The sequence below is a fragment of the Struthio camelus genome, chromosome 1 (assembly GCF_040807025.1).
Source record: "Struthio camelus isolate bStrCam1 chromosome 1, bStrCam1.hap1, whole genome shotgun sequence".
Taxonomy (NCBI): Eukaryota; Metazoa; Chordata; class Aves; order Struthioniformes; family Struthionidae; genus Struthio; species Struthio camelus.
In genome coordinates, this window is record NC_090942.1 from 89334349 (window position 1) to 89475050 (window position 140702).

The 140702-nt window shown below is 47.6% G+C and overlaps 6 protein-coding genes and 1 long non-coding RNA gene across 17 annotated transcripts; 3 read left to right on the plus strand and 4 right to left on the minus strand.

Annotated features, from left to right (window-relative positions):
- Positions 1–4046: 4046 nt before the first annotated feature.
- Positions 4047–5673, minus strand: LOC104145397 (uncharacterized). Its single transcript, XM_068956032.1, has one exon. The coding sequence runs from the start codon at positions 5671–5673 to the stop codon at positions 4591–4593; it is 1083 nt and encodes a 360-aa protein (XP_068812133.1). The 3' UTR covers positions 4047–4590.
- A 16252-nt stretch (positions 5674–21925) lies between these two features.
- Positions 21926–45382, plus strand: LOC104152134 (uncharacterized). Its single transcript, XM_068943004.1, has 12 exons — positions 21926–22212; positions 27958–28056; positions 28597–28740; positions 29499–29653; positions 31259–31374; positions 32152–32314; positions 35855–35999; positions 38521–38619; positions 40157–40252; positions 40573–40727; positions 42520–42638; positions 42984–45382. The coding sequence occupies exons 1-12, from the start codon at positions 22122–22124 to the stop codon at positions 43102–43104; spliced, it is 1503 nt and encodes a 500-aa protein (XP_068799105.1). The 5' UTR covers positions 21926–22121; the 3' UTR covers positions 43105–45382.
- A 146-nt stretch (positions 45383–45528) lies between these two features.
- Positions 45529–52117, minus strand: LOC138068470 (amiloride-sensitive sodium channel subunit alpha-like). Its single transcript, XM_068956044.1, has 2 exons — positions 48539–52117; positions 45529–48117 (listed from the first exon to the last, which is right to left on the minus strand). Exons 1-2 carry the CDS (start codon positions 48880–48882, stop codon positions 48024–48026), a joined length of 438 nt encoding a protein of 145 aa, XP_068812145.1. The 5' UTR covers positions 48883–52117; the 3' UTR covers positions 45529–48023.
- A 6205-nt stretch (positions 52118–58322) lies between these two features.
- On the plus strand, positions 58323–63941 carry TMEM52B (transmembrane protein 52B). The gene is made up of 5 exons (XM_009687383.2): positions 58323–58819; positions 59471–59514; positions 60416–60454; positions 61444–61610; positions 62093–63941. Exons 1-5 carry the CDS (start codon positions 58748–58750, stop codon positions 62341–62343), a joined length of 573 nt encoding a protein of 190 aa, XP_009685678.2. The 5' UTR covers positions 58323–58747; the 3' UTR covers positions 62344–63941.
- Positions 63942–64398: 457 nt separating this feature from the next.
- LOC104152137 (uncharacterized) lies at positions 64399–67707 on the minus strand. 2 transcript variants are annotated; one of them, XR_011143308.1, is made up of 4 exons: positions 67595–67707; positions 67096–67117; positions 66464–66568; positions 64399–65773 (listed from the first exon to the last, which is right to left on the minus strand). It is a non-coding gene; the product is annotated as an uncharacterized lncRNA (long non-coding RNA). The 2 variants fall into 2 exon arrangements; XR_695906.2 differs by lacking the exon at positions 67096–67117 and having other exon boundaries at positions 67595–67698.
- Positions 67708–70932: 3225 nt separating this feature from the next.
- GABARAPL1 (GABA type A receptor associated protein like 1) lies at positions 70933–83572 on the plus strand. Its single transcript, XM_009687353.2, has 4 exons — positions 70933–71415; positions 78156–78234; positions 79232–79350; positions 80824–83572. Exons 1-4 carry the CDS (start codon positions 71326–71328, stop codon positions 80887–80889), a joined length of 354 nt encoding a protein of 117 aa, XP_009685648.1. The 5' UTR covers positions 70933–71325; the 3' UTR covers positions 80890–83572.
- Positions 83573–91433: 7861 nt separating this feature from the next.
- LOC104152147 (insoluble matrix shell protein 4-like) lies at positions 91434–104599 on the minus strand. 10 transcript variants are annotated; one of them, XM_068956079.1, is made up of 15 exons: positions 104418–104592; positions 104162–104218; positions 101069–101125; positions 100220–100336; positions 98770–98826; positions 98254–98280; positions 95709–95765; positions 95445–95471; positions 94996–95016; positions 94789–94845; positions 93449–93475; positions 93003–93023; positions 92796–92852; positions 91781–91800; positions 91434–91569 (listed from the first exon to the last, which is right to left on the minus strand). In XM_068956079.1, exons 1-14 carry the CDS (start codon positions 104490–104492, stop codon positions 91789–91791), a joined length of 669 nt encoding a protein of 222 aa, XP_068812180.1. In that variant the 5' UTR covers positions 104493–104592; the 3' UTR covers positions 91434–91569; positions 91781–91788. The 10 variants fall into 10 exon arrangements, with proteins under 10 accessions (XP_068812180.1, XP_068812201.1, XP_068812193.1 ...); XM_068956100.1 differs by having other exon boundaries at positions 100271–100336; positions 104418–104590; XM_068956092.1 differs by lacking the exon at positions 95445–95471 and having other exon boundaries at positions 104418–104599.
- Between the last annotated feature and the right edge of the window lie 36103 nt (positions 104600–140702).

Sequence of the window (140702 nt, forward strand, 5' to 3'; positions counted from 1 at the left end):
GAACTTGATTTTCTTACTTTCTATTTCATATTGAGGGAACAGTAAATAAATGCTTTATAATATTACTTTTAATAATACTCTTAAATTAAAAGAAGAGCTTGCAAAAAGACTGAGAGCTGAAAAGGAAATTAAGCTCTCTTGCTTATTGTTTTTATTGTTTCACTCTAGAAATACTGTTCACTTGTGTCAGAGAAATACTGTTTATTGCTACACCGTGCTTTGGAGATTATGAGGGGGAAATGATTTGCTGACTTTCCTCACTATTAATGTCAATATTCTTGTTGTCAGTTACCTCCTTCCAGATCAGACATCTCGTATGACTGACTCAAACCAGAGTGATGGAGATCTTGGCTGAATTTTCCAGTTTTCTGGAACTTCAGATCCCATTATTTGTCTTGATTTCCTTCATGCCTCTGCTTATCCTTACTGGAAATATCCTGCAAATGACAATAGTCAGGCTTTGTTGTAATCTCCGCTTCCCCATGAATGTCTTCCTTCCCATTTTATCTTTTTCAGAAACTTGTTTTAGATTTGTTGTCATCCCAAAGATGGGAGGTAAATGTAATAGCAGAAGAAAAGTCCATTTCCTTCACAGGATGTGCTGTTCAGATGTTTTTCTTCATTGATTTTGGAGACACAAACTGCTTCTGTCAGCAATGGGGTATGACCAATGTGTGACTGTGTAAACTTTTACAATACTATGTCTTCATGAAACACAGAGTCTGCAGTCAGCTAGTGGCCTTTGCAACAGTGACTGGCTTTACCTTGTCCCAGGCAGATATCTATTTTATATTCACATTACCCTTCTGTAGAGAGAAGAATAATAATTGCTTCTTTTGTGACATGGCACCTGTCATTCAGGTGGCCTGCAGGCACAAGAATGGAACAGAAACAGTCATTTTTATTTTTTGCATTGTGCTTATGTTTGGCTCCTCCTTCTTGTTTCTTCTTTTCTATGTTTTAATCTTCACCGCCATCCTAAAGATCCTCCTCTATGGAGGGGAAACAAAAAGCCTTTTCCACGTGTTCCTCCCACCTCACTGTGGTTGTTGTGCACTTTAGGTGCACCTCCATCATCTATTTAAGGCCCAAGTCTTTTTATTCCCTAGATAGGGACACTTTGATTTCTGTCACTTGCACAGTGGTGACTCCCTTGCTGAACCTTGTGGTTTGTAGCCTGAGAAACAAGGAGGAGCAACTGGCCCTTAGGAAAGAAAAACATGCATGATGATGAGAAGAAAATTTGCTGAAGTTCTGAGGTGAATGGATTCTCCCTTTAGGAAGATGGCTTTTTCATACTTTGGTGCTGAAAAAGCAGGGGTACAATTTAATTCAGAATAATACTAGATGTGCTAACTTCATGTGCGGGAAGCAGGAAGGTTAGCTGCAGTGACACTTAGGTCATAGGCATATGCTGTGACAATACATCCCTGTCCCAAGTCTGGGAAACTTTTGCCTTTGGTTCTTCTCAGTCTTGCCTGAGTGAGGTTCCCGCAGTGTTACCCCTTCACCATTCCTCACTCAGAGGTAGAATCTATCTTAGGCTAGCTTTGGCTGTTCCTTTGCTCAAGCCTGGCTGGTTCCATCACCAGCAAAGTTTCTTTTCAAGGGCTGCAATGATGGAGAATGTCTTTTTCAGAGACTTGTGCTGTTCAGTAGAACAAGAAGCAAGAAGCCTTCAGTAACAACAAGAAGGTTTTAACACAGCAAAAAAACATCTTACCTAATGACTGGGCTGGCTGCACACACCCATGCTAAGGTTTAAGGAAAGGGCCTATATCTCCAGTATGCTGACTCAATTTCTTGCTCCCTTCAACTCACGGACTGAGGCTTTTGATACTCATGTCATGTTCTGGCCCTTGATATGGAAGATTCCACTATTTTCAGAACTTCATTTAAGCAGTTTATTTTCTGATGAAAAGAGTCTCCTCTGTCACTTTCCCCTGTATGCCTTCCCTGCGTCCTAGAATTTCCATTTTAGACATTTTCCAGAGCTTTCCTCTACTGAGAATCTAGCATCTGATAAATCCAACTTAGCAGTTGCCAAATCAAGTACCCTAATGGAGGCGACATTCCTGCAGGTCCATGTCCCCAGCTACAGCCAAGTAGTGAGGTTGAGCATACGTTTTCCAGTTCGCACACATGCATGCATACATATACATATACATGGCTGGCCACACAGTTCAGCACACACTGATGCACACTCTTGCTTGGTCTTCTTGCTTCAGAGTCTCCTTCAGACATAGGCAGTTTGCTTCTCAAAAGGCTCTTGAGCCCCTGGTCTGAGCTGATGCTTCCCCAGGGTGCTCCCACTTGCACTCTCCTTGCATTCTCCTTGTTGGAACACCCAGTGTCAGAGTACTACTAATATGTCTTAAAAGCATATGCCTTAAAGGACCTGACCAGCCTCACCACCCCCTGCCCACAGGCCCAGGAGCCCCATTTCAGCACTGCCCAAGGTCTTCAGTCCTTGCCTGAGCTACACCATAGGAGTGCTGGCCTCCATCTCAGCTACATCCATGCCTGTGCCTGGCCAAGGGCCCAGCTGATCTGGACCTGACCTGCAGACTGTCTTTCCTGACAGATAGTCCTATCTCATTGCCACGGACCTGCCCACCAATTACATGGGCTGTGCCTGACCCTGGTTACCCTCACTGGAACAGACATGACAGCTCTGCTCATTTTGTTCCATTACTGTGGGACTGAGCCCAACTGGCTATGTTATCACACTCGGCCTTTCGGGAGTAGCCAATCCTTGCTGCTCCCAGACCCCCACAGGGTAATGGCTGCCAGGGGCTGCCTGTAGAAATCCCCTGGTTGCATCAACATAACTGGAGAGCAGTGCAATCCCTGTCAGCTCTGGTACCTGTCCTGGAGCTGATGGGAAAGAAACCCCTAAGGACACTGGAAAGGAATCTCAAAGGAAGGGAGGAACTGGGTATCACAAATGTGCCACTCTAATCTTAAAGGGAAGGCATTAAAGACAACCATAGAACAAGTACTGGCTGAGCACAGTGAAGCTAGTGAGAGCTTCGTTGTTGCATTTCAGAGGGTATATGCTTTTATAGATGCTCAAAGAAGGGAGGCTGTTGGGAGACTTTCATTCCAAATGCACAGAAAGGCCAGTGGCAAAATCTATGGTTTTCTGTAAGACTGCAGAAGAAAGCCTGGAAGCAATGCTGGGTTTGCTTTTAACTACATTTACAGGATGGGACGTGGTAATAACTTCCCTTTTTGGTTCCTGCAGATATCCTCCTAGGGTGAGCAATCAGTGAGGGGGAAAAAACAAAACAAAACAAAACAATGGCAACGACAAGAGCTTCAGGTGCATCTTCCCCTCCTCTTCCAGCTAAACTGTGCACATAAACAAAACATGGCTATGAAACTTCTCTGAGATGTGCCAGTAAGTTTTCCATTTACACTTCACTTCACAACATGGTAGTTTGCACACTTGATCCACACCAGAGGACTCAGAGGATTCCCTCACTCACTCACGCACCATTCAGACTCCTGTCCTGGCCACACTGCCCTCAGATCGCTTCTGCAGATGTGTGGCCTATGGATTCAAAACTTACCCCAAGCGGGTGAGTATCGTAAAGAAAAGCAGTAATTTGCTGCCCTTGGAAACCTTTCCAGCCATGACTATGGTCGGCTACATCACACACTTTGGCAAAGCAGCCACAAAGATGGGAGAATTGATGAAAAGCTCCTCGAGATGCCTAATTTCAAGTGATCCCCTACAGACCCCATGGGCAGGTGGCCAGGACCCCAAGGCATTCACCCAGCTGGAAAGAGAAGAGGGGGAGAGGGGAGCAAACCTGCCGGCTGGCAGCACAGCCTCTAGGAAACCAAGACAGCTTGGCTGGCTTCCATGACGGGCCTCCAGCCTTCAGCCCTGCTCCAACCCTTGCTCCAAACCCTGGGTACGGGCAGGTGCCCTGCAGGGAGAAGACAGGCTGAGGAGCCTGCCCACAGGGAGACGTTGCTCGATCCTCGGAGCAGTGCCGCCTCCGTGTGCAGCAAACGGTAGCCATGGGGGTCGGCAGCCCCTTTCGCCACAGGGCTCAGGGGAGTCATCTGCAGAAGAAGACAAATGCCAGCTATGGCTCTGATGCTCAGCTCTGCACGTGACCTGCTAGGCAATGGTTGACTAAGAGGGTGCAAAGAGAGCCAGCTTGGATGTGTGGGAGTTCCTCTGAGCAGAAGCTTCCCTGAGAGAAGCCTGCCCCCAAGTGCCCTCCAAAATGATCCCAGGGACAGGTGGCCAGCCCCGCCAGGCGTTCACCCAGCTGCAAAGAGAAGAGGTGGAGCAGGGGGCAAGGCTGCTGAGCAGAAACGCCTTGGCCTTTCCCAGAGCTGCCCTGTGTCATCAGGAGCGCCTCCCGGCCCACCCCCGAGGGAACGATGCACAGTGCCTGTGCGACCAGTGTGTCACGAGGGCAAGGGCCATGCCCCAGGCACAAGACGCCATTTCACATGCTTTTATCAGACTCTCAGGCCACAGCACGCGATTCAGCAAGAGTGATTCAACAAAGAGGGCAGTCCTTGCCTTTCCTTGGGAGGGGTGGGGCAAGAGCTGCTGCTCTCTTCTCACTTGCTGCTGGCAGGGGCACAGGCAGCCGCAGCCACAGCCGCAGCCTGTTGCCCGAGCCACCTCTTCTCACTCTTCCTCTTCTTCTTCTTATTCAGAGGTGAGGCCACTGGCTGGCTGTGGGGAACAGCACTCCCCTGGCGCCTGGGCGCACCTCTCAGGAGCTGCTTGAGCTCAGGGCTGCTTTGCGCAGCCAGCTGCAAGTGCCGTGGAGAAATGCGCTGCTTCTTGCTCTCCTTGGAAATCTTCCCAGCCACCTCCACGGTGTGCTGCGCCACGCACTGCAGTGCGGCTGCCAGATAGATGGGGGCTGCGGCTCCAATGCGCTTGGCAAAGCGGCCTCTGCGCAGCAGCCTGTCTATGCGGCTCACAGGGAAGAGCAGCCCAGCCCGGGAGGAGCGGCTCACTTTGCTCTTTGCTTCGCTGCCTTCAGAAGGGCCCCCAGCACAGGCCGCTGCAGGCTCCCCCTCCCGCTCAGGCACTGGGCACACCTCCTCTGCTCTGGACATCCTGCCCGCAGCTGGCTGCTGCCCGTCTCCTTGCGCTGCAGAGGCCCGTCTTCCCGTGCCCTCCCTGCCTTGCCTGCCTGGCCTCGCTTTCCTTGCTGGGGCTCGCTGCTGCTCTCCGTCTCCGCTCTCAGCTTGCCTCTGCCCTTCTTTGCCAGCCTGGCCAGGCCTTGGCTGTGGCGGGGCAGTTCCAGGTGCTCTGGCCAGGCTCCAGCCCGCTTTTTTGGCTAAGCGCCCTCTGAAGAAGCAGCCAGGCCTCTGCCCTGTGCTGGGGGCGCTCGGAGCCTTTGCTCCTCTGTGCAGTGGGAGCCACAGGGCTCTCCTGGACCAATAGGAAAGCACCTCCTTTGTGACCCGAAACGGGGGCACGGCGACATCACCTCCCCCCTTGTGACATCGTCCTCGCTGGCTCCGCTCTTGGCGGGCCAGCTCAGTGAACACCTCCGCTCCGCACGCAGTGCAGCACAGCAGCACCTCTCCAGCTGTTTCCAGCAGCCACAGGGAGGCTTTCCCAAGCGCGTGGGGCAGGGAGTTCTTTGGGCTGGGCGCTACCGGGCCCAGCGCTCTCGTCTGCATGGAGCTGCCCTGGCAAGAGCTCTCAGGTCAGCCCGTGGCTCTTCCCTCCAGCCAAAGTCCACATTTCCCTCCTTGGGCACCAGAGCTCCTTCCCCTTCCCCTTTCCCTCCTTCTTCCCCCTTTCCCCGTCCGTTGCCCGTGCCCTTCCCCTTCCGCTTTTCTTTTCCTTTCCCATTCCTTGCCCCTTCCTCTTCCCCTTCCCTTCCTCGCTCCTTTCCCGTTGGGCAGGGCCAGGCGGAAAGTGACCTGGGGGAGGAATCCCACACCAGCCCCAATGCCTCCTCTGGCTAACTGAGAATCAGCTCTCTCGGACCCCGCAGTGTCCTTTGTCCCACTCGCCGAGATCAGGAGCAACTCCACCCCAGTACCTCCAGCCGCACCCCCGCTTGGAAGCCAGCTCCAACACCGGCCGTGCCAGGTTTGTGCCCGTGATGGGTACAGCTGGGCCATGCTGCCATGCGGCCCAGGAGAAAGGTGGCAAGTGTGCTTTGGCTGCATCTGGAACCTCAGGGCTCTCAGAGCCCTCGACAGAAGCGGCTCAGTGAAAAACACCGGCCCTCAGGCTCTGCATGCGCAGTCAGCCGTGGGAAGGGGGGCGCTGCAGGGATGAGCCTAGTGTTTTCTTCCCTCCCCACCCCGGGGGGAGTGGAATGTCTTCTCCTCGCCTGATCTTTTTCCTCTGCCTTCAGGATCTTCAAAGTGGCCACAGAAAAGCCATTCAAAGTGAATCCCAGCTCTCCTCTTTTCCATGTCCTTTTAAATCGTATGCTGTTTGCTCTCACGCTCCAGGTTTCGGGGTGAGTTTTGTAAGCGTGCTTCGGAGCCCAATGGGATGCAATGGCACTGCTTGTCAGAGAAGAGTCACTGCTGGAGTTGCTTTTCTTCCTTCAAGTTTCTCTCTAGCATAGGTACCAATGCTTTAATTCACACTGCTTAGTGTAGGAGCAGTATTGCACGGATCCAGTGCTTTTCCTTTTGTGGTCTTCTGAGAATAATTTCTTTGCTGTAGTCATAGTATTTTGGAACTACTCTCTGCTAGAGAGTCTCCTGGAAAGACTGCAGTATATTTGGAGCTCCATATGCAAGATCCTTTCAGAAACAGTTTTTTTCAGATGCCTGTCCCATTAGCAGGAACGCCCTCATTCTCATACTTGCCTACTGATATCAGCAGTGCATTCTTGTTCCTTTCCGGTCTCGCCTGAGGTCTTAACATTGATGTCATGTGATTTTTAATGCCTTGGTCTCTGTAAACGGACACAGATGCAAATTAACAACTACGAAGGCTATATAATGGCATTTCTCATTACAGGAGTTCTAAGAATTGGGGCTCCTGATAGTCACAGTCTTCTCTCAGACAACGGGAACTTTTCAATACAATAAATGTTTGGTTGGTGGTATCTTACAGATCCGTAGGATTCAATTTTCCTACATTTCTTTAGCATATAGAACACTAGAAATCTACCTTTAAAAAAGAATAGCTAAGATTCTCAATTTCACCTGATTCTAACAGCTGGGGTAAAATACTAACTATTGTAGGAGACTTCAAATGCAAATACTTTTGTGAAGCAATAGCAGAAATTAAAACTGTGTTCTTGAATTGTTCTGCCCATAAAGGCTTCCAGGCTACTAAGGTTATCAGGCCTGAAGTTTAGCTTTTGTCCTAGGTCTCAGGGAACAGAGGCCACTTGTTCTGTCAAAAACTAGCTGCTTCATCGCAAGCGAAAAGCACAGCAGAGAGACACTGCTAATTCTCCATATAAGAAAGCTGGGAACCAACCACCCGCTCTGGGAAAATGAGGTCCCTTCAATTTCCCCAATTTCAATTCAAACTTCCCATCTTACTAATCATTCTGAAAAACCTTGGGTTAAAAGCTGCATGCAGACACCTCACAATGGGCAATAAGACTGTGCTGATATACGAAGTGGGCGACAGCATCCTCAGTGATGGTTTTGAGCACTCCTTTTCACAGTGATGCTTGAAAAGCTGCTGTTACCGATCATGACACAATGACCAGAAGGTGGCAGCAGGTCTACATTAGGACCATCCAAAGAGGCTTCCCCCCCCCCCCCCCGCCCCCGCCCCTATTACAAGATTCCCTGCTGTTTCACTGTCCTGCAAAGGCAAGCTCGACTGATGTCTGTCCTACAGGCAGTTATAACTAGGACACAAGGAGAAGGAAAATGCTCATCTGAAAATTTCTGTTCCATTTCCCTCACAGGAACTCGCACACCGGGTCAGGGAACAGCAACACTCTGACTCCAAATCTCGTGACTTCCACACTCAAGAAAACTTCCAGCCATTTTCCCCAGTCACCTATCTCCGTACTTAGCATTTTTCCACACTAAAACTATAGAGGAACCTTTCAGAGTGTTAAGTTTTAATATTGCATCCACTCTTCCCAGGAGAAGCTGGAAACAATGACACTCACGTAATGTCAGAACTCCCCACAGCCTTTTATAGGAAGGAATTTGCATTATGAGGGATCTCAGACTGCGTTTTGGGATTCTCTTGCCTCACTGACTTGTCCTTTGGGTTAACATCTCCCCTGAATAAAATGGCTCTTAAGACATGGCTAAGCTAGATTTGTAAAATTCTTCATACAATTTATGCTAACATAGGTAACTGCATAAAGCTGCAGAATAAGGGTAAATCAGCACGCTAAAATCAGGTACTACCCAACTTGAATTCTCATAAGTTCTAGAGGTCTAACTCGTTTTTCATACACTCTTGGTCTTACCTAAAGGATAATTTTGTACTGATTTCTTAGCTATAGGGTAATAGACACTGGTTTAGCAGTCTGCAGACGAGATTTCATACCACGTTCCGTTTGTGTTTGATTATGTTCTAGTAAAATACACAAGTAGTATCCCATATTTACTATATTACCGTATATTGCTATAGTACATTACTATACTATACCATAGTATTATTTTAAAATACTTGCTGCCTAAAACATGCAAGGGGTGCCTCAAGCACAACATGTCATTTCAAGTGCTTTTATTGGACCATTAGGCCGTAGCAGTGGATTTGACAAGAGCCTTGCAAAGAGGACAGCCCTTGCCTTTCCTTGCCAGCGTGGGGCAAGAGCTTCTGCTTTCTTCCCCAGCATTTTGCAAAACTGTGCTCTTTAATAATATTTGCTTTATCTTGTATTGATATTTCTTTGTGTTTCTTGTCTTGTCTGGTTTTCTTTCTCTAGCATGATTGATTTACCTAAATATTTTTCTTTTTCTGGGGACTAGCTCAGTTCTGCCCACCTGGCATTCTTACCTATGAAGTGCCTTCTTTGCTTACTTCATGCCTCAGCCTGGTAAAATGGGTGTAAACCACTCTTGGACATGGGCTTCTTCTGTGATAGAGACTACCTTTAAGCTTGAGTGAAGGAGCCAATGTCCCTGTTGACTGGGTAGATGAGAACCAATGGGAAGCTATAACCTTTGTTACTCAACCACAGGAGGAAGGTCATCCTATTATTGCATCATTGACATCAGCACATTCTCTGCTGTGCAGTTTGCTGAGGCAAATATTCTCTTGTAAATTTAACAGGAGTATAGTAGCTAGCATCCCATATTATTCTTGCATGTTACAATTATTAAATTACAGGATGGAGAAGCATAAAGCAAGAGACACAAGTTTAATGAATGGTTGTAATGGGCCCCTCTGCATGAGTTTGTGTGAATGGGTTCTCCAGGTCCCAGTTGGTGCTGATGGAGGAAAAGCTACCAGGAAACAGCAAGAAAAGGAGAAGAAACGTATGCACTGAAAAGTGCTATGTGAGACTCTCCAAAGAACTGAAGATCTCCAGAGCCTAGCAGTTCTGTTGAAGCCACAAGAAATGGTAAGCTCAGAAAGGCAAGCGCAAGGTCCTGCACCTAGGCAGGAATAATCCCATGCACCAGTATAGGCTGGGGGTTGACCTGCTGGAAAGTAGCTCTGCCGAGAAGGACCTGGGAGTGCTGGTGGACAACAAGTGAAGCATGAGGCAGCAGTGTGCCCTTGTGGCCAAGAAGGCCAAGGGTCTCCCGGGGTGCATTAGGCAGAGTGTTGCCAGCAGGTGGAGGGAGGTGATCCTGCGCCTCTCCTCAGCCCTGGGGAGGCCTCCCCTGGAGTACTGTGTCCAGTTCTGGGCTGCCCAGTACAAGAGAGACATGGCGCTACTGGAGAGAGTCCAGCGGAGGGCTACCAAGATGATGAGGGGACTGGAGCATCTCTCCTCTGAAGAAAGGCTGAGAGAGCTGGGCCTCTTCAGCCTGGAGAAGAGAGGACTGAGAGGGGATCTCATCAACGTGTATAAGTATCTGAAGGGGGAGTGTCAAGAGGATGAGGCCGATCTCTTCTCCGTGGTGCCCAGCAACAGGACAAGAGGCAACGGGCAGAAACCGAACCACAGGAAGTTCCACCTAAACCTGAGAAAAAACTTCTTCACTGTGAGGGTGAGTGAGCACTGGCACAGGTTGCCCAGAGAGGTGGTGGAGTCTCCTCCGCTGGAGATATTCAAAACCCGTCTGGATGTGATCCTGGGCAATATGCTCTAGAGGACCCTGCTTGAGCAGGGAGATTGGACTGGATGATCTCCAGAGGTCCCTTCCAACCTAAACGATTCTGTGATTCTGTAACACCAGCTGCCTGATGAATCTGTGCAAGGCCACTAGCACACAACAGCGTTAACAGCAGGCATAATAACTCAGGCCACATCCAGTCAGCGGCTGCTTTTGCAGACAAAGACTACGGAATTATTTATACATCTGATGAAACGTAGGACGCCGTGAGGGCCTTTCTGAACCTACCTAGAAGCCACTGGTGCATCAAGACAACCCTCTGCTTCTGAGTGTACCTTTGGGTTTGGTCTCCCAGGGGTTGCTCCAGACGGGTAGCTACGAGTGAGGGTGTGAACTGAGCGAGGGAATTAGTGGATGTGTTCTGAGAATAGTGACCTGCTCTTGATAGTGACAGCTTGACTCTACCAATAATAACAGACAATTAATAAAAGGTGTTCTAAAAAATATTGCTTGTTATCTTTGTCTCTCCAAAATCAATTTGTTATAAGGGAACAGGGAATTTACAACAGAACAACTCCTTTCCTGAAGGAGAGCTGTCAGGGGCTGCAGGAACTGATTGTTCCTCCGAGAAGTATAATGTCCTGAACAAGTTTTTCAGCTTAAACGCCTCACCACTCCGACAATCAGAAATTCATCCTATCCTGCTGCTCTGAAACACGGGTCAAATACCATTTCTTGCGTTATTTTGTTCCTTCAACTGAAATGCATAAATGAGAAGGCTCCTACCAAAATATGGCACATTTTAAATAATTTTAAGCAGTTGCAAATTAGGAGGCGAGGTGGCATGTCCTGTGAAACAGGAAGCCTGGAGAGGCCAAGGGGAAGCAGAATTACAGAATCAGAAGCAAAAGGAAGAAAAAAAAAAAGAAAAGAGGAAACAGAACAAATAAGGAAACAGAGGGCAGACCAGCATTTTCTGATAAAGAAGAGAAGATGTAAAAGAGAAAATATGAACAGAATGAGTTGAGGCACAGGCCGATCAGCAGAGCTGGAAGCCCCAAACTTTACATCGTTCCGATCCAGCTTTAATCTTCAGTGCTGTTTTCTTTCTCTGGCTCAGGCCTCCTTAGAGCTGTGATGTCAAGCTATTTTGAAACTTGGAAAGTCTTTTTGTTTTTTTTGTTTTTCTTGGCAATAGTATTTGATGATTTGTAGTAGGGTTACTTTAAACTGCACCAGGGTCTAATTCTAGCTGTCTGCTTGGACTGAAGAGCAGCAAACATGTTCTTGCTCTTTTCAATGTTCAGCAAATACAGGGCCACCCTTAGCTGAAAAGACAGAACCCCCCCTAAATGGTAACCACCAATGAATCAATGATTTTACTTGCAACGGGCTATTTTCAAAATAGCGTTTAAATGTTCAAAAGTTAGGATATGCTGAATAGGTATTGCTAATCAGCATGGCAGACCAGCAAGACTTACAGAGATCTGCATCTAACGCTTTGACTTCAGTTTGAATAAGATGGATCTGCCTCAAGAATACCTTCAGAACAGCAGTCTATGCACTCCAGGCTTGAGAAACTAAAACATCAATTCAAATACAAATGTTTCAGAAATCCCAGCTCACAGTTTCAAGTCAAATAGTGACTCAGTTCCATCACTCACTCAGAGAGGACGTAATATATTTAGAAGCAAAATACATCAGCACAAGAAGTAACACAGATGTGAACCTGGTGTATATACGCCATTGTTCCCCTTCCTGTATCTCAGCAATTATTTAAAACCAAAGACTCTGTCAGTGCCCTCCAACAGCCAAACTTCAGTTCCAGCGGATTAGGAGAAAGATTTTTTGAAACACTGCTTGTCAGAAGAGCAGAAGCAACGTGAGCTGGTCACTGGGCCAGAACAAAGAGGGACGGTATTCATATTGTTGACATGGAAATTCAGTGCTGAAGTGGAAAAATGGGGCTGTCTCACTCAGCATTCCCAACAAAGCCCATCCTCTCCATACTGAGATCAGGATAACAGAAAGCTATTGTCAAAGGAGGAAAAACAAACAAAGAAACAAACAAACAAGTCAATGCTCAATGCTCAGGCAGGCTTCCAGTATGACCACTTGTCACTCAAGAAAAAATCATAATCTCTTTCTATCATTAATATTAAGACTGGAGGTTTTATCAAATCATTGTGGAACTCCACAAAAAAAAAAATAAAAATAAAAATAAAAATAAAGATTGATCACTGCAAGGTCATTCTTCTCTCATTCGGTTCAAACTAGGTCAACTACTTCTCTTTCAGAAGAGGAGACTGCACAAGGGAAAAAGAAACAGTCACTGTCTCAAAGTGGCCAAACTCATGTCTGTAGGAAAACACTTACACAATGGTCAGTCTGGCACTTCATCCTGATGGCAACCATTTCCTGAAGTCTGGAGGTTCTCTGTGCACTAATGGGGTGGCTCACACAGAATCTGGTCTCAAATGGCAGACCCAATTCCAAACCTCACCAGAGATTTTTCTAGATAGCCAAGAGAGCAGAGCATGTCATAGCAATGACCATCCGGCTCTTTGCAACAGGGAAACTGCCACAATAAGAGGTTAAGCTGAGCTGCTGGCCGGCTATGGGCGCTTTACCTGCAGCACTGTGGTTTCCACAGTCTTATGGAAAAGGCGGGACTCATTTGCAAACGCTGCCACCTCCTCTAAAGGAAGAAGGAGATTTTGCCATTTCCAAAACCCAATTTAATATATTACATGTTTTCAGAAGGGATAAAAGCACATGAAATGACAAAATCTTCTAAAATCACTGATGCCTCAAAGCAAAGTCTGGGGAAGACTTTTTTTTTTTTCCTATTTACCCTCAGCTCCTCCAAAACCTGATGTTTCTCACAGTAAGAAAACCTATAGGAAAGCTTAGCCAACTTACTACTCACCCTCTTTTCACAGTCATTTGTGACCTGCAGTGTAGTGCTGATGAAGGTGTTAGGCACCTACAGCCACAAAGGTAAGAAAAGAGTTCAGTAGCATCTCCTCCCATCCCACCCAAGGAAAAGTATTCCAAGGTTAGCAGCATGAAATTCCTCACTTAATGAGCTGTGGCAATAGGCAGTCCATCAGGAGTTGCTACCATTGCTACATAAGGTCTTGCTCTCCAATGAGTAAAACTCTCACAAAGTGGGAGGAGCTTCAAGGACCTGAGGAAATATCTGGACAGGTTATCAGAACAGCAGAGCAACAGGCCAGCTGTAGTGCCCTAAGGAAACACATGATTTGTTTTACTTGGTTCTTATTACTGCAAACAGTGTAATGGAGGAGAGGAATACCAAGGGGAGAGTGCAATGGGAAGGAAGGACAATTTTGCAGGTACAAAAAGACTTCTCCAGGTGTGACCGCAAGGCAGGCAAAAGAGGGTCGGATACCGGCGTAGAGAGGCACTCGAGGTTCATGAGGGGTTAAATAGGATAGATTTAATGAAGGACTTACTTACACTCCAAACTGCACTGAGAACCCTGGGAACTGCGTGGAGGAGTTGCCAATGGGAGGCTGCTGGATGCACGGGTCAGCCACCCAGGCGGGGCTCGACTTGTCATATCCTAAGGGCCCCTTAAGTCTACTAGAACTTCCTTATCTCAGCTGTGCTAACCTTGAGAAACCTTGTCCAGGAAGCAGCTAGACATCATTGACAAAATGGAACATGCGTGCTTGGCCTTGATGGGAATTTGATCAGTGTGTAATTTCACATGCTGGACCTGCTGCCACATACTCTGCCGGTCACTGACTCCTTGCCAGACCTTCTGCAGGTGTTCTCACTACAACAGGCCAGAAACACAATAAGCTTAGATCTCCATTTTTAACTAGACGTATCTTTCAATTCAATATTCTAGATCTGTTTAAAGTAAAAGAAATTCCAGGGATTCAGAACTTTAATAGCAGCTGAAGAAGAGTTAGAGCATTTGCTAAGGTGTCTCAAAGTTTGCTGTGTCTGTGAGTGAGGAATGCGCTGTCACTCCCCAGTTCTCTTCAAACAATCTTAAGTCAGTCCAGGATAAGGCAAAATGCTGGACCTTCTACATCAATCTGAATGCTAATGCGTATGTGACACAAGCCACCAGATTAGCGGAGAAGCATGTTGTTCATGACTGCCTTTTGAGAAAGCCAGGCATGAGATTAATTAGCCACGGTTGGTGGATGAGGGTCTGGGCCTCACTGATCCTCAACCTCTGTCTCCTAACCGTACCATAAGGGGGCACGCTAGAAAGGGAAAAGGTAAGTGACTGAATCACCTGTAACACGTGGAGCACTTGCTTGCTCCAAAGAGAGATGGAAGATAGCTAGAAGACAAGAGTCTTTACTAGGCCTATTACTTTTAGTATCCAGAAAAGATACAGATTTTAGTTCCCAGACTCTTTAGCAGTGGATTGGCACCAAGCAGAGTTTCAGGATACAGGGTCATATGCACATCTGTGTTGAGACTAGAGCTCAGAATGGTATGGGAGTTACTGAAGGGAACAACTTAACAGAACTGGACATGTTAGGAGACTCTAAAGCAGGTATTCTTCTGCCAGTCTGCTGTGGAGTAGGAAGGAGAAGTTACACACTTCTTCATATTTTATGAAGAAGTCTTGTCCAAATTTGCCCTCTTCTCGCACTTTGCAGTATGAGCAAAATGCATGATAGATTCTAAGTGCTGTATGAAATCCAGAGTGAAAGAAGAACAAGTCTTCCCTCCAGGCAAGATGAAGGTAAATGAAGCCAACCAGAACCACTGCAGAGACACAGCAGTCTAAGTTAAAGTACTTTCATTGCCTCCTCTGTAATGAGCAGTTTTATTCATGGATGCACTTGGTTCACCATGCTCACTGTTAAATTAGCATCAATGGACAATGTACTGTAAGAGAAAAACATCGATACAGGATGATCTGACTTGAGCAGCTACGGAGACCAGATACTCTTGCTAGAGCCCCATCTTGCTCCCTGCAGGTCGTGCTGATGCAGAGGCAGGAGCTGAAGGCCCGAGTACCAGACACATGTTCCCACCTCCACTTGCACTGTGTAAACACAAGTGCAGCTCAGACTATAAACTCTGGACAGTAAACAGCATTTAAGGCCTCGATCCTCCTAAACAGCAAGCAGCAGAAGAGTGGAGCAGCCTCCCTTTCTGGTTGCTGGTGCTTTAAGATTGTGACAAAGAGAACTCAAAGGAGCAATGTTATCACACTGAAAGCACTTCAAAGCAGACGATCAAGTATTCCAAATATATGGAAAAAAAAAAAACAAAAAACCAGAAGTCAGAGCCACAAAGGTTGAAATATATTTCAGCATACAGAGCAGGTCTCTCTCATTTATTTATGAAGATTTCAGTACTGACAATTTTAGCTAACTGAATACGTTAATCAAAATTTAACACAGGAGAGATAATTGCAACACCAATATCAGATCAATGAGCCACATGTTTTAAGACGCATACCCCCCATCTCCACCAGTATCACAACATCCAGCCTGTGTCCTAGATCCTTCTTACAGTCACTTGCTAGTTCACAGATATATCTGTGTAAACATAAAACACCAAAACCCTTAACTGAAATGACAGAACCCCCCTAAAGGGTAACAAACATTGGTCTTTTTCCATACAATAGACCAAACCTAAAATGATGGTATCTCTATTTACTCTAATAAATTGCTCGTGTCCCAGTGCAGTCCCCTTGAGGTGGGGGGAGGCAGAAGCACTGTGAGCATTCTTACCTGCTCCTATCTCAGTGGTCACTACCTTCATAGAAGATGTTAGATCATGCAGGTCTGAACAGCTCATTTCCTACTACTCTTTATCCCTTATTTTATATATCAGACTGTAAATATCCCTTTCCAGACAGCATTCTGTTGAGCTAAGCTAGACAAGATTTTCAGATTTTCTCCTGTAAGTCTCACATTCCCATAGCAGCAGCAGTCTTTTCCTGCCCTCTGGCTTTGGTTTATCTTTTCTGACCAGAGATGCTTAAACAACAAGAATATTCCGTGTCAAGCCAGGCTTGAGAAGCAGCTTGACTTTATATCCGTTGGGAATGCAACTTCCAAATTTTATCTCGCTTGCAGGATGAAAATGGCCTGGGTACTTCCTGTGATCAGCTTCCACAGTCATTCTCAACAGATGAGCTTAATGTTTTAATAAGTCTTTTTAGCAATTAGTCTTCCAAATTTATGACCATGTATTTTGTGCCACTGAATTTCACTTGCTGTCCAGTTCTTCAGGTTCCCATTACTAAATCTCCAGATCCAGTGCTCCCATGCAGAAGGGCTTACAACACTGGAGAGGGGTTATTCCCTTTTACCACTTTCCCCACCCAGACCTTCTCTCCTTAAAGGTATGGTACACAGAAAAGAAGCCACAAGTTGCAATAGCTTCTTAATGAACTGAGACTTTACTGTGAATCTTTAATTTGTTATCAGAAGAAATTGGCATGAATAGAAGTGAAATTCCTGCTTGAATCTTACAAGGTGCTAGACCTTTTCTGAGCTTTTCCTGTGGTTCCTACTGCATTTTGAACTAGATGGGAAAACTAAATGATTTTCCAGGATTTTTAATCTAGATCTATAACATACGTTCTCCAAACAGATTATTTCCATCTCTTCTGTTTTCTTCTTTTCCAGAGCAAATACTCTTCAAATAAAGAATTTCTGCTTCACTCCTTACATTTGTGTGTCATGGATCCCAGGTGTTTCTTAGATCTGTAATGCAACAGTAATAACCATTCACTTTGGATGGCTGCCATTATAAGGGTTACTATTCTTTCCTTTATGCCTTTTCCACCGTGTATTCAGCTACAAGATCTGACCTGGTTCATGTTCTGACAGGTTGTTTCAGTATTCAAATGAGTATTTAAAAGGAATCACATACATGGCCTGGTGCATGACTCCAGTCCTGAGTTATCAGGCATCTCACAGTACTTGTAGCTTCAAATCATGAAGTCAAATACTCCACTGAATAGGATCTTTTGTTTGTTTTGGTGGATTTTTTTTCATTTTCTTTTCATTCACTTAGTTCTCATGATTACAGTGAAGACATTTCTGATCTTGAGGGATGGTTCATAAACCATGGCTCGTGAAACAATGGAGAGATTTATCAAAAACATCAGTATGGAACAGCTCTAAAAGATTGTATATCTCAGAAATGACCACCACAACAGTCTTATTTTCCTCATCAAGGTAGAATCAGTAAAGCACAGAGAGGTTGTTACATGTCTTACCTTTTCTATACTTCAGTGGTTTAGGATTTTCTAAGACTGTGGCTAAGACTTGCAAGGTGTCAAAACTATTCAAATTACAGAAGTGTGCACATCAGTATTTTTGTCGTAAATCTAACTGCTGAAAAAAAGCACCAGATGAACTGTCTTGAAGGCAAAAAAGTTCTGTGTTTCTCCAAAATGTTCAGAGAGAAATGTTGACTTCTATCATCCTTCTTTACATATGTTTCTCACATGAAAAGGATTGATGATACAGGAGGGAGAGGTTTGTGCTATGGTATAGTACTATAGAAACTATTGTTTACCAGATTAGAAATTTTTGCAGTAGCTTTGCTGAGCCCTTAATAGTTCTCATAAGGTAATTGTTTATGTGATGTAGATACCATCCTTCTTGGAACAAGTCATTACTACTTTACTACCTATACCATTTCTTGTGCTGCCTTTGCTATCATCTCTGCGCTACTGTGCTTCTTTTGCTGCTGCTTTGCTACTCTCATACACAGAGTAATAAATTAGGAGCAACTTGACTTCTTTACCAGTGTTCATGTCTTCCTACAAGGTTCCTACAGAACTGAAAATTCCCAATTAATTTCTCATAAGGTACTGAAGGGCCATCAGGTGGAAACAGGTTTCAGTCATTTACAGGGTGGAACTATAGTAGAACTGGTAACCTAGAAATGAAGGAGGATCAGATCGCCAGCTACTGTAGCTTGTAACAGCTTCCATTTAACTATTGATTTTGTCCTGTTGAACAATCTCGTCCTACTGAATGGTGCCCTAACATGTTCCCTACATGAGATCTTTTACAACTAGACCAGACAAATGCTTGTGCTTGCTAAGTTTTGATGTTAATAAGGAGATCACTGATAGGTAAGAAGATATTTCAAATTTGATACCTTGTTTCTGAGCAGAATTTTAGCCTAGTTTTCTTCACATAATCACAGAAAGGTTGAAGTTGGAAGGAATCTTTAAAGATCATCTAGTTCAATCCCCCTACTCAAGCAGAGTCATCTAGAGCTCATTACTCAGGACCCTATCCAGTCAGCTTTTGAATATCTCCAGGGAAGGAGATTCCACAACCTCTCTGGGCAACCTCTTCCAGTGCTCAGTCACCCTCACAGGAAAGAAGTTTTTCCTCATGTTCAGACGGAACTTCCTGTGTTTCAGTTTGTGCTCGTTGCCTCTTGTCCTGTCACTGGGCACCATGGAGAAGAGTCTGGCCCCATCCTCTCGACACCCCCCCTTCACATACTTGTACACATTGATCAGATCACCTCTCAGTCTTCTCTTCTCCAGGCTAAACATGCCCAGCTCTCAGCCTTTCCTCATATCAAAGATGCTCCAGTTGCTTACTCATTTTTGATCCCATCGCCAGATTCAATCCAGGGGCTCCATGTCTCTCTTGTATTGGGGAGCCCGGAACTGCAAAGAGTACTGCAGATGTGGCCTGCCCAGGGCTGAGTAGAGGGGGAGGATTACACCCCTCGACCTGCTGGCAGTGCCCTTCCTCATGCAGCCCTGGGTACCATTGGCCACCTTGGCCACAAGGGCACATTGCTGGCTCCTGGCCAACATCTATCCACCAATGTTAGTGAAAAGTTGGCAGTTTATCAGTGACAAATAACTAACCTTAAAAAAAGGCACACTGTTACATCACTCAGGAAAAAGGAAACACAAGCAAGATATTGGTATAATTCAGTAAACCAGCTGAGAATAATTGCTTGGAGTTTAATAGATATGTAGGGTTTGCCCCAATTTTCGAAGAAAAAGCAGCTGATACTTGCAGAATGGAGGTGGAATTCAAAGGAAACAGGGAAGGGTAGGAGGAGTAATAACGTAATATTCTCCTCAGGGAAAGAAAGACAAGCAATGGATAGCTTCTGGAACATGGAGACGTTTGGGATCCAGTGGCAAGGAATTATGTGCCAGTAAAACCTATATCTCTGCTGATTCCGGGTTTTTTTAGTAATTACTAGACTCATGTAATTTTATTTCTGTTCATCTTTGGCAGGTGTTTTTATTCTTTTTTTTTTATCAAGACTGAGAGATCAGTAATAGATTGGTTGTTTTAGGAGAACTGTCCATGCACTGTCAGCTAGTTGACTTTATCCACTCTAACTTACTGACCTAAATATATCCTAGCAAGTGACATTTCACTTCCATAGCTCCTTTGAGATCATAGCCCACCAGATCATTGCAATGCATTTTTAGATACAGCACAACAAAATACATATTGACCAAATTTCACAGAAAAGGCTTCTTCCTCTATGTCCAACAATTTGTTGGAGCCAGCTGCTTGGATCATGTAAAAGTTAGAATCCTCACATTTATACCATTTTTTGTACTTCACAGAGCCTCAAGTTTCTTCACTCTGTATAAGAGTCAGTTAAGCAAAGGAGACGGTAGATAGACAGCATTTCTCAGCTGACAAATAGTCATGATACAAGAGGATCATTATATAGGTCTCTGTTAGAGCTCTATTTTATTGTCTGCATTTTAGACCTTATATATGGTTTCTCTTCCATGTTTATAACTTCGGATGGTGAGGAGTATTAGTTGAACATTAAATTATAGTAGGCAATAAATAAATTAAAATGATACAATTCAGGTGTTAAGTTTCTTAATGTCTATGGGAAAAGTAGTTTCAGAGCTGTAGTTTTCAGAGGTGCTGAGTGACAGTTTGCCGCTTTGAAGTCAGTGAAGCGCCTCTGAAAGTTGAAATCCTTTAAGTTGGTGCCTAACTGAAGATTTAGAGTGAAATATTCAAAAGTTTCAAAATTATTTTGGTGCACAAAACTAATGAATGATTTTAGGTATTTACAATTAAACATGTTTTTGGAATGATACTCCCATACACAAGCACACTTTTTAAAACAATAAATCAAATCAATTTTTAGTGTTTTTCCCTATGAATAACAACAATATTAGAGTTCTCAGGTAAGCATTACATATTAGAATTTAGGACAATTTTTGTTGTGGTAATCTTTCATGAAGTGTTTTCTTTATCTAGTCAGTACAATTTAGTTAGTTGATCTGGCAAGCACGAAAGAGCATCTGTAACTCAAGTGGGGCATTCATGTGGGTAAATAAGAGTTTGGGTTCTGGAAACGTTGTATTAATTCTGGATATTTTGTCTTAAAACATATTTTTCTGATGTTTAATCTGTATAGCCGATCCAGTATTTTAAAGATCTTTTGTTTGCTTGCTTGTTTATTTAAACTAGTTACTTTAGTTTCAGCATTGATATAAAAAATGTTTATGTTAGTTTTCAGATTATTCAAAAGGAAACCTGAAGCCTAAGTCTCAATTATGTTAAAATCTATTCACCAGGACCAGTAGTACAAAGGGGAATTAAGTCATGGTGTTGCTCATTTTCATAATTCTTTAAACTAACTGATGAAAGTAGAGTTAGTGTAAGTAAGCATCATGCCCATTACTGTAAATCATTCAGATGGTGACGTCTGTATGTAATCTGTTTCTATTCCATTCATCATTTTTGCTCAGTTGCACAAATTGTACCGGAAATTCCAGACATCCTGCTTTTGTCATGTGCATTTAAGGTTTCACAACCTTGAAATGGTGCCTGTGACAGTGTTAAAGAACATAATGAACAGGGATTTAAAACTCCTTGAATTATCTATTCTTCTGCTCCCTTCTTCATTAAGGAATGTGCCTATCTGCCTTTCCACCTGAAATAGAATCACTGAAATTTCAGCATCAAATCAGTATTTTTCTTTTGCTCTAGCAGATCCCATCTCATGGTCTCAGGTATGCTAGCTGTTTCAAAATTTGCCCTAGACCAGACTTTGAGTAATAGCAATAGTTCAGCAAATAATCTTTTCTTGAAAACTCCTTTTACTTTACTGCACTGTCTCAAAATCTGAATATTAGTGTATGCTTTTCTTCACACCACAGATCTGAGGAAGCAGGATTCCAGAAATGGAGATAAAACTTCAGTGTCAGATATCAGAGCAAAAGGAAATATCTTCTGAGAAGTACACTTTGTCAGCAGGTCTTTCTAATTTGGGGACTTAGAGCTCCCAGGCCAAATGGTCACTTGGGAAACTTGGCATGAACAACAACAGCCAATACTTTAAAATGTAACAGTTGAAATACCAACACAGAACACATGTCCTTACAGCTTTTGGATGGCAGCACAATTTACCAGCTTTAAATTGCAGGTCCCATTTCTGATTTGATTTCAGCACTTTTCAGTAGGAAACTGAGACTAAGATATGATCACAAATCTGCTGTTGAACACAGCTGCCCGAATCAAAAGACAACCACAAATTGTTATAAAAGAATTTATTCAGTTCTATCCTATAAGATTGACCCTGAAGTTACCTGGAATTAAATGTTATTTTTCCAAAATTATAAGAGTTCTATCAAAACCTGGAGATTTATACAGAAGTGACTGTATTTTCTTCAGAAGCAGCAGAAAGAAATATATGATAATCAGAGAGAAGGCAAGTGGTAAAGAGGAAGAAAGAGAGTATAGCAATTACTGAAAGAGGAACTATTTTTTTTTTAATACCCTGATAAAAGAAGCTCAGCTGTATTTTGTCATGATCTCTCTGCAACCTTATTAGTGTATGGTAATATAAGAAAAGCTACCCTGCAAAGGGGTAAGTATTATTCCTAGCTCACTAGCTACAAATGCTAGATCATCATCTGGCTTTTTGTTTTGAAGCAGAAGCTTTCCTTTCTACCAGCTATGACAGAAGAAGTAACATACGCCACTTTGAATTTTGAAAACTGCCATGTGCTGGATAATATCACACAGCCTGAGGATACTAAAGAAAAAGGTGTAGTATCTGTGAAGCTTTCGTGTTTTATTTTTGCTAATGCAGATGGGATGGGAAATACTTTTAATTTAATTGGAAGCCCAGTAGGCCTTTATTAGCCTTATTACTCTCAGAAGAGTTACACTAGTTATGAATATGTCCTAATTTTTCTTGCTGTCATAACTGCCTGAACTCTTCAAAGTTTAGAATAATGATCTCATAAATTCATGGAAAAATATATTACTGAGAGTTATACTAAAATCCATGAATCATCTTAACCGTCTGAAACTCAGAAGAATTAACTTAAAGTAATTTTTAAAATGGATCAGTTCTGCTTAATTTCTCCATGCAGTTACATTCTAACTCAGAAAGAAACTCATAAATGAGTTAACTTTAACTGCCATTGTATTTAACTTCCAAAGCTGTAGCCTGAATTAAGGGATGAATGCAGTTTAAATATATTAGTTTAAACCAAGACTTTTGCTTAAGTTGTAATAAATTGCTTAAGAGTTTCTATGAAGATGAGCTCTTGATCTGAGTGGTGCATCTATTAGAAAAAAAGGATACATAGGGTACTAGCTGTTCATGAGGTCAGGCTCTGGAGCAGAGTTTTACAGACAAGAGGATGACATGCTTGTGATTCAGAAGGAATTCCATGGGAATTTCTTTGTCTAATTTTCAGTGTTGCCTAAATTATGATTTTGAACATTTCTAGAGTACAATTTATGGGTAAAAAAGGATTTTAACTATGTCTGGGTTAGGATTTGAGCTTCTTTTCCTATAATATCTGATGACACCAGTACATGATGAGAAGGACTTATGGAGTCTACCTGGGAGGGCAGAAAGCACAGCCAGGATAAAATCTTATTTGGAGAAAGAGCTTTTAACTAAAGAAGACCAAGAGTAGATATGAACTGTTAAATAACGGGGGAGTGGGGAAGAAACACAAGAACTGGATTTTTTAATGGTCCAGACTGCTTGATTAATTTTCTGGCTCTGTTTTGTGATGTTCCAACTGTCTCTTTTAAAGAAAAACCTGCATGTAGTTCTAGGAACAGTTCACTCCATAGATATCTTCCAAACGGCTTCTCGCTCCCTCCACTGTACGCAGTCCTCCAGTGCTATTCTAGCAGCCTCACACATCCCCAGACATCCTCCTATTACATCCCAGGATGCACAACACATATTTCACACTGAGAAAACACCATTATGACATGTCACACCACTCTGCATTATTTCACACACACAAAATTCAAACCAACAACAACAACAAATCTATCCATTCTAGGGCCACAGGAGTGCTATACAGGAAAGAAACCCCAGCCCAAGGTCCCTTTGATTGCACCAGATTTGACAGAGTCAGTGTGAGATTACAAAGTTCAACTCGTTGAACATTTATCTAAAGAAATGCATCAGGCAATACTTGAAATACAGAAGCCAAAGTTAAAACTATTGCTTGATCTTGATTTATATTATGCTCAAACAACTATTTTGTATTTTTCTATGAAATCTCACTGTCAGACTACAAAATCTTTTTCTGTTCTCATGTAATTGTCCCAGGGAATGTGGATTATAAAGCCTTCAGTCTTCAGCTTGGGGCAATGACTTTGTAGGGAAAGGAGTGATTTATTTTTGCCCTTTAGCTCCAATTCGCAACAGTATACATAGCAGCTTTGCCATTTTTAAGAAGTGGTCAAACAGCAGGAATGTATTCCAGCCCTGATCTTAGCACTGAGGAAGAATAACCAGGCTGTACAAGAAGCGGCTTACCACTGCCTTTAAGTTACCCACAGTTTTGACCATGGGTGTATTAGGCCAACTTCAGGTTTGATTCTAACAAAAGCAATGCAAGTGAAACTGACTCATTCCAGCTTCTAATGACTTTAACTAGCTGCTTTATTTGTATTAGAGACTTCCTACCGTCCCTTTCTATCAGCTTCTCAGTGCAGAACCAAGCAAAGATCATTCAGCAATGAAATGAAAAAGTAACAAAACAAGCTAGGATCTGGATGAATAAAATGAATATTTTAAAATTTCCAAATGAAATTTCCAAGGTTTTGGGTCAATATTAGGAACTTTTGTTCAACTCAAACGCATTTATTTTTAAGTTATTAAAACTTTGAGAACCTGTCTGTATTTTTGAAGGCTTGGGGAGGTTACTAAACAAAAGAAAGATATTTACTTTTTAAAAAGTAAAGTCAGAACGCTTTGTTTTGAAAACATTAATATGCCAGTCAAAATGTCATTCTTTTGAAAAAAGATATCTTTTCCCTCTCTTCTTTTTTCTTGCTAAAACTGGATTAATCCCAGTTTTGCAATTAGTTTCATCCCTCAAAAGAGAAAAAGTAATCATTGTTAAAAGAAAATTCTTCTAATAGCAAGGGTAAATGTTATAAGAACTACCTTACAGAGTGATAACATTTTTGCAAAAATGCAATATAGGAAAGAATCTCTTCCATTGAAGTTTTATAAAGTTCCAAGAATCCAAAGTGAAAAAAAAATCAAATAACGAAATGAAATAAGATAAGATAAATGAAATAAAAGAGGGGAGAGAATGTTATTTCTGATTGACCTGTGCTAACATCTCAGGAGAGAAAAATAATAGCCACATGACCTGAAAAGCATGCCACTACTAAGTCCCCTACGCTTTCTTAACGTAGTGAGTACATTGAGTTGATTAACATTGTCTCTATGTAGGGGAATAACATGTTTTATATACATTTATACTGATGAGACTAGAAATGAAATTCCATATTCTTAGAATTCTCAGAGGAGAAAATTTTCATCAACAGTATTGTGCCTTCTTTTAGGAGCTTGGTTGATTATGTTTTCAATTTTCTTAAATCTAGTCCAACTTAATTCAGTGGATTACTTCAGATTTATACTAAAATATGCTGGAGGATAAATCATAATAAATGAAAGCCTTTCCCCTCTCCCCCTTATGCACAGCTTTCATCTTCTGAAAATAGTAGGAACCCATCCTGCCCCAGGGAACTATTATGTATGTTCAGAGTCACCATATGGGGTGACTAACATGCTGCATATGTGCTGGAGGCACTGGCTGTGTGCTCCAGAGTTACTCTGAGCATGTGCAGTGATTATCTGAATGGTATCTCCAAATGTTCAGCTGTTACACATCCAGATATTTGGGAGATTATGCCCAAAGTGGTTGAAATATCAGGTGTGTTGGTAGCAGAGAGTGAACAGGAAACTAATACAAAATACGTTCTGTTCAGTGTAGCTGAGAAGGAAAGGATTTTTAAACCAGGTTTTATTTGATCCTGTAACCAACTGGAAATGGTCTCTCCGTTATTTTAATTTAGCAGCCTATATTTTATACCTCATTGCAGCAATTATCATTGGGCTATTTCATGATCAGTGGCTGCAGGAGCACTCTGGTTGTATCTAATTCCTCAGCCAGTCTTTCCTAGGGTTGGCATTTCACCTGGGAATTCTCTGATCATAGGATGAAGAGAGGGCTTGATATGCTACTTAACCTTGTCAGAGACGCAGTAATGCCAGGGAGAACCAAGGGAAAATTGAGAAATTCAGCCAGAGTAGAAAACCAGGCATAGATAAACTATGCTATTTAGTAAGCAATGTGAAAACTTTGCATCCTGTGGAGGCTGGTGTCTCTTCTCAGAACCGTATACTGTCTGTCTCCATAGTGCCAAGCTTGTGTCTGGAAGCTTGTAAGCCCTTACAAAACTTTTCATGACAAAGAATTTCCTTACAAAGTGAAAAGCAGAATTAAGAAAACTGATCTCTAGCAGCTTCATGCTGGTTTCAGCCTTTGTTTCTTTTATGTGGTTTAGGGGACAGAACCAAAGTGTAAACACTTACAAATGCTAGTAGGATTCAAGTGCCCAAGACCAAAATCACAAGTCCTGCTATCTAATCCAAGACGTGCCAAAATTAAGGAGTTTTGCCTCATGGAGCCAAATTTCTACTGCTTAAGTTTTCCAGATGCCTGAAATTCAGCTTCATCACATGTACAGAGGCATCTTGACCTTGAAAAATCCAAGCATTCAGTAGTTAAAATGTCCTTAAGTCTTGTTAGGATCTATGAAGTACATGGTTCTCCTGTACAGAAATATCACATATCTTGTAGATCTAATATCTGGTTTTGTGCAATACCAACTCATTAGAGCACTTCTCTAGAATGGGATTGCATTCTGTGATGAGATGCATGTGAAAGAAGAGTGGTAGATGTAATATATCTCTAGAATAGCTTTTGTCAATGTCTTTCACAGCACTGTCATTTTAAAGCTGCAGCTGTACGGGCTGGATGGTGGACTGTTAGATGGGTTGAAAACTGGCTGAGCTAGCAGGCTCAAAGAGGAGTAGCCAGTGGCTCCACATCTGTTTGGCAGATAGTAATGAGCAGAGCACCCCAGGGTTTAATACTGTGGCTAACATCATTGTTCAATATCTTCATCAATGAGCTGAATGATGACACCAAGTGTGTCTTCAGCTAATTTACAGATGATGATAAACTGGGGGTAATGACTGAGACTAGCAAATGGCAGAGTTTCAATACAGAGCAACCTGGAGAAACTTGAGGACTGAGAGAGCAGAAATCCCATGAAATTGCACAAGGAGAAACACGAAGTCTGCGCCCAGGTTGTATTTACCTCAGGCAGTGGCGCAGACTGGGAGCAGGATAGCTGCATAAAGCTCTGCTGAAAAGTACCTGAGAGTTATCGTGTACGGTAGCCTGAATATGAGCCAACAGTGAGTTGTCACTGCAAGCAGGCTTTCATTGCAAACTGCCTGTTGGGCTACATTAGCAGTATCATGGCCAGTACATTGAAGGAAGCTTTTATTCCCTTCTACTTAGCACTAGCGAGTCTGTACTTGGAGAGCTTTTCCCAGGGCCTCAGTTCAAGACAGCGTCAGCTGTTGAAACTTCTTTCAGCTGGTATAATTCCTCAGCTTGAGTTTCTGTAGTAAGAGGTCTTGTACAACATTCACCATAATTTGCCTTGGCTTGCTTCACCACAGATGCTGACTACTTCTCGGCATTGTTTCAGTTCCTCTTACTTCCACTTAGCATATTAAGTTTCAGTTCCTGTTCCTTCAACAATACAATCTCCAATTTTAAATGCACCTTTTCCTTTTCTAGATTAGCAATTTATTCTCCAGGCTCCCTTTTTACTGCCTTTATTGGACTAAATCAAGTTGGTTGCAACTCTCCACAAAGTCTGTATTTTGGCAGCCTTAGTATCTGCCTTTTATTTTGTGCCATCCCAACAAACTGTGAATAGTGTTGCTTTTTCTCCTTCTCGGTGAGTGCTCATTTCTGTATCTAAGTGGTAACCCATAATATGAACAGATTCCCTATAAAATCCTAGGTAGAAATCTCAATCTACCATAAGTTGCTACAAGAATTTACTATAGCCCTCAAAATAACAACACACAAATTACCAAAAAAATCCAATGCACATTTGTTTTCAGCTTTCAACTTTCAGCAATCAACTTTCAAGCTTTTGAAAAATCTTGCTTTCACAATTTATGGCCTTCAGTCCAAAGAACAAACTCCAAAGGACTTTGGCTGCCTATATTCTCCATGATCTCTTGCTCTCTTACTTTGAGCCTCTTTTGCTTTGTGAAAGAGATTCTGTAAGCAGGACATATACAACTTAAAAACAGAAAGTAATTATTTTTTGGCTAACATACCCTGAAGACTGATAAGATTTAATGAAGCTAATATGTTCATCACTCCATTAGTACCTCACTTCCATTTCATGGCTGAATTTCTCCCAGGGCATCACACTTTACCCTGCTCTTGGTGGTCGGTTGTCCTGATTTTGTTCGTACTGTGCCTGGCATTGCTGATGGGGCTGGTGACTCTGACAGTTTTATGTAAGTACTAACGCATTTCTGTTTGTTGGGGGAGTCAAGCTCCTAAATGATACCAAACTGACAGCTCCTTTCAGTGCAGTTTCTGCTTCAGCTAAGAACAGCAATAGCAGGAATGCAGGATCTGAAAGGAAAAATGGAAAGCTTTCTGTTACCATAAACAGTCTATGCCCATTGCCTTCTGCACCAACAAGTCCACTGTGACCCAGATCTAAAGTTCACATTTTTATGAAAAAAAACACAGCCCAGAAAACAATATAGTGGAATGATATAAAATGGCAATATGTGATAAAAAGTGACAGTTTTATTTTGTTGTTGACTTACAGTCAAATAATAGGAAATCCACTGTGCAAATGTTCTTCATTTCTTAATCATTAGCAAGCAGCAGAAAAATCTCAGCAGTGTTTGAAAGTAGCTGTTCAGAGGGGAATAACATTTATGCCTAATGGTCTATTTATCCCTAATGATTTGCTAAGTCATTCCATCTCTACATCCCTCCTTTTCTAAAAGACAGCATGGGAAAATGTTTTATTGCGATTTCAGTTTTCCAGGGTTCCAAGGAATACAGGACACAGATTAGAGAACTCAACATGACCAAGAATGATCTGCATGCAAATTTCTCTGTTATGCTTCAAGCAATAGGAAAGCAGCTGTGCTTGGAAGGAGATAAAACTCTTAAAAATAATGGTAAACTAATATGTTTTTGCAATAGCTTACTTTTCAAGTTGGCAGGGAAGGAAATGAGATATATCTTCTGTATCTTCTCAGATACAGACACTCTCTGTCTCCTGAGTCTATCCAGTACAGGACTGTTTCTGAAATCACTTTTCCACAACTTGACTATTTAATTGGCAGCCAACAATGAGCTAGCAGTTCTCTTCAAAAAAAAAAGAACTTCAGAAGCTGTTCTCTTCAGAAATTATATTCTGAGGAGAAAGAGCTTCAAGCTAAGGAATCCTGTTGTGACTCTTGGGAAAGGGGTTTTCATTGTCTAGACATCTGACTACATTCAAGCTAACTGCTTAAGTCTCCATTTTAGTTAATGTGACAGTGCAAGAGTACAGTTAATTTCCTCCCAAGACAGGCACCTGAAATGCCAGAAAAAGCATATTCCAGAAATATCTATTCCTGTTAATTGAATAAAAGGGCAATTCAGATGGATTCACAAACATATTAGATTTGTAGACTCCTGAAATTCAGCAAAATAAGTCCCATCTGCAGCATCTGAATCTCCCCAAAACCCCAAAGGTGTGCAAGAGGTGAGAGAGGGGGATAAGTTTTAATCTGTTTCATTTCATGAACCTTCTGGGGCCACAGTTGGATTTTGACTGAATTAGGACTGTTATATATATACTCCCTAAGGATTTTCTCGTCACAGGCTGTCAGCTATGTTCTCTAAGACACAGCTTCGAAACAGAAATGAAGTGATGATTTTCCTTTTCCAGGTCAGAATTGTGTACTCTGCCCTGCAAACTGGCAGTGGGAAGGTGGCAATACCTGTTACTATTTTTCTACAGAAGAGAAGACATGGCAACAGAGTGACAAGTTTTGTTCTTCACAAAACTCCACTCTTCTTCTGATAAAAGAAAAAGTAAAGTGGGTATGGCCCAGTTTCTGATTCTGTTTAACATGAAGGAAGTTCCTATATGGTGAGAATGGCTATACTATTCTTAAGAGTTTGGTAAAGGACATAGATTGCATGAGTGAGTTAACACAGCCCCAGTTCTTTCAATGCATAACAGAGACACTACAAATTCAGCAGTTTCCTATCAGCCTGCTCACTTCATGTGAATATGGGTGCATAATTTACTTAACTTGGACTGTGAGCAGGAGATTTTCTAAAGTGATTATACCATTCTGGATAGTGCTAAGGCATGGGGCTGGTCATTGCTGTACAAAGCACTATCCTTCTGGCTGCTAATGGTGTGAGACAGCCCATCTGACCATGGCTTACTGTGACTGACTACTCTCCTATTGCTAGACTGAATAGTAAAAATGTTCGTGCCTATTTTGTAATGGAGACTGGTTTCATTAATTTAACAATTACTACAAATACATACAAGCATTTGGTAAGGTGTAAGTGTGAAAACCTCTTTTATCCAGTCCTCCCTTTGGTTAGAGCACTTTAAAGAGGAAGGTCTTTCTACAAAAGTTCGCCTCATATTTTCCATCAAAATAAAAATGCTTGTGAATGAGTTGCTGAAATCTGGACTAATCTTTTCGTAAGGTAGAACAACATGAAGACCAACTGGGTGACAAGAGAAAATGCCAGATGTAGAGAGTAAAATAGTGCTTTTGCCTCTGGATCCCAGCACAAGTATTTAAAGACTGGAGGCTAAAAATATGGCCCAAGAGCCAACAGTCACAGCTGGGCCTGTCTGCACTCCAGCACCTGAAAAACGCCTGCTCCACTTCCCTTCTGGCTAAGGTGCAGAACATAAAGTTTCCCCTGGAAATAAGGGATTTCAGTCCTATTTTCAGCTTGCTAAATTGGTTATAGCAAAGGCTGTGAGATGCAGTTTGTTTTAGTTGTCTTAATCAAGACCTTAACAGATATGATGAAAAATAGAAAACGGAGAAGTAAACTAGGAATGACAATAAGTGAAGGAAGAGAAAAACAGGAAATGTGAAATCAAATCTTTAGAGATTTCCATCAAGCAGCAGTAAGAAAGGCAGAATCATTTGAGTTTACCTTCTTATCTCTGCTATTTAGAGCACCTTTTAAGAAAAGAATATTGCTAAATGCTTAGGTGTAAAACCTCCTCCACTTGTCATGGTTCAGCTTTTGCAATAAGTAAATGATACTAAAGACTAGTGTAAAGTTCAGCAAATCACACCCAACAGTTCCCTACGAAGTCAGTGATTTCCTCTGCACTTTTGACAAATGTTAACAACAAGGTAAAGGCAGGGGGGAATGATTCATGTCTAAAGGGGAAGGGATGATCCAATGTTTTGCTTGGATGGTTTAAATCAGATTGATAAAGGTTACATTGCCCTTTAATGCTGTAAGTATACCTTCTTTCTGACTAAAAACAGCTCTACTATCATTTTTCCTTTGACATTAGGCTTTTTCTGTAAGTGCAGAACTTACAATGATGGGTTATCAATTTGTGGAATTTATGTTCTTTTAGCAATTTCCATAACACTTTCAACTTCTGAGCCTATGTCCTAAATATTTATTTTAAATTGTCTTTAATTTGCATAGGAATTGGTACAACAATTTACTAAAAGAGCATACTGGCTTGGATTATCATTTAGAACTGAACAGAATGGCTGGTTTTGGGCAGACAACACAGCTCTTACAGAGGAGCAAAAGTCTTGGTAAGTTTTAATGACACAGGCAGAGATTTGCTGTGGTACATAAATTTGGTCCTAGTCCATATGTCAGACACCAAGGTAACTTTGGACAGACATATTTTATGCAGCTTTCTGGGTACTCCAGATCTCACTTTTCCATTTCAGATTTTCCTTGGCCTCAGCCAGGAGTACTTGAAAGCTGATCTAGGCACTATTACAGGGCAAAAAAAAAAGTTACCTGAAAGTTTCTTTTGGAAAACTAGTTTCAGATGGACCATAAAAGCATCATACATTTCTGCTGCATTTGACATCTTGTTTTAGTGAGAGTACATGCAAAAACTCAAACAGAAAGATATTCAATTCATGTTTCCAAAAGCTGTTTTTATATAAGACACCATTTATTCTCTAGAGTCACTTCCCTTCTGTTTAAAATATCTCATAAATTAATATATTTATTTTTCTTATTGCTTTAAAACCTGCTTTCCCAGTTTTCCTTTTCATTATTGATCTATCTCCTCCTAACATGGCTGTTGAATTAGCCACTGCCAGTGCACCACTTATTACAGGAAACAGGTTAGATTCCATCCTTAGAGTTGGTTGGGGTACTTGTTGGCGTATTCAGGACACGGTGAGCCCCATGGGAACTGGTGCATGATTCTACTAAATTCTGCATTTCTTTGGTGGAGGATATATATGTTTTTGTGAAAGCCGCTCAAGCAATTCTTGCAAAGATGTTTGAAAGGGGTGAGATGCATAATTTGTATGAGGCAAGATGTAATAATAAAGACTCTTCCCTCCTAGGATAAGGAGCCTCTACTTAGTCCCCTACTGTGTATCTCTTTATAATAAAGCCATCTACAGACAACAATGTAATGAAAAGAATTACTATATATGCGAAAAGCTCGCCATCAAGTTAGAGCGAGGTAACAACCATCAGTGGGATGACTGGTTTGTCAGACCAAAATGATTATTAGAATCTGGAAGATATTCTGCAAGGTTGGAATTTTTTATTCTTATTTTTATTTTTAATTGTCAAATGAGAATTTAATTGCATTGAATCAGACCTAATACAATTCCCTGTTTTCATTCTCTTTCAGACATATGTAAAAATGTTTCACCAAGGAAACATGCATGGAGTTACCTCTTAAGAGTGACCCAAGTCTGTCACTGCAGGTTTAAAAACTGCCAAACGATTGCTCGTTTTCAGCCGTGATGGCCAAAATGGTCAAACGTGGTTTCAAAGGAAAAAAAAAGTTACAGGCCAAGCACATAAAAGCACTACTCCTTGCTGGTTCATAATTTTACAGCTGTAATATAACATAAGTGATGGATTAAACCATTCAGAATACTCTTCTGATGTCTTCTTGATCTGACTGCTTTAATATACTACTGTGCTAGAGTGCCCAACACACAAACTCAGTTATCCTCAGAAGGTAGACGAAGATGTTCCCAAACTGTGTTAGTAATCATATGTGCTCTGGAGCACAGGTATTCATAGTCCTTGAAAGGATTTATGCGTGTGCCACAGCAGAAGATATTCTTCAGCTGTGAACATCTAGCTCTCTTCCATGCTTCATCCTTCTTCCTGGCACTATTAGTTCTATCTTTTTTTTATTTTAGTTTGTTTTCTTTTGTTTCAAGTAATTCAGTAATACTTCTACTCTTTTTTATTTCCTACCTTTTCATTCATGATTTACTAAACCCAGATGCCTACTGTGATGTATTGCAAAAGTTATGCCCAGATTCAGTCAGTAGCATGAACTCCTTTTAGATTTTTTTTAGGCTATTTCTTGGAATGCCATACTACTAATATAATTTTGAGCAAGGGTCTACAAATGCAAACATAGGAAAGATACCCCAAGCAGTGTTAATGCACAAAATGTGTCCTTCCACATCTCCATGGAGCAATGGAAGTAAGATTGACCTGTAACAATGTCTTGAACTAAGTGAAAGGCCTGCAAATTTCTACAATAACAAAGGACTTTGCCCTAATTTGCCAGAAAAAAAAAAAAAAGCCCAGTGTTGTTTTCTCTTACATTAGAGTGACTAGAAGAAAAAGGCCTAAGAGCAGATAGGTGCTTCTGCATGGTTTGTTGAACACAAATATGAGTTGAAATTGACAGGTCCCCAAGCTGACAGGCAGTCACAAGGCTGTACCATATCTTGCAGTGGCCTTGATCCTTCTGGTCAACTCACTACTACGCCAAAACCAATCATCTGCGGTACAGTAGCTGTACTTGTAACTCTAAAGCCAAGTAGGATTAGAGAATAGCTACAATGTGCACTGTGCTACTGAGACAGAAGGAATTAGATTTATTTTTCTCCATGAAAAACAACAATAACTTAAATGCTCAAAAAAAAGACAGGTAACCAATCCAGAGAAGTAAGAGAGGAGGCAGTGTCCCACCATTTGCTGCAGATGTTTGGAGCGCTGCCCTGAGACAACCTGTTCCAGCAAGGGTGAAAATGGCAAAGGACAATATGCAGTGTTTGATTCTGTTGCCTTTTCCATTAAAAAGAGTTTTTCCCCACAGAAGAGACATACAGAAACATTTTGATTTTGCACTTGCTGGGATGGCATTTTTGAACGACAGTTCTGTACAAGAGTATTTCCCATGTCCAAAATCTACCTCCAGTCATAAACGCTAGTAAATGTAATTGGCTAGACCAAATTCTGGTTAATAAATATAGCTGCTTTGTCCAGCCTGCTGACAACTGTTATACATGTGCTGTGTTCAAATGTAGACAGGACTTCCTGTCTTAGTTTATCATTTCAGTTAGAATAAACACGAAATTTTGTCTGGCTCTTTACAACAACAGAGAGTATGATTGTGATGTGTGCCCCATCACATTGCTTTAATTACAAAATGTTACTTGTGTTCTCTTTCAAAAGGCATCTCCAAAACAAAAAAATAAAATAAAATAAAAAAAGGAAAAGCCAGACTTACTGGCTTATTGGATTCGGAGCAGTTAAAATAATACAATAGAATGGCTTTTACCTCCTATTTAATTCTTTCATGATAGTGTCTTTTCATGCTGTTGATACTACTTTTTAATTGGGCAGCTCTGCACTCTACACATGGAAAGAGGAGCAGCTACCATAGAAATTCTTCTCTTGCTTTCTCCCTGCCTTACCATTTTATGACTCATCATGTCTGGGCAAGTGCTCTATTAAGTAGTGTCAGCCACTATTTTAAGACTTTTAAGAACTACAGTTCAGCATTGGAGTAACACACTGCAAAGAGCTGGAGATGGAGAGTGAGGACAGATAAGTCATGTCTGAACTGTAGTCTCTGCCCATGAGCATTTGTGCAACAGTAGAGGTATCTTCAGTGTTGCCTGGTCTTTCTATGACCCAGACTGAGTGATCATGTGAATCCAGCTAAACTCCTGGTCATCATCCTTTCAGCTCACCTTTTCTCCTCACTCTCCTCACTTTGAACCTTCCTTTCTTTCTTTCCTGATCCAGTACCCTCCCTGTCTCCTCATCCCCTTTTCTGCCCAAAGTTTTCTTTTGACCTCATCCTACCTAACAATCCCCCACTCCCTAGAAAAGAAATAGCTCATCCCAAAAGGACTTATTTGCCCACACATTAGTCCACTGTTCTCAAGGAGGAACAAAGTCTTTTCCTTCTAAAATATCCTACAGCATTGATTTCATAGGACATAAACATAAAACAGCAGCCTTCCTACTTGCCTACTTTCCTCACTTGCTATGAGTACAGTCCTTCATTACCTAGGAAAACAGATACCATTTATTTTGATTCCCCAGAATTCAGTGCCAAACTGCATAGACAGCCCTGTCAGTCTTTCTTCACTAATCAAATACTCTAATCCTTTACACTTGCTACGTGGCTTATAGATCCAATTTGATTATTTTACCAGATTCAGAGATAGGGATTTTCCCTGAACAGTCCTCTCCCTACATTTTCCTAACTAGCTCACAAACAAAAACTGCACTGAGGAAGGTAGAGGAGCATGGCTTGAAATAGAGTTAAAGGTATTCGTAGCATTTATTTCAGTGAATGTTTGTAAAATAATTTCATTTTTCATTTCTCTCTTAGTAGTATAAGGAGATGCATCCCATTGTTTTCAGTGGACCTGTGGTGTTGGATTTGTGTCTTGACCGTTGAGTAGATATCTTTCATACATTAACTCAAAATAACAAGTATTTCTACAACATCTTATTTTAAGAAAGTAGAAAAGCCTAGTGTTTGATATATATTTATAGCTAGATCAGGTGGGTATAAGTGAAACAGCCATAGGTTCCATCCAAGAATCAAGATTCCCTGATCTTCACATTCAAGCAAATGTCCATCCTTCATAGCATTTCTTTAACTCCTAAAAATGCTTTTAAAATGTTACTATGATACAGTAATCAGCACAGAGACAGCTTCCTTTGTGGTTTCACTAGAAACACTGAAATATCAACCGTTTTCATTGTCTCAGCATTGGTCTTGCTGCAGTGTGCCCTTACTACCAAAATACTGCTATCTCATGAAAAAGGTGTAACGAAGCACAGATGGAGGATGAGGAAGGCTACACCACTTTAAATTTGCAGCCTTCAACTTCAGTTGTTACTCTCAGATATTCAAGTAACGACAAAAGTTCTGTGTTTAATACTCCAGCCAGTTTTGTTAAAGTAGACAGTAAGTATTCCTTAACTTCTCTATCTAAATTGGGACATGACTTGAATTTGAATGCTCATGTTGATTGATCTAGAATCTTGCTAAACTTTATACTATATTCTTCTGTGAATATTCATAGAAAAAGCAATGGGAATGATCATAATGGAGTCTTGTGCATTATAGGTTATGATCACAGATGATTTTTCTGAAGGCTTAAAGGTCTATACTCCAATTATTTCTGCATTTACTTCAACACTGAAAATAAATACTGCCTTCGATATATATTTTGTTGTTTTGGTCAGACTCCTTTGTAACAGCAAGGTAACAGAGAGAAAAGTACTATAATTTTATCTGATAGCTCTGATAGGAGTATATTTTTATTTGTTTATACTCAAAGCTTTTCTTTAAATGGACTGTTAACTAATGTGCTGGATTGTGCCTGTGGAATGGTTGAGCTTATAAAATGATGACTTGAGTACTACTGCGGCTTAGAAATTTACCAGGTTGCTTATGTATGAAATAAGTATGCACTGCTGCTATTCACAGCTTGGATAGAGCAGATAAACATACCGCTCTGGTGCTGTTTGAAAAAGATCTGGGGCTATCCAGTAAGAATGGCAGCTCAAAAGAGAGGATGGAGAAGCTGTTGAGAAGCAGCAGCCAGAAAACTAAAGGTGAAATATTAGGGACTGTGTTCCTAACTGTAGAGTCTCCCAGAGAGAAAAAGGGTGGCATTCTGGGAAAATTCTTAAATGGCCTCTTGATACACAAAGATCATGCGAAGTAGATAGACTCATTAACTCAGAAAAATTTAGGTTGAAAGGGACCTCTAGAGTTAATCTATTCCAATCTTTTGCTCAAAAGGGATAGTTTCAAGGTCTCATCAAGTTGCTCAGGGCCTTGTCCAACTGAGTTTTGGAAATGTCCAGGGATGGAGAATGCATAACTTCCCTGGACGCTCACTCTAGTACCACTCTTAGTGGAAAGATTTATTTTTTTCTCATCTATTCCATGTCTAATCAGAAGTTGCCTGGATGAAACTTGTGGCTGTTGTGCTGTGTCCTTTTGCTGTGCCTCTCTCAAAAGAGTTTATTTCCATCTTCTCTGTAATGTCTTTTTAGGTAGTGGAAGACTGAAAATAGATCCTCCCTCAAACTCCTCTTTCCCTGGCTAAACAAACCCAGGCCCTTCAGTCTCTCTCTCCAAGTCCCAATCATCTTAGTGGCCCTCTGCTGGACTCCCTCCAGTTAGCTGACATCTCTCTTCAACTGGGAGGCTCAGCATTGGACCCAGTACTCCAGATATGTCTTCATGACTGTCAGGCAGAGTGGAATAATCATGCCTCTCGACCTGCTGGTTTGTTCTTCCCAGTGCAGCCCAGAATTGCTTAGACCTCACTGCCACAAGGGCACATTGGTGGCACATGTTCAACTTCTCTACCAAGACCCTGAAGTTCTAGTAAATCAGTCTCCTTCTGTATTGCTGCAAGGGATTGTACTGTTCCAAGTGCAGGACTTGGCATTTTTCTTTCTTGAGCTCTGTTGCACTTACAGTTCTTTCCTAAGATATTTAGGTCCCTTTAAATGGCAGCCCATTGTATGCCAATATGTCAATATGGTGTATAAAGAAGGCCAATATGCCTCCAGTATACCAAATCATTATTCTCCAATTTGGCCTCATTTGCAGTCCCTTGAAATTACCTTAAGTGATGAGGGCTAAGGGCATCACCCTTAACTCTGGCTATGTAAGTTTTAATTGCCTAGTTTGCCTGGACATCTGGGGCACCTCTGAAGGGTGATTTTTCTTGAATTACAAAAGGTTTGGCCTCTGGTGGTGCTTGCTCAGAGGCACTTGACTCAGGTAATAGTACTTGATGCCTGTAATAATATTCAGTTAACCTGAACAATGGAGGATAGCTATAAAAGAGTATTGCAGAAATACTTTTACAGAAATTACAGTGCAGTATTGCTCCACAAAAGAAAAAAAAAGTAAGAAAATATTTTAATTGGGAGACAGTCAGCTGGGAAACTTTGGAGAACTGTATTCCTAATAAGACATTGGACCACAATGGAAATATGAAGAAAGAACCTGGAGAAAGATGAGTTTAATGTTCAAACATAGTAAGCATTTACAAATCCCAATTACAGGGTTAAGAATTAATTTTATATATGGTGAAGATTGTTCTGACACTAGATAGTAACTTTTCCCCTTTGAGGCTGAGAAATCTTAGATTTTATTTTGTTATTTCCAGGACTGTTGAAACTTCAAAATTTAATCTGGTTGCCTGCCTCATGAAAAGAGGGATGATTCTAAAACACCAGAGCCTCAGTTGATAAATATTCTTAGTGGACAAACAGATATTTCTCAAGAAAAAAACTCCAGGAAATTCAGAACAATGATAACAAAAACTTCTCAGTCAAGAAAAAAGAGGCTCTGCAGAATGTGATAAAGGTGGACTGGTGATATCAAAGAGGAGGTAATATCTCTGCATTGTGAGGAGTGGTGCTCTTCATTGCAGAATGTTTTTTTTTGTTTGTCCCAGGAGCCTCAGCCTCGGCTTCTATATGGCGACCAGTGGCCTTTACTTTCTTCGCTTTGTGTCTGGTGTTGCTAATGGGACTGGCAACCCTGCTGGCCTTTTGTAAGTACTGTGACATCCTGAGTTAATTTTGTATCAGTGAGATTCAGCAGCATGGCTACTTTATCTTCTTCCGCAGTATAGGAAGAATGTGACCAGTGCGGCTCTCCTACAAGCAACACCCCCTTTCATTGTGTGTCAGCCTGAGTTACTCTGGATCACTTAGATCTGTACTTATAGCCTCTAGTCCATTCCATGTTGACCATCAGATAAACTACCGATTGTAACAATATTCACATACTAGCAATTTAAGTTACACCTACAGGAGTAACTGAGATGTGAAAAGCCCTATCGCATTTCTCAAACACTTTGGTTTCATTGTTAGAAATATATACGCTCCTGCTCATTAGCTACACTATATAAACAACAGTGCCCCCCTGTGAGCGATACTGGCACATTTCACTGTCAACATTCAGGCTTTTTCTTGGATTGCAACCTTTTCTGCAGTGACGGAAATCTTGGCATCAAATCATAGTAATTTGTGCATTTGCCCATCTATTATAGCATGTTTTCCTCAGAAACATTTCAATTAAAAAATTGGTATGTTGAGGATTGTTCCACATTCCATCTGGAAACAGACATAACAGAGTCTCAATTTTTTTTCAGAGGGGAAGGAAGGGGGAAGTAGTTACAAGTGACCAGAAAAAACACCAAGTGTTGGTCCATCACATCACAGAAATGTTAGCTCAAAACCAGCTGTGCAGGCTTCTCATCCAGCAGCCCTCCCACCCCTACCACAACACCACGCAAAATGGGACTGTCAGTAACCCTAGAAAAAAATCATCTGTAGCTTTGTCTAGATGAGTTTTGAATATCTCCAACCCACTGCCCTAGGCGACCTTTTCCAATGCTGCACTACTACCCTCCTGGCGAGGAACTTTTCCTGGTGTCCAGCCTGAACATCCCAAGCCCAATGTATGGCTCTCACCCATTGTTATATCATTGCTGCTAATTCACAGGAATATGGCTCTCTCATCTTTGTAACTCTCCTTCAAGTAGTTACAAGCAGCTATTAAATCCAGTTGCAATTAATTGACGTTTGACTGAATTATTTCCTTCCTTCCTTCCTTCCTTCCTTCCTTCCTTCCTTCCTTTTGTCGAATGCATTGAAAGAAGATTCTGCAGTAAGAAATCATACCTGGTCAAAAATCAAATATCCCTTTGAAAGCCCGTTTTGATTAACTAATTTTGATGACCATCAAGTACAAAGATCTATATATGCTACAAGAAAATAAACATGCTTAGTTTGGACAGGTCATACGGCAGAAAAAAAAGCAGCCCGGCCGGCTAGCCAACAGTTGTTTCACTTCTCCACCGTTTCCAGAATTGGGACAGGCAATGATGATAGGGTTAATTCAAGTTAAATAGCCCTTCCCAAAACCATCTATCTTCTTCACAATGTTCCTTTTAGAAGATCAAATGTTGATGACGTACACAAAGGGGAGACAAAAATTTAAAGAACCCCAAAAGCTACAATTCAAATGTATTAAAAATAAAAAGAACTCTGATAAGCATTTTTGGTTTTAAGTATTTGTTTCAGTTTTTCAGGTTTCCAAGGATTCTGAGGAATTAAAGAAGCTACAAGAGATGAGGGAAATGTTGTGTTTTGAAGGAAAGGAAAGCAATAAGACTAATGGTAAATATGGTTTTATGCAAATAAACTCAAATAAACTCAAATCACCCCATCTTCAGAGCCCATTGGCAGAGACTGTAAAGCCACCAGGAAGAAGTCTGATCAGTTATTGCCTGTTTTTATCTGTGGCGGATTTGAGATATGGATGTGTGTATATTCAAACTGTGATTCAGTGGCTTGTTTCTCACAAGCCTGTGAAGATCTCAGCTGATTCATGGCTACTCTTAATCTTCTTTTCTCAATCTTCTTTTTTCAGTCACACTAGTAGCTAAAGCCCCTGTATTCCTTGTTGATCTATGTAATAATGTCTCTCTGATTTCTAGAAACAAAATGCGCTCTCTGTCCAGCAAGCTGGCAAAACAGTGGAGCTGACAACTGTTTCTACATTTCAAAACAGAAGAAAACATGGAAGCAAAGCCAGGAGTTCTGTTCCTTGAGAAATTCCACTCTACTTGTGCTAAAAGACAGAACAAAGATGGTACAGTCTTAACAGCTTGTCTTGAACCAACAAATTGCACAGTATTAGCATGGAGAAGAGACTTAGCACCTCAAATGCATATTTACATTACCTCTCTCCCCAAGTTTTCTCACTAAGGATTCCTAGCATCAAATCTAGTATCTAGATTCCTAGCATTTATATTAGATCACTAGATCTAGAGAGCACCACATTCACCATGGTTCTACCAGATGCTGACTGCAGTGCAAAGTGACTGCAAAAGGCTCTTTTCTAACCTTGTGTTATAGCCTTCATAGACTGGTATTCAAGATGGCACAGAGGGTAAACAGCAAAGAATTATATTATGATGATTTATTAAGGTTTTTGGAATGAATATTATCATAATATCATTATATTAATATTATAATATTTTTATTATAATTTAAGTTATCTTACTAATTTTGCTATTTTTGATGAAAAATGAAAATCTGTGATTTACTGGCAAGGGCGTATTTTCCCTTTTTGTACAGACACCTGGGAACTTCCTTTTCAACAGCTATTAAGCTTATAAATGAAACCCAAATATCCTTTTTGCCTTTTGCTACACAAAAACTTTAAAAGGAAACAAACGTGCCTGAAAGTATCTCTACTTTTACCAAATGGAGTTAGTTTCAGATGGAGATACTCAATTATCTCTCATTTTAAGGCTTAAAGGCTTATCCTTTGGATTTTTTAAAGTGAAAATCAGATGGGCAGACACAAGAGAGAAAGCAGAGAAATAGTTAACTACTATCTTTCCATACAGATATATGGGACAAATAGTGACATCCTGAGACCAGGATCCTGGTTTACACTGTTGAGCAACACCTGAAAAACACTCCTTCAACACCAAATTCAAGAGATTATTTTGATATGCTATATAAATCCTTGGATGGTTTAGTTCCAGATGTCTGGGTAATAACTTATTCTTCCATGTTGGGCATATGCAGCTGCAGCTACACTGAGGCCAGACCAATTTAAGTCTGATGGATTTCAGATTTTGTGCAAATCCCTGAATATGCTACTGAGTAGTAGCAGAACATATGGAAGATCTGAAGGGGCTAAGACCTCTTGGGTTGCATTTAGATATCTGGGAATCATCCAGGTACCTAAGCATAGATGAGATGCTCTAGGGTGTCCTTTTTGACCTCCAAATAATGCTTCAGAAAGGCATAGTTCTCCCATAGGTCCTGGGTCTTGTCTGCCAGACCTATGTGAACACCTCAGGTAGCTTAGGGCATCTCATATGCTGGTAGAGGCCTATATTTATGCAATAGGAACTGCCCTCCAGGGTGGGATTCATCTCACCCAGGCTTGGGCTTCCACAGAGTAAGTAGTCAGCAACTTCAGAGGTACTTAGGCTCTGTTACAGGCAGAGGCGATCTAGCCAATTCAGTCACTGGAGCAATTCAGCTCACTATTCAGTAGCGCTGCCACTGTGTGAGATGAGTCAAACTCCAGGCTCTGCTGGCTCTGTTGGCCAGATCTGCACTAACTCTAAGTGGGTCTTAAGCAGTGCTGTCATGTATGTACCAAACCGTACATAATACGGCAGACCAAATAAAGCTCTCTCCAAGGTTTTTTTGTAGAACCAGGGTACATTTATCTTGTGACATTCAATAAGCAGAGGTATTTGAATGATCCTATAATCAGAGCAGTCATCACTGTAATATGGAGAATAAGCATGAACAGTAGGCTACTCAAGTTATCTCCATTAGTTGCTGAACCTTCACAACTATGAGCTACAGAAACTTGGGTTTTATTTTTAAATATCATTGTGATGATTTTCTCATAGCTACAGGTCTCTCTACCACGGGATCCACAGTTTTACTGGGTTGGATTGTCATATATCTCTGAAAGAAACGGCTGGTACTGGGAGGATGGGACAGCTCTTGTGAGAGAAGTCACAACTTGGTAAGCCTTGGTAACTGAGGACCAGTGTGATTCTATCCTATGGGCCTCAGTAAAATATATGAAACTTACGATGACTCTTACTTTTCCACGTTTGCTACCACGTTTGCTATGACTAAGGAGCACAGAGGTCCTAGTATCCTTTATAGAGCTGCTAGTTCCTGTCCTGAATAAGGAACAATGGCTGGCAAAGTACAGCCGCATCACAGTCACATAAGGGATCACCTAGCACCAATAAAATAGCTCCAAGGGGTAAATAACTATATTCCAGTGATTGATAAATCATTTTCATTACAAAGGGCCCAAACACATTGGGGCATCATTAAGTTGTATCTTTTAATTTTCCAGGATTGTATTATATGAACACATCTTCTGTGCTTCCTTATATGGACAGATAATTTACACCAGTAACTCCTGTTCAACAAAGCAATTCTGGATCTGTGAGAAAGGGGCTGTTCATTTCACCTGAAGAAGTATTTCAAAAGGGATGCAGACTCTGTCAGTGTGAGATATGATCTTTAGCTGTTAAAAGTTTTAAATATATTTTTAGTTTTATTTGTTTATTTTGCAGCTTTCTCAAAATGTTTATTGAAATGGATATGTCATTAGAGACTAAACCCTTCTCTTGCCTCCATTTTCCCTCTTAGGTTCACAATAAGAAATATAAACCTAGGAAGCAACTTGAAAGAATTAGCTATAGTGAAGCAATGATTCTTGAGTGACTCTCTGAGGAGGCAATTACACAGCCTCACAGCTCTCTACCAAAATAATTCCTGAGCTTCTGCGGGAATTTCTCCTTTTCCCAGCGTTTTACACTAACACCTGGCAGACAGTCAGAAACAAGTCCCCCTTCATCCTTTTTGATTTTTCTCACTGAATTACTCACTGTACATGCTAAATAGAGTCCACCTTTTTTAGACCAGTTTGCCTAGTCATATCTTCTTTCCTAAATAATTCTTCCAGCTATTCCCCTGTTCTAGGTATGGGGATACAGAAAGAATGCAAGGCTCTAGTTAGTCAAAAATCTTTTCATGTAATACTTATAGAATACATTTTATTGATGAACTGGCTGATGTCTCCATTTCAGTGATTTCAAAGATCATTTGTCTGTTTTTTCAGATGATTAATACTTAAAAAGATTGAAAACAAGTACTGGTAAATATGCATTATTCTTATACTCTTTTGAATGCATGACAAACTTTCACTCCCCACTGCATCATCAGGCAATGGCAGAATATCATATTATCTGAAATATTCCACATTACACGTCATCAGCCTAGAGAAATCACTTAGTGGTGGCTAACTTTGTCTGGACTGGGAAGCAGGAAATAATTAAGCTGGCTCTTCAAGTTTTCAATGTTAAAAGATGACTTAAACATATGAGATACAAAGTTCTCCGTATAACACTTAAAATGCTATTTGGAATGCAAAAACAAGCTCTACCAAAAAAGCTATTCCAGACACAAGAATACTTGACCTTTATAAAGTTCAAAGAAGTGGGTGATTCATGGGCTAACCTTATTTTATAAACCAGTATTTCTGGAAAGAAAGGGCTAACCAGTGGTTAAAATATAATTGGAGGGACCTGGACTGCTTTCTTGAACATTTCAGTAGGGCTAGACACAAGCTGTCTAGTCAAGCTGTAACTATTTTACCATTTCTAAAATGAAAATGCCATTATTTGTAGGGTAATTGTATGTATAAATATATTAAATGTGTTGGTTCTCAGCTAATGGGAGACATTCAGATACTGTTCTAAAATAAGTTACTAGGAGAATAAAAAATTGTCAGAAAAAATAAAAAATGTAAGATTAAAAAATCATCAAAAATGAAACAAATCTTTAATTCAAGAAAGTTCAGGGAACAGTAGCAGTCCTGAGATTAACCCTTTTGGGGAGGTTGCAGTTGCAAAACATTGGAGATAATTTTACTCTGAATAAAATTTTGCTTGCCTACACAAATAAGTTCAGCAACAAATTCAGGGCATTTAGGGAAATCACTATATCTGCAGATTGGCTCACTTAAAAAAAGCTACTTTTAAAGCACTAAGGACATGGTAAATGCAGGTTCCCTATAATGAATAATTGGAAAAAGAGTGTTATATATTTGGTGATTCCTTGTTAACAAACCAAATGTAGTAAAAAAAAAAAAAAAAAGATGTAAAATACTAGTCCTTAAAACCAGAAAAATGTAGTTCTGCATCCCATGTTAAGAGACACAAAGAACTAAGTTCAGTTACAAGTTTATGGGTTTCAGGCCTGGATAGAGCATTAATTGTGTATTTCTCTCCTTGCTTCCTTGTTCTTGCAGCATTCCTTATCAGAGATGACTCAGTAGCATTTTCTATATATCATGTTCCTGTGCAGTTTGGAAAATGACAGTATATCTTGCAGGGCTTGCTGTTTAAGGACAGCAGCTTCCACCTCCACATGAAATCAGAGACACATCCAGTTTCTAGGCTAATCATGAGTACTGGGATCCTGCTGCAAGAACATTTGTTCCCATTTGGATTTGTTTATATTTTTATGGCGCAGGTGGTTTACTGATTTTCTGTCACCACGGGTAAATGACAATACAGAGAAGACAACTCAGTAAAAATTAAAGCTGTGTCACCACCCTCGAGGCTGCATGTCTAAGTCTTGCCACTTGTGCTGTTGTATGTCAATATGAAGCAACTGAAAGCAATGTAAGAAAATTGAATTAGCGGAAAAATTTTCTTAAAAAAATAGATACTATGAAGAAAAGTATTTATGAGTTTGGTAGATCTATTGAGATGGAAACTTATGTTGGGAGCAGTAGGGAAAATATTTGACAAGAAGCATAGAGGGTGGCTTGTGATCTGAAGGTTTGCTTTGTGACAATGTAACATATGTTCTATCTTTATATTTTGATTTTAATGGACAATGTATTGAACTATAAAGGCTCAAGATGTATTATTATTATTATTATTATTATTATTATTATTATTATTATTATGAACTACATAGCATTAAGAATACAGACCTATTAGGGGCTCTGGCTGTTCTAATGCAACCTTATGGCAACATAAAACAGCAAGCAATTGATATTCCAGTGATGGCTATCAAAAAAATCTTCCTCTCTTTGTCTTTTCACAGTGTACTGCAAAGTCTAAAGACTGGGGCACTGTATAAGACTGGAAATGACTCAGTTCAGTAGATTAAATGTATCATCGGATGCTGCCTCTTGATCATTGTTAGTTTTAGATGCTTTCTGAAGCTAAGTGACAGAAAAGATTAAACCACTCTTAAGACAAATTAACACTGGTGTTATGGTAATTTTGAGGGACAAGCCTTCACAGATAGCTATGCAAAATGATGTGGTTAGCAAGACTTACAAAGCTCAGTTGAAAGATTGTTGTTCCAATTCACTGCTTATTAAAATCATTCTGTTTACCCAGCAGCACGAAATAGACTCCTTCTGTGAGGCAAAGGATCCTGGAATATCTGACAAAGATTTATTAATAGAAAACATCAATGAGAGTTAAGAAATGTTGCATGAAAAATGCAAGCAATGATTTAGAAGATGATCTGATGTGTGAAGTGGCTGTAGGGAAAACTGAAAGTGCAGAATGGCTGACTACATGATGCAGAAGATAAGTATTTGCAATTGCTTAGTTCTAAATTGCTTGAAAGTTCTGAATATTTTACTGCATATAACAAAGGTGCAAGACTTGACATCTGTTAAAATAATGGTTAAGTGACTCCCTTACATACACGGGCAAATTTTTCTCTCCTGGTTTAAGCCAAAATTCAAGAACTGATTTATACTACATATCAACAAAATTCAGGATTATGCATTATTCAAATAAATACAGCAACAAGTTGTACACTGTATATCTCAGGGCAGGCAGCACCGTATTACCGGCATATTGTGTGTTATTCTCTTTTGTGTCACTTGACTCATCATGCAACTGTTATAATCATGAAACATCAAGGTATAAAGAGGTGGTATAAAATAAAAGAAGCTAAACAGCAACGAAGATCAGGAACTTATCTCCCCGTCTTATTCCTTCCTGGGATTGCAAAAGCTCACCATCCAGGCCCATGGACTGCTGTTCCTGAGTTCATATGGAAACGATGTGCATGCCATGGATTGACTCACCTGCAGATGCACTATGAGGTAACATGTGGCACACGTGGCAGGAAGCCTGGGACCAGCCCTCTGCACAAGGGTAGAAATCTGCTGTGCAATGGGCCACATTAGGAGCAATCTTCATGCCACGAACAGGGGGATAAGACACTAATGGAATCTCCTCTCCAGTGCAGTCCAGAACAGCATTTTATTCAGCACTTCATTCCCTCATTTTTTTCAGCATTTCACTCTCGGCAATGGTCCATAATACCAGTGCTTTTCACATGCCCTATTTCTTCCTGAGACAGGCCTCCACAGTCAACTACTGCTCCAACAGAAAACCTTTGCATGACCTCCCCTCACCCGCCCACTGACCGCATGTCCAGCACACCAGTTCCCACTGTTGCCCTTCCAGTGCCCATCATATGAGCTTTGCTCACTGGCTCAGCCCTTCACTGATTCCTCATCATGCTAGTCCCCTTGGTGAGAGCTCTCCTGCTTTCTCATGCTGTTGTTCTTAAGAATCTCTTCTTTTATTGGTAAGGGTTGTAACATGGAGGCTCCCACCAAGTCCTCCACGTGCTGGAACAACAGGCCTATATGGGTTATCCCTTCCATCATTCACATGATGCTTGTGTAACCTGTAGGATCCCAGGTAGTACCTCCAATGCTATTGAGACACTATGCTTAGAGTTCAAATCGGCAGCATTTACAGGCCATGAGATAACGGTGCTGCAAGACACACTGTTGTTCCTGCTCCTCTGAATCACTTCTTCATAAACATAATTAAGATAATTGCCATATTACTAGAAAGTAATTTACTGAGGGTTGGAGCATGCTTGTTGGCTGCTGCTACTGCAGAGTTCTGATGCATAGCTTTATCTTATACCTCCCCTAAATTATAGTTTATTTTTCACTGAATGGCACAAAATAGTGTGAAATATACACAGGAACAGGACTTAAGGAGCAGGATTGTGCTGGACAAACGACTCAACTCTACCTTAACGTATCATTACCAAAAGCCAGCACAGCTTGATCAGACTTCCACATGGGGAAGGGCATAGCCAAGGATCTAACAAGACAGCGGTAGCCAGGCAGAAACTGGAGTGTACAGAGGGTATCCAGGAATTTCACTAGAACAAAGTCAATTTTCCAGTCATGGTTGTCCACTGAAGCACTGTTCTCTGGCAAGCTGACTAAGTTATCACATTCCTGCTTTCGCAGTGGATGGCACTGAACATGATGGAGCAGACTCCCTGAACTACGTTTTCGTGTGGACGGGGTTGACCAGTCACTTCATGCCAGAGACATGTTGTAGTCATAGAGGTGTAGCAGTATCTGATGGGTGATCTGGTCCAGTTCATCTAGCTTCTTCCGGATGGCGCTGTATCTGTACAGGGAGAGAGAGAAGCCAGCAAGGTTAGGGCTGGATACACATAAAAAGCTCTGGATAAGATCTGCAGCTAACAAAGGTGGATGGGGTGATTCAGGACTTTTCTGCTGCCAGCTATAAATCCAACCTCTTTGCTGGAAGCCATCATTTTCCTAGGAGAGAAATAAATGCATCTGTTTCTGCCCCACTGCAGTACACAGTGCAGCCTGTTAACGTATACCACCAAGTAGAGCAGTCTAAACTAATATGCATTACTGTGAATGCCCTGCAGCAGCAAAGGTCCATCAGAGGTTTCCCTTCCACCAGCACTGCTACTGAATGGGACATTCAAGGACCAAGAGGAGAATAAGAGTATATGCTTTTAACCGACACCTGCGAGAATTAAGGCAGTTGACAGCTCTGGGAGTCTACTTCCTACCTGTATGAATTGAGAGTGCACAGGGCCACAGCAAGGAAAGTCAGCCTGTTGGAGTTGAGGTTGAGGTTGACAGGGTAGCTGAAGTACTCCCAGTAGAGGATCCCAAACTGCCAGTACATTAAGCTGAAGGTGAGAAAGAAGAGAACGGACCAGAAGGCCGTCTTCATCTTATTCTTCTTGGAGCAGACCAGGCGGATAGCCCCATGGATGGTTGTGTTGCTACAGAAGAACTGGAATAGCTCCTGGTAGGAACCACAGAATTCGATGAGGCCCTCCCATTCGTCTTCTTTCTGTTGCTGCTCAGCTTCCTGCTTGACCTGTCTCATTTTCTCTCCTTCTGGCATCTTCCCTGCCTTCACGGACCCATCCTACAGCACAAACTCTGAATCAGCAACGCAGGCACCCCCCGCAATGGCTGCAACTCTGGGGAGCTCCGCCAGCTGCAAAACTTAGCTCAGCGGCACTGTCTTCCCCCAAACCCTGCTGCTTCCAGCCCCTCCTTTGCGTCCCCCTATCCCTGACACCCTCACTGAAGCTGCAGCCCTCCATGACCCCTCTTCCCCCCGCACCCATCTTGCCTGTGCCCTGCCAGCCTGGCTGCACCTGCACCCCCTGTGCAGCACCGCCAGGCGCCATGCCTATGGCGGCAGCGGCAGCAGTCACAGCTGCAGCAGTGGCTCCTCCTCTGGCTGCTGGGCACCTGCAGCACTGCCGGCTCGCCCGCAGCCGCTGCAGTTGGGCTGGAACTGTTTTTTTTCCAGTTCAAGTCAGCACGCCACCCGGCTTCTCCCTGCCTACCCCCCTACTAAAAAGAAGGCACTATACAAAAGGTCAGTAGCAGAAATATTTATGCTAGTTATGAGACTCCTTAATAGGATGCAAAAATGGATCTGAGAAATCAAAGAACTGGATTAGGCATTACATGGTTAGTTATCAAGATAGGTGCCTTAGAGGAATCCATCTTCCTCCCTAATGGGCAGATGCAGCAGAACAACCCACTACCAGCTGGAATGGCACTCCTAGGCATTACAAATTGGTGACTTTCCTTAATAAAGGACTGTTCTGTATATGCCTTCTCTTTTTTGAGCCTGTAGGTCATCCAATCCCTTTTGAAAGCATTTCTCTCCAACCAGAACTAGAAATCTTTATTTGTCTTTTAATGCAGGCTGTGCTTCTGTTGCACCTTCTAATTACCAATAGGTGGGGATTGAAATTAAGTCAGATATTTAGAAATTTATGGTAAGTTGGTGGCTGACATCTCTGAATATCAAATAGCAGGATTCTGAAATCGCATTAATAGTCTTTGATTCCTGCTTCTGGGAAATATGTATGAATCTTTAAAATGGAATTTTAAAAGTCTATACTTAATTTTGTTTCTCATGGTAGGAAATTTATGAGAAGTGGATAGAAGCTGTGGCACAAGAATGCAAGGGCTGAAAGATAGAAGAGAGAATGAATTTGTTAAAAAAAAAACCAAACAAACAAGCAAGTAAACAGGAAAGAGTTTGACTTATGTGTGCCACCAGAGAGCAAGTTAAATTTAGATGATCCCTAACAATAACTCTGAATTCAGACTTATTTTCCATATTGCAAGCCCTGGGACAGACCTAGCATACACAGTGGAGTATTCTAGGATGTGGGTTTCTTCAGAGTTCTGCACACTACTGTCTGTCTGACAGCTCACTCACTCACTCCATCACCCCAGGATCCACCATTTTCTCACAAACGCAAAATGTGTACTCACCACACCCTGCAGTGTTTGCATTTGCATCTTGAAGCCACACACAGACTATAAAAGGACTGAAGCTGTCTTCTTAAATGAGAAACGTGAAAAAAAACAGCCGAGAATGTCAAGTCATAGGCTAATACAATAACTCCCAACCACTACTACCCATTTGACCCATAACAGCCTATAAACTCTCCGATCAAGGCTTGTCTGCATTGATAAGTGAGGGAGTGATGGGTAATTTGCTGACAAATGGGCAGGGGGAAGGTAAGTAAGTGGGATGGTGATCAAAGCTTGCTCTTTTGGGCTTATAAGAAATATGCATGGACTTGAACCCTTTCTATCTATGCACTAACTTACAGGTCAGAGGATAAAGTCGATCCATCCTCCCATAGCCAGGGTCCTTCAGCTCGGTAGAGAGACAGCGCAATCCACAAAGAATAAGAACTATACTGCAGCCAGTTCTTAGGACAAGGAGTACATGCATGACCCTGAAAACAAAACAGCACATGACCAGGTTTATTAGGGCAGGCAGTCACTAGTGGATTCCCCTGCAGGACTGCTGCAGCGCTGTACAGCCTCTCACAGAGAACCAACAGCTCCTCTTTCATTCTGCAGCTAAATTCACATCTTTAGCGGAGACTTTAAAAACACAGCTGCCAGAAGACCAGATAAAAATTTCTAAGTGAAGATCAGAAAAATAACTAATAAAGGTATTCTTGGATTCTGACCAGATGGGGGGACATGGATCAAGGTGGGCATACAGCTAAAGGAAATCTAGTCTCTCTGTCATATGGGTATGTATATGCATATGAACTTACTTTTAACTTCCTGCTAACAACAGGACCAACTCTTCCCTGATACACACTTTACACAGTAACTTATACTTGAACATCACTGGTAGCTTTTCATACTTGCTGTGGATTCAGTGTGCATATGGCAGACTGATGGACAACCAAAGTGATATATAAGGGGCTCACTGCTCTTAAGGAAAATAGCTTTCTGGCAGCTGCACTTTGACTCTTTCTGCCCCATTATTCTATTAGCTTCCTATTGGGACCCTGGGTGGTACTGAAGCCAGACAGGTCTCAAAATGTTGGTGTTTCCCATCATTCTTGCACCATTTTAGGAACTCTGTTTCTATTTGGAAGCAGAAATAATCACAGGTAGCAAATAAACAAACAAACAAAACCTGCCAGATAAAATGTTTTGGAGATCTCAGCAGACTGGGGAGATTGGTTCTAGCTCTTGGTTGGATCATGCTCATTGCTCTGCAGTTCATTTTCCATTGTAAAAAATAGTGCCAGCTGGGAACACCAGGACTTGATGCTGGATGGCAATGGATAGAATAGCATGGTGCATTTGCCTCTTACACTGCTTGTGAGTAGCTTCTATTTTGTATTGAATTCAATTGCAGACTTTTACAAAGATGATAATGTTGTAACTCTCTCAAGAGCCTTTCACTGATTATGATTTTCTTCCTTCTGCTACATGATAACCTAGCACAATCAGCTCTCCCATCATTAAAGTTTCATACCATTCACACAAGGAAAAGAAAAAATAAATATATAATAATAAAAAAAATTCAGTATACTCAAAGTATTCCAGAAAAATAGAGGCAGTAGGAACTTTTCATCAAAAAATGCTTTCAGTAGAATTCACTAAGACCGACTACGGGAAAGGGGGGTCAGGGTGTCAATGAATTTTCCTATTAGAAACAATTATTTAAACAAAAGTGCCATTAGCATGGTATTTTCTGAATTAAAATGTTTGGTTTTAGTGTTTAAAACAGCTCCATTACAAAAATTCAATAAAAATACTTCAAAAAGACTGAAACTTAAAAATTATCAACATGGAAATGCAGCCTTTTGATTGACTCAGTTGAAATCAGTTTTCAGATGAAATCGTTCAGGGCAATTTCAGAGATCTTGATTTTTCCTCACAGTTTGATTGATAGAAAAAATTAGATCTATGACTACTATCATGGGACGGAGCACCATCTTCTCACTACTATGTACTACTGGAAGTGGTCAGTTGCTTTACGGTCTCTGATAAGTTCAAATTCTGAGTTTGGAGAAGCTCCAGTTGCTGGTGGAGGCTTTCCATAATTGCCTTTTGATAGATGAAGTTTTCATCCCTTTCACATAGATATGGTAGCAGACCAGGATGCCTTCAATCACAGTGAAACAAGAATGAAATTGTGCAATCAAAACCAAACAGCTCAATGTAAGCTCAATAAACTTACCAAAGACACACGTCCCTCCCCACAACTGAAAATATTTGACCTAGATGCATTATATCCCAGTTTCAAAATCTACAGGATCTCTTGAATGAGTAAACTCCTAGTAAGAGATAGATTTTTTTCTCCATTAATCCCTTAGGCTAATCTTATCTCTATTTCCTAGCCTTTTAGTTGTTCATTTTGAATTCTGAGCACCTCATTTGTGATCATAATTACACCTGGCAGTCACGACTCCTGCAGCTGCCACTGAACTTAGGCAGAAGATCCCAAGCATTACTGTAGCCAGTCACCAACAGGAAGATAGACTGGGAGATTCTGAGATAAACAAAGAGAAGGAAAGCAGCAAGAATAGGGACCTCTCATCTTTGTATCTCCGGCTCCTACATTGCACAAGACAACATGATCCTTAGTCTGCACAGCAAGTTGCAGAGTTTCAGACCACTATGTAGTTTTACATTATGAAAACTGCCCTGTTGGTTGGCTGTGCCCAGGCCTCCTTAGCAGTTCAGGGCTGGGAAGTGAGTAGGTTATGGAGACTATCATAACCAGTGGCTTTTAAGAGGGTACAGATCCTTGAATTGAACAAGTGAGACTAGGTAGAATAGAATTTAAAACATAGAATATTTCCATCAAGGAAATAATTGTATCTACAACATGCCTGAGATTTTCATATGCAGTCATATATTTGGGGTTTTTTATTCCTGAATGCCTAGCCTGGCCAACTGGGCCGGTTTGCCTTTTCAGAAAATAACCTTAGAAACACTTACTGATGAAAGCAAGGTCCCTGTAAAATAGTATGAAATTAGACCATATGGATGTGAATAGGATCACATACCTGCAGTTGGACAGCAACACAGTCGCACATCTGGAAATATACACAGTCATTCTCATAATGTGGGCATATGCAAACACCTGCAGAAATTTATGAGAATCCCAAAACCACAGAGGAATGAATTAGTTCAAATTTAGGAAGTAAAGAACTTTGCATTTTTTTACTAGACCCTAGTCTGAAATGTCAGTGGGAATAGCTATACTATCCTGAAGGCACCAACATAAATAACTGGGATATCCACCTGTGATATTTCTGCCTTTTATCTCCTGCACTCCCTAGTCCTTTAACCTAGGAAGAATCCTACCAGAGTTGTGGGAATTCAGCTTCAGTGTTCATGTATAAAACTCAAGGACCACTGGAAAAGTGACAATGAGATAATCACTGGCTAGTCAATGAGCTACAATTTTTTTTCAGGAAAGAGCTCTTCAGTTTTTTTAACCTAGTAAATTCATCTTCAGGTGGTTATTCAGGCTGGAGTAAAACATTTCTTTATTTATCTAGTCCTTTCATCCTTTAGAAGGATTCTAAAGCACTAATAAATAGCATATAGAATACAGATTTGGAATCAACCATATTCCTCTCTTCCTCTGTGAAGCTACATGATAGAGGTATTTCTCTATCAGTTCACTCCCTTGAGGGATAACCTGTAATTTTTCCCTCACATTAACTCCATGCTGATTCAGTCAGTCAAATTTAAATAAGCAGAAAGACATTCACAAGGTCCCTTAGGCAGATTATTTCACTAACTTCTAGGAAATGACACTTAATATCTAACCTGAACATGTTTACTTCTGCTTAACTGCATCCCATAACTTCAGTTATATCTTTCCTTTCAAGTCTAAACAGTTTTTCCACATTCTCCAACCTCCCATTCTTTTTAATCTCATGCTTTCTTTCTGTTCTTCTGGTTTATTTGGAGATTTGAGTCCAAAGGCTCCTAGAAGCTGAGTTGCAGTATGTAGGTGACATCCTCCTGAGTGTCACTTAAAAGATACTCTCCTCCATGGTGAGAATTCACCTTGAAGAGATTTGCCTCCCAACATCACCACTACCTTTTGCTCTGGCAACTTGAAGCTCCTGGTTCTGGAGTTTTTCCAATGTTATGAACTTCAGGTCTGCATATGTCACTTCTTCAGTCATTTCTGTTGAAGTTACAGGAAAATTCAAATGTTTAGTTAATCCCACAGAGACAGAGGAAAGGTTATGGCTGAGATCAAACAAATGGCTAATGTCATTAGGAATTAAGAGAGTGATTCATGTACAAGTCAGAAGGCTCATACAAAGGGACTGTATGACACACAGATTCAAGGGGTTGTTTATATGCAGCAGGATCTTGTAAAATGGAGTCATAAAATAGCATTTAACTCTCCTGTGTGTGCAGAAATGCAATGGGAATAGGATATGGAATTCTCTAGTTCTCGATCCCTGGAACAAACCCATACAGTTAGCCATTTTTTGATATACTCTTTCTACTCTTTCTATAGAAACAAAAGGGAGGAAGAGGAGAGGTGCAGAGGAACCAACATTATCTTTGGATTATATCTAAGCAACTCCTAGAAGTTTTCCAGATGTGTGTGTGTGTGGGGGGGGGGGGGGGGAATAGGGGAGGGTGGGAGGTACAGGGAGTGTGTTTTCTGGCTTTATTACACAGTGATTAATATTCAGCAAATTCAACTAGAGGGGCTCCCAGATCTCATTGGCTCAGATGGTGGAGGAAGAATGAAGATAACATCAAGTGAGAATCATACTGATCCCCCCTGCTCTGAGCCATCATGCTGACTTTGATGGGGCAGTACACGGACTTGCCATAGCCATTATCTATTGCTAGGACATGAAGAAATTAACCCAGGTTTTACAGCTGCCATTCTAAGCATGTCTGCACTGCAAGAAAAGGAGTGAGTTGAAGAAACCTGTTAAACTAATGGAGAGTCTGGGTAGAAAAATCACATAACAGATTATGACACTGCTTCTATACTAGCTCTGGCCTGGAAACAGCAGGCACATTCACACCTCTCACGCTGCCTTTTAGCAAGACTGATTAACTGAGTACAGCAGAAGGTCATTGTGCTCGGACTGCACTGCATCTAAAGGGAGGTAACCTGCCAGCTTGAGGGTCTGTGCCATGCTTCCTTGAATGTCTAGTGCTAGGAATAACATGGAAATATTTAACTAGTCCCAGGTGTCCCGGTATTTCTAGGTCTGCTGGCAAAAAGACAGGAATCTCGGAGAGGTGAATCTCCTGTTTTGTCACAGACAGCACTACCACATACATGCCAGTAACTGCTCTTCTCATGAGCTGTTAATCAGTAGAACCAATGAACAGTATCAAATAATACAGAACACTATTCCCTAGCATGACATTTTATCTGGAACATTCCCAGTCCATGAGAGATCAGAGCTTCCTGGGTACAGGACTGAAGACATTTCAGTCTTTTATCTTATAGTGGAAAAAATGAGCACAGTGACTTAGACTCCAGCATCTGGGCAGAGGGGTATATATAATAAATGTTAATTTCTAGGAGCGTCTTTGCCAAACTCCAGTGAACTGTTGGTTTTGAATCCACCTCGCACCTTCTGTAAAGGGGAGGTAAGAACCCTTGTGACCTCAGCGGAAAGAGCATGAAACGTGAATGGGAAGTATGTGGAGAAAGAACCACGACCAGCTACGCTGTTTCTTTGTACGCGGTTCAGTCAATAAAGATCTGGTTTTATTTTACAAGCAAGCAGTCCTTTTGGATTATTATCATCCAATAAAAACACATGAAAGCCATAATAAAGTCTTGCTGCAGCTGCAAAAGTATCAGAGGTGCCTGTGAGTCCCAAATGTATTTCATATTTTACATTTGTAATTGACCAAGGGAAAATATTTGACATGACTAATCAAGCTGGTTTTAATGGAATACTCCTTTGAAGAGTAACAGGGAATGAGTAGCAATTTCTCAACAGCTTTTAAGAACAGTACAACAACATTACTTTAGTTCTTTGAGGAGCTCAACTTCCAGTTAAGATCATGCTACCTAAGAAAGAAACATTAGAATGGGCTTGACATGCATCACTTGATTTACCATGAGCAGAGGAGCTAAGAGTGGATGGAAGTATTATCTGTCCATACACCAATCTGCTTTATCTGGTATCTAAGGATGGATATGCGCAAATCACATAGCGTAATCTGGAACATTTTAAAAAACAGGAGAGAACAGTGAAAAGTCAATGGTGGGTTATTTTGTTTGTTTTAGCAATTCTGTAAGAGTTTGATCACATTTGCAAAACCTTTTGAAAGGTGGTAAGAGGGAAATATAAAGTGAGAACTCACTTCAGTATAAAACAAATCAAAATATAAAATAAAATCTTGAAATAAATGCAGTAAACTGTGAAGTGAATGTGGAGAAATTTAGACCATTGTTGGATGATAGGCTAGCAGTGCAATAAATGGGTGTTTGGAACAACAATATTAATGGTAATATCATAGAAATAGAAAAAGGATGATCATTAAGTTTCAGCAAGAATAAATTATGGCATGCTTTTAGAGTGGTCACTGCTTCAGGTCTCAGTGCTGCTTTTTCTTTAGAGAATTCTTTATCACTTTATCACTGTTATTTCTCCAGTTCGATCCTTCTAAATTTGAGATTCTCATCAGATAGAATTTCAGTTAAAATTCAACTGGTAACCTTTTGTTTAGAGTTTTCATAGTGATAATAAAGCCTCTTAAAAACACTGATAATTTTCACTTTTTTTCCACACTGAACCCCACCAGTGTTAAATGCTGTACATACAATAAAAATTATTTTACAGTTTTGATGGGTCTTTTCTTCTAAAAACCCTATAATACACAAAAGAATTTAAGGGAAAAGAGAGAAAAGGAATCTTGTCCAGTCCCCACATAAACACAAAGCCTTTAGTTCATGTTTCTGCGCTTGTTATTCGTCCACCAGGACTAAGATGCCTCTTTCCAGCAGCAGACCAGTTTGAATACAAAATTAGATAGATTGATAAATATATAAGCAATTTGATGCTAATGCATGCTTATACTGCACCACTACTTTTATAATTAGAGAATGGTAAATGTTTTTAGCCTGCCTTGTGAAAATATATTATGTTCATGAATCCGTTTGTTCTGCTCTGTGCCCCTAAAATGCATCACCAAGGCTAATAATTCACCAACTTAATGTGTATGTCTCCTTGCTACATGTTGCATTGTGATTGCAACATGTAGCAACAAGACTCTCTAGTTGCTACAGTGCTTGAGTTCCTGATTATCCTGCTGTTAATATATATTTATACACCAGTCGCAGGTGGTTCCTGAACACAAATAGTAACACATTACCGCGCAACATTTTTTCTGTCTCTGTTATTCAAAAGAAAAAGAGAAGATGAACACAATATATACACGCAATCATGTTCTGAAGAGTCAGGACCAGCATTAGTAATCTAAAGCAGTTCTAGAAAAGAGGGAAAATTAATGGGTCATTGAAAGGAAGCTAGTAATTTTACCACCTGCAGGAAGAATAGTAACCAGGACACGAGAAATAACATGTAATCCCTGGGATTCAAAGCATCTGGGGGACTTGACTGTTCATGTGGGAAATAATTCAGGCCTGGGGCCTATCAGAGAGGAGTAGGCAGACTGGCAGAGTTGCAGGACCAGCATAGCAGGAGACTTCCAGGTGAAAAGGATGATGGAAGAGCCTTAAAATGAGATGCAAGTGGCATTGTATTGTAAATACATATATAATGCTGTGCAAACTTACTTTTTACATTGCAGACTTCCACTTTAGCAGGAACATCACACTCGAAGCATGGGCTTTTGACCCTGGTTAAAGTCAACATGTTGGATCAGCAGAGGTAGGACAATATGAGTGCAGGGACAGAAAGGGTAGTGGAGGAGGGAGAGGGATCTGATCTCCATTTAAACAGGTCAGTAACATGACCTTCAACTCTCCCCAGTCTCCCTCAGGGTAGGGGCGGGGAAAGGAAAAGTAGGAATGAACAAACTCAGAGACCCTTTCTGCTCACAGAAGGGAAAGGTCAGGTCTGCAGAGATTTCAAGATACCCTTCCCTGACTTAGTTCCATACCAAAAGTAAGAACTTGTAGCCACAGCTTTTCTGACTGGAAGGTTTTAGAGATTCCCTCAAAAGAGGAAAAGAAGGTGGCCAAAAGAATAAGTAAAGAAGGTAGGCAGAAACAAATAGGAATTAATAGAGTGACACAGAGCGAAAGAGAAAAACTAAGAACCTGAGGGCAGAGAAGCAGGATAGACCCAGAGGAGGACAGAAAGAGGCAAGCTGTGAAGCAGAGACAGGATTCAATACACAGCAAGGAATCTACCCCTTCTCTTAGTCAGTGGATGCATCAGGATTAACTGAAGCTAGAAAGAAGAAACAGGCCCTGAGCTACCTGAGACAACAAGATGCTACAGAATCACTCCATGGGGACTCACAGCCCAGTTGTGATCTGCTTTGCTTTAGAGTGCTTCTTATGGGTAAGTCACATCTCAAATTCCTTTTTATGCGGTCTTTGTTCAGTTGGGGCTTTGCATTAGAAAGGTGGAGGAGTGTTAGTGATTGATAACCATAAGAATTTCCCTGATAAAGATATTGGCCATACAAAAGAGGATACACACAGAAGACTCTCTGCTGCTGTCCCAGTGAGAGTAGAATGCAGATCAGGGTATCTGAGACAGAAGAACGAGAAGGGTGTGAAGGTTATAAAACAGGTTGCTACATAGAAAAATAGAGTAGAATTCAAACCCGTATGGGCATAATGAGCAGCAGGATGTTGATTGTTCTTAATATTTGAGCAATATTTGAGAAGAATTTGTATTTGTAGTCTGACAAAGTCTGTAGTAAGAAAATAGAAGAGAACTTGGGGTCTATAATGGGCACACAGTGTTAAGCAGGATTTTAATGACTCTGCTGGAAACAGGGAAGGTAAGATATGAAGCACTGCAGTTGGTATCACAATAATTTCCAATCTACGGTAGAGTCCTTGAAGGGAAGAGTAGAAGGTGGCTATCAATGAGTCCTTGTTGTTGGAGATTGAGACTGATATTACTCTGGGTGAGAGACAAAAGTTGCATATGACATAGACTTAATTTATTCTGCCTGTGCCTTGTTTGTTTTTATTCTCCTAGTTCCCCCCAGTAAGAGGTGAGGAAGGTTGCGTGAATGCTGAACTGTGAGTATCTTGCATTCTTTTAAGAAGATAATAGAGGAGAAAGGCAGTAGTGGACATCAATGTTACGACACGGCAGCAGACATTTTCTGGAAAAGCTTATTTAATTGCCACTATGGAAAACTCACTTAAAATTTCCATTGCTTTGAATGTGAACCATATTGATCACTTCTATTCATCATATTGATTAGGTGGTATTGTTTCTGGTCCCCATTTGAATAAATGTAATGGCTAACAGCTTTTGGGCTTAATTTTGATTGACTTAAATTATGAAATCAGAATTGAAGCTTCCATGAAAAAAAATGGTTTGAAAGACACTGTTTTGCTGAATATTCCTCTTGGTAATGGCATTTGTAAGAATAACAGAAATTAAGGCAAAACAAGAAAGAAAAATGGCCTAGGAGAATTCTATTTTTACTAAAGAAATGTCTTTTAAAAACTTGCAGGAAGGTCTACTAATTGAAACTAAAGAAACACGCAAACCAACATCCAAAGGTACCCACAGGGCTAGAAAGAATAAGAGAGAAAGTCAGAAAGGCAAAGTAAAATATAACAGGGTTGAGAAGATTAAAATGTGGGAAAAAAAAATGTAAAAGAAGAGAAGTTCAGAAATTATAACACTGTGCAAATCCCTAAGGTTTGCAAACAGAATTGGAGAGGCATTAGTATAAGGGGAACAACACAGAGATAAATCTGAACAGAAGGGAAACTCCCCTAAAGGGAGATTGATGAGGTTGGAAATTGTCTCCTCCATGAAGCACAGTGGATTCCTCTTCATTTGTGCCTTTCAGAAGCTGGAATGTAAGTGAGAAGTGTAAGAGAAGATGGAAAAGGATACTACAGGGATCTTCCCAATTCTTTGATTTTCTGTGACTAATTATCTCTTGTACCCTCTTCTCCTCAGTTGTTCAGGCACCGAATGGGTTCGTCTGTGGTATATCTGGTAAGATGGCATATACTTACTCTAAATATCTGCATCATCTGACAATTACAGTAGCAAAAAGTGGAATTAAATATGATCCTGTAGCTAGCTGAAGCACGATGATATCACTGCTTTTTCTTTGTGCCCTTTACTGCTCTAAAGTAGCACTACAACCCCTTAGCCCTCGCATCACCTTCGACAAATGGTTAACTCACCTTCACAGGCATCCATTTTTAGCATATGCATTAATTTTGTTGGATACACAATATTAATAAAGCCTTCATGATGTTGAAATGCCTTTTAAGGGCCCACTTATTTAGTAGTTTCAGTCTGATTTCTCAGTAGTTATCATTAACATGTGTATGTTAAAAAGGATGGCAGTAGTTAGAAACCTACCAGGCTGCATTAATAAGATAGCAGCCAGCAGATTGAGGGGTATGATTTTCCTCTCTGCTCATCACTCTTGAGAACACATCTGGAATACCTGGTCCAGTTTTGGGCCCCTAATACAAAGCAGATGTTGACAAACTGGAGCAAGTCCAGTGGATGGCTGATAAAATGGTCAGAGGGCTGCAGCACATTATGTATGAGGAGAGGATGAAAGAAGTGAGTTTGTTAGGTCTGCATTAGGCTAGGGGCAGGGGGATCTAATTGCAGTTCTCTGCAACTTAAAGTGGATTTATAGAGAAGATGGAGCCAGAATCCTCTCAGAAGTACACAATGGAAGGAGCAGAGGCAACAGGTGAGGCTGCAGCCAGGGAAATTCTGATTAGACAGAAGGAGCAAATGCTTCCTCCTGAGGGTGGAGCAGGTGCCCAGATGTACCATGGCATCTCCATCTGTGGAACTGTGGAGACTGTCCCAACTCTGCTGAACAAGGCCCCAGATGACCTCATCTAGCTTTGAACTTAGACCTGCTTTAAGCAAGGAGTTGGATTAGAGATCTCACCCGTTAGGCCCCTTCCAGCCAAAATCTTTTTGTTTTAACTCTGTTTTCTCTCCCTTTCTAGGCTAGCGGTTGTGATTGGTGGGCTGCTGCTCCTGTGTGGCCTGGTTTCAGCCTGTGTGAGATGCTGTTTTCATCTCCGTCAGACAGGGGAGGAATCAGGTCCTCAGCCCTATGAGGTTACAGTCATTGCTTTTGACCATGACAGCACCCTCCAGAGCACCATTACCTGTGAGTCTGCTTCAAGAGAGGTGATAATCCAAGCACACCCCATTGTGAGAGGCTGCACTGTAAAAAGCTTAGATCATCTTAGATATCTCAAAGTGCCTGGCTGGAACGGCAGAGGGAAGCTCTTCATAGGACACTAGGAAAACAGTATCTATAAATAGGACACATTGAAGTCCTCACAAGACCATATATAGCAATCCCAGACAGATGGTAAATCAGCCAGGGCTGGGAGACATGTCTGGGTGGAAAGAGGGCAGCTATAGGAGCCTTGCTGGGCATTTGAGGGAGTAATTATAGGATGTGGCTGATGGTAGCTTCCCACATAGGCTGTGAGGGTGGAGAGGGGGGGAAATGAAGGCAGAAGAAGAGGAAAACATTCAGTCCTTGAAGAGAGGAAAGCCTGTGCACTGCAGATATGCTTGTCCTTTCCTAATCGGTTGGTGCTTTCAGGATGAGGCAAATCGCTTTTGTCTCCTCCCTTGCAGCTCTCCATTCCGTGTTTGGGCCTGCAGCCAGAAGGATATTAGCAGTGGCACACTCCCATAATGCTATGCAGGGAACACCACCCCTCTCCGGATCAGACACTCCTCCAGTCTATGAAGAAGCTCTGCACATGAGCAGATTCACAGTTGCCAAGACTGGGCAGAAAGTGCGAGACCTGGATTCAGTGCCAGAAGAAAAACTGCAGATATCCACTGAGGGCAATGATTCCCAACCAGCCCTTCCAGCATGCTAGTGCTTTCTTTTTCAGAAGGGCAAATAATGCAGAATAGTTATGTTCAGAGAATTCTTCTGGGCAGGTTTAGGAGTATTAGATTAATATCTTTAGTCTAATGAGAAAGGAAAAAAGAGACTAAAATTCCAAATAGTTCCAGATCCAGCACATTTTGATGGCTCCTCCTGACACCTCCTTGAAATATCTACCATTCACGATTCCCATGTCCATTTATTATCCACATATCTCCAGTATCGCAGTTTGCACATACAGCCAGGCAGCAAGATCATGGTGCTGTCCCACTTTGCAGCTTGGTGCTAGATACCAACAGGGAGACTACGGGTGCAGACTCATTCTGCTCATAAGACTTAGAATCTCCAGCCTAAGCTTCATGTGGACAGCAGAGGGGTTTTCACTTAGCAGGAACCAATAGCAAAAAACAGAGATATGTAAGAAGGTCTTAACAGCCAGCAATAACACCAAACTCCTGGAAAATGCCAACCCTTTGTAGTAAATTTAAACTTTGAAGCTACACAGGAACACCATCTGCATTTAAACAAAAGGCAGCATATAGTGGTAGTGCGTGCAGTATAGTCCCCTAAATGCTCTCTAAGATGTATAAAATGAATACAGTCTGGTTCTGAATAGGATATACATCAATTCTGAACCAGCAATCACAAGCTCTTATATTTGAATTAAGCAAATACAAGGTGAGTCATAACAGATCAGACAAGAGGAGAATCAGAAAAACTACCCCTGAAATAAAGCCCAAATCATATTTTAGCTGCATTCATGTTACATCATTTATTAATTATTCTTATTAATAAATAAGAATGCTGTCAAATCAGATCAAGCTAAACATTTAAAACATTTAAGCCATTTCTCAGATATAAAAGGATTTGTGAGTCTTTCCTAATCCATATAAATACGTTGAATCACTCAGAAATATTCATCAAACTGTTTGTATAAACACAGTTATGGACCATCTGTAAAATGTTTTCTTGGACTGGGTATATTCATTATGGCTAGATGACTGTTGAATTGACTGTTGGCATTGTCTCTACCCTAGGTTCAATAACTGAAAATATTAAAGCAGGAGAACAACAAATATGAAATGATAAGCAGTTATGACTTAATTGCACTTATATGAGTTAATGCTGATACGAATGTATAGGTCATGAACATCATATCTTTCTGAAAAGCGTGCATGGCCTTTCCTACTAGAGTACCCAAATCCTCATAGTCTTTAATATGTTGATCCTCACAACACTCCTGTGAAATACAGAAGAATATGGTCATTTTCCAAATAAAGAGAACAAGGACCAGGTTCTCATATAGACTTAGGAATCTAGCTGCTGTTGAGCAGGGGTTTTAGAAAGGACTTTGGAGGAGGTTGATAAGATAGCTTCATGGATAGCATGAAACAGAATTGAACACCCAAAACATCCTTTATGATGCCACAGACCTTGCCCAGAGACACAGGAGTTTTATAGCCAAGAAGGGAATTTAATGAGGGCATTTCCTAGACCGCAAACTTTTACCTGAATTACATAGTCAATACCTAATTGTACTGCTAATGAGTGATAAGCTGGAATAGAATAAATAAATAAGTGACATCTAAGGTCATGTCTCTTCTGCTATACAGCATGCCTGAACTAATAACTATTTGTAGAACATCTACTGAAATGACCTATTTCAGCAGTTGGTTTCTAAAGTACAGTTCAAGCTGACTTCTCCATCAAGTTGTAGAACATTTCCTGAAAGATTCTTGTTTACGTCATAGTAAAGCCTGAAACAAGCAGAGACATTTGGACCTACTGAACATGCGTTAAACACTACAAAGCATACAAAATTCCGAGAACCCTTGACAATCTTTTCCACCGGGAACATACCATTCCTCCACTCCCTCCCCCACTTTCCTTGCCTATGAACAGTGCAGGTAAGTCTTGAGATTTGCACACATTTAACACGAGATGGCAGTCTTGTTCCACTGGGCAGGAATCCTGGCACCAGAATACTTCTTATTTCTAGTAAAATGCAAAGGCGTAATTTTTGATAAAACTGTCCTATAATTTTTCATAAGGTATTCAATAAAAAGGAAAATTTTAAAATAAAATTCTTAATTTTTCCCTTTTCTGCAACAAATCACCTCTGCTATCTCCTTTCTCAGTTTGAAAGGGAAAGCATTATGGGTCATTTATACCCAGAGCTAGGTATTATCTTCACATTTGAGAGTATTTCTGTGTTTCCCCTTAGGCCCTGTTCTCTATAATATCAAATGCTTCTTGACTTACTCCATCAATAAATTTGTACTCTTTGTAACCAGTTATTGCTCACCTAAATTGCCCAATAATATCACACTTTCTTGCACCTAGTTTGATTTTCAGAAAAGGTGTCTTTGTGCTGTCCTTTAAACATCCATGCAGGTACATCTTTGTCTTTTATAGAATTTTCACTGCAATAAAGCTTGCAAATAACAGGACAAGAGTTGGAAGTTGATCAAAGACAGTATGGTCTAACTCTCCTGTACTTTCCTGTCTGCTCACATCCCTCCTTGCTTGTATCACTCTTGATTGTGAGGTTTTTGGGTCAGGTACCCCTGCCACACTAAAGATTTTTTCTAGCAGAGGATCCAAGACATTTCAAGAGCGATGGTAGTGATAGATATAACTTCACTTTCTCAAGGATTGTGTTCTACTACACTGACTTCAAATGAGTAATTTCAGAGAAAATAGTTACAACTCTTGCAAGGGATCAGCCTCTCAAAGCACATATGGCATGATAAAACACCAAACAGAAGCATATGCACAGACACTCCGTCTAACCATACAAGCTTATATATGAATGTAAAGATCAGATGTCAGTGACTGGATATGCTTCACTCTCACCCTTATATCTGTTACGATTCTAAGATGTTTAGTCTTCCAGAAACAGTCAAAAAAGAGCACAGAGTCAATAACGATCATATATAGTTTGTGAAAAAGTAGTACCACATCCCATAAAGTTTATTAATTTACAGAGCTGAACTCTTACTTGGTACTGCTGTATTCTGTTATTCAGCTGTTTTTCTTATCCATTAGAGATGATTGCATGTCACTGTTGAGTTTGGACCTCAAATATATTTTGTTTGTCATTTTACAGTGTCTAATAAGCTCTGTGGGATCTTTCATGCTTTGAGATTGAAAGTATAAACATTAAATATTATTAAACATAAGTATCTAATATTTTCATGCAACACTTAAACAAATATAGTGTTACTGTTTTTCCCACATGTTTAAGAGCAAAAGGGGTATGAACTGCTCACAAATACGGAATAACGTACACTAGAAAATAAAGCAAAAGGTTCTGTTAATCATTACATAATTCTAGGGTTTGTTCAGCTGCTGTGCACTGCCACTGGTGTCAGGTGGCTGCACTGGAGCACTCATATTCTGCAGACCACTCCAATATCCTGCAAAACAAGGAAAAAAATGTCAGCAAAAACAACGCTTTTTTGTGGTGAATAAATAATTAAGTATCCTTATTCAAAGATCCCCATGTACTTTACAGACATTAACTATGTTCTCAAGCTCCCTGTGAGTCAGACAAGCGTTAGTATTCCATTTATAGATGGGGAAAATGATGTACAAATTACTTAAGATAACTGTATGTGGAATCAAGTCGTTGACCCTTGATTCAGCTTTGGCTCACTCATCCACTCTGCTCTTGACCAAACACTGGGACAAGGGTGGGAACTGAGCAAATATAGAGCAAGTGATCTCAGAGGAGAAAGAGCTACTTCCACCAGTCTCCACTGGCTATCTTTAGCCTGCACATGGAGCAATTTGGGCTGGAACCACACGAAGGGAGCAAGAGTATACCTACCCCAGGTATACTCTTTTTAGCACAGTAAGTGCTAAAAAGGAGTCTGCTTCCTCAGATCCCCTTAAAAAGTGTGGTACTTGAGAAAGACTGGTATTCAAAAATATCCCAGCAGCCCGTTAGTGCATTGTTCCTTTCTTTTCACAAGACTGTAAGTAACAATGGTACCCTTCCCCAACATGCCATTGCAAACCATCAGATGGAACAAAGGGATCTTTAAATCCCAAACTTGTGTTATTCAGATCTGGGCTTTCGCCATCTTCATCACGCAAAGAGGTACCTTCTTTAAACTCCTTACAGTATTATTTGTATGCATTTCAGCAACTTGAGCAGAGTCAGGACTGTTCAATCAGTTTGGGTGCAGTGACCACGCAAAAACAAGAAGCTGTAGAAAATAGGTAAATGAGATGAGAGTTCAGCGTAGACAATACAGAGTCCTTTCCTAAAGGAAAGGAAAACATATACACAATCAGCCATTGTTTGCTAGGAGTGACCAGCCCTGCACCCTCACCCAGGGCCAATGTGCCCATACTGGCTCTGGAGCTGCTACAGATTCAGTGCCAAGTGAAACTAGTGACCAGTCACAAGCGGTGCAGGGGAGGTGCCAAGGACTGGGGAACTATCCATGTATCTCAGACAGACAGCAAACAGAACAGAATTACAAGTGACTTCTGATACACTCCCTCTGGTTTAATAATGATTCAACCTACACTTTAGAAGTTTTCTGACAAGAGAGGCTTTGATATGCCTGAAACTACACTAAAGATTAAAAAAAGTCAGCCTCAGGAGCTACAAAAGGAAAAAAATATCCAGGGGGAGGTACTAATACAATAAATATTCAAGGAGATTCAGAGTTTCAAGCAGCTGACAGGAATAAACAGCAACTCCAGCAAGTTCCCAAGAGACATCCACCTGGATAACACCTCCAAGACACCTAGGGCAAACAATAGGGATATTTTTACTGTGAAGTTATTGAATTTTAGTCATTAGTGCAGATACACCCAAGTCAGTTTCACCTCCCAGTACTGCACTGCAAAGCTCCTAGGAGTGCTCCTGGAGCGCTGTGTTGTACAGCATGGGCTACAAAACCATCTGGGAACCTGCATAAATATTTTTATCTCCTGTTTATCTGGCTACAACACTGGCAATGCAATCTCTTTCAAAGTGAACCTATCTGCTCACATGATCTGCAGACACAGCAATGTGCTACAAGTTCAAACTGTTCAGACATTCTAGGTTAAAAGTACATTGTTTGGCCACTTTGTGGACCAGTTTGTGCTGGGCATCCAGTGTGGGAAAACCAGCGAACCTCATCTCCAATTCCTCCTTTTAGCACACAGACCTAGAACGTGGGGTTTGTCACATGCATATGGCTTGGCATTTTAATAGGAATTCAAAGTCAGATGATTACCTGCTTGTCACTTCTTCTGCATGTATCATCTTCCTGCTTGCTGTTGTGGCAGTGACGTTACTGTTATTATTGAATAAGTGGAGACAGTTGGGAATTCAGTGCCTGACAGGGAGGAAGCAGGAAGTGGGAGGAGTGAGTCTTGTGGCTGCACATCTAGGGCTGCATCTTCATGGCAGAAACAGTTCCGTAAGGAGATTTGTGATCCCAACACAGGATTTGTTGGGGAGGAAGAGCCACCTGGCAATGCTCTCACTGGCTATACCAGAGCAGGGAAGAACACCAAAGCTCCTCCCTGGTTTGTCAACAAAATTTCAAACAAGAGCCTTGTCCAACTGCTCTGTATATAGTCCTGTAGTGGGACACAGCAATTACAGCAGGACAACAGGAGAACTGATTTGTTAAAATGGACAGAATAGGTTGGCAGTCTGCGTGAAATAGGCTGGAAAAATTCCGTTCTCTTGTGTCCTTGAGGAAAAGGCATCTACACCATTACACACCTTCAATACACTTGCCAACTTTTGTGCTGCATGCAATTAGGAGGCAAGGAGGAGGACAAACACGGGTAGTACAGAAAGGTGCTGCGCCATGAAACTAGAATTTTCCCCAGGTGTAACCCCTGGTCTTTCTTCAGTCTAGGCCTTGCTATGGTACTGCACAAAAATGATCCCTTGTTTCTGACTCACCATTCTGAGATCCTCTGACACTACCTGCAGCCACGGGGAAGTATTCACATGTCTTGGGACAGACAGAAACAAGCTGATGATGCTTCCTGTACTAATAATGTGCATATGAACTAGTGAAGGCTGAGACACACTGATCTATGCCATTCCCACTGCACTGCAGTACCATTAAGAGGTGCTGGTACGTGCCTATTGGAATAGATTGTTGTGCTATGCAGAAAGTCACATTATACAGTGTGGAGCAGTAAAAACTTAGACACAAAAGCCTCTGCCAGAGTCCGTGAGGGGTACACGAACATCCGAAAGTAGATGTCTATATTCAGGAGAGAAAAATCACAACCCATGCCTATTTATCTCCGTTGACTCTAAAGGCAACTTAAGATGACAAGCTCAGCTGTATGCACCCATGCTGTTAAGTGTAGGTGAGATTTCTGATTCACTTTCTCATGCCAGACAAGAGTACCTGGAAACTGCCACCATCTGAACGTACCTGCATCAAAGAAAATTTATTTCCGCCACACCTATCTTACCCATATGCAAAATCAAGGAGATTAGGGTGCAACAGGGCTTGGAGAAAGAAAACTATCAAAGGACCTCTGAGTTCAGGCTCAGAGGCTGCCTGCTTTTGAAAGCAAAAGTGGATAGTATATGACACAACTCTCTACAAGGCAGAGGGGACAGACTAATATCCTGGATATGCTGTGGAAATTTGTAACAGGCTCCTTCCTAACCCTGGTGTCAGCATCTCAGTTGCACCCTGCAGGCAACTCAGGTGTGCATATTAGTAATATAGAGATACAGCCACCAGTAGTGTCTGAACTATGAGTTACTTGGGGCAACTAAAGGATTTATGTGAGTACCTCTAGAAAAAGACCAGAGTTTTATGCACCCTTGACTCTGTTTTTATCACTAAGGAACATCTTTGATCCAGCTACTGCTTACTCTTCAATTTCTTTCTTTTTTTTTGTTTTTTTGTGCTTCCAGAATCAAGCTGACTCTTCACTTTAGTCTGGATTTCTTCTGCATTGATCACGCGCTAGAAAGAGGGTGCCTGCAAAATAGCAACGTTTTTTCTTATCCTGGTTAATTCTGATGCAACACATTGGCAGAACGTTGAATGAGATATGGGGAACCCAGGTTCTCTCACTTATGCCACTGGTGTAGCCTTGGACACATCAAGCATTCAAGGCAGTTCATTGTCCTGCTCAGCACCTCCTACTTCAATTAAAATTACTACACAAATAAAAGATAATCCTTGAAAAAGTTCTGCTCCTCTGCATGAGGCATGAATTGAGAGACTTAGAACATTTTGATATGCTCCCATTCAGTTGTTCATTTTCCCCAGGATAGCAGCAATTAATTTTTGTACTGATTTGAGCATGGTGATCCATTCATTAGTACCTTCCTTTCTTCTAGTCACTAAATACTGTGAGCCTAACTGCCCCCCAAAAACCCAAAGATATTCCAAATATGTTATCTGTTGAGTAACTGGGCTAAAATTGCCCCACTGCTTTGGCTTGTTTGCAAACAGTTCACTTTAACTGTGTGCTGTTTGTAATGTGCCTCTGGTCAGGTGCATTACACATCACACTTTCCGCCCCTTATTATTTAACTGAAACTTCATAAACAGGAGAATAATCCAGACCCAATAATGACAATGTTAGTCACTAAAACTTGTATTTTTTTCCTCTTAGATCTGGCAGCCACTTAAATAGGTCAGTCTCGTCACCTCTGTTTTAAATAAGTGGAAGCAGAGGCATTCAAGCATTACTTGGGGAAACTGAGGCCTGGGGACATGCAGCAGCTGATCCAGGCCAGAGCCCTGCAAGCCATGCTCCACAGCCCCACTGCCCACCTTCACGGCCATCAAAGGGAAATTCTCCGAATTTGCCCTGTTCTTAAGATAGGTCGGGGGTTGTCCAAGTGCCAATGAATTACAGATCCGCTAGCTGCTGTGAGCCTTGCCGTGCAGCTCTTTTTGTGACAGCGCTCCCCGGGCTGTGTGCCTGCCCACTCTGCTCCCAGGGCAGGGAGCCCCCGGCCAGGGCAGCTGTCCCTTCATGGGCCTTGTACACCACGGTGTGTTAAACAGCACTGGCAAGGAGGGAGAAGCAGCATGGCTGCCTGCAACCCGCAGAGATGGATATCTCCGTTCATGCGGCTGCTCGGCTGTATTCATAACCCCTGAGTCATGCTGGAGATAGTGACACTGCTCAATTATAGGCTCATTTTGCCTTTGTATTGTGTTTGGTGGGGGGAGGGGGAATGAGGCGACAACCAGTACAGTACAGTAAAAAATATATATATATAATAATAACAATGATTAAAAAAAACCACAACCCTGCATGGCACGGAGTGTGACACAAGCCCTGCGCAAGAGAGGGAGCAAGAGCTGCAGCTGTCACCTGCTCCCAAGCGAAAGCAGGCCCCAACTCTGCCCGCTGCCTTGCACGGCGCTGACCCCTTGCCCCGCGCCCCGCGGCTGCCCGCGCTGCAGGGCGCGGACACCGCCGTGCCCTTGTCCTGCCGCACTGTTATGATTTTGCCGCATGCCGCCCTCCCCCCGCCAAGGCAGTGGTTTCGCCCGGGAGCCCTTTGTAGCGAGGGCGTCGCCCACGAGCTGATGGGGGGGTACCCTGCGCGCCCCCTACCCGCCGTGGGGCGCGGGCCAGCCCCTGCTCCCGCCCGCGGGAGCCTGGCGCTGCCGCGGGGGCGCCGGAGGGACGGGCCGGTAGAGACCGCCGTCGTCGGCCCCGCACGCTGCGGCAGCCGCTCCTCCTCCCCCCCCCCTCGGGTGCAGTGGAACCGTCTGGAATGACGGCAGAGGTGCCTCCCTGTGACGTCACAATGCCCGATTTGCCCCAGCGCTGTTTCTGTGTTCCAGGGCGGCCGCGTCCTGCCGCAGGTGGGCGCGGCGCGGCGCGGGGGTCGCAGCGGCCGCGCAAGCTCCGCACGGCTCCGTGGCCCGCTGCGTTGCGAAGTGCCCAGTCGTAGCTCACGAAGCGGCAGCAGCCCTCGGAGGGGCAGCTGACGCTTGGGCAGTACACCAGCATGAAGTTCCAGTACAAAGAAGACCATCCTTTCGAGTACAGGAAAAAGGAAGGGGAGAAAATCAGAAAGAAATATCCCGACAGAGTCCCTGTGAGTGCGGTGTGTGAATGTATACTCGGACAGCAGCAGGGGATTGCAAGATTGCTGCTTGCGGGGCTTGCCTTACATGTCATGCTGCCATTCTGCCTCTCTTTGTTCTCATTATCAATTGTTGTCCTTTTTTCCCCCCCCTTTATTAAAGGGAAAGCAAATTAGATTAGTAAGCATGATGTTTACCTTGCTGTTCTAAATCCAGCCTGCTTTTCTCTTTAGTGCAAACCTATGATTATTTTTTATGTTGGTCTCTATTAGCAGTAGGTATGAGGATGGCAGGGTGTAATATACCCTCCCTCTTTCAGGAATCTGCAGCAATTTGACAGCTCGAATGCTGCTAATCTTTCTATGGCAGCCTGTGTGCATGGGGCTGGGGGGTGGGGAAGGAGCTTATCATCTGCTCTGTGAAAATGGAGGAGAACAACGAGTTTACCATGTACTCTTCATAGAAAACTAGAGCTGTATCCATGTTGTCAGATATGTTCCCTTTATTTTTTATTTTACTTTCTTTTGGCCTGTCTTTTCAGTATAGTCTTGTTCTGTTCTTGTGCTTTACATGAGAGAAAAACGACACTAATTTCTTAGCCTTCTGCCCTCCTGTTTAACCTTCTTATGGAAAAAGCATCACTTAGGAAACAAGGTTTTGATCTCTTAGCCAAACTTTACTTCCTCCTCCTTAGGTCCCTTTGGAATGCCTGTGGAAGGCTTCTAGTTTTATAATTACTGGTAATAATTGGAAAAAAAGAAATGATATATCAAATTAATTGTGTGGGTTTTTTTTTCCTATTAAATGTTTTGCAAATGTTCTTTCTTTCCATCCCCACTGGAGAGATCTGTCCTAGATTTACTGTCCGGGGTACTGAACTGAGACTCCCCTGTGAATCTAAGCCTAAGGGAAAACAGTTATGCTACATGTTTTCCGGAGAGACCAGCACCATTTTGTATCTTAGAGTGGCCTACAGCTGGGCTTGTAAAAATGCTGGAAAGTCAGAATTTGGGTGCATTTGGCTGAGCTGCAAATTCAGGGACCCTTGGCCTAGCATAGCACGTTGAGAATACAGCTAGACAATGATGAAGTGGACACTCTTGCGAGTTTTAAGATGAGGACCACAGAAAATGCTCTAGGTCAGAAGTGAGATAAACTATAAACTGAAGATTAGCATGGCAGTTTGTGCTCCAGATCCTGAGAGATGTGTCCAGAAAAGCCATATGTGGGGAGCCAAGGACCAGACCTGGTCTGGCAAGAGGTAAACGAGATCAAGGTAGAGGGGCATGAGCAGAACTGTAGGGAAGAAACTGGGACCCAAAGAGCAAGGTGTGCTGCAGTTAAGGATAAATGAGAAAATCTGCATGGGGAGGCCCAGATGTGGATTATGAGGGGGAAGCCTGTTGAGAGAGCTGCATATGGAACAGATGAATGCAGCTGACAGGGTTCTTTGCATCACATGTCTCTGCCCTTCCTGACAGCAGGATCCTTGAAGACGACATCCCTTTGGCTGCCTACATGGTAGTGCCCTGATGCATCTCAGCGTTTTGCTGAGATTATAATGTTGGCACAGTCCCATGTTACCGCTGACACCACCCAGCAACAACAAATATGCAGATAATCTGTTGCTACACTTTGGATTTTCTTTGTCGGGGTAGGGGGGGAGGGGGTGTGTGCATGCATGGGTGCGTGAAGGTTTTAGTACTTCAGAAAGAGATACCTGTGTTACCAGGCAAACTAACTGCTGTTGATAATCAGTTTAGCAAAGCACCTTCTTTCCTGCTCTGCTTCTTTGCAAGAGGGAGACTTGTTAAGCTCAGTGATTATCTAATTTGAATGCTTCCTGGGGATTTAGAAGCCCCAGCATTCTCCCTTCTTCCTCACAGGCACGATATACCTTTGGATTTCACCACCATCTTCTTTTCCTTTATTATCTAACAACCAATTACGATCTATCCTGTTGGGTCAGGATGGGCATATCACTGCTGCTGGCTAACAGTTCTACGTGTCTGCAGTTTTGGTAATTGTGAAGAAAGAAAGGTTTCTTTTCATTGCAATTTATTGTGTTAGATAATGCCTTGTAGTATGTGTGGGTAAAAGAACCTGCAAAGTGCTATTGCTGTTGAGCCGACATCTATTCAGTGAGATCTTGAAACTATCCTTCCTTCACAGCATTGTCCTATGTCAATTGCCTCTGCATAGAAATACATATCCTATCACAACGTATCTCAGAGAGCTTGAATGACTTGTACTAATCGAGGTGCTTGAAAAATCAGGTTCTTGAAAAGGCAGTGATGGCCATACTTCTATTTTAAAAACAAATTTAAATTTTCAGGACTTTGGGCCATGTTGAAAGCATCCAAATGAGGCACAGTGAAGAGATGGCCAAGTTAGTATCTCTATGGTGAGGCATTCTTTGCAGATACTCACTTGGTGTAGATAGAGTAGACCTGGATTATTATGGCACTTTGCCCAGGCTAAAACAGGCCCATCATCATAACACAGGAAACGCCATCTGAACATGAGAAAATGCTTCTTCACTATGAGGGTGGTTGAATATTGGAATGAGTTGCCCATAGAGGTTGAAGAGTCTTCATCCTTGAAGACATTCAAAACCTGACTGGACATGGTCCTGGGCAACCTGCTTTAGGTGACCCTACTTGAGCAGAAGGGTTGTACCAGATGATCCGCAGAGTACCTCTCCAACCCCAACTATTCTGTGATAACTTATTTTCTCTGTCATAATGTCTCACAGATGTGACAACGCCATTTTGGTTCCATAGAAGGCTTGATCCACATCAATTCAGTCCTTTCTATTACACAATAGAGACAGTTGCTGATTTGGGTTAGCAAAAACCTATGGGAGCATGGAACCCTTGGAAATCAGTCCCACAGTGTCTCAAATTGAGTATTTACAATTACAGGGTCTAAGGGAAAGGAAAACGTTGAGAAAGTTCAGAAAATCAGGATTCTCATTTAGATGTTAAAATGGCTTTTGCAGAATAGCAAGTCACATAGATTGAGTCATAATATATCTCTGACAGTTAAAAACTAAATATGTACCACAAAAAAAAAAAAAAACAAACACTTTTCTCCACAGAAACTCAATAGTTCCATGGAAGCATTCCTCCAACCTTTGGAAAGGTTTCCTAGGCTCTTTTTGGAAGAACCTCAGGTTGTTTTGGAATACTGAGATAAATGTTTTACCTAGCACTGATGACAAATATTTTCCGGTAGCTGAAGATCTCTTTGCATGTTTGGCCTCAAAGCTACTGAACTTCATCTGTGTCACATATAATGAGGATTAGTATTTTGTATCAAGAGTCGCTTAACTCCAGAGGCCCAGACACTAACACATTTTTTAATTCTATTAGATGTTTATATGGGTAAGGAAGTATTCATAACTGTATGAAGTAGGGAAAATAATCTTAAAGGATGTGAATGTGCAAATTTCAGAGTATAAACTTAACTACTGAAGAACTAAGGATTTAAAAAAAAAAAAGAAAACTTCCCCAATGAGCTGTAGTTTCTCTTCATTCTTTGCTTCTTCCTAGGGCATTTGGTATTGGTGCCCCTAGAAATTAGGGTATGGGACTACTGGGACTAGGGCTGATTTTATGTCAAGTAGTTTGGAACCTGGAAACAATTCAAGTTATCTGTTATACCTCTAGTCTCTATGTGCTAGCCTCCTGGCAGCTTCTTCATACAAAATTAGCCTGCACTGGGACCATCAAGGTGACCTAATTTTTTTTCCAGCTATTATGATTTATTTTTATGCCTGTTCCAATCTCCATTTTATACTCAGTGTGCTTACTGCCTCAGTCCTGGGCTCCCAGCACAGCTGTTGCCAGTGACTTCCAGTCTTGTTCTCACTTATCTATTCTTTCACAGAATCACAAAATGGCCGAGGTTAGAAGGGACCTCTGGAGATCATCTAGTCCAACCTCCCTGGCTCAAGCAGGGTCATCTAAAGCACATTCCCCAGAATTGTGTCCAAATGGCTTTTGAATATCTCCAAGGGTGGTGACTCCACAGCCTCTCTGGGCAACCTCTTCCAGTGCTCAGTCACCCTCACAGGAAAGAAGTTTTTCCTCATGTTCAGACAGAACTTCCTGTCTTTCAGTTTGTGCTCGTTGCCTCTTGTCCTGTCACTTGGCACCACAGAGAAGAGTCTGGCCCCATCCTCTTGACAACCCCCCTTCACATACTTGGGCTGAGGAGAGAGGGAGGATCACCTCCCTCGACCTGCTGGCAACACTCTGCCTACCGCACCCCAGGATACCCTTGGCTCTCCTGGCCACAAGGGCACACTGCTGGCTCATGTTTAACTTGTAGTCCACCAGCACTCCCAGGTCCTTCTCTGCACAGCTGCTTTCTAGCACGTCAACCCCCAGCCTGTCCTGCTGCCTGGGGTTATTCCTCCCTAGGTGCAGGACCCTGCACTTGCCTTTGTGGAATGTCAGGAGGTTCCTCTCTGCCCAGCTCTCCAACCTGTCCAGGTCCCTCTGAACGGCAGCACAGCCCTCTGGTGTGTCAGCCACTCCTCCCAGTTTTGTATCCTCAGCCGACTTGCTGAGGATGCACTCTGTCCCTTCCGCCAGGTCACTGATGAATACGTTGAACAAGACTGGACCCAGTACTGATCCCTGGGGGACACTGCTAGCCACAGGCCTCCAGCTAGACTTTGCACCACGGATCACAACCCTCGGAGCTCAGCCATTCAGCCAGCTTTCAGTCGACCTCCCTGTCTGCTCATCCAACCCACGCTTCCTGAGCTTGCCTGTTGTTGTGGGAGACAGTGTTGAAAGCCTTCCTGAAGTCCAGGGAGACAACATCCACTGCTCTCCCCTCACCTACCCAGCCAGTCATCCCATCATGGAAGGCTATCAGGTCGGTCAAGCATGATTTCCCTTTGGTGAATTCATGCTGACTGCTCCTGATCACCTTCTTGTCCTTCACATGCTTGGAGATGTCATCCAGGAGGAGCTGTTCCATCACCTTTCCAGGGATGGAGGTGAGGCTGACTGGCCTGTAGTTCCCCGGGTCCTCTTTCTTGCCTTTTTGGAAGATTGGAGTGACACTGGCTTTCTTCCAGTCCACAGGCACCTCTCCTGATCTCCAGGACCCTTCAAAGATGATCAAGAGTGGCCTAGCAATGACGTCTGCCTGCTCCCTCAGCACTCGTGGGTGCATCCTATCAGGGCCTATGGATTGGTGGATGCCAAGTTTGCTTAAGTGATCCCTAACCCAAACCTCCCCCACCAAGGGAGAGTCAGCCTTTCTCCATACTTTCTCCCTGGTCTCCAGGGTCTGGGATTCCTGAGGACTGGTCTTAGCAGTAAAGACTGAAACAAAGAAAGCATTCAGTATCTTTCCCTTTTCTATAACCTTTGTTATCACCGCTGCCCCACTCAGCAGTGGGCCCACATTTTCCCTAGTCTTCCTTTTGCTATGGATGTATTTGAAGACGCCCTTCTTGTTGTCTTTGACTTCCCTTGCCAGATTTAATTCCAAATGGGCCTTAGCCTTCCTTGTCGCATCCCTGCACACTCTGACAACGTCCCTGTATTCCTCCCAAGTGGCCTGTCCCCTTTGCCACATTCTGTACACTTCCTTCTTCTGTTGGAGTTTTGCCAGGAGCTCCTTGCTCATCCACGCAGGTCTCCTGCCCGCTTTGCCAGACTTCTTCCTCAGAGGGATGCACTGATCTTGAGCCTGGAGGAAGTGATGCTTGACTATTAACCAGCTTTCTTGGACCTCGCTTCCTTCAAGGGCCCTACCCCATGAGATTCCTCCAAGAAGGTCCCTGAAGAGGCCAAAGTTTGCCCTCCTGAAGTCCAGGGTTGCAATCCTGCTTCTTGCCCTGCTTCCTCCTCACAGGATCGGGAACTCCACCATCTCATGGTCACTGCAGCCAAGGCTGCCCCCAACCTTCACCTCTCCAACCAGTCCTTCTTTGTTTGTTAGTACAAGGTCCAGCAGCACACCTCTCCTTGTTGGCGTCTCCACCACCTGGGTCAAGAAATTATCCTCGATGCTCTGCAGGAACCTCTTTGACTGTTTGTGCCTAGCTGTGCTCTCTTCCCAGCTCATGTCAGGGTGGTGGAAGTCCCCCATGAGAACCAGGGCCTGTGATCGTGAGGCTACTTCCAGCTGTCTGTAGAAGGCCTCATCTACTTCCTCTTCCTGATCAGGTGGCCTGTAGCAAACCCCCACAACAGTGTCACCCATGTTACCCTGCCCTTTAATCCTTACCCATAGGCTCTCAACTTGCTCTTCATCCACCCCGAGGCACAGCTCCATGTGTTCTAGTTGCTCCCTCACATAAAGAGCAACTCCACCACCTTGCCTTCTTGACCTGTCTTTCCTAAAAAGCATGTAGCCATCCATGACAGCATTCCAGGTATGCAACCTATCCCACCATGTCTCTGTAACTGCAACGAGATCATGGCCCTGTGACCGCACACAGATCTCTTAATTCTTCCTGCTTATTCCCCATGCTGCGCGCATTGCTATACAGGCATTTCAGAGAGGCTATTGAGCATGCAGGTTTCCCAGGAGGCATGCAGGAGGGTCCTCCATAGTCATGCCCCTTTAATGTTGTGTATTTGTTACAGATTAAAGGAATTTCTATAGGCCTAGAAGCACCATCTTTCTTTTTAGGATAATATCCTTTTCCACTGATGCTTCTTGGTCCATTCTGTTATGATACCCATGGCTTGTTTCTTCCTTTCTCTCTCTCTTTCTCCAGGTAATTGTGGAAAAAGCACCAAAAGCCAGAGTACCTGACCTAGATAAAAGGAAGTATCTTGTGCCTTCCGACCTCACAGGTAAGATAATCTACCTCCTTTTGTCCTGATCTTCAGTGAGAAGGTCTTTGAAGTTCTTTCTACTCCTATGATCAGCATCAAGAAAATTACCAAACAGGCTGAGCATCTTATCATTACCCCAGTTTAGCCAGCCATACTTATATGTGTGTATCTTACAGCATGGATTGTGACATGCAGAATTCTCTGAGGTCTTTTGTGGTATCCCAGTGACTTGACTAATGTCCATGTGTCACTGCTGACTTCTACTTATGATGGAAATGACTGAAGTGTGTATCATGGACAGTAACATAATAAACAGTTAATGATGACTTAGCTGCAGCTCAGGTTGCCAGAGGCTGTATCCTTGTTGCAGGAAGAGGCAAGTTCTTAAAACAGTCCCACTGTTTTCCACTGCCAGAATTGGAGTCATGGCCACAAAGTTCCTTTTCCAAATGGTTATGGCTGTTTTGTGTGTGGTTATGTTTATTTTCATTTGAGGTATGAATCAGTTAAAGGAACAGAATTTTTTTCTTGCAGTCTGTAATTGATTGTGGAACATCTTGTGCAACAAAGCTCAAGCAAATAGACAGTAAGGATTAAATTTGTTTTCAGGAATGATATGACCATTTACACTGAGGCAAAATTCTATATGGTACCTTTGGTATATAAGATTTAAAGATTAAGCTCATTAGGGATCTTCCCACCAGTCCCTGCTATAGAGCATTTAATACCATAATAGATGGAGTGTGGATTTAGAGGGTATAGCGGTCAGTGGCATTATGGGTAAACCTGCCCTGGCCAAACACTTAACAGGTCTGAGTGGGTCAGCTGCTAATGTGGTGACTATCATGAAGTTCCTTCTTTCTTTATTGCATTTTTCTTCCCCCCCCCCCCAACTTTTTACAAACAGCATGTAGTTTCCCCCACTTCTTTCCCAAAAGGAAACAACCATGCTTAGTTGCTAAACAAAACCCACGATCTTTTTGCATTTAAAGCATTACCCTCTGTTTCTCTTCAGTTGGCCAATTCTACTTCTTAATCCGAAAGCGGATCCATCTGAGGCCGGAGGATGCTCTGTTCTTCTTTGTCAATAATACCATCCCTCCCACCAGCGCTACCATGGGACAGCTGTATGAGGTAAGCCTGGCCCATCTCTTTCTCCTTTTGGTGGAGTGTCCGTAAGAATATATATCCTCACTGAAGTGTCACTGAGCACTGCTTAAGTGGCAGTGGGTGAAGCTTGGCAAGAGGTGCCTAAACATGGACCCCTTACCCTTGGCTATATTCCCTCACCTGTTTGGGAAAATTCTATGTTGTGGTTATAAAGAGGAGCCTGTGCAGCCTAATTATTTTAATTGTTTGCTAGTGGAAAGGGTTGTTGTGTTAGGTGGTGAATAGTTGCCTCAACAGTGACATTTTGGTCCTACTACTTCTCCAAAGTATTGCCATACACCACCTGTCTGTATGGCAGAGGAGAGAGTGTGGCTGGGGAAAAAGAAGATGAACAAACTTATGTATCAGCTTTGCTGTTTATACAACAGAGATTTCCTCTTAGCCAGGATAAGAGCACAGTATCACTGGACAACAAACTGTCTACAAGTGCTTTTTCAGGGAATGCTTATTCTTTGTTTTCTATTAGTTTTTTGTAACTTGTACTGTATATGCAAGGACCTCTTAGGACACTGTGAACAGTCTCTCACTATTTCTTCTGAGAAGTACTATTTGATCAACTTTGAAGGCATATTCTATGGTCATCAGATGAACATTTCTTAATTATACTGGTGTTATATCATGGCTAGTTTGCAGCCTGGGTTGATTTCAATCAAAAACCTCCCTTCTGCTGTGCTAGTGTGTTTAATAAGAGACTGGTATGGTGCTGGGAACCCTATCTGGCCCACCACTTTTTGACAATAACTGCACAATGTGTATGTAGGCTAATGAAAACAATATAAAATTAACACACACAGGCACTTTTGCAAATCTGGGCACATCAGAGGAAGGTGTATCTAACTGTCCAGAGCTGAGATCTGGGCTCCGTTCCTAGCATTCTGCAGACTTTTTGTGTTAATGTAATCTTTTAACATCTCTGCTTTGTAGACCATCTGTAAAACAGGGCTGGAAATACAACCACCTGTCAAGGTGTTCTGAAAAATAGCGGATAAAAGTGTTTGTCAAGTACAGAAGTATCCAAAGAGAGTTTTTGACTTGTTAAAGTCTTCCAAGTGTCTCCTCCCAGTCTTAAGGCTATATCAGTGCTGAGATTTTGCTGCACAGCCTGCAACAAACAGAGCTGTCTCTGTTGTTCCACAATGCTTGCACGTTTCTAGCACACTCTGGCTATGGCTGTACTAGTGAATTCAGGGTGCCTCAAAATGTGACATTCTTCAATTTAGTAGTAGAGTTATGGCCAGGGAGAGAGAGGGTTGCTCTGTGCTCAGCCAGCTAAAGGGCCTTACGGTATAAGAAAGCAAAGCCTTCCATGGAGAGAAAGAAACAGGGAAAGAGATGTTACGCCCTCTTGCTGTTACAGTTATGTCTTGTTTGGGCATTTTCACATGTGATGAGTTATAGGGCTTTGGTTTGTTACTTTCTCCCTCTCTCTCCTCTCAGGATAACCATGAGGAGGACTTTTTTCTCTATGTGGCCTACAGTGATGAGAGCGTCTATGGCAAGTGAGCACCAGCCACCAGTCATGCCAGCAGGATGGACAGATGGAACTGATTTTGGCGGGGGGGGGTATGTTGGAGAGGAGGAAGGAGAATGCCTGAGAAGAGGGGAAGAGAACTGGAAATGAATCACGTGCACAATGCCATCACCTTCATGCATTAATTATAATCATTATTTTTAAATTGAGGGGAGGGAGGGTAAGAGGAAATGGTGTGAAAGAGCGAACTGATAGGGTAACAAGAGGTTCAGTGCTGAGGAAAGAGGACACTCCACTTTTCATAGTTCTTCTCTTGCCACAGCTGGAATTTTGTTAGCCAGTACTGGAGGCTGCTAGACAAGCCAGTGTTGTGGACCTCCTGCAGAGTGACTGGGCAGGAAATAAATGGCTATTCATGTGTAACCCTTTCTTGGGATGAGAGAGGCACGTCTGCAACACGTATTGTACACTGACCTTGTCACACCTTTCCCATGGCTTGGATTGCACTCCTATGAGCATTCAGTGAGCAGTGCAGTACTTTGTTCTGTCCATACAAGGCTGTCCTGTGCTGACAGTCCTCACTCCAGCTGTTGCCTGTGAAGCGTTGCAAAACTATTGTATTTCCCATCGCATCACTATTGGAAGGGTTAACTCTGAGGGCTCAGAACTCCTCAGTTTAAAGGCTGAGAAGGAGGGGAAAAAGAGGAAGGTTTTTTTTTTCTGTGTTGCTTTAATTACAAATTCTAGACAAAAAAATTTTAGACCTACCCTTTTGTTCTTTTCAGTGAAACCAACTGATAGATTCATAAGCATAGGGCTAGAAAGGACATCAAGAGAACTTCTAGCCCACTCCGACTCTGAGCCAGGACTGAGTATACCAAAAATTTACATGGCTGTTCATCTAACTTGTTCTTAGTGAACTTCATTGATGCAGATCCTGTAGGCTGCTGTAGCCTGTTCCAGTTCCTAGCTAGCCTCCAATTTAGAAAGCTTTTTGTGATATCTAACTTCAGTCTCCCTTGCTATATATTAAGGCAACTGACTACTAATGGTCTTGGTATTGGTAAGCATGGAGAATAATCTATTTGTGTTGTCTTTGTTACAGTCTTCTGCAAATTTGAGGGTGGCAGAAATTCTGTGGGTTTAACCTGCCCTTCCATGTCTCGTTCCTGTACAGATCTTGCATCACATTCACAAGCAGAGGAAATCAGTCCCTCATAAATGCGTTTTCCTGGCTTTCGGTGATTGGACACTCTTTGCCTTGAGAGAAGTGCTTTTAGGCATGGGGGAGATAGGGACTAAATCACTTCAGGGCAGATTCCCTATAAATTGCTTTTTTTTTTCCTTTTCTTTTTTCTTTTTTTTTTCTTTTAAGACAGTGTTGTTCTTAGAAAGGTACTAGACAGATTCTGTCCTGTGCAAGCCTTATGCTGTCATGCCAAAGCAGTTTCTTCCTGGTGGCACAAACAGCAGATTTTCCCATAACTGCCATTACTCTGATGAAGGAGATGGTGTTTGGGAAATGAGCTGACTTCCAGGAAAATTCTAGGTTATTCTAGGTTATCTAAAAATCAGAGAACTGAACTGAATTACTGTAAACATTCCTACATATAGGAGAGGGACCAAGAAGGAGGAAAAGTCAAGAAGGATGAAGAAGGCAGGCGGATCCCAAAGTAAGTTGAGAGTGTTTGCTGTATTTATATGAAGAAATTAGATCCTGGTGCTCAGGAATGAGAAATCAAGATGAGTGCTTCTCTGCTTGTAGGAGATAGAAAATCAGATTTCAGCCTTTTCTGACTGCTGTTCCATTAAATTGTATGAGGCAAGAAGAGCATTCTGGGAGTGTGGCGCAAGAGTCATTGGCAGAGCTGTGTGAAGGTGAGGGAGGTCGTAGGGCAGGAGGATCACTGCCGTTGTGGTATGGAAAGTAGCAGACTGGAATGGGAGAGAAGGGAAGATGTGCAAAGAGTGTAGTCAGGGTAATCATAATGAGCAGACAGAAAATGGGGGAACAAAGGAAGAAATGCATGGCTTAGTATTCCCAGCTTTTCATTCTGAACTTCAGTTTTGCTGCTCAGTCGTGTGCTCATCTGGAGTAAACATGTTGGGTTAAATTATACGTATTGCCAGTCTAAATCAATTCTGCCTACGGGGTACAGTCCTCTCTTTTTGACCCACTCTCTTCTGATTATCAGGCTCTTTTCACATCCTTTGCATGCAAATTCACATCAGTTGTTTCAGGAAGCTGTGACAGAGAACAGATCCAGAAGAATTTTTAGGGTAAAAGACAAGATAGGGCAGAACAAGATGGTGCCCATCTCTATCACTGTCCCGCTTGCTCATGCATACTACTAAGCACATGGTTATGTGTTGTTTCAAACTAACCCATGGTTGGGCACACGCAGGGGAGAAAGAGTTGGAATGTGAGATGCTTGATTTTGTGTTCAGACCTCCCCTTCCCTCACACAGCTGGGTTTGTAAGTAAGTGATGTGTGGGACTAATCTCAGCTGTTTGTTACATGTAAGGTTTACTGATTAATATAATTATTTTACATTTCTTTTAACTGAGTTGTGGCACTTTTGTTTTTGCGCTAGTCCAATATTGTAAAAGGTAGTTGTGGTAATTTTCTTTCTTTTAGTTAGCTTCTTGTAACATAAAGTTCATATTACTTGAGCTAAATCAACCAATCAATAAAGACACATTTGGAAATTAAAGGCTTGATCTAAAATGGGTGATTGTAATGTTTCTCTCCCACATACACAGCTGTGAATAAAGGGCCTATCCAAGAGGGGCAGCTTTATCAGAACTTCCTGTTGCTACTTTTTGCTGGAACTCTGGATTTCTTCTGTCCTGTGTATCATGTGTCACATCTTTTGCTGTTGTATTGTCACGTGCATACACCCTCCTGTATCTTGCCATGCCATTGATGTGAGCTTTAATTGGCCCTGAGTGATATGGGAAGATCTTAAAGAGAGTAGTGGGTGCACTGAGGTACTTTCTGCCATTTTCAAGGCTCTGAACAGTCCTTTCTGCAGGGCTCATGAGCAGTTGTGTTGGGGGAGGCCCTGGGGGGGCTGGGATGAGCCATTAAGGCTTACCAATGCATTCAGGGCTCTGACACCCCCATAGCTATTTCCCATCTAAAAAACATGCTTTCCAGCTCCATAAAGAATGAGAGATGTGAAAGTCTGAGATGCATTTAAACAAAGATGCAACGGCAGCAATCTAGCCTTTTCCTTGCAGATTGGTTGTGTGCTAAGAGAAAAAGAGCCCTGCTGGCCTGTGATAAACCCAACAGGTGCTGCTTACTCTCAGCACAGTAATTCTGGATTAGACATGTAGCACACAAGGGAAAAAGAGATGTTTGTCTTAATCTGTTGGCTCTGCAAGAGAGGGGTGAATGAAGTGCAGCTTCCACCTTGCCCATCGTTCCTTGCAGTGAGGCCAGGCCAAATGGACTGCTGGAGGCCATGTGTTCTGTTGCATCGTTATCCACATGTTCGTGCAGGTGCTGCTGACCAGAATACAGTAAATATGGCGTGTTGATGCTGAAGAGAAATAGCCTTCAGCTCTCTTCTTTCAGTGTGTGGTTTCTGCAGGATGCAAATGAAGAGACTAATATTTCAAGCTCTAAGGTCAAGAACTTTGGCACTGAAACATACAGGAACAAAATGTTCTGGGGCTAATAGTATCTTTTTTGCACACAAGGTGGAGTCAAAGTTTGCAATTTTGTTACTTGTACTGAGGTCTAAGAGTGGCAGTAATTATTCCTGCCCCATGTAAACTTGGGAGCTCACCATAACCGCTGTTTCTGTGCTCACATCCACCATTATGATTATAACAAGTGACAGAATGGTGCTGTGACTAGCAGTCCGGGCAGAGATCAGCTAAAAGCTAAAACCATTAGCTGACCTAATTTTAAATAGCAGCTGTTTTCAGACCTGCATTTTAGCTTCAAGCATAGTGTGCATTTTGCTGACTAGATTATGACCTTCTCTCATGGCTCAAGTAGAAAACCACATGGAGCTGTGGTTTCTCCCTGTCTGGGTTCCCTCCCCCCAACTCCTCTAGAATAACAGTGCATCAATGCTGTTCGTGTGCCTTGTACCTGCCGTACTGCTTGCATGTTTGTGTCAGTGCCATCACTGAGAGAAGTAACAGATGGCCTCGTTTGCTGAATGAGATTTGCCTGGTTCAAATGTGTGATGTTAGCATGTGCTGAAAGGCTGTCAGCTATATTCTCTTGTGTAATGCTAGAAAGGTTATTGAAATTCAGCTGGAGGAAGGTCTGGAGGAAACTAAAGACCAGCTCGTTAAGAGAGGTTAGGTAAATAATATGCTGCCTTGATCAGTATCACTGTACCCACGATCCTCTCTCCAGTGGGCTTGACACTTCATTTGGAAGAAAGGGTTCTTCTGGAGCAGAGAAGGTCAGAGTATCTAAGGAAAATCAAAATGGCCTGAGCCAGGAAGGCCACACAACATCACCTTCTGGTCTTGTATGAAGAAGATCTGGGGCAACATAACAGGTCCTAAATTGTGTTAAAGGGCACTTGCTTTTGCTTCCATAAAACAGACATAACCTAGATTAAACAAACTTTTATTTTTTGAAAACAGAAGGAGGGCTACCAAAAGAAAAAACTCCAGTTCATTCCTGTCACTCAGTCTCTGATAATTGCTTCCCCAGGAGGAGTCAAGAGTGTAAATAGAGAGCTCACTGATGCCAGGGCTCTTGCAGGACTGATCCAGGCAGACCATGGCTGATCATGGACAGCACCTGCCTCAGCTTGAGCTGCTAACCTTTAGGAGGATTTTGTGAGTCCCTTGCAATTTATGTTCCTGGAAACTTGCATAAGTCTTAAAGCACAGCTCATGCCTGGAAACACGTGTTACAGGAATTGGTTAATATTTCCCTGAAAAAAATGGATCTTGCAGCATCTTTGTAAAATGAAGATCTGCTTCTCCCTGATCTTGCACTCTGGCCAGGCATTGTCATCTGGATTTTGTACTGTTCTTTGGGAATTAGACGATAGTTGGTAAATGGTGTACATAATGACATGTTGTAGCAGCAGCAGAACACTAAGATCACATTTTCAAATGAGACAATTGCTAGAACTGCAAACGATTGAATATGTTGGACTGTTGGCTAAAGGAAAAAACTGACGTGATCCACCTCCTGTCTACTTATTTTTACTTTTGCACTGCTTAGAGTCTTCTTTGTCAGAGCCAGGACCCTATTTTGTTGTTTTGCCAGAAATCCTCTCTGGTCTTTTGGGCAATCTCCTGCAGTGTTCGCACACCCCTCAGGAACCTGGAGAGCTTCTAGGACGAAGCAGTCCCTGTTACCTATAGCAAGACATTCTCCTGGCTCATGCTGTACCTTACCATCCTTGAGCCAATTCATATTACTATTTTGGTCTATATCCCTTCTCCCCTTTGCTAGCTTGCTACTTGGCTCCTTTGAAATAGTCTTCCATGCAGTAGCATTCCTTTAGGTCAATGAATATAAATCTCTGGTGTTTTCAGAGGATGTAACTTTTTGTTATATATTGGGACAAAAGCATCCCCATTCAGTGATCCCAGCATGTGCAGCCCCTACATGGCATGTCACACAACTGCCATCAAATCTGCAGTCTTTTTCCTTCCTACTGGAAACATGGCTTTGCTCTTCCACCACTGCTCAGTGCTATGGATGCTGTTCAGAGGAACTGACAAAGGGAGCTATCTTAGAAGTACAGAGGGTCCTCAGGGGGGTGGCAACTGAAAGGGGAACTTGAGACTGTCTCCTAATATGTCAGAGAGATCACAAATTGATGGTATACATCCTTTTCCAGACACAGAGTCTCCCCTCCTTGAACTAAACCCTTTTCTCCCAACATCCTCTTATTCCTCTAGTAGCACCTGCCTTTTCTTCCCTAAGGGTGCAGCAAGATTAGTAGGAAGAGAGAGCTTTCTTTACCTTTGATGTCCTTGCCTACCCAGCCGCCTTCTCTCTCATGGGAGGTGATGTAAAGCTGGGATTTGCTCTAATCCAGCAGCATCACTTACCTTCATTACCTGCAGTTAGAAGAGACTTTGTTGCCAAACATACACTGAGCAGGGCTGTGGGAAATGGGGAAAAGAAGATGCAAATTCTTCCCATCAAATAAATAGGCAATCATTGCATATCACTCCCTCAAGAAATACACACCCATGAACACACTTCCTTGACCCCACATACACTACATCCTGTACCTCATGCTGGAAATACCACTCCATGCTCATCACAGACATGGCTTGTGCACACACATACATGTCTGCTGCCATGCCTTACACGACATGAAACACACATGCATCTTCATCAGCTGCACTGACCCCATTATGAGCATTACCATGCAAACACCCATTGTGTGTCTTCAGCCATACCCTATGCTGTAATGAACATGCATGCATTCCCATGATACACTGTCAAAAAACACATACTTCCTTCACCAAGCCCTGCATCACAGCAAATACACAGTGCATGCCTTTTCGACAGTGTTCACCTGTAGCAGAGGTAAGCAGAAAGGATCTAATGGAGAGAGTGATATACACTACACACAGTATAGTTCAACTCGTCACACAGATAGCACATTTGAAAAACACTGTCAAAAGGAAAGGAAAAGGAAGATGGAGGCACACAGAATGTAACACATGCATGCTTGGAGCACAGCCACTCTAGGAAAGTGTAGCATATCCAGGGACACAAGAGAGAAATATAACAAACTGTACTACATACCTTTGTGCACAGGCTTCCATCCAGCCCTTAGGATGATGGACAAACATACATTGTACACAAACATGTATTCAACACAGCTGGGGCCAACAACCATGCGGCAAAAGAGACCTTGAGAAGTAGAAATCAGTAGGGAAACACAGAAAGGCAAAAAATGCATAATGTAATACACAGTTGCAGGCTGCTGGTAGTTGCAGGAAAGTGTGCAAGAGAAAAGAGTGTGAAAGGAATGTGGAAAGCTCAGAAAATGTACCTGAAATCCACAACTACCATACACCTGCATCTTACCTATGGAGTGCAAGGGATACCAAAGAAACACTAATTCATAGGAAATCTTGTAGGAAAGGAACCCACTAACTGCAGCCGTACTTTAGAGGTGAAGAAACAGTGGTTCCTCTTTCCTCCATCCTTTGCAATTGAAGGTAAAAATTAGAGGGCTAGAAAAGCAGAACACTTCTGATTGAGACTGGGGTGGATTGGGAGAATAGGAGGGAGGCAGAAATGGAGTAGTGGCCATTCGCAGAGTGCAGATGGAGGTTATATCATGGCGGAGCAAGGTGTAGGAGGAGAGTGAGAACAGACTAGTGCAAGGGCTACAGGATATAAATGAAAGGAGTTGGCAGAATTGTGTGGAGTAGCACAGTGGCTGCAGGGCAGGAGTGAAAAGGCACAGACAGCTCAAACTGACACCAAAAGGTATTGCAGTAGAAGCTCCTAGATGAGATTTATAGTGGCTCCAAAAGGATCTGCACGTGCAGATTGCTGTGACTACTAGTGAAATTGCAATTGTGCATAGATCTCATTCACAAAGCTGAGTATCTGGTGAAGCTCTGGTAATTTACCTATATATCTCTCTAATTAGTCCTTGTGTGCATTGTCATTACTATAGCCACCTGTGCTCCTTAGAACCTTTGTGTTACCCCAGGGCTATCATTCTGTTTGACAGTGGGGAGACAAGGTACAGAGCGACTAAATGACTTGCCTGACATTGCACAGGGAGTCCCTGGCGGGGCGAAGAAATGAATACCCATAATAGTGATGGTCCCTTTTTCAGCAAACAGGTATTCTGGGACCAGGAGCAAAATAATCATATCATCAAAAAAGCGATATCACCATTTAGATAAGAAGGGTGATAGTGCTGAAGATTTAGGAGACGAACCTTTAGAAGACAATGAGAAATCAAGGCTTTTAGAATGAGTGCAGCAGTACACATAGAACCAAAAAAGGCAGAATTCAAGCTGTAATACAGTATTTAAGAATGTATATAAAAAGATGGAGAAAATGCTCACATAGACCAGAAATTTGAAATAAGTATTCTTCACTTTTGCTGTGATTATTCAGAGGTAAGATTAGAACATTTCATTCACAATTAATTCGGTCCGGGGCATGCAATAGCAAAATGAGCAGTGAGGGGTCTAATCGTATTTATATCTTACTAAATTTGTATAGCAAGTTCTATATGACAGTCTCAGTCATTTCACAAATACTGATCTACTTGGCCTAACAACAACCTGATGAGGTATCTATTATTGTTTCTAACCTGCAGCTGGGGAAAGTGCAGAACAGAAATGTGAACTGGCTTGCCTCTAGACCACGCAACAAATAGTAATAAAGACAGAAAAAAAGCCTTGTACCCTGATCTCTGGCACACCTAGTAATAGCATTATACTCAGTAGATGAAATCCGGCTTCTGTGGTCAGAAGCCAGATGTACATGTGACCATGAGATGGTGCAGTTCAGGATCCTGTGAGGAAGAAACAGGGCAATAAGTAGGATTACAGCCTTGAACTTCAGAAGAGCTAACTTTGGCCTCTTCAGGGAACTTCCTGGAAGAATCCTATGGGCCCAAGAAGGAAAGGGGGTCTGAGAGAGCTGGTTAATTCTGAAGGATCACTCCCTGCAAGCTCAAGAACAATGTATCCCAAAGAGGAAGAAGTCCAGCAAAGGGGGCAGGAGACCTGCATGGATGAACAAGGAGCTCCTGGCAAAACTCAAACAGAAGAAGGAAGTCTACAGAAGGTGGAAGCACAGACCGGCCACTTGGGAGGAATATAGGAACATTGTCAGAGTATGCAGGGATGTGACGAGGAAGGCTAAGGCCCATTTGGAGTTTAATCTGGCAATGGATGTTAAGGACAACAAGAAGGGCTTCTTCAAATGCATCAGCAACAAAAGGTAGGCTAGGGAAAATGTGGGCCTGCTGCTCAATGGGGCAGGACCCTGGTTAACAAAGGATAGAGGGAAGGCAGAGATACTGAATCACAGAATCACAGAACAGTTGAGGTTACAAGGGACCTCTGGAGATCATCCAGTCCAGCCCCGCCCTGCTCAAGCAGGGTCATCTACAACATATGCAACAGGGTCGCATCCAGGTGGGTTTTGAATATCTCCAGCAAGGGAGACTCCACAACCTCTCTGGGCAACCTGGTCCAGGGCTCAGTCACCCTCACAGGGAAGAAGTTTTTCCTCATGTTCAGATGGAACTTCCTGTGGTTCAGTTTATGCCTGTTGCCTCTTGTCCTGTCACTGGGCGCCACGGAGAAGAGTCTGGCCCCATCCTCTTGACACCCCTCCTTCACATACTTGTACACATTTTGATCAGATTGCCTCTCAGTCCTCTCTTCTCCAGGCTGAAGAGGCCCAGCTCTCGCAGGCTTTCCTCATAGGAGAGATGCTCCAGTCCCCTCATCGTCTTTGTAGCCCTCCGCTGGACTCTCTCCAGTAGCACCATGTCTCTCTTGTACTGGGCAGCCCAGAACTGGACACAGTACTCCAGGTGAGGCCTCCCCAGGGCTGAGGAGAGGGGCAGGATCACCTCCCTCGACCTGCTGGCAACACTCTGCCTACCGCACCCCAGGATACCCTTGGCTCTCCTGGCCACAAGGGCACATTGAGCAGGGCGGGGCTGGACTGGATGATCTCCAGAGGTCCCTTGTAACCTCAACTGTCCTGTGATTCTGTGATGAATTGATCAGGGAGTAGCTCTTCAGAGAAGGACCCAGGTACTGGAGTTACAGGAACAGGTCAGGGAGGACACAGTGTCCTTGAGGCAGTACCACACACGAGGCTGTATCATTCAGAACTGAGCTGGTAGGGTCAAGTGAAGGATTATTCCCTTCTTATTCCCTTCTGTTCAGCACTGAGAAAGCTGTAACTGCAGACTAGAAACACTTCGTCCAGGACAAGGAAGAAGTCATCAAATTGGAGCGACAGGAGCAAGCACAAGTTACTCTTCCCTCCCACCCTCCCCACATTTTTGGGGCTGGGGGCTCTCACTTTAAACCAGGGATGGTAATCTTGGATCACCCTGATTGGGTGGAGACCCTGGAGCCAATTCCCATGGCATTGGGTCTCCCACTGGTGCACCAGCCAGCTAGCACAAGAGAATAAGGCACAAAGCTGTGCTCAGTATGTGGATGTTCATTTAATCTCACGGTCTGCAAGGCTGGGGCAGGCAAAAGGCAGGATATATCCTTTTCCTGAGATCCTCAGGACAGAGTAAGGGTTGGTGGAGGCACTGATTCTCCCCACCCTCCTACTTGCTACCAGTCCACCCCCCTGGCATGGGTAATGGGCAGCTGGATAAATCCAGCCAGGGCAGAGAGAGAAATCCTTACTGAGAGGAGCAGGGCAGCCCTGGGATGTTGTGTGTGATTGCGTGGTGGTATCCAACTGATATGACTTTACAAAGTGCCCTGGCCCAGGCACCTGAGCAACCTGCAATAGTCTGGGACCAATCCTGCCCCAAGGAGAAACGAGACTGGGGACACTGTGGGAGGTTATATGTCTGCAAAAGCCACAGGGAAAACAGGACACAGTGGTGGAAGATCCAGGTTTATTTGCAGTGCACCAGGGAGAAGACATGGGGTCTTTGCGTTCTTTAAGCAAAATTCTTCAATGACCAGGAAGATTTGGCATGATGGGGGAAATCAGCAGGTGTGAAACTTCTCAGGAGTCCTATTAATGAGGGAGAAGGAGGAAAAGAAAGAACAGTGACACATGAGGACTCCCCTTCTCCCAAACCCTCCCCTGCACCAGGCAGTAGAGACAGCTCAGGCCTAGGGCTTGAACGGCTCCTGCTTTTCTCCCCACCTTGGGAGCCCAGGAAAGGGTCAATAGCCTGTCAGCTCCCATTGTGATGGAGCTCCTGACCTGCTGCAATACTCACATAAATGACTAGAAGCCATTCTGCAGGGGAGAGAAAAATGTGTAAGTGCTGAAAACACTGGGTAGGGAGAAGTGTTCAAGGTAAGTCCTGTCTGGCTGTGCAGGAATAACTCCCCTCACCCCTCCCTCAGCCCAGATAGATTATGTCCTTTCCAGAACATCAGGGCACCCAGCGGCAGTGGCTTCATTAGCAAGAGCAGATCTGACAGGGCCAAGGGAAGGATTATTTCCCTCTTCTGCACTGGGGAGGCAACAGTTAGAACCTGGATAACCCTGAGCCCCCAAGACAAACAAGATGTCACTAAACTAAGGAAAGCCTAGCAGAGGCCATGGAAATGGTGGCATCATGAGCTGCGTGTTGAGACCCTTCACCTTCCACAACCCAAAAAATTCCTGCTAAAGCCACATCCCCTTCTTTTACAATGCTACCATTACCCGGCCACCTTTGTTTCCTGTACTCCTGGTATCAACTACTTCACGCTACCCCTAATCCGAACTGGCCCCATTATCACCAATTCCCAGAGATTTTGCTGCCATGAATCCCTGAACCCCTGCCTTCATTGCAAATTCCCTCCCAGTTCCCAGGGTCCTAATAGAGCCCTAAAGGTGAATGAGGTCAGTCACCTGGTAAAGGATGAGGTCATCCCTCAGCCCTAACTCCCTACCACGGACTGGAGAGAGCACAGAGAAAGCAAGTACTCAGGTAATGACCAGCAGATAAAAGGCTAGGATGGAGGGGAAATGATACTGTGAAAGAAGGCCAAATCTTTTGCTGTGGGGTGGGGCAGACCTAGCACAGGGCCCAGGGAATAGGTTTTTTTCAGTCCAGCAGGACTTTCCAAACTGCCCTGGCCCAGGCCCTGAGCAACCTGCTCCAGGGTTGGGGCAAGCCCAGCGGAGGAGTTGTTCAGTCTCCTGAACAGAGAGGAGACTGGATATTCGGGGTGGGGGAGGAGGGGATCCCATCCCCCCATCAACGCCACCTCAGTAACCCCAAGGAGGGCCTCAATCCTTACCCCATTGTCATTGAAGCTGTGGTGGCCAACCCAGTTCCCATCAAAGCTCTCTTGGTTCTGCAATGAAAACGCTGCTATAGCAGGGCTGCCTGGGGAGTCCTGGTGCCCCTTGTCCTGAGGTCCTGAGTGATACATGGAAGGGACACCCCAGGCGCCCTGTGTGGGGTGGGAAGGGGAGAAGGGCTGCTTCAGGGTGGAAATACTCACCCCTGGGGCATCCACGGGGTCCTGGAAAACAGAGAGAATGAGGGTTACTGGGGTGCTGCTCTGCTCCCCCCCCCCCCAACATCTTCCACTCACTACACTCCAGCCTCTCCCAGATTGTCCAGGGCCCTGAGCTTGCAGTAGAGGAAGGAGCCCAGGTCATGTGGAGTTCATCTCCAGGTGGAGCCATTTTGAGGAGGAAAAGGATAAACCCTGGGGACAGGGGCTGGAGCAGGACAGGGATGGATGGTCCCAAGACCTCCCCCCGCCACACACACATCTTTCCCACACCCTCTCCAGCCCAAGGCAGCAGATAGGGCTCAGGCCTAGGGCTGGTTCCTCGGGGAAGGGATGGCTCCTGATTTCCTTCCTGTTCAGGAGCCCAGGGAAAGGGGGACTGCCTGTTAGCTCCTGTTGTGATGGAGGTCCTAGTCTCTTGCAATACTCACATAGATGACAGGGGGCTCAAGGCCATTCTGCAGGGGAGAGAGAGGTGTGTGAGTGCTTAGAGAGCTCGAAGGGGGCAGGAACCCCTGGAAGCACAGGGTCCAGCCATGCAGTGAGTAGTACCCAGCCCCAAGGTGAGGCAGGTGAGGCCCTTTCCAGAACCTCAGCACCCTCTCAGGCAGCAATGCCCTCTGGAGCAGTGACCCACTCCACTGCAGGCTGCATTAGCAAGAGTAGAGTTGATGGGGACAGGGAAGGGATTGTTCCCCTCTGTTCAGTGCTGAGGAGGCCAGAGCTTGAGACTGTGACCAGTTTGGGCTTGCAGGACAAAGGGGATGTCACCAGTCTGGTGTGGATGCAGTGGGGGCTTGATCCAAGCTCTAAGACTCACAAAGTCCTCCCTAAGCCACATCCCTCTCCCCTATGTCCTAGTGTTACCCAATGTTCCCCATCATCCCATTACCTTTAGTGCCTCCCATCTCCCTTTGTTCATCTCTCCACAATGACCTTTTTTCATGTTTCTCACCTCTTCAGTCCTGTGCTCCCCAATTTCCCTGTTGTCATGCCACCCTCAATTTTATCTTGCCTACTACTTCTCCCATCTTCCCTTGCCCACCAGTTCCTAGTGTCCCACAGTACTCATATCCTGGTTCCTCATTTTCCAGTGTCCCCCAGGGTCCCCCATATCCCACTGCCTCCCAATCCCCAGTGCCCCCTTAGCTCTCCAGTGTTCCCCATGTCTTGGACTCCAATTTCCTGCATCTTATACCACCAACAAACTCCTGGCATCTCATGGTGTTTTCCATCACCCGGATACCCCGTCTGCCACTGAACACAGGAGTACCCACACCCTAGACATCCCTGGCCTTGCCTGTTGCCTCTCAGTTCCACCCATCTCCCACTTCATCTCAATTTCCAGTGTCTTCAGAGCCCTCAAGGTGAAAGGGGAGTGGGGTCAATCTCAGCCTCCCATTCTCCAAAGGGGACTGAGGAGGGCACAGAGACAGACTCTTCTTGGAAGTGCTCAGTAAAGCACCAAGAGGCAACAGGCACAAGCAGGGATGATGGTGGTTGTGGTGGGGGAATCGCCCTTTGAAAAAAGGCCAAATCTTTTGCTGTGGGGTGGGGCAGACCTAGCACAGGGCCCAGGGAATAGGTTTTTTTCAGTCCAGCAGGACTTTCCAAACTGCCCTGGCCCAGGCCCTGAGCAACCTGCTCCAGGGTTGGGGCAAGCCCTGTCCTGAACAGAGGGGAGACTGGATATTCGGGTTGGGGGGGGGAGGGGATCCCATCCCCCCATCAACGCCACCTCAGTAACCCCAAGGAGGGCCTCAATCCTTACCCCATTGTCATTGAAGCTGTGCTGGCCGACCCTGTTCCCATCAAAGCTCTCTTGGTTCTGCAATGAAAACGCTGCTATAGCAGGGCTGCCTGGGGAGTCCTGGTGCCCCTTGTCCTGAGGTCCTGAGTGATACATGGAAGGGACACCCCAGGCGCCCTGTGTGGGGTGGGAAGGGGAGAAGGGCTGCTTCAGGGTGGAAATACTCACCCCTGGGGCATCCACGGGGTCCTGGAAAACAGAGAGAATGAGGGTTACTGGGGTGCTGCTCTGCTCCCCCCCCCCCCAACATCTTCCACTCACTACACTCCAGCCTCTCCCAGATTGTCCAGGGCCCTGAGCTTGCAGTAGAGGAAGGAGCCCAGGTCATGTGGAGTTCATCTCCAGGTGGAGCCATTTTGAGGAGGAAAAGGATAAACCCTGGGGACAGGGGCTGGAGCAGGACAGGGATGAATGGTCCCAAGACCTCCCCCCGCCACACACACATCTTTCCCACACCCTCTCCAGCCCAAGGCAGCAGATAGGGCTCAGGCCTAGGGCTGGTTCCTCGGGGAAGGGATGGCTCCTGATTTCCTTCCTGGGAAAGGAAATCCCAGGGAAAGGGGGACTGCCTGTTAGCTCCTGTTGTGATGGAGGTCCTAGTCTCTTGCAATACTCACATAGATGACAGGGGGCTCAAGGCCATTCTGCAGGGGAGAGAAAGAGAGAGAGAGAGAGAGAGAGAGAGGCATGTAAATGCTTAGAGGGTTTCTTTTGGGCCTCCTGGGACCATAATAGTGGATATTTCTGGAACCTGCCTCCTCCCAAAGTTTTCTCGGTTTAGCCACCATTTTACCCCCTACCTTACCTACCTCCTCCACCTGTGTCTCTGATACAAGCCCTATCTGCCCTCTGTGTTCTGCTCTAGATCCATCCAGACTCACCCCATTGTTGTTGAAGCTGCCATCCCCGGCCACATTATCATCAAAGCTGTGTGAATTCTGCAAGAAACATACACAGACTATTACTGTAGACTTGCCATGACTGAGGATGGGGGATGGAGGGGAGGCATATGTGGAAAAGAGGATCAGTTCAGCATTTCCCCTCCATCTGGCACTAAGCTGGTAGCAGGAAGAAGAGTGTGCCTCTGGTGCCCCTAGTTCTGGCACCCTCTGCAGTTATATGCAGGACAGTCCCAATCCTTTGTCCATATCTCTCTCATGGCCCCTTTGCGGGGACACTAAAGATCCCCATACATTCTAAATCACCCATCCCCTCCAGTTTGTCCTACCAGGGGAGCTGCCTGAGTGCCTCCCAGCAGCAGGAGACAAACGGCCAGGAATGCAACACAGATCCGTCTCTCCATGGCTTCTTCCTTGCCACAGGGTACTCTGTCCTTCAGACTGGGGCTGTTCACGATGCAAAGACTGGGGCTGGATTTATAGGGCACAGCCACATTTTGCCACATCAGCCCTGTCTGAGCCAGCCCTGATATCCTGACCCAGCCCATGGCTTTCCTGGTATCACATGTCTCCGCCTTGGTTTATCACTGCAACCTAATCTATCTCCGCCACTCCCTTTTGTGGGATCAGAACTTCATTTTATTTTTTTTGGGAGGGACCTCAGGAGTCTCCAGTCTAACTTCCATCTTAGATCTATCTTCAGTATTACACCACTTTGCTCAAGTTCCGGGCCAGGGCAGCTGGGAAAGTATCCTCAGATGCAGAAGCAGCCCCTGGTCCTGACCAGCTCAGGCCCTGACCCAGGGCTGCCTCACTCCTCTGGCAAAGGATTTGTGCCCCGGCCCCAGCAGGTTTTCCCCATCTCAACTTCTGCCTATCGCCTTTCCATCCTTTTCTGGGCACCTCTGAGAAGAGTCAGTCTCTAACCTCTCTCCAGCTCCCTTTGGGGAGTAGGAGGCTGGAGCTGACCCTTCTTTGCCTTCTTGTCTCCTGACTGGACAAACCTAGGACCCGCCACCGCTCCCCACCCGCCCTGTGCTCCAGCTCCCACCATCTCCAAGGCCTCCACTGGACAACACCCTCTTCCTAGGGGGGTTGGTTCCTAGACATGGCCTCCCCTGTGTGGAGCAGGGGAGGAATAATCCCTCTCCTGGCCCTGCCAGCTCCATTCTGTCTAGCAGAGCCCAAGGTGTGGTGGGTCATTGCTCCAGGGCACCTTGCTGACTTAGGGTAGCGTGTTGTCCCCCTGACACCAGGAACCTCTCTGCAGTGGTGTTCCCTGGTTGTTTGGTTTCAATAGGTCTTCCCAGGCTTAAGATGAACCAACACATCCAGCTTCAGCCCTAGCCTTGTCCACATTTGTAAAATGTCTACTTGGTGCCATATTTCTCCCAAGGTTCCTTATTTTGGGAGGAAGCCAGAGAATGACTTTCAAACAACCTTGGTTCTGGCAAAGGCCATTGCCAGCTCTGACCTTCCCCAACCTTTCTGAGCAGGAAGCTCAGATATAACAAAATGAACCTGGCACTTATTCCTGGGTAGTTAATTGGAGCAGAGACTGCCCTATGGCCTCCTCCCATGCAGGACTGGCAAATATTTGCAGAAAAAAAATCTCTCTGATAAATATTTTCCAATAATCACAGAACAAGACGCCTATTCAGAGAGCAGACTGCACCCAGAATGGTCCAGAGGCCTCGTGGTGATAGAAATGTTTCTGAAGTGGGTCACTTGGTTTCAGAAGTTTGCAGCTTTCTATCCCACCATCCCCTGCACTGTGCCAGGCTAAGAACAGCATTACATGGAGCTGTTCAGAAGAGAAGGACCCAGGTGTCGGGGGGACAACACGCTACCCTAAGTCAGCAAGGTGCCCTGGAGCAATGACCCACCACACCTTGGGCTCTGCTAGACAGAATGGAGCTGGCAGGGCCAGGAGAGGGATTATTCCTCCCCTGCTCCACACAGGGGAGGCCATGTCTAGGAACCAACCCCCCTAGGAAGAGGGTGTTGTCCAGTGGAGGCCTTGGAGATGGTGGGAGCTGGAGCACAGGGCGGGTGGGGAGCGGTGGCGGGTCCTAGGTTTGTCCAGTCAGGAGACAAGAAGGCAAAGAAGGGTCAGCTCCAGCCTCCTACTCCCCAAAGGGAGCTGGAGAGAGGTTAGAGACTGACTCTCCTCAGAGGTGCCCAGAAAAGGATGGAAAGGCGATAGGCAGAAGTTGAGATGGGGAAAACCTGCTGGGGCCGGGGCACAAATCCTTTGCCAGAGGAGTGAGGCAGCCCTGGGTCAGGGCCTGAGCTGGTCAGGACCAGGGGCTGCTTCTGCATCTGAGGATACTTTCCCAGCTGCCCTGGCCCAGGATCTGAGTGACCTGCTCCAGCTTTGTATCCAACCCTGCCCTGGACTGAGGGCCGACTGGAAACGCCTGGGTGTCCTGCTTTCCAAATATCTCCGTGAATCTGTGGATTATTCCCAAACAACTCTCAAGAAAAATGGGAGAAGTTTGGATGAGAGGTTCTTTGTGATACTTACATAGACTGCTCCATATCCATTATAGTTCTGCCAAGAAAGACCAAGATGTGTTAATTCTGTCTGGTGGTGGAAGGAAGGGAGAAAAAAGTCTCTGTTTGTGGAAAGAAGGTGCCCTCTATCCCTTTTTTCTAGTCAGACCGTTTCATGGCTCAGGTGTTACTTCAGCCTTGTTGAAACAAATTCTGGGGTTCTTAAAAAAAAACCTATGAGTTCAAAGAGATGCTGATGGAGACTAATCACAAGGTTTTCCAGTCTCAGATCAGGGCCCTGGGATTTGCACCATCTCAATGCCCCCAAGCCTTGTCTTATGCCCAGTGCTGCTTACTTTATCTTGCAGAAGAGCTCAGCTCCCTTTCAGCAATTGAGACTGTACTCTGGTACAGACCTGTACAACCCAGCCTGGCTTCCCCTTCTCCTTCCCATAGACCCTGGGTCAGGATGAGATGGTTGCCCTTTCTATGCCTTTAGGGCAGGAGGTGGAACAAAAGTCCTGAATCTCCCCCAAATGCCACTTACATCTTGGTCATTCAAAGCGTTGTTACCCACGATCCTGCCATTGAACCTGCCTTTGACCTGGGAAGAAAAATTGATGTCACCCCTCACCCAGGGTGAGGCAGTGGACACTGTACCCCTGCTAAGTGCACATGTTCAGCTATCAGGCCAAACCTCTGCCCACAAAAGTCCAGCCTGCGAATTAACTGTTCTATAGCCATGTCACTAGGATATAGAGCCCAGAGAGCTTCCACCAGAGAGGGGGAGGTCAAAATCCCCTGGAGATTAATCCCATAATCCTTCTGGGAAATAATCTCATAATTCTTCTGGAATTAATGCCATTATGCTAATGAGAATAATTATGTAATCCTATTAAGGATTAATACCATAATCATCCTGGGGTTATTCCCGTAAACTCAGTGAAGATTAATCCTGGAATACCATTTGGGATTAATTTTGAAATACCATTTGGGATTGACCCTAAACTACAATAGGGATTGAATTGGTAATGGCAATAGGATTAAACCCATAATACAAATTCTATTTATCCCATAATACCAGTGTGGAATAATCCCATAATCCTCTCTTGGCAGGGAGCTGAAAATAATCCAAAGACAAAGACCATTGACATTTTTCCCTTTGGGAATAACCAGGGCTGGCAGTAGGGTGATCCAGCATGCCTGAGCCTTTTTGTACCATTTTGCACAGCAGATGCAAGTAGTAAGACTTTCTGCCCACAGTCCCACTTAAAATACAGGAGTGCTTCTCAGAAAACCCAGGTATCCAGACTCCCAGGCCACAGCCCAGACCAGATGGACACCTAATGCTTTGGCTGTGATCTGAAGTGTTCCCAGTGGGCTCAGGACAGAGCCAGCCAAGAGCACTAGGGGTTTCAAAGCAGTATAGGTATCCTCATCCTTTCCTGTCACCTCCTCCACACACATACCCATCCACTCACTGCATCTCTGCACCCAGACACCCTCACAGCCCTAGAACACAGCCTTTATGTTTGACTTCCTGGATATTTCTGGGATCAGGACATACCATTTAGAATTTTGTTGCGTATCTCAGGCTCCCCCTGCCCCAGCTCATGTCCCCAGCTTTGGTCCAGCCTTGCCGTAAGCAGAGGTGAGACTGGGATACATGGGATCCATGGGATCTCCCTCCCAAGCTCCCAGGTTGCTCTGTGCCTATGGTGTGTATCTCAGCACAGTTTCTTTACTCTTTCCACATTCCCCAGGGACAGACACCCACTCCAGCCTGCCTCACCACTGCCCTGGGCCGTGTGTGTTTTAACCTGGGCTTGGTGGAAAGGCTCTGGCTTCAGTTCATGCCCATTTCCAGAGCTCTGGGCCTGGTAGGAGGAAGGGACAAGTTTGCTCCTCAGCATGAAAAGAATGTGGAATGTGGGTTCAAATCCCACAGCAACTCTGAAGAGGAACACAGGGAGCAAGGAGAGCAAAGAAGCACCCACCAACCCAAGGAGCTGAGAGGCCCCACAGCTGCATTTTGGCTGACCAGTCACCTTTCCAGTCCCTCCATTGTTCTGAAAGCTGTCTGATGCACCATGATTCCCAATGAAGCTGTTGTCCTGCAAGGAAAAGGGCAATGGGGGATGTTCAATGCTCCCCTGGGCTTTGGGGGATCTTGACCTTTCCCCAGACCCACTGCTCACATGATATGCACCAGATTACAGAGCCAGTCAGCAGGGACACATGGAGGTAGAATTTGACTGTCCCCAGGACTTGGTGTCCCCATGATGTGTGTGAAACTTCCCTGGACCCCTCTCCAGGGACTCCAGAGATCAGTAGGGATGCCAGACACCTCCTGTGGTACAGTCCTCAGATGCTCCCTGAGTAAATCCCTGACTAGCAGAGGAGCCCCTGGTAGGCTGCAGACTGGTGGCTCTCCCCTCCCAAGTGAATTTCTGGGAGCATGAGATGTTTTGACTTGAGCCTTAGGTTCCCAAATCATCAAGGAAACTCCTAAATCACTTTAAAAAGGTCTTTGAGCCTAGCAACACACCCTGAAAGAGGCAGATTGTTGTTTGGGGGGATTTTTAATGTTGTCCTGCAGGTACAGGCCTGAGTCACAAGGTTCTAAAACGCTTTGATATTTGGTAACTCTCCTGGTGGGCTACAGGGCACCTTTGTGCATGTGTTGGAGTCCCCACAGGCAGCTAGAGGAGAGAGGTGTTTGTCTAGGTCCAGGAGGGAAAAAAAATCCTCCCTTATGCCCAGGAACTGCCTAGTATTGGTCAGTTCACTGCCACTATGTCCCAAAAAGAGACCAAAGAGAAGCATAGAGCCCTCCAGACTCTCACCCGTTTGCTGGGGTGTCTCCCATCACCCAGAGAGGGATAGTCAGGGCTGCCGAAATCCTGCAAGAAAGATTGGAGAGTTACCCACCTACATCCCCTTCATTTGCTGCAGCAGTGGGGTGCTGGGGGCAGCTCAGCCCCCTCTGAGCAGTAGGGGAGGGGCCAGGTCTGGGCCAAGGCTCTAGGACAAGTTCCGTGTCTCATCTAGTGCATGATGTGAGTCCAAGTGTTTCAGTCCCCTTCCCTCAGTTTCCCACAACGCTGTGCAGCTCCCATTTTGCGGTGCCTCAGTTCTGGCTGTGGGGCACCCCCAGCCCAACAGGATCTAGTGTGTCCCAGTATCCAAGGATCAGCCCACCAAGGCTTTGATAGCCACTGAGACAAAAGGAATGAAAACATCAGACAAAGATGTGTGTGAGAAGGTGGGTTTATTTGACAGTGCTGCTGGGTTATTCTTATTCAGGCTAAGATGGTAGAGGGGATAGAGTTTAAAGCATGGGGACATTCGTCTTGATGGTTCCTAGTTCTGGAAGGGACAAGAAAATACATTCACTGGGGAGCAAAATACTCAGCTTTTCTGGGCAACATAGAGGTTCCTCAGAACATCTCTCTCCAAGTGGCTCCCCTTGCGTTCAGAGACTGGGATCTCTCAGGAAAGATCCCTAGAGACAAGGACATCTCTGCCTTACTCTCCCTATAGCTGGTTCCTGTATTGCTTCGATAAATCACAACCCTTCAATTCTGATCCAGAGAGCATCTAATTGTGATGTATATTTCCTTCTCCAGCCTTTGAGTGAAACTTCCCTGGGTCCTGGAAATTCTCCTATTACCTTGATAGTTTTTTTTTTTTTTTACTGTCCACACTTCTTCGTTGTCCAAGGCACAGAGCCCAGGTATCTAGAGAGGAGCACGGCTGAAGGAGGCTGCAGTAACTAAGATACCATGTCCAGTATTGGCAGAGAAGGGCAGGGGAATATGGAAAGGGGAGAGGTGGAGATGTTGAGGTGGTTGAGAACACTCTCCATAAGGAGTTGGGGGAAGCTGGGGTGGGTCAGCATAGCCCAGAGGGGCCAAGGGGAGCCAAGATCAACTCAAGAGACACTAAAACAGAGTTATTCTGGTGATGGAGCAAGAGACACCAGGCAGAAGTAGGATGCCACATGAATAAAGCTGGGAAAAAAAACAGGGATCCCCTCTGAGACTAGGATCTGCCATGGGTCCCTCCCCAACAGAATACAATAAACCTTCAGCTCTTTCTTATTGTCAGATGTAGGGTCCCCAGCCACTCCAGGGGGAATGGAGGTGGTGGAGACTCAGTGGAGGGAGAGATGGTCTCTAGAACTCACAGACAACTGGGCTTCTCAATAGCCATTCCAGGAAAGGAAAGATATGTTACTGTACTGAGCCTATGGGGCAAAAGGAATGAAAAATCATGGGAATTATTAGGCAACTTTTTTGGGAATGGTGTGGACCCAGGTCACCCATCCATGGATCTCTTGTTTTCAGGTAACTGGATTCCATGTCCTTTTTTCCATGTTTTTGGGTCCCTTCTCTATGAGCCATGTCCCTGTGTCTTGTGTCCCTAGGGTCCCGTCTCCTACAGTAGTATCATGTCTCCCAGACTCCCTGTCCCTGAGTCCCATGTACCTCATCCCTTTCCCACAGAGAAGATTTTACACAGAACAACTTCTCCAGGGGTTATTTTTTTTCCAAGGAGATGTGGCACACCATACCCACGAGTCAGCTGCATCCTCCCATCATTCTCTTCAATATTTACATGAGACTTTGAACTATGTAGATTGACATTTTGGAGGTGACTTGATCCAGCTATGCTGCATTCTTCCCCACCACTTGGACACTTCTGGGCTTGGCTCTGCATCTGGGGACACTCTAAGCAGGTACTGGTCCTGGCTAGTATCAATTCATAAAGAAACTCAGTTTGAACTTATGCTATTGCAGTTGAAACTGCCAGAGAACCAGATGTTGCCATCGAACCTACTGACATCCTGCTGGGAGGAAGAATATAAAGTTGAGAGGAGGGGAACAAAAATCTACAGCAAGCATTAAACCTGGAGGGAAGATCTGCCCCTACCTGCTCACAGGAAGGCCAATGCACTAAATGGATCCAAACCACATAGTGGGCAAGCCTAGAATGAGTGAATCAGTGACCAGCTCAGGAAAGAAGGACCCAGGTGTCGGGGGGACAACATGCTACCCTAAGTCAGCAAGGTGCCCTGGAGCAATGACCCACCACACCTTGGGCTCTGCTAGACAGAATGGAGCTGGCAGGGCCAGGAGAGGGATTATTCCTCCCCTGCTCCACACAGGGGAGGCCATGTCTAGGAACCAACCCCCCTAGGAAGAGGGTGTTGTCCAGTGGAGGCCTTGGAGATGGTGGGAGCTGGAGCACAGGGCGGGTGGGGAGCGGTGGCGGGTCCTAGGTTTGTCCAGTCAGGAGACAAGAAGGCAAAGAAGGGTCAGCTCCAGCCTCCTACTCCCCAAAGGGAGCTGGAGAGAGGTTAGAGACTGACTCTCCTCAGAGGTGCCCAGAAAAGGATGGAAAGGCGATAGGCAGAAGTTGAGATGGGGAAAACCTGCTGGGGCCGGGGCACAAATCCTTTGCCAGAGGAGTGAGGCAGCCCTGGGTCAGGGCCTGGGACCAGGGGCTGCTTCTGCATCTGAGGATACTTTCCCAGCTGCCCTGGCCCAGGACCTCGACAACATGCTACTGCTCTGATGCCAGGCTTTTCCGGAGCAAGAAAGAACTGTCAATTACCCCTCTGCTATGCAGCTTGTTCTCCAAAGTGACACAGAAAAGCCACAAGTTACTCAGGGCTCCAGTCTCCCTATATAGCTGCCTTGGTCTGAGAGTCCTTTTCAAGTAGGTTTTGCTCAACTGCCTGATGGCCGTGGAGCTGTGATATTTGCCTCCACCCATGGGAACCTTCTCAATTTCTCACCAGTGGTCCCATTCAACCATTATAACCTCCCCGCCTTGCCCGCAAAATTACTACTTTCTCCATTTTCAGAGATCTCCTTTCCCCTTGAGCCAAGGCTCAAGGAAGCCATGTCCACAGAGGGCCCACTGCTACTCACCCTATTGTTCTTGAAGTTGTCATGGGCCATACCACTGTTGTCAAAGTTGTGAACATTCTGAAATGACACGTTTGTCTGAGTACCCCGAAGTCGGTAGCTGAGTCTCCCTCCAAACCCACTCCCTGCTGCTTAGATATCGTATGAGAGAGACTCCCCGCACTGCCAAAACCATCTCCAGTGGCCCCTCTGCTCCTCACTCCCCCACCCTGTGTCTCTGGCCAGGCTCTGGGGTGCCCTAAGGAAAAGCTTCTCTTACCTGAGGGGGTGCCCCGATGCATCCTGGCACCAGGAGGCAAACAGCCAGGAATGCAATGCAGATGTGTCGCTTCATTGCTCTCCCTTCACACTGGGGTACCTGTGTCCTTCAGGCTGGGGCTGCGCAGGATGCTGAACCTGGCGCTGGATTTATAGGGCTCTGCCTGGTCTGGCCACCTCAGCTCTACCCAAGCCAATCCCTCATATCCCTACCAGGTCCACAGTTTCTTGGTACTGCCAGTCCCCGCCTTGGCTTATCACTGCCTCCTAATCTCTCTCCACCACTCCCTTTTGCCCCAACCTTGTTTTCTTTACTTCCACGTTCTCCACTTTACTGGGGATACAAGATTTTGGCTCTGAGACTTCAAGACCACGCCAGCTAGTTGCCGCAGTCCTCATCCACTGGCCCGTAAGCGAGGCTCCTCCAGGAGGCCTGCCATGGGTCCCTTTGGGAAGGATTTCTCTGCTAGTGGTGCTGCTGTCCCATCTTGTGCACGGGGGGAAGCTCTGTGAGACTAGAGCGAGGTCTTCCCAACGGACAGGGAGTAGGGCCTAGGAGTGCTGTGCTACAGCCCCTGCCAGGCATGGACAGAGCTGCTGGGATCCTGGCCAAGGCGTGAACCAAGGAGCACCAGAGCATGAAGGACTTTCTGTTCTGTGCTGGGGACTGCCCCATCCCAGAGCAAACGGAAGTCACCCAGGCAGTCGGGCATGGGGCTAGGGCAGCTGTGAGAGTGCTGGGTCCTACCCTGTGCCTTCCCCCAAGCCTCGCGTTGCCTCTCTCCTCTCAAAGCTGGTGTGAGAACCCGGCTGTCCAGGCTGTCCAGGCTGTCCAGGGTGTCCAGACCCACCACCTCTCCTCCCAGATGTGTCAGAGAAGCCAGCCATTCCCGCCTCCTCTGCTTTAACTGCTAGCACCTTTCCAATTCCATGAGCCTGGAGAGAGAACCCAGGTATTCTGCCCCTCCCCCTGACAGCGGGGACTGGTGGCTAGAGTCAGCCACAAATTCACCCTCCTGGGAGCTTAGTGAGAGTGTCAGCTTTATTGTCCTGATCAGAAGCCTTGGATTGCCTTTGGGATTCCCAGGGGAGGGACTGTAGCTGGCCCAGAGTCACTGAGGTGGGGGGAGGGGTGGGGGGAGGAGGCGGTCAGGTGGGGAACTGTGGTGAAGTCTTGGAGGCAGCCCCTTCTCACAGCAGAGCCCGCAGCCCCAGCGTTGCCTTTCACAGCAGAAACAGCAGAACCAGCAGCTTCTGAGCCTCCTCCAGGCTCCCTGCGGGTGAAAGGGAGAGATGCTGGTGGCCCTCCAAGGTGGAAGAACAGTAGTGGGAGCTGGGCTGCGACTGGGAGCCAGCGCGCCTGTGTTCTCACCCCAGTTGCCGGTCGCAGGCGGGGTGGGACTGGGAGACCAGATGCCCATAGCGCCAAGGCTTGATCCGTGGGCCACCAACCCATGAGGCCACAGGGTGGGACATAGGCTTGCCCATGGCCACGCTATCATTCTCAGGGGTTCCCCCGTTCCCTTACCGCATCCGGAGAGGTCTCCTCTGACCAGAGGAGGGGGAGGAGGAGGTAGAGGAAGAGCAGGCACACCCTGCAGAGTCTCCCTTCCATGGCTGGCTCAGTGCCGGGCTGATGGGAACTGCAGCTTTGGACAGGAGGCTACGCTGGGCCCCTCCTCTCCGCCCACAGGCAACAGCCTGACCTGAGCTGGGCCCTTGCCTGATGTTTGGGGCTCCTGGCATCAGCTCAGCAGGTATCGGGGGTGAGGGCGTATGCGAGCGCGGAGGTCTACGCATGCGTGTGTGCGCGCGCGTGTTGGTGTGCCTCCCCATGTGTGTCCAGTTGTCCAGGCCCCCCTCCCCCTCCCCACTCCCCACTCCTAATTTCCCCAAACCTCTTTCCCCCAGGCTAGGCGGCGTCAGGGCGTGCATCGGGGGCACCCAAAGACCAGCAGCAACTCCAGCGCCTCGGACTGAGATTCATTTTTCTGGAAAGCAGGACTCACTGAGAGTCCAGCCAAGGGACAGCGAGGAAGGCCACGGGGAGAGAATCGTTCTCACGGGGAACATCCTCACTAGGGGTGGCAGAGGAGAACTGCCTAGCTCTGGACAGGGGGAGCGCGTGTCCCTGTCCTGGCAGTCCCCGGGGCGTGATGCACAGCCTGCAAACCGGCGCGGGGCAGAGTGGGGACAGAGGGGAGTGAATGCCTGAATGCTGGAGTCCTCTTCCCACTCTGGGGAGATCCTAGGGCTTAGCAGAATTGCAGTGAGGGAATGGGGGAGCAGCCCAGATGCCCGGGTCCTGAGGGAGGGTCCAAAGCCCCATGTCTTAGAAAGCAAAGGTCTGGTTCCTGTGAGCCTGATGTCCGCCTTCTAAGCGGGGAGGATGTTTTGATGACCTCCAGGATGCCCACTCGGCAGAGCCCCCTGCAGGTGGACATCACCCCCCCTCCAGCAGCTGTAGTGCCAAGGACAAGAGTGAGTCAGGAACGGCCAGCGATGGCATCCCACCCTGCCAATCAAGCCAAGAGCAGACCCCAGGCCTTTGGCTTCTCAGTGTTCCCCCCTCCCTTTTGGTTCCCCTGTGAGAGGCTGTGCGCCATGCCCAGAGCCAGAGCAATTCCAGATGTTGCAGCCGCTGCTCCCTCTATGCCCAGCCCCATACGGCCTTGTCTAAGGCGAAGGGATGCACCTGACTCGCGGCGGGCTGCGCGCAACGTCCCCATGTAACGCGCCAGCAGGAGGGTGCAGCCGCACAGATAAACGCTGCGAGGGGGCAATGCGCCGCTGAGACGGTGCAATGAAGATTTCGGCCACGAGGCGGCACTAGGAACTGCTGAACGGAACTTGGGGCTAGACCACCACTCTGGCCGGTTCGGTGTCCGTGTCACAAGTCCCCTCACATCTCAGAGCTGCACCCAGCTGCCCTGCAGCGTGGGGAGGAGCATTGCCGCCCCAGCTCTTGGGCTTCTGGCACCCCTCTGGGATGCTCCAAAAGCCCTCCACGTTCGATGGCCCTCCCCCACGCCATTCCCCAGCAGTTGTCCCTGACGTAACCCCCGCAGCCCCGGGGGCTGTTTGCTCACCTGCCACCTCCACACCAGTGGTTAATCAAAAGCCACCCGGCCCTTTCCCCAAAACTGGCTTTTCCGTCGGCTGGCTCTCAGAGAAGGGCCCCAGGCCCTCCCCGAGCTGCGCCAAGACTCCCAGCATCACGCCTGCCCTTCCCACCCCCCAGATTCACACAGGCCCCTCCTGAGCAAAGGAGAAAAATAACAGCCAGCCATAGCTCAAACAGGGACTCTTGCTCCTCAGCACACTTCCCATTTCTGTCTGGCCCTCCCCAGTCTTCATCCCCCGAGACAAAGTCAGGCCTCCTCCTTCTCCTGGTGGAGCATTCCACTAGCTTCCGGCCGGGAGCCCTGCGGCTCTGGGTTTGCAGAGGACCACTGACGGGGAACGAAAGCCACCAAGAGCAACCACAGAGAACACGGCAGTGTGGAGGGGGGTGAGGAGACCTGCAATGTGCAATTCCTGCCTTTGAACTGGTCGGGAACAGTGTGGGAGTGAGAGCCTCGCAAAGCACAGCGCAGGTGTGTGGGACACAGACTCAGCAGGGTCCAGAGCTCACTCAGCCTGGAGCCTTGTGGCAGCTGGAGCCAAATCTGGGACGCAGAGTTGGCTGGAATTTCAGGCAAGAGCTGCTTGGAGTGTCTTAAAAGCTGGACCCAAAGCTTTGGGTTGGCTGGAGCCTTAGCCCAAAGCTGTGGCTCTGTGCTGGCTGCAGCCTCACTGGAGGCTGGGCCAAGTGCTGAGACTCAGAGCTGACCGACCTTCCTGAAGGCCGAACCCAAAGCTGCTTGGAACTTCATGCGCCCCGGACCCAGAGCTGTGCAAAGCCCTGCGGAAGCTGACTGAGGTGTGTGTAAGCCAGTTCCCCGAGGATGGGGCCACAGCCTTCTCCACCAAGGCAGGCCTGGGCAGGCCCACCAACCCACTCCCTTCTGCCACGAGCATGAGACATGGAAGCTGAGGACTTTGAAATGAGCATAGGAACTCCCAGCAGGCTAAACCCTTGTGGAGGGGTGGAGGAGGGAGGAGGAGGTTGGTAGGGTTGAAGATGCTGGCAATGAAGTCCCTTGCTGGCTGGGTGGGCTTGTTCCGCAATTCAGGAGGTGCCAGGAGACTTGGGAGACGGGCAGCAGGGGAAGAGGAGATGCCTGAAGCCTCAGGAAAGGCAACAGCACATGGAACGTGGAGAACAGGGCCAAGGCAGATCAAACTGAAGACTCATCATCCTCATCAGGTCTGCCAGTCCCCAGGGGAGCTGATGCTCACGTATGTTTCCACGGTCCACCAGGGACACAAGCTGAGAAATCCTCCATGGAGTGGGAGCCATAGGCTGCTCGCGGGTGCTCCAGCTCATGCTCCAGCAGTTGGGAGAGGGAGGTGCTGTCTTGCATGCAAGGGAACGGAACGGAACGGAACGGAACAACGCCACAGTCTGCGCCTCTTCCTCCAGATTTCCCTGCCTACCGTCTGCATACACTTTCTCCTGCTGCCTCTCAATGAACCTGCTTCCTCAGAGAAACACTGACCTCGAGGACAACCTAATATGTCTTTCCCTGGCCAGCATCAGAAGAGGGAGCGTCACCATGGCAGGGCCCGTTTTGGTTTCCTTCCTCTTCCCTGTCTCCGGGCAGAGCTCCAGGGCCCGGGCCCAGCAGCTCCTATGGGGAGAGAAAGGCGCTGCCGGAAGGAGGGGCTCTGCGCGCTGCCCCGGTCTCGTCTGTCATTTGTTACCTGGCTTCCTTTCACCCTTGCGCATCTCGCAGCTCTTCATCCTTGTGCTCATTTTGTTCCCCAGATAGCCCATGCTGAGTGTTCACCCATCTGGGAGGGGCCATGTGCATGTCCTTCTGAAAAGAGATACCTGAGGGTGCTGTGCAGAGGATGGAGGTAGGCAGCAGGAATCTCCCAAGCCTGTGGGCAGAGCAGTAAGGGAGGTCTCCCTGAAAAACGGGGGGGAATACACCACAGAGCTGCTGTCAGGGCCTCATGGTCGCACAGGCTCCGTCCCAGCTCCTCCCGCTGGGGGCCAAGCCCTGTCCTGCCAGAAAGGAAACCCACCGTGGATAGGGCGTTTCACAGGGCAGAGGCGGCAAGGAGACCACAGATGGTCTCAGGCCTGGGGAAAAAAACCTTGCCCAGAGGCGCACCACCAGGCTGAGACACCCAGGGTGCCCCAGCAAAGCACCAGGCCCCAGGGAGGAGTCGTCTCCAAAGGAACTGGGCTACTGCCTGCCAGCAGGAAGGCAGAGCGAGAGGACACCCAGGTCCTGCCTCCCCAGTACCTCCTCTTCCTCATGCCTGCCCCTTGGTCCCTGCTCTTGAGTCTTCCTCCCTCCCTTCCTGCCTTTCTGCCTTCCTTCCCACCTTCCCGCCTTCCTTCCCCTGCTAGCACACAGGCTGTCCTCCTGTGGCTGTCTCCACAGGCATTTACTCTCCTCTCGCACAGCCATTACCCACCACTCTCACCGGCCAGGGCTGGAGGCAGCCCCGTGCGCACACACTAACCCATCAGGTACCCTCCTCCCCAGCCCTCCTCATCACAGTGATCGCTGCAACAGCCTGGAGCTTCCCCGACTCTCAAAAGTGGGACCAGCCCCGCTGCAGCGGGCAAAGGCTCTGGGCTCTCAGCATCTCCTGTCCCTGCAACCACTGAGGAGCAGACAGGGCAGGGGACACAAGCCAGGAAGGGGGGTGCTGGCCTGCGGTGTGTGCTGCCCCTCCCGGTCCCAGGAGGAGAGGTGCTATGGGTAGGGATAGTGTGGGGCAGGGCAGAGCCCATCCCACTCTCTCCAGAGAAATGGCTCAGTCTGGGCGCTGCCTTGGTTTCCTTTGTGGGGTTCAGGCATGTTCCTAACGCTGCTGCAGAGAGTAAGAGAAACCGACTGCAATGGGATCCACTGTTCCCTGCAGCAGAGCAGCTGGAAGCTGCAGGCGCTGTTCTGCTCTGCGGATCAAAAGGCAGGGGAACAGCTTCACTGCAAAGCCCTGAGCATCCCTGAGCAGGCACAAGGCTTGGGCTCTTACTGTGTCCCTCCTGCTCCTGTCGCGCACCGTCAAGTATTCCTGTGCCCACAGTACGGCACAGAGACACAAGAGACCTCACAAAGCCAGGAGAACCCCAAGGAGCCAGCCATGGCACAGAGAGGGAAAAATGTATGGGGAAACACAAGGGACCTACGTGTGTCCTTCGTACAGTTCTTCATTCCTCTAGCTCTCCAGAGATTTGGAAAGGAGAAGAGGAACCCTCCCCATCCCTCCGCCTTGCACGCACTCAGGCTCCCGTACAACCTCAGCATACTCCGGTGCGTGCAACACCCCACTCCCCCGGGGCACGCCCACACATCTGTGCAGGCTTTATTCTTCCTGTGACTGCGTGTGTCATTCCCAGCGTCCACTGCCAGCCACCCTTTCTCTCATTTCTTGCTCTCTCACGGCCCGGCCCATCCCCAGTGTGTCTCTTCTTCCCTCAGCGCTTCCTTTTCACATGTCTCGGGGCCTAAGCTGCCTGCGCACCTACTGAGGGCAGGTCCCTGAAAGGACGGGGCTTCTTCCCCATGGTTCCCCGCTCGTTCTTTGTGGCCATGCTGGTCCCCGTGGGTGAGTGAACTCAACGGGCGGAGGAGCACCTGCATCGCTGCCACTGCTGCTGCCCCAACTGCATGCCCAGTTGTTGGCAGTGCTCCATTCCCCAAGGCTTCCTGGCGTGAGGAGGGGCAATGAACCAGGTGGGCAGGAATCCCTCCCGTCTCCTGCAGTGGCTGTCGATTTTTTCTCACGTGCACAGCACAGAAGCCTTTCCTTTCAGGACACAAGCTGCCCAGGAATGTGTCTTGCCTGTCGCAGAGAGAGAGGGCAGAGTCACCAACGGGATCTGAAGAGCTGTCCTATCCCTTCCAGTGCTGCCTAGGCTGTCCTGGTCCTTCTCACCCTCTTCTCTCCTACCCCACTCTGTTGTCTCCTTGCTTTTCCGTTTGGTCCAGACTCACGCCCTGTTCTGCTTTCTGCTTCAATATGTTTCCTCATCTCCCCATCAAGCCATTTCTCCCCCTCCTCCTCAGCGCTTCTCCCTTTCCCTTCCAGGCTGGGCTCTGCAACAGTCCCCGGACACTATCACACGACAAGCACAGGCCATGAATCTGAGCTGCTCTGAGAAGAAATCCTCCAGCACAGCGATGTACTGGTACAAGCTGCCTTTGGGGAAAGATTCCAGGCTGATCCTAGTGGTTTCTGCAGCTGAAGGTGGTAAAGCAAATATTGAGGAGCAATTCCGAAGCCATTTCAAGAGCAGTGAGATACAAGGAGACAGGCTGACCCTCTTGATAGATCGTGCCTCTCTCAATGACTCAGGCACGTATTACTGTGCCGAGAGTGAAACACAGTGACTAGGCTGCTGAGGGAGCTGAGCACAAACCTCTCTCTGCACAGCGGCCTCCTGCCTTCCTCCACATCCAGGCTGCTGCACAAGGCAGGACAGGCCCCTTCCACTCCCTACCTCCTCTGCTTCCTAGCCTTCCCTTCCTCCTGAGTTGACTCGTGTAGCCTCTCTCCTTCCCTTGCCATCCCTCCTTGCTTCCTTCTTCTTTTACTCTCACTCACATTATATTCACTGTCCTCAACCATTGCCCGCCTCTCTGCCTCCCTTTCTCCTCCCCCTTCTTCCTCCTGTCCCTCTTCCATCTTCTCCACTCCACACACTTCCTCTCACTTAACTCCAATACCTCCTGCTTTTCCAGCCTCTTTTGTGACTTTCTTTCACCCCGCCCCCAACCTTCCCTGCCCTATTTGCCACCTTCCCTCCCACACCTTTTGTCTTCCGGCCTAATTCACTCCACACTCTCCCTACAGAAAGGGGGTGTTTGGGTCTGGGCGTTTGGCCACACAGCCCTCCCCCTCCTGTTTTCCTCAGGCTACTCCTGTCTTTCCCCCAGCAGAGGACATCTCCTCCACAGCCACAGAGGTCTCCTGCACAGCCGCAGCTCCCCACTCTTATCCGTGCTGTGCTGGCTCCACCAAAAAGCATGTGACAGCAAGACCGGACCTCTATCTTAGAGCCGCGTGGCAGCACGCAAAATGGTTCCCTAAGCCAGGAGAGCATTGAGGGTGCCCTGAGGTCAGGACCCAGTGTTTGCGGCTGAAGCGGCCGGAGGTGGATCCCAAGCGTCTGGGTGGCTCACAGGTGATGCCGGGAGATCTGGGAAGCAGCTGAACTACAAGAGCAGGTCGTGATGGGCACAAAGGACAGCAACACCCACAAACCAGGATGGTACGCGCTGGCCCAGGTGGAGCTTTGCATCCAGAAGACGTATTTGCCGACATTTCTGTGGAAGCGAGAAGTCTGTCACAGACTGCACGTGGGCTCTTCTCCGGGCATTTCCTGTTGTGGACCCCAGCGCCTCACACCAGCTCTACTGCTTGAGGGCTGGAGGGAGCTCCGTGCACAAACACTGCGGTCTATCTCTCACCCTACAGCACTCCCCTGCACACCAAGGAACCCATGGGAGACGGAGACCCTTTCCATGGCCACAGCAAACCCAGCTCCTCCTCTACTGCAGCGGGCGTTGCCCCGTCTGCCTGCTTAAGGGCCCTGCTCCCCAGCCAGCAGCGCTCTGTCTGAGCACCCCCTGTGCCTGCAGCCCGTGCCCAGGACACAGAGCAGGGGACGCATGTCAAAAAGGGGGAACCTGGCCTGCTCTGTGCCCTGGTCCCCTGGGGTCCCAGGCATGGGCTGTGAGACAGGAAGGGGAGGGAGATGGTATGGGACAGGACAGCCCCCAATCCCACTCCTGGTAGGGAAAAAGACATGGGAGCGTTCTTCCTTTCCTGGGCACAGTTGGGGCCCTCCTCTTTGCTCTTTTGCCCCTTTTCCTCTGAGGGATGCACGGTCATTCCTAAAGCTCCTGGGGACACATAGGGGAAATGAATGCAAGGGGATACACTGGTACCTGCAGCAGAGGGGTGCGGAGGAGGGGGCATGGCTGCGCTCTTCTGCTAAAAGGACAGTGCAGCCACTCTCTCCTCCCCCTTCACCCTCCCCACTGCTCTCCCCACCCCCACAGGACACCCTTCTCTCCCTCTCTCACCCTCCCGTCCTCACTCGCGTCTCTCTTGCGCCAAGGGCTCAGGGGGCAGCTTCGACTGCAAACTGGGAGTCTTTGTGCTGCTCCCACAGGCACGTCCCTGCAAGGACACAGCCTTTTCCTCATGCGTCCCCACTGGCTCCTTGTGGCCATGCTGGCCCCCCTGGGTAAGTGAGCCTCCCTCCCCCTTGAGCAGCTCCCTCAGTTCCACCGCAGCTGCCCCAGCCACGTACCCAGCTGTGGGCACTGCTGCGTTCCCCAGGCCTTCCTGGGCAGAGGTGAATGAGGTTGGGAAGAATGCTTCCTCAGCTCCCTCTTCAACCCCTTTCCCACCATCTCCTCACTGCTTCTCCTTTTGCTTTCCAGGGCGCACCCTGAAACAGTCCCCTGACACAATCGTCAGAGAGGGGCAGTCTGTCAACCTGCACTGTTCCCAGATGGAGACCGATCACTTCTCAATGTACTGGTATAAGCAGGCACAGGGCTCAGGCAGCAGGCTGCAGCTGGTGGTTTATGCTCCGAAAATGGGCAAAGACGAGTTTGAGAAAGATTTCAGTGATGGTCGCTTCAAGAGCAGCGGGATACAAGCTGATGGTCTGTCTCTGTCAATAGATGCGGCCTTGCTCAACGACTCTGGCACTTACTACTGTGCTGAACAAGATACACAATGGCTGAGCCGCTGAGAATACCGAGCACAAAACCAGCCTTCCCATTCGGGAACCTACTGACCTCCTCCTGAGCCGGGCCTGCAGCAGGCAGGGAAACCTCCCTCTTCTCATGCCCTCCCGAGCTCCCCTTGCCTCGCTCTCATCCTTCCTCTTTGCCAGTTTGCCACTCCAGCCCCTTCTTTTCCTTCCGCCTGTCTCACACGCCCTCTCCTCTTGTGCCCACGTTGCCTTTTTCTTCCTAACCCTTTCTCCAAGCCCGTTTTTGCCCCTTTCATTGCTCCCCCCGCCGCCCAAGTTCTGCTCTCCCATTCCTCTTCTCTTACTCCTCTGCTCCAGCCCTTCTTGCAGCACTCTTCTCCCCCCGCCCCCCACGCCCCGATCTCCCAACAGCCTGACACTTGCCGCAGAATACCACAGATGCTGCAGGGAACCAGACGGACTTACAGAGCCCAGGACGTAGGGACACTGTTGAGTGAACACACAGCCTTCCGCCAGGAGGTGCGTGGGCTCCCAAGCTTCGTACACCTTGGCTCATCTGTTCTGCCAGCAGAGGCAAAGGAGGTGAGCGGTGAGAGCAGTCCTTTCCACCAGCTCACCTGTCCAGTCTCCCCATATAGCTGCCTTGATCCAAGAGTCCTTTTCAAGTAGTTTTGCATGTCTTTTGACACATGTTTTTGCTCCGCTGCCTGATGGCCGTGGAGCTGTGGCATTTGCCTCCGCCCATGGGAGCCCTTGGCTGAGTCTCCCTCCAAACCCATTCGCCGCTGCTTAGCCATTGTGTGAGACAGACCCCCCCACACACACACACACTGTCTCCAGTGGCCCCTCTGCTCCTCACTCCCCCACCCTGTGTCTCTGGCCAGGCTCTGGGGTGCCCTAAGGAAAAGCTTCTCTTACCTGAGGGGGTGCCCCGATGCATCCTGGCACCAGGAATGCAATGCAGATGTGTCGCTTCATTGCTCTCCCTTCACACTGGGGTACCTGTGTCCTTCAGGCTGGGGCTGCGCAGGATGCTGAACCTGGCGCTGGATTTATAGGGCTCTGCCTGGTCTGGCCACCTCAGCCCTACCCAAGCCAATCCCTCATATCCCTACCAGGTCCACAGTTTCTTGGTACTGCCAGTCCCCGCCTTGGCTTATCACTGCCTCCTAGTCTCTCTCCACCACTCCCTTTTGCCCCAACCTTGTTTTCTTTACTTCCACGTTCTCCACTTTACTGGGGATACAAGATTTTGGCTCTGAGACTTCAAGACCACGCCAGCTAGTTGCCGCAGTCCTCATCCACTGGCCCGTAAGCGAGGCTCCTCCAGGAGGCCTGCCATGGGTCCCTTTGGGAAGGATTTCTCTGCTAGTGGTGCTGCTGTCCCATCTTGTGCACGGGGGGAAGCTCTGTGAGACTAGAGCGAGGTCTTCCCAACGGACAGGGAGTAGGGCCTAGGAGTGCTGTGCTACAGCCCCTGCCAGGCATGGACAGAGCTGCTGGGATCCTGGCCAAGGCGTGAACCAAGGAGCACCAGAGCATGAAGGACTTTCTGTTCTGTGCTGGGGACTGCCCCATCCCAGAGCAAACGGAAGTCACCCAGGCAGTCGGGCATGGGGCTAGGGCAGCTGTGAGAGTGCTGGGTCCTACCCTGTGCCTTCCCCCAAGCCTCGCGTTGCCTCTCTCCTCTCAAAGCTGGTGTGAGAACCCGGCTGTCCAGGCTGTCCAGGGTGTCCAGACCCACCACCTCTCCTCCCAGATGTGTCAGAGAAGCCAGCCATTCCCGCCTCCTCTGCTTTAACTGCTAGCACCTTTCCAATTCCATGAGCCTGGAGAGAGAACCCAGGTATTCTGCCCCTCCCCCTGACAGCGGGGACTGGTGGCTAGAGTCAGCCACAAATTCACCCTCCTGGGAGCTTAGTGAGAGTGTCAGCTTTATTGTCCTGATCAGAAGCCTTGGATTGCCTTTGGGATTCCCAGGGGAGGGACTGTAGCTGGCCCAGAGTCACTGAGGTGGGGGGAGGGGTGGGGGGAGGAGGCGGTCAGGTGGGGAACTGTGGTGAAGTCTTGGAGGCAGCCCCTTCTCACAGCAGAGCCCGCAGCCCCAGCGTTGCCTTTCACAGCAGAAACAGCAGAACCAGCAGCTTCTGAGCCTCCTCCAGGCTCCCTGCGGGTGAAAGGGAGAGATGCTGGTGGCCCTCCAAGGTGGAAGAACAGTAGTGGGAGCTGGGCTGCGACTGGGAGCCAGCGCGCCTGTGTTCTCACCCCAGTTGCCGGTCGCAGGCGGGGTGGGACTAGGAGACCAGATGCCCATAGCGCCAAGGCTTGATCCGTGGGCCACCAACCCATGAGGCCACAGGGTGGGACATAGGCTTGCCCATGGCCACGCTATCATTCTCAGGGGTTCCCCCGTTCCCTTACCGCATCCGGAGAGGTCTCCTCTGACCAGAGGAGGGGGAGGAGGAGGTAGAGGAAGAGCAGGCACACCCTGCAGAGTCTCCCTTCCATGGCTGGCTCAGTGCCGGGCTGATGGGAACTGCAGCTTTGGACAGGAGGCTACGCTGGGCCCCTCCTCTCCGCCCACAGGCAACAGCCTGACCTGAGCTGGGCCCTTGCCTGATGTTTGGGGCTCCTGGCATCAGCTCAGCAGGTATCGGGGGTGAGGGCGTATGCGAGCGCGGAGGTCTACGCATGCGTGTGTGCGCGCGCGTGTTGGTGTGCCTCCCCATGTGTGTCCAGTTGTCCAGGCCCCCCTCCCCCTCCCCACTCCCCACTCCTAATTTCCCCAAACCTCTTTCCCCCAGGCTAGGCGGCGTCAGGGCGTGCATCGGGGGCACCCAAAGACCAGCAGCAACTCCAGCGCCTCGGACTGAGATTCATTTTTCTGGAAAGCAGGACTCACTGAGAGTCCAGCCAAGGGACAGCGAGGAAGGCCACGGGGAGAGAATCGTTCTCACGGGGAACGTCCTCACTAGGGGTGGCAGAGGAGAACTGCCTAGCTCTGGACAGGGGGAGCGCGTGTCCCTGTCCTGGCAGTCCCCGGGGCGTGATGCACAGCCTGCAAACCGGCGCGGGGCAGAGTGGGGACAGAGGGGAGTGAATGCCTGAATGCTGGAGTCCTCTTCCCACTCTGGGGAGATCCTAGGGCTTAGCAGAATTGCAGTGAGGGAATGGGGGAGCAGCCCAGATGCCCGGGTCCTGAGGGAGGGTCCAAAGCCCCATGTCTTAGAAAGCAAAGGTCTGGTTCCTGTGAGCCTGATGTCCGCCTTCTAAGCCGGGAGGATGTTTTGATGACCTCCAGGATGCCCACTCGGCAGAGCCCCCTGCAGGTGGACATCACCCCCCCCTCCAGCAGCTGTAGTGCCAAGGACAAGAGTGAGTCAGGAACGGCCAGCGATGGCATCCCACCCTGCCAATCAAGCCAAGAGCAGACCCCAGGCCTTTGGCTTCTCAGTGTTCCCCCCTCCCTTTTGGTTCCCCTGTGAGAGGCTGTGCGCCATGCCCAGAGCCAGAGCAATTCCAGATGTTGCAGCCGCTGCTCCCTCTATGCCCAGCCCCATACGGCCTTGTCTAAGGCGAAGGGATGCACCTGACTCGCGGCGGGCTGCGCGCAACGTCCCCATGTAACGCGCCAGCAGGAGGGTGCAGCCGCACAGATAAACGCTGCGAGGGGGCAATGCGCCGCTGAGACGGTGCAATGAAGATTTCGGCCACGAGGCGGCACTAGGAACTGCTGAACGGAACTTGGGGCTAGACCACCACTCTGGCCGGTTCGGTGTCCGTGTCACAAGTCCCCTCACATCTCAGAGCTGCACCCAGCTGCCCTGCAGCGTGGGGAGGAGCATTGCCGCCCCAGCTCTTGGGCTTCTGGCACCCCTCTGGGATGCTCCAAAAGCCCTCCACGTTCGATGGCCCTCCCCCACGCCATTCCCCAGCAGTTGTCCCTGACGTAACCCCCGCAGCCCCGGGGGCTGTTTGCTCACCTGCCACCTCCACACCAGTGGTTAATCAAAAGCCACCCGGCCCTTTCCCCAAAATTGGCTTTTCCGTCGGCTGGCTCTCAGAGAAGGGCCCCAGGCCCTCCCCGAGCTGCGCCAAGACTCCCAGCATCACGCCTGCCCTTCCCACCCCCCAGATTCACACAGGCCCCTCCTGAGCAAAGGAGAAAAATAACAGCCAGCCATAGCTCAAACAGGGACTCTTGCTCCTCAGCACACTTCCCATTTCTGTCTGGCCCTCCCCAGTCTTCATCCCCCGAGACAAAGTCAGGCCTCCTCCTTCTCCTGGTGGAGCATTCCACTAGCTTCCGGCCGGGAGCCCTGCGGCTCTGGGTTTGCAGAGGACCACTGACGGGGAACGAAAGCCACCAAGAGCAACCACAGAGAACACGGCAGTGTGGAGGGGGGTGAGGAGACCTGCAATGTGCAATTCCTGCCTTTGAACTGGTCGGGAACAGTGTGGGAGTGAGAGCCTCGCAAAGCACAGCGCAGGTGTGTGGGACACAGACTCAGCAGGGTCCAGAGCTCACTCAGCCTGGAGCCTTGTGGCAGCTGGAGCCAAATCTGGGACGCAGAGTTGGCTGGAATTTCAGGCAAGAGCTGCTTGGAGTGTCTTAAAAGCTGGACCCAAAGCTTTGGGTTGGCTGGAGCCTTAGCCCAAAGCTGTGGCTCTGTGCTGGCTGCAGCCTCACTGGAGGCTGGGCCAAGTGCTGAGACTCAGAGCTGACCGACCTTCCTGAAGGCCGAACCCAAAGCTGCTTGGAACTTCATGCGCCCCGGACCCAGAGCTGTGCAAAGCCCTGCGGAAGCTGACTGAGGTGTGTGTAAGCCAGTTCCCCGAGGATGGGGCCACAGCCTTCTCCACCAAGGCAGGCCTGGGCAGGCCCACCAACCCACTCCCTTCTGCCACGAGCATGAGACATGGAAGCTGAGGACTTTGAAATGAGCATAGGAACTCCCAGCAGGCTAAACCCTTGTGGAGGGGTGGAGGAGGGAGGAGGAGGTTGGTAGGGTTGAAGATGCTGGCAATGAAGTCCCTTGCTGGCTGGGTGGGCTTGTTCCGCAATTCAGGAGGTGCCAGGAGACTTGGGAGACGGGCAGCAGGGGAAGAGGAGATGCCTGAAGCCTCAGGAAAGGCAACAGCACATGGAACGTGGAGAACAGGGCCAAGGCAGATCAAACTGAAGACTCATCATCCTCATCAGGTCTGCCAGTCCCCAGGGGAGCTGATGCTCACGTATGTTTCCACGGTCCACCAGGGACACAAGCTGAGAAATCCTCCATGGAGTGGGAGCCATAGGCTGCTCGCGGGTGCTCCAGCTCATGCTCCAGCAGTTGGGAGAGGGAGGTGCTGTCTTGCATGCAAGGGAACGGAACGGAACGGAACGGAACGGAACAACGCCACAGTCTGCGCCTCTTCCTCCAGATTTCCCTGCCTACCGTCTGCATACACTTTCTCCTGCTGCCTCTCAATGAACCTGCTTCCTCAGAGAAACACTGACCTCGAGGACAACCTAATATGTCTTTCCCTGGCCAGCATCAGAAGAGGGAGCGTCACCATGGCAGGGCCCGTTTTGGTTTCCTTCCTCTTCCCTGTCTCCGGGCAGAGCTCCAGGGCCCGGGCCCAGCAGCTCCTATGGGGAGAGAAAGGCGCTGCCGGAAGGAGGGGCTCTGCGCGCTGCCCCGGTCTCATCTGTCATTTGTTACCTGGCTTCCTTTCACCCTTGCGCATCTCGCAGCTCTTCATCCTTGTGCTCATTTTGTTCCCCAGATAGCCCATGCTGAGTGTTCACCCATCTGGGAGGGGCCATGTGCATGTCCTTCTGAAAAGAGATACCTGAGGGTGCTGTGCAGAGGATGGAGGTAGGCAGCAGGAATCTCCCAAGCCTGTGGGCAGAGCAGTAAGGGAGGTCTCCCTGAAAAACGGGGGGGAATACACCACAGAGCTGCTGTCAGGGCCTCATGGTCGCACAGGCTCCGTCCCAGCTCCTCCCGCTGGGGGCCAAGCCCTGTCCTGCCAGAAAGGAAACCCACCGTGGATAGGGCGTTTCACAGGGCAGAGGCGGCAAGGAGACCACAGATGGTCTCAGGCCTGGGGAAAAAAACCTTGCCCAGAGGCGCACCACCAGGCTGAGACACCCAGGGTGCCCCAGCAAAGCACCAGGCCCCAGGGAGGAGTCGTCTCCAAAGGAACTGGGCTACTGCCTGCCAGCAGGAAGGCAGAGCGAGAGGACACCCAGGTCCTGCCTCCCCAGTACCTCCTCTTCCTCATGCCTGCCCCTTGGTCCCTGCTCTTGAGTCTTCCTCCCTCCCTTCCTGCCTTTCTGCCTTCCTTCCCACCTTCCCGCCTTCCTTCCCCTGCTAGCACACAGGCTGTCCTCCTGTGGCTGTCTCCACAGGCATTTACTCTCCTCTCGCACAGCCATTACCCACCACTCTCACCGGCCAGGGCTGGAGGCAGCCCCGTGCGCACACACTAACCCATCAGGTACCCTCCTCCCCAGCCCTCCTCATCACAGTGATCGCTGCAACAGCCTGGAGCTTCCCCGACTCTCAAAAGTGGGACCAGCCCCGCTGCAGCGGGCAAAGGCTCTGGGCTCTCAGCATCTCCTGTCCCTGCAACCACTGAGGAGCAGACAGGGCAGGGGACACAAGCCAGGAAGGGGGGTGCTGGCCTGCGGTGTGTGCTGCCCCTCCCGGTCCCAGGAGGAGAGGTGCTATGGGTAGGGATAGTGTGGGGCAGGGCAGAGCCCATCCCACTCTCTCCAGAGAAATGGCTCAGTCTGGGCGCTGCCTTGGTTTCCTTTGTGGGGTTCAGGCATGTTCCTAACGCTGCTGCAGAGAGTAAGAGAAACCGACTGCAATGGGATCCACTGTTCCCTGCAGCAGAGCAGCTGGAAGCTGCAGGCGCTGTTCTGCTCTGCGGATCAAAAGGCAGGGGAACAGCTTCACTGCAAAGCCCTGAGCATCCCTGAGCAGGCACAAGGCTTGGGCTCTTACTGTGTCCCTCCTGCTCCTGTCGCGCACCGTCAAGTATTCCTGTGCCCACAGTACGGCACAGAGACACAAGAGACCTCACAAAGCCAGGAGAACCCCAAGGAGCCAGCCATGGCACAGAGAGGGAAAAATGTATGGGGAAACACAAGGGACCTACGTGTGTCCTTCGTACAGTTCTTCATTCCTCTAGCTCTCCAGAGATTTGGAAAGGAGAAGAGGAACCCTCCCCATCCCTCCGCCTTGCACGCACTCAGGCTCCCGTACAACCTCAGCATACTCCGGTGCGTGCAACACCCCACTCCCCCGGGGCACGCCCACACATCTGTGCAGGCTTTATTCTTCCTGTGACTGCGTGTGTCATTCCCAGCGTCCACTGCCAGCCACCCTTTCTCTCATTTCTTGCTCTCTCACGGCCCGGCCCATCCCCAGTGTGTCTCTTCTTCCCTCAGCGCTTCCTTTTCACATGTCTCGGGGCCTAAGCTGCCTGCGCACCTACTGAGGGCAGGTCCCTGAAAGGACGGGGCTTCTTCCCCATGGTTCCCCGCTCGTTCTTTGTGGCCATGCTGGTCCCCGTGGGTGAGTGAACTCAACGGGCGGAGGAGCACCTGCATCACTGCCACTGCTGCTGCCCCAACTGCATGCCCAGTTGTTGGCAGTGCTCCATTCCCCAAGGCTTCCTGGCGTGAGGAGGGGCAATGAACCAGGTGGGCAGGAATCCCTCCCGTCTCCTGCAGTGGCTGTCGATTTTTTCTCACGTGCACAGCACAGAAGCCTTTCCTTTCAGGACACAAGCTGCCCAGGAATGTGTCTTGCCTGTCGCAGAGAGAGAGGGCAGAGTCACCAACGGGATCTGAAGAGCTGTCCTATCCCTTCCAGTGCTGCCTAGGCTGTCCTGGTCCTTCTCACCCTCTTCTCTCCTACCCCACTCTGTTGTCTCCTTGCTTTTCCGTTTGGTCCAGACTCACGCCCTGTTCTGCTTTCTGCTTCAATATGTTTCCTCATCTCCCCATCAAGCCATTTCTCCCCCTCCTCCTCAGCGCTTCTCCCTTTCCCTTCCAGGCTGGGCTCTGCAACAGTCCCCGGACACTATCACACGACAAGCACAGGCCATGAATCTGAGCTGCTCTGAGAAGAAATCCTCCAGCACAGCGATGTACTGGTACAAGCTGCCTTTGGGGAAAGATTCCAGGCTGATCCTAGTGGTTTCTGCAGCTGAAGGTGGTAAAGCAAATATTGAGGAGCAATTCCGAAGCCATTTCAAGAGCAGTGAGATACAAGGAGACAGGCTGACCCTCTTGATAGATCGTGCCTCTCTCAATGACTCAGGCACGTATTACTGTGCCGAGAGTGAAACACAGTGACTAGGCTGCTGAGGGAGCTGAGCACAAACCTCTCTCTGCACAGCGGCCTCCTGCCTTCCTCCACATCCAGGCTGCTGCACAAGGCAGGACAGGCCCCTTCCACTCCCTACCTCCTCTGCTTCCTAGCCTTCCCTTCCTCCTGAGTTGACTCGTGTAGCCTCTCTCCTTCCCTTGCCATCCCTCCTTGCTTCCTTCTTCTTTTACTCTCACTCACATTATATTCACTGTCCTCAACCATTGCCCGCCTCTCTGCCTCCCTTTCTCCTCCCCCTTCTTCCTCCTGTCCCTCTTCCATCTTCTCCACTCCACACACTTCCTCTCACTTAACTCCAATACCTCCTGCTTTTCCAGCCTCTTTTGTGACTTTCTTTCACCCCGCCCCCAACCTTCCCTGCCCTATTTGCCACCTTCCCTCCCACACCTTTTGTCTTCCGGCCTAATTCACTCCACACTCTCCCTACAGAAAGGGGGTGTTTGGGTCTGGGCGTTTGGCCACACAGCCCTCCCCCTCCTGTTTTCCTCAGGCTACTCCTGTCTTTCCCCCAGCAGAGGACATCTCCTCCACAGCCACAGAGGTCTCCTGCACAGCCGCAGCTCCCCACTCTTATCCGTGCTGTGCTGGCTCCACCAAAAAGCATGTGACAGCAAGACCGGACCTCTATCTTAGAGCCGCGTGGCAGCACGCAAAATGGTTCCCTAAGCCAGGAGAGCATTGAGGGTGCCCTGAGGTCAGGACCCAGTGTTTGCGGCTGAAGCGGCCGGAGGTGGATCCCAAGCGTCTGGGTGGCTCACAGGTGATGCCGGGAGATCTGGGAAGCAGCTGAACTACAAGAGCAGGTCGTGATGGGCACAAAGGACAGCAACACCCACAAACCAGGATGGTACGCGCTGGCCCAGGTGGAGCTTTGCATCCAGAAGACGTATTTGCCGACATTTCTGTGGAAGCGAGAAGTCTGTCACAGACTGCACGTGGGCTCTTCTCCGGGCATTTCCTGTTGTGGACCCCAGCGCCTCACACCAGCTCTACTGCTTGAGGGCTGGAGGGAGCTCCGTGCACAAACACTGCGGTCTATCTCTCACCCTACAGCACTCCCCTGCACACCAAGGAACCCATGGGAGACGGAGACCCTTTCCATGGCCACAGCAAACCCAGCTCCTCCTCTACTGCAGCGGGCGTTGCCCCGTCTGCCTGCTTAAGGGCCCTGCTCCCCAGCCAGCAGCGCTCTGTCTGAGCACCCCCTGTGCCTGCAGCCCGTGCCCAGGACACAGAGCAGGGGACGCATGTCAAAAAGGGGGAACCTGGCCTGCTCTGTGCCCTGGTCCCCTGGGGTCCCAGGCATGGGCTGTGAGACAGGAAGGGGAGGGAGATGGTATGGGACAGGACAGCCCCCAATCCCACTCCTGGTAGGGAAAAAGACATGGGAGCGTTCTTCCTTTCCTGGGCACAGTTGGGGCCCTCCTCTTTGCTCTTTTGCCCCTTTTCCTCTGAGGGATGCACGGTCATTCCTAAAGCTCCTGGGGACACATAGGGGAAATGAATGCAAGGGGATACACTGGTACCTGCAGCAGAGGGGTGCGGAGGAGGGGGCATGGCTGCGCTCTTCTGCTAAAAGGACAGTGCAGCCACTCTCTCCTCCCCCTTCACCCTCCCCACTGCTCTCCCCACCCCCACAGGACACCCTTCTCTCCCTCTCTCACCCTCCCGTCCTCACTCGCGTCTCTCTTGCGCCAAGGGCTCAGGGGGCAGCTTCGACTGCAAACTGGGAGTCTTTGTGCTGCTCCCACAGGCACGTCCCTGCAAGGACACAGCCTTTTCCTCATGCGTCCCCACTGGCTCCTTGTGGCCATGCTGGCCCCCCTGGGTAAGTGAGCCTCCCTCCCCCTTGAGCAGCTCCCTCAGTTCCACCGCAGCTGCCCCAGCCACGTACCCAGCTGTGGGCACTGCTGCGTTCCCCAGGCCTTCCTGGGCAGAGGTGAATGAGGTTGGGAAGAATGCTTCCTCAGCTCCCTCTTCAACCCCTTTCCCACCATCTCCTCACTGCTTCTCCTTTTGCTTTCCAGGGCGCACCCTGAAACAGTCCCCTGACACAATCGTCAGAGAGGGGCAGTCTGTCAACCTGCACTGTTCCCAGATGGAGACCGATCACTTCTCAATGTACTGGTATAAGCAGGCACAGGGCTCAGGCAGCAGGCTGCAGCTGGTGGTTTATGCTCCGAAAATGGGCAAAGACGAGTTTGAGAAAGATTTCAGTGATGGTCGCTTCAAGAGCAGCGGGATACAAGCTGATGGTCTGTCTCTGTCAATAGATGCGGCCTTGCTCAACGACTCTGGCACTTACTACTGTGCTGAACAAGATACACAATGGCTGAGCCGCTGAGAATACCGAGCACAAAACCAGCCTTCCCATTCGGGAACCTACTGACCTCCTCCTGAGCCGGGCCTGCAGCAGGCAGGGAAACCTCCCTCTTCTCATGCCCTCCCGAGCTCCCCTTGCCTCGCTCTCATCCTTCCTCTTTGCCAGTTTGCCACTCCAGCCCCTTCTTTTCCTTCCGCCTGTCTCACACGCCCTCTCCTCTTGTGCCCACGTTGCCTTTTTCTTCCTAACCCTTTCTCCAAGCCCGTTTTTGCCCCTTTCATTGCTCCCCCCGCCGCCCAAGTTCTGCTCTCCCATTCCTCTTCTCTTACTCCTCTGCTCCAGCCCTTCTTGCAGCACTCTTCTCCCCCCGCCCCCCACGCCCCGATCTCCCAACAGCCTGACACTTGCCGCAGAATACCACAGATGCTGCAGGGAACCAGACGGACTTACAGAGCCCAGGACGTAGGGACACTGTTGAGTGAACACACAGCCTTCCGCCAGGAGGTGCGTGGGCTCCCAAGCTTCGTACACCTTGGCTCATCTGTTCTGCCAGCAGAGGCAAAGGAGGTGAGCGGTGAGAGCAGTCCTTTCCACCAGCTCACCTGTCCAGTCTCCCCATATAGCTGCCTTGATCCAAGAGTCCTTTTCAAGTAGTTTTGCATGTCTTTTGACACATGTTTTTGCTCCGCTGCCTGATGGCCGTGGAGCTGTGGCATTTGCCTCCGCCCATGGGAGCCCTTGGCTGAGTCTCCCTCCAAACCCATTCGCCGCTGCTTAGCCATTGTGTGAGACAGACCCCCCCACACACACACACACTGTCTCCAGTGGCCCCTCTGCTCCTCACTCCCCCACCCTGTGTCTCTGGCCAGGCTCTGGGGTGCCCTAAGGAAAAGCTTCTCTTACCTGAGGGGGTGCCCCGATGCATCCTGGCACCAGGAATGCAATGCAGATGTGTCGCTTCATTGCTCTCCCTTCACACTGGGGTACCTGTGTCCTTCAGGCTGGGGCTGCGCAGGATGCTGAACCTGGCGCTGGATTTATAGGGCTCTGCCTGGTCTGGCCACCTCAGCCCTACCCAAGCCAATCCCTCATATCCCTACCAGGTCCACAGTTTCTTGGTACTGCCAGTCCCCGCCTTGGCTTATCACTGCCTCCTAGTCTCTCTCCACCACTCCCTTTTGCCCCAACCTTGTTTTCTTTACTTCCACGTTCTCCACTTTACTGGGGATACAAGATTTTGGCTCTGAGACTTCAAGACCACGCCAGCTAGTTGCCGCAGTCCTCATCCACTGGCCCGTAAGCGAGGCTCCTCCAGGAGGCCTGCCATGGGTCCCTTTGGGAAGGATTTCTCTGCTAGTGGTGCTGCTGTCCCATCTTGTGCACGGGGGGAAGCTCTGTGAGACTAGAGCGAGGTCTTCCCAACGGACAGGGAGTAGGGCCTAGGAGTGCTGTGCTACAGCCCCTGCCAGGCATGGACAGAGCTGCTGGGATCCTGGCCAAGGCGTGAACCAAGGAGCACCAGAGCATGAAGGACTTTCTGTTCTGTGCTGGGGACTGCCCCATCCCAGAGCAAACGGAAGTCACCCAGGCAGTCGGGCATGGGGCTAGGGCAGCTGTGAGAGTGCTGGGTCCTACCCTGTGCCTTCCCCCAAGCCTCGCGTTGCCTCTCTCCTCTCAAAGCTGGTGTGAGAACCCGGCTGTCCAGGCTGTCCAGGGTGTCCAGACCCACCACCTCTCCTCCCAGATGTGTCAGAGAAGCCAGCCATTCCCGCCTCCTCTGCTTTAACTGCTAGCACCTTTCCAATTCCATGAGCCTGGAGAGAGAACCCAGGTATTCTGCCCCTCCCCCTGACAGCGGGGACTGGTGGCTAGAGTCAGCCACAAATTCACCCTCCTGGGAGCTTAGTGAGAGTGTCAGCTTTATTGTCCTGATCAGAAGCCTTGGATTGCCTTTGGGATTCCCAGGGGAGGGACTGTAGCTGGCCCAGAGTCACTGAGGTGGGGGGAGGGGTGGGGGGAGGAGGCGGTCAGGTGGGGAACTGTGGTGAAGTCTTGGAGGCAGCCCCTTCTCACAGCAGAGCCCGCAGCCCCAGCGTTGCCTTTCACAGCAGAAACAGCAGAACCAGCAGCTTCTGAGCCTCCTCCAGGCTCCCTGCGGGTGAAAGGGAGAGATGCTGGTGGCCCTCCAAGGTGGAAGAACAGTAGTGGGAGCTGGGCTGCGACTGGGAGCCAGCGCGCCTGTGTTCTCACCCCAGTTGCCGGTCGCAGGCGGGGTGGGACTAGGAGACCAGATGCCCATAGCGCCAAGGCTTGATCCGTGGGCCACCAACCCATGAGGCCACAGGGTGGGACATAGGCTTGCCCATGGCCACGCTATCATTCTCAGGGGTTCCCCCGTTCCCTTACCGCATCCGGAGAGGTCTCCTCTGACCAGAGGAGGGGGAGGAGGAGGTAGAGGAAGAGCAGGCACACCCTGCAGAGTCTCCCTTCCATGGCTGGCTCAGTGCCGGGCTGATGGGAACTGCAGCTTTGGACAGGAGGCTACGCTGGGCCCCTCCTCTCCGCCCACAGGCAACAGCCTGACCTGAGCTGGGCCCTTGCCTGATGTTTGGGGCTCCTGGCATCAGCTCAGCAGGTATCGGGGGTGAGGGCGTATGCGAGCGCGGAGGTCTACGCATGCGTGTGTGCGCGCGCGTGTTGGTGTGCCTCCCCATGTGTGTCCAGTTGTCCAGGCCCCCCTCCCCCTCCCCACTCCCCACTCCTAATTTCCCCAAACCTCTTTCCCCCAGGCTAGGCGGCGTCAGGGCGTGCATCGGGGGCACCCAAAGACCAGCAGCAACTCCAGCGCCTCGGACTGAGATTCATTTTTCTGGAAAGCAGGACTCACTGAGAGTCCAGCCAAGGGACAGCGAGGAAGGCCACGGGGAGAGAATCGTTCTCACGGGGAACGTCCTCACTAGGGGTGGCAGAGGAGAACTGCCTAGCTCTGGACAGGGGGAGCGCGTGTCCCTGTCCTGGCAGTCCCCGGGGCGTGATGCACAGCCTGCAAACCGGCGCGGGGCAGAGTGGGGACAGAGGGGAGTGAATGCCTGAATGCTGGAGTCCTCTTCCCACTCTGGGGAGATCCTAGGGCTTAGCAGAATTGCAGTGAGGGAATGGGGGAGCAGCCCAGATGCCCGGGTCCTGAGGGAGGGTCCAAAGCCCCATGTCTTAGAAAGCAAAGGTCTGGTTCCTGTGAGCCTGATGTCCGCCTTCTAAGCCGGGAGGATGTTTTGATGACCTCCAGGATGCCCACTCGGCAGAGCCCCCTGCAGGTGGACATCACCCCCCCCTCCAGCAGCTGTAGTGCCAAGGACAAGAGTGAGTCAGGAACGGCCAGCGATGGCATCCCACCCTGCCAATCAAGCCAAGAGCAGACCCCAGGCCTTTGGCTTCTCAGTGTTCCCCCCTCCCTTTTGGTTCCCCTGTGAGAGGCTGTGCGCCATGCCCAGAGCCAGAGCAATTCCAGATGTTGCAGCCGCTGCTCCCTCTATGCCCAGCCCCATACGGCCTTGTCTAAGGCGAAGGGATGCACCTGACTCGCGGCGGGCTGCGCGCAACGTCCCCATGTAACGCGCCAGCAGGAGGGTGCAGCCGCACAGATAAACGCTGCGAGGGGGCAATGCGCCGCTGAGACGGTGCAATGAAGATTTCGGCCACGAGGCGGCACTAGGAACTGCTGAACGGAACTTGGGGCTAGACCACCACTCTGGCCGGTTCGGTGTCCGTGTCACAAGTCCCCTCACATCTCAGAGCTGCACCCAGCTGCCCTGCAGCGTGGGGAGGAGCATTGCCGCCCCAGCTCTTGGGCTTCTGGCACCCCTCTGGGATGCTCCAAAAGCCCTCCACGTTCGATGGCCCTCCCCCACGCCATTCCCCAGCAGTTGTCCCTGACGTAACCCCCGCAGCCCCGGGGGCTGTTTGCTCACCTGCCACCTCCACACCAGTGGTTAATCAAAAGCCACCCGGCCCTTTCCCCAAAATTGGCTTTTCCGTCGGCTGGCTCTCAGAGAAGGGCCCCAGGCCCTCCCCGAGCTGCGCCAAGACTCCCAGCATCACGCCTGCCCTTCCCACCCCCCAGATTCACACAGGCCCCTCCTGAGCAAAGGAGAAAAATAACAGCCAGCCATAGCTCAAACAGGGACTCTTGCTCCTCAGCACACTTCCCATTTCTGTCTGGCCCTCCCCAGTCTTCATCCCCCGAGACAAAGTCAGGCCTCCTCCTTCTCCTGGTGGAGCATTCCACTAGCTTCCGGCCGGGAGCCCTGCGGCTCTGGGTTTGCAGAGGACCACTGACGGGGAACGAAAGCCACCAAGAGCAACCACAGAGAACACGGCAGTGTGGAGGGGGGTGAGGAGACCTGCAATGTGCAATTCCTGCCTTTGAACTGGTCGGGAACAGTGTGGGAGTGAGAGCCTCGCAAAGCACAGCGCAGGTGTGTGGGACACAGACTCAGCAGGGTCCAGAGCTCACTCAGCCTGGAGCCTTGTGGCAGCTGGAGCCAAATCTGGGACGCAGAGTTGGCTGGAATTTCAGGCAAGAGCTGCTTGGAGTGTCTTAAAAGCTGGACCCAAAGCTTTGGGTTGGCTGGAGCCTTAGCCCAAAGCTGTGGCTCTGTGCTGGCTGCAGCCTCACTGGAGGCTGGGCCAAGTGCTGAGACTCAGAGCTGACCGACCTTCCTGAAGGCCGAACCCAAAGCTGCTTGGAACTTCATGCGCCCCGGACCCAGAGCTGTGCAAAGCCCTGCGGAAGCTGACTGAGGTGTGTGTAAGCCAGTTCCCCGAGGATGGGGCCACAGCCTTCTCCACCAAGGCAGGCCTGGGCAGGCCCACCAACCCACTCCCTTCTGCCACGAGCATGAGACATGGAAGCTGAGGACTTTGAAATGAGCATAGGAACTCCCAGCAGGCTAAACCCTTGTGGAGGGGTGGAGGAGGGAGGAGGAGGTTGGTAGGGTTGAAGATGCTGGCAATGAAGTCCCTTGCTGGCTGGGTGGGCTTGTTCCGCAATTCAGGAGGTGCCAGGAGACTTGGGAGACGGGCAGCAGGGGAAGAGGAGATGCCTGAAGCCTCAGGAAAGGCAACAGCACATGGAACGTGGAGAACAGGGCCAAGGCAGATCAAACTGAAGACTCATCATCCTCATCAGGTCTGCCAGTCCCCAGGGGAGCTGATGCTCACGTATGTTTCCACGGTCCACCAGGGACACAAGCTGAGAAATCCTCCATGGAGTGGGAGCCATAGGCTGCTCGCGGGTGCTCCAGCTCATGCTCCAGCAGTTGGGAGAGGGAGGTGCTGTCTTGCATGCAAGGGAACGGAACGGAACGGAACGGAACGGAACGGAACAACGCCACAGTCTGCGCCTCTTCCTCCAGATTTCCCTGCCTACCGTCTGCATACACTTTCTCCTGCTGCCTCTCAATGAACCTGCTTCCTCAGAGAAACACTGACCTCGAGGACAACCTAATATGTCTTTCCCTGGCCAGCATCAGAAGAGGGAGCGTCACCATGGCAGGGCCCGTTTTGGTTTCCTTCCTCTTCCCTGTCTCCGGGCAGAGCTCCAGGGCCCGGGCCCAGCAGCTCCTATGGGGAGAGAAAGGCGCTGCCGGAAGGAGGGGCTCTGCGCGCTGCCCCGGTCTCGTCTGTCATTTGTTACCTGGCTTCCTTTCACCCTTGCGCATCTCGCAGCTCTTCATCCTTGTGCTCATTTTGTTCCCCAGATAGCCCATGCTGAGTGTTCACCCATCTGGGAGGGGCCATGTGCATGTCCTTCTGAAAAGAGATACCTGAGGGTGCTGTGCAGAGGATGGAGGTAGGCAGCAGGAATCTCCCAAGCCTGTGGGCAGAGCAGTAAGGGAGGTCTCCCTGAAAAACGGGGGGGAATACACCACAGAGCTGCTGTCAGGGCCTCATGGTCGCACAGGCTCCGTCCCAGCTCCTCCCGCTGGGGGCCAAGCCCTGTCCTGCCAGAAAGGAAACCCACCGTGGATAGGGCGTTTCACAGGGCAGAGGCGGCAAGGAGACCACAGATGGTCTCAGGCCTGGGGAAAAAAACCTTGCCCAGAGGCGCACCACCAGGCTGAGACACCCAGGGTGCCCCAGCAAAGCACCAGGCCCCAGGGAGGAGTCGTCTCCAAAGGAACTGGGCTACTGCCTGCCAGCAGGAAGGCAGAGCGAGAGGACACCCAGGTCCTGCCTCCCCAGTACCTCCTCTTCCTCATGCCTGCCCCTTGGTCCCTGCTCTTGAGTCTTCCTCCCTCCCTTCCTGCCTTTCTGCCTTCCTTCCCACCTTCCCGCCTTCCTTCCCCTGCTAGCACACAGGCTGTCCTCCTGTGGCTGTCTCCACAGGCATTTACTCTCCTCTCGCACAGCCATTACCCACCACTCTCACCGGCCAGGGCTGGAGGCAGCCCCGTGCGCACACACTAACCCATCAGGTACCCTCCTCCCCAGCCCTCCTCATCACAGTGATCGCTGCAACAGCCTGGAGCTTCCCCGACTCTCAAAAGTGGGACCAGCCCCGCTGCAGCGGGCAAAGGCTCTGGGCTCTCAGCATCTCCTGTCCCTGCAACCACTGAGGAGCAGACAGGGCAGGGGACACAAGCCAGGAAGGGGGGTGCTGGCCTGCGGTGTGTGCTGCCCCTCCCGGTCCCAGGAGGAGAGGTGCTATGGGTAGGGATAGTGTGGGGCAGGGCAGAGCCCATCCCACTCTCTCCAGAGAAATGGCTCAGTCTGGGCGCTGCCTTGGTTTCCTTTGTGGGGTTCAGGCATGTTCCTAACGCTGCTGCAGAGAGTAAGAGAAACCGACTGCAATGGGATCCACTGTTCCCTGCAGCAGAGCAGCTGGAAGCTGCAGGCGCTGTTCTGCTCTGCGGATCAAAAGGCAGGGGAACAGCTTCACTGCAAAGCCCTGAGCATCCCTGAGCAGGCACAAGGCTTGGGCTCTTACTGTGTCCCTCCTGCTCCTGTCGCGCACCGTCAAGTATTCCTGTGCCCACAGTACGGCACAGAGACACAAGAGACCTCACAAAGCCAGGAGAACCCCAAGGAGCCAGCCATGGCACAGAGAGGGAAAAATGTATGGGGAAACACAAGGGACCTACGTGTGTCCTTCGTACAGTTCTTCATTCCTCTAGCTCTCCAGAGATTTGGAAAGGAGAAGAGGAACCCTCCCCATCCCTCCGCCTTGCACGCACTCAGGCTCCCGTACAACCTCAGCATACTCCGGTGCGTGCAACACCCCACTCCCCCGGGGCACGCCCACACATCTGTGCAGGCTTTATTCTTCCTGTGACTGCGTGTGTCATTCCCAGCGTCCACTGCCAGCCACCCTTTCTCTCATTTCTTGCTCTCTCACGGCCCGGCCCATCCCCAGTGTGTCTCTTCTTCCCTCAGCGCTTCCTTTTCACATGTCTCGGGGCCTAAGCTGCCTGCGCACCTACTGAGGGCAGGTCCCTGAAAGGACGGGGCTTCTTCCCCATGGTTCCCCGCTCGTTCTTTGTGGCCATGCTGGTCCCCGTGGGTGAGTGAACTCAACGGGCGGAGGAGCACCTGCATCGCTGCCACTGCTGCTGCCCCAACTGCATGCCCAGTTGTTGGCAGTGCTCCATTCCCCAAGGCTTCCTGGCGTGAGGAGGGGCAATGAACCAGGTGGGCAGGAATCCCTCCCGTCTCCTGCAGTGGCTGTCGATTTTTTCTCACGTGCACAGCACAGAAGCCTTTCCTTTCAGGACACAAGCTGCCCAGGAATGTGTCTTGCCTGTCGCAGAGAGAGAGGGCAGAGTCACCAACGGGATCTGAAGAGCTGTCCTATCCCTTCCAGTGCTGCCTAGGCTGTCCTGGTCCTTCTCACCCTCTTCTCTCCTACCCCACTCTGTTGTCTCCTTGCTTTTCCGTTTGGTCCAGACTCACGCCCTGTTCTGCTTTCTGCTTCAATATGTTTCCTCATCTCCCCATCAAGCCATTTCTCCCCCTCCTCCTCAGCGCTTCTCCCTTTCCCTTCCAGGCTGGGCTCTGCAACAGTCCCCGGACACTATCACACGACAAGCACAGGCCATGAATCTGAGCTGCTCTGAGAAGAAATCCTCCAGCACAGCGATGTACTGGTACAAGCTGCCTTTGGGGAAAGATTCCAGGCTGATCCTAGTGGTTTCTGCAGCTGAAGGTGGTAAAGCAAATATTGAGGAGCAATTCCGAAGCCATTTCAAGAGCAGTGAGATACAAGGAGACAGGCTGACCCTCTTGATAGATCGTGCCTCTCTCAATGACTCAGGCACGTATTACTGTGCCGAGAGTGAAACACAGTGACTAGGCTGCTGAGGGAGCTGAGCACAAACCTCTCTCTGCACAGCGGCCTCCTGCCTTCCTCCACATCCAGGCTGCTGCACAAGGCAGGACAGGCCCCTTCCACTCCCTACCTCCTCTGCTTCCTAGCCTTCCCTTCCTCCTGAGTTGACTCGTGTAGCCTCTCTCCTTCCCTTGCCATCCCTCCTTGCTTCCTTCTTCTTTTACTCTCACTCACATTATATTCACTGTCCTCAACCATTGCCCGCCTCTCTGCCTCCCTTTCTCCTCCCCCTTCTTCCTCCTGTCCCTCTTCCATCTTCTCCACTCCACACACTTCCTCTCACTTAACTCCAATACCTCCTGCTTTTCCAGCCTCTTTTGTGACTTTCTTTCACCCCGCCCCCAACCTTCCCTGCCCTATTTGCCACCTTCCCTCCCACACCTTTTGTCTTCCGGCCTAATTCACTCCACACTCTCCCTACAGAAAGGGGGTGTTTGGGTCTGGGCGTTTGGCCACACAGCCCTCCCCCTCCTGTTTTCCTCAGGCTACTCCTGTCTTTCCCCCAGCAGAGGACATCTCCTCCACAGCCACAGAGGTCTCCTGCACAGCCGCAGCTCCCCACTCTTATCCGTGCTGTGCTGGCTCCACCAAAAAGCATGTGACAGCAAGACCGGACCTCTATCTTAGAGCCGCGTGGCAGCACGCAAAATGGTTCCCTAAGCCAGGAGAGCATTGAGGGTGCCCTGAGGTCAGGACCCAGTGTTTGCGGCTGAAGCGGCCGGAGGTGGATCCCAAGCGTCTGGGTGGCTCACAGGTGATGCCGGGAGATCTGGGAAGCAGCTGAACTACAAGAGCAGGTCGTGATGGGCACAAAGGACAGCAACACCCACAAACCAGGATGGTACGCGCTGGCCCAGGTGGAGCTTTGCATCCAGAAGACGTATTTGCCGACATTTCTGTGGAAGCGAGAAGTCTGTCACAGACTGCACGTGGGCTCTTCTCCGGGCATTTCCTGTTGTGGACCCCAGCGCCTCACACCAGCTCTACTGCTTGAGGGCTGGAGGGAGCTCCGTGCACAAACACTGCGGTCTATCTCTCACCCTACAGCACTCCCCTGCACACCAAGGAACCCATGGGAGACGGAGACCCTTTCCATGGCCACAGCAAACCCAGCTCCTCCTCTACTGCAGCGGGCGTTGCCCCGTCTGCCTGCTTAAGGGCCCTGCTCCCCAGCCAGCAGCGCTCTGTCTGAGCACCCCCTGTGCCTGCAGCCCGTGCCCAGGACACAGAGCAGGGGACGCATGTCAAAAAGGGGGAACCTGGCCTGCTCTGTGCCCTGGTCCCCTGGGGTCCCAGGCATGGGCTGTGAGACAGGAAGGGGAGGGAGATGGTATGGGACAGGACAGCCCCCAATCCCACTCCTGGTAGGGAAAAAGACATGGGAGCGTTCTTCCTTTCCTGGGCACAGTTGGGGCCCTCCTCTTTGCTCTTTTGCCCCTTTTCCTCTGAGGGATGCACGGTCATTCCTAAAGCTCCTGGGGACACATAGGGGAAATGAATGCAAGGGGATACACTGGTACCTGCAGCAGAGGGGTGCGGAGGAGGGGGCATGGCTGCGCTCTTCTGCTAAAAGGACAGTGCAGCCACTCTCTCCTCCCCCTTCACCCTCCCCACTGCTCTCCCCACCCCCACAGGACACCCTTCTCTCCCTCTCTCACCCTCCCGTCCTCACTCGCGTCTCTCTTGCGCCAAGGGCTCAGGGGGCAGCTTCGACTGCAAACTGGGAGTCTTTGTGCTGCTCCCACAGGCACGTCCCTGCAAGGACACAGCCTTTTCCTCATGCGTCCCCACTGGCTCCTTGTGGCCATGCTGGCCCCCCTGGGTAAGTGAGCCTCCCTCCCCCTTGAGCAGCTCCCTCAGTTCCACCGCAGCTGCCCCAGCCACGTACCCAGCTGTGGGCACTGCTGCGTTCCCCAGGCCTTCCTGGGCAGAGGTGAATGAGGTTGGGAAGAATGCTTCCTCAGCTCCCTCTTCAACCCCTTTCCCACCATCTCCTCACTGCTTCTCCTTTTGCTTTCCAGGGCGCACCCTGAAACAGTCCCCTGACACAATCGTCAGAGAGGGGCAGTCTGTCAACCTGCACTGTTCCCAGATGGAGACCGATCACTTCTCAATGTACTGGTATAAGCAGGCACAGGGCTCAGGCAGCAGGCTGCAGCTGGTGGTTTATGCTCCGAAAATGGGCAAAGACGAGTTTGAGAAAGATTTCAGTGATGGTCGCTTCAAGAGCAGCGGGATACAAGCTGATGGTCTGTCTCTGTCAATAGATGCGGCCTTGCTCAACGACTCTGGCACTTACTACTGTGCTGAACAAGATACACAATGGCTGAGCCGCTGAGAATACCGAGCACAAAACCAGCCTTCCCATTCGGGAACCTACTGACCTCCTCCTGAGCCGGGCCTGCAGCAGGCAGGGAAACCTCCCTCTTCTCATGCCCTCCCGAGCTCCCCTTGCCTCGCTCTCATCCTTCCTCTTTGCCAGTTTGCCACTCCAGCCCCTTCTTTTCCTTCCGCCTGTCTCACACGCCCTCTCCTCTTGTGCCCACGTTGCCTTTTTCTTCCTAACCCTTTCTCCAAGCCCGTTTTTGCCCCTTTCATTGCTCCCCCCGCCGCCCAAGTTCTGCTCTCCCATTCCTCTTCTCTTACTCCTCTGCTCCAGCCCTTCTTGCAGCACTCTTCTCCCCCCGCCCCCCACGCCCCGATCTCCCAACAGCCTGACACTTGCCGCAGAATACCACAGATGCTGCAGGGAACCAGACGGACTTACAGAGCCCAGGACGTAGGGACACTGTTGAGTGAACACACAGCCTTCCGCCAGGAGGTGCGTGGGCTCCCAAGCTTCGTACACCTTGGCTCATCTGTTCTGCCAGCAGAGGCAAAGGAGGTGAGCGGTGAGAGCAGTCCTTTCCACCAGCTCACCTGTCCAGTCTCCCCATATAGCTGCCTTGATCCAAGAGTCCTTTTCAAGTAGTTTTGCATGTCTTTTGACACATGTTTTTGCTCCGCTGCCTGATGGCCGTGGAGCTGTGGCATTTGCCTCCGCCCATGGGAGCCCTTGGCTGAGTCTCCCTCCAAACCCATTCGCCGCTGCTTAGCCATTGTGTGAGACAGACCCCCCCCCCACACACACACTGTCTCCAGTGGCCCCTCTGCTCCTCACTCCCCCACCCTGTGTCTCTGGCCAGGCTCTGGGGTGCCCTAAGGAAAAGCTTCTCTTACCTGAGGGGGTGCCCCGATGCATCCTGGCACCAGGAATGCAATGCAGATGTGTCGCTTCATTGCTCTCCCTTCACACTGGGGTACCTGTGTCCTTCAGGCTGGGGCTGCGCAGGATGCTGAACCTGGCGCTGGATTTATAGGGCTCTGCCTGGTCTGGCCACCTCAGCCCTACCCAAGCCAATCCCTCATATCCCTACCAGGTCCACAGTTTCTTGGTACTGCCAGTCCCCGCCTTGGCTTATCACTGCCTCCTAGTCTCTCTCCACCACTCCCTTTTGCCCCAACCTTGTTTTCTTTACTTCCACGTTCTCCACTTTACTGGGGATACAAGATTTTGGCTCTGAGACTTCAAGACCACGCCAGCTAGTTGCCGCAGTCCTCATCCACTGGCCCGTAAGCGAGGCTCCTCCAGGAGGCCTGCCATGGGTCCCTTTGGGAAGGATTTCTCTGCTAGTGGTGCTGCTGTCCCATCTTGTGCACGGGGGGAAGCTCTGTGAGACTAGAGCGAGGTCTTCCCAACGGACAGGGAGTAGGGCCTAGGAGTGCTGTGCTACAGCCCCTGCCAGGCATGGACAGAGCTGCTGGGATCCTGGCCAAGGCGTGAACCAAGGAGCACCAGAGCATGAAGGACTTTCTGTTCTGTGCTGGGGACTGCCCCATCCCAGAGCAAACGGAAGTCACCCAGGCAGTCGGGCATGGGGCTAGGGCAGCTGTGAGAGTGCTGGGTCCTACCCTGTGCCTTCCCCCAAGCCTCGCGTTGCCTCTCTCCTCTCAAAGCTGGTGTGAGAACCCGGCTGTCCAGGCTGTCCAGGGTGTCCAGACCCACCACCTCTCCTCCCAGATGTGTCAGAGAAGCCAGCCATTCCCGCCTCCTCTGCTTTAACTGCTAGCACCTTTCCAATTCCATGAGCCTGGAGAGAGAACCCAGGTATTCTGCCCCTCCCCCTGACAGCGGGGACTGGTGGCTAGAGTCAGCCACAAATTCACCCTCCTGGGAGCTTAGTGAGAGTGTCAGCTTTATTGTCCTGATCAGAAGCCTTGGATTGCCTTTGGGATTCCCAGGGGAGGGACTGTAGCTGGCCCAGAGTCACTGAGGTGGGGGGAGGGGTGGGGGGAGGAGGCGGTCAGGTGGGGAACTGTGGTGAAGTCTTGGAGGCAGCCCCTTCTCACAGCAGAGCCCGCAGCCCCAGCGTTGCCTTTCACAGCAGAAACAGCAGAACCAGCAGCTTCTGAGCCTCCTCCAGGCTCCCTGCGGGTGAAAGGGAGAGATGCTGGTGGCCCTCCAAGGTGGAAGAACAGTAGTGGGAGCTGGGCTGCGACTGGGAGCCAGCGCGCCTGTGTTCTCACCCCAGTTGCCGGTCGCAGGCGGGGTGGGACTAGGAGACCAGATGCCCATAGCGCCAAGGCTTGATCCGTGGGCCACCAACCCATGAGGCCACAGGGTGGGACATAGGCTTGCCCATGGCCACGCTATCATTCTCAGGGGTTCCCCCGTTCCCTTACCGCATCCGGAGAGGTCTCCTCTGACCAGAGGAGGGGGAGGAGGAGGTAGAGGAAGAGCAGGCACACCCTGCAGAGTCTCCCTTCCATGGCTGGCTCAGTGCCGGGCTGATGGGAACTGCAGCTTTGGACAGGAGGCTACGCTGGGCCCCTCCTCTCCGCCCACAGGCAACAGCCTGACCTGAGCTGGGCCCTTGCCTGATGTTTGGGGCTCCTGGCATCAGCTCAGCAGGTATCGGGGGTGAGGGCGTATGCGAGCGCGGAGGTCTACGCATGCGTGTGTGCGCGCGCGTGTTGGTGTTGGTGTGCCTCCCCATGTGTGTCCAGTTGTCCAGGCCCCCCTCCCCCTCCCCACTCCCCACTCCTAATTTCCCCAAACCTCTTTCCCCCAGGCTAGGCGGCGTCAGGGCGTGCATCGGGGGCACCCAAAGACCAGCAGCAACTCCAGCGCCTCGGACTGAGATTCATTTTTCTGGAAAGCAGGACTCACTGAGAGTCCAGCCAAGGGACAGCGAGGAAGGCCACGGGGAGAGAATCGTTCTCACGGGGAACGTCCTCACTAGGGGTGGCAGAGGAGAACTGCCTAGCTCTGGACAGGGGGAGCGCGTGTCCCTGTCCTGGCAGTCCCCGGGGCGTGATGCACAGCCTGCAAACCGGCGCGGGGCAGAGTGGGGACAGAGGGGAGTGAATGCCTGAATGCTGGAGTCCTCTTCCCACTCTGGGGAGATCCTAGGGCTTAGCAGAATTGCAGTGAGGGAATGGGGGAGCAGCCCAGATGCCCGGGTCCTGAGGGAGGGTCCAAAGCCCCATGTCTTAGAAAGCAAAGGTCTGGTTCCTGTGAGCCTGATGTCCGCCTTCTAAGCCGGGAGGATGTTTTGATGACCTCCAGGATGCCCACTCGGCAGAGCCCCCTGCAGGTGGACATCACCCCCCCTCCAGCAGCTGTAGTGCCAAGGACAAGAGTGAGTCAGGAACGGCCAGCGATGGCATCCCACCCTGCCAATCAAGCCAAGAGCAGACCCCAGGCCTTTGGCTTCTCAGTGTTCCCCCCTCCCTTTTGGTTCCCCTGTGAGAGGCTGTGCGCCATGCCCAGAGCCAGAGCAATTCCAGATGTTGCAGCCGCTGCTCCCTCTATGCCCAGCCCCATACGGCCTTGTCTAAGGCGAAGGGATGCACCTGACTCGCGGCGGGCTGCGCGCAACGTCCCCATGTAACGCGCCAGCAGGAGGGTGCAGCCGCACAGATAAACGCTGCGAGGGGGCAATGCGCCGCTGAGACGGTGCAATGAAGATTTCGGCCACGAGGCGGCACTAGGAACTGCTGAACGGAACTTGGGGCTAGACCACCACTCTGGCCGGTTCGGTGTCCGTGTCACAAGTCCCCTCACATCTCAGAGCTGCACCCAGCTGCCCTGCAGCGTGGGGAGGAGCATTGCCGCCCCAGCTCTTGGGCTTCTGGCACCCCTCTGGGATGCTCCAAAAGCCCTCCACGTTCGATGGCCCTCCCCCACGCCATTCCCCAGCAGTTGTCCCTGACGTAACCCCCGCAGCCCCGGGGGCTGTTTGCTCACCTGCCACCTCCACACCAGTGGTTAATCAAAAGCCACCCGGCCCTTTCCCCAAAATTGGCTTTTCCGTCGGCTGGCTCTCAGAGAAGGGCCCCAGGCCCTCCCCGAGCTGCGCCAAGACTCCCAGCATCACGCCTGCCCTTCCCACCCCCCAGATTCACACAGGCCCCTCCTGAGCAAAGGAGAAAAATAACAGCCAGCCATAGCTCAAACAGGGACTCTTGCTCCTCAGCACACTTCCCATTTCTGTCTGGCCCTCCCCAGTCTTCATCCCCCGAGACAAAGTCAGGCCTCCTCCTTCTCCTGGTGGAGCATTCCACTAGCTTCCGGCCGGGAGCCCTGCGGCTCTGGGTTTGCAGAGGACCACTGACGGGGAACGAAAGCCACCAAGAGCAACCACAGAGAACACGGCAGTGTGGAGGGGGGTGAGGAGACCTGCAATGTGCAATTCCTGCCTTTGAACTGGTCGGGAACAGTGTGGGAGTGAGAGCCTCGCAAAGCACAGCGCAGGTGTGTGGGACACAGACTCAGCAGGGTCCAGAGCTCACTCAGCCTGGAGCCTTGTGGCAGCTGGAGCCAAATCTGGGACGCAGAGTTGGCTGGAATTTCAGGCAAGAGCTGCTTGGAGTGTCTTAAAAGCTGGACCCAAAGCTTTGGGTTGGCTGGAGCCTTAGCCCAAAGCTGTGGCTCTGTGCTGGCTGCAGCCTCACTGGAGGCTGGGCCAAGTGCTGAGACTCAGAGCTGACCGACCTTCCTGAAGGCCGAACCCAAAGCTGCTTGGAACTTCATGCGCCCCGGACCCAGAGCTGTGCAAAGCCCTGCGGAAGCTGACTGAGGTGTGTGTAAGCCAGTTCCCCGAGGATGGGGCCACAGCCTTCTCCACCAAGGCAGGCCTGGGCAGGCCCACCAACCCACTCCCTTCTGCCACGAGCATGAGACATGGAAGCTGAGGACTTTGAAATGAGCATAGGAACTCCCAGCAGGCTAAACCCTTGTGGAGGGGTGGAGGAGGGAGGAGGAGGTTGGTAGGGTTGAAGATGCTGGCAATGAAGTCCCTTGCTGGCTGGGTGGGCTTGTTCCGCAATTCAGGAGGTGCCAGGAG

Bases quoted from the DNA above. Each gene is read 5' to 3' on its own strand.
- LOC104152134 (XM_068943004.1), top strand. From the start codon at position 22,122: ATGACAGAAGAAGTAACATACGCCACTTTGAATTTTGAAAACTGCCAT. The intron at 36,000-38,520 runs GTAAGTATTCCT...TGTTTGTCCCAG, and splicing joins CAGTTTTGTTAAAGTAGACA to GAGCCTCAGCCTCGGCTTCT. The intron at 40,728-42,519 runs GTACAGTCTTAA...ATTTTCTCATAG, and splicing joins TAAAAGACAGAACAAAGATG to CTACAGGTCTCTCTACCACG.
- GABARAPL1 (XM_009687353.2), top strand. From the start codon at position 71,326: ATGAAGTTCCAGTACAAAGAAGACCATCCTTTCGAGTACAGGAAAAAG. The intron at 71,416-78,155 runs GTGAGTGCGGTG...CTCTTTCTCCAG, and splicing joins AATATCCCGACAGAGTCCCT to GTAATTGTGGAAAAAGCACC. The intron at 78,235-79,231 runs GTAAGATAATCT...GTTTCTCTTCAG, and splicing joins TGTGCCTTCCGACCTCACAG to TTGGCCAATTCTACTTCTTA.
- LOC104152147 (XM_068956079.1), bottom strand. From the start codon at position 104,492: ATGAAGCGACACATCTGCATTGCATTCCTGGCTGTTTGCCTCCTGGTG. The intron at 95,766-98,253 runs GTAAGTATCACA...TGTTTCTTGCAG, and splicing joins ATGGATATGGAGCAGTCTAT to AATTCACACAGCTTTGATGA. The intron at 93,024-93,448 runs GTGAGTATTGCA...TCTGTTTTCCAG, and splicing joins TTGAGCCCCCTGTCATCTAT to GACCCCGTGGATGCCCCAGG.
- LOC104145397 (XM_068956032.1), bottom strand. From the start codon at position 5,673: ATGCAGACGAGAGCGCTGGGCCCGGTAGCGCCCAGCCCAAAGAACTCC.
- LOC138068470 (XM_068956044.1), bottom strand. From the start codon at position 48,882: ATGCCAGAAGGAGAGAAAATGAGACAGGTCAAGCAGGAAGCTGAGCAG. The intron at 48,118-48,538 runs GTAGGAAGTAGA...CTCCCTGTACAG, and splicing joins TGCACTCTCAATTCATACAG to ATACAGCGCCATCCGGAAGA.
- TMEM52B (XM_009687383.2), top strand. From the start codon at position 58,748: ATGCTACAGAATCACTCCATGGGGACTCACAGCCCAGTTGTGATCTGC. The intron at 60,455-61,443 runs GTAAGATGGCAT...CTCCCTTTCTAG, and splicing joins GTTCGTCTGTGGTATATCTG to GCTAGCGGTTGTGATTGGTG. The intron at 61,611-62,092 runs GTGAGTCTGCTT...CCTCCCTTGCAG, and splicing joins CCTCCAGAGCACCATTACCT to CTCTCCATTCCGTGTTTGGG.